The sequence below is a fragment of the Bos mutus genome, chromosome 9 (genome assembly GCF_027580195.1).
Source record: "Bos mutus isolate GX-2022 chromosome 9, NWIPB_WYAK_1.1, whole genome shotgun sequence".
NCBI classification, from domain to species: Eukaryota; Metazoa; Chordata; class Mammalia; order Artiodactyla; family Bovidae; genus Bos; species Bos mutus.
In genome coordinates, this window is record NC_091625.1 from 72,970,260 (window position 1) to 73,114,438 (window position 144,179).

At 36.4% G+C, this 144,179-nt stretch overlaps 1 protein-coding gene across 4 annotated transcripts; it reads right to left on the bottom strand.

The window, feature by feature from the left end:
* Window positions 1-7,745: 7,745 nt before the first annotated feature.
* On the bottom strand, window positions 7,746-92,876 carry HBS1L (HBS1 like translational GTPase). 4 transcript variants are annotated; one of them, XM_070376714.1, is made up of 18 exons: window positions 92,692-92,860; window positions 87,078-87,143; window positions 76,903-77,031; window positions 73,906-74,100; window positions 37,765-37,861; window positions 30,900-31,162; window positions 30,268-30,433; window positions 28,309-28,426; window positions 27,254-27,400; window positions 25,318-25,392; window positions 24,509-24,626; window positions 24,052-24,120; window positions 20,612-20,716; window positions 17,555-17,645; window positions 17,030-17,138; window positions 12,992-13,092; window positions 10,295-10,439; window positions 7,746-8,434 (listed from the first exon to the last, which is right to left on the bottom strand). In XM_070376714.1, exons 1-18 carry the CDS (start codon window positions 92,732-92,734, stop codon window positions 8,423-8,425), a joined length of 2,049 nt encoding a protein of 682 aa, XP_070232815.1. In that variant the 5' UTR covers window positions 92,735-92,860; the 3' UTR covers window positions 7,746-8,422. The 4 variants fall into 4 exon arrangements, with proteins under 4 accessions (XP_070232815.1, XP_005899176.2, XP_070232817.1 ...); XM_005899114.2 differs by having other exon boundaries at window positions 7,747-8,434; window positions 37,765-37,873; window positions 92,692-92,859; XM_070376716.1 differs by lacking the exons at window positions 73,906-74,100; window positions 76,903-77,031; window positions 87,078-87,143; window positions 92,692-92,860 and adding an exon at window positions 72,462-72,584 and having other exon boundaries at window positions 7,747-8,434; window positions 37,765-37,873.
* Window positions 92,877-144,179: the final 51,303 nt, after the last annotated feature.

Genomic DNA, 144,179 nt, shown 5'->3' on the forward strand with positions numbered 1-144,179 from the left:
TTGATTTGTGGTTGCTGGGTCTTGGTTGCTGCATGCAGGCTTTCTCTAGTTGCAGTGCATTGGCTTCTGGCATCAGTGGCTTCTCCTATCATGGAGCACAGGCTCTAGGCACATGTGCTACAGTAGTTGCAGCTCTCAACCTTAGTTCCCCCACGGCATGTGGAATCTTCCGCGACCAGGGATCAAGCCCATGTCCCCTGCGTTGGCAGGCAGATTCTTATTCATTGTAGTACCAGGGAAGCCCCCAGTTTCCTTTTATGTTGAAGTATAGTTGTTTTACAACATTGTGTTAGTTTCAGATGTATACTCTTTAAGATTCTTTTCCCTTATAGATTATTATAAGATACTGAATAGAGTTCTCTGGGCTACACATTTGCTGCTAAGTAGCTTCAGTTGTTTCTGACTCTTTGCGACCCTATGGACCATGGACCACCCCTCTTGTATATGGGATTCTCCAGGCAGGAACACTGGAATGGGTTGCCATGCTCTCCTCCAGGGGATCTTCCCAACCCAGGGATGGAACCTGTGTCTCTCGAATCTCTTGCATCTCCTGCACTGGCAGGCAGGTTCTTTACCACTAGCCCACGTGGGAAGCCCATTATGATCAAATTGCCAACATCCACTGGATCATCGAAAAAGCAAGAGAGTTCCAGAAAAACATCTATTTCTGCTTTATTGACTATACCAAAGCCTTTGATCACAACAATCTCTGGAAAATTCTGAAAGAGATGGGAATACCAGACCACCTGACCTGACTCTTGAGAAATCTGTATGCAGGTCAGGAAGCAACAGTTAGAACTGGACATGGAACAACAGACTGGTTCCAAATAGGAAAAGGAGTACGTCAAGTCTGTATATTGTCACCCTGTTTATTTAACTTCTATGCAGAGTACATCATGAGAAACGCTGGGCTGGAAGAAGCACAAGCTGGAATCAAGATTGCCGGGAGAAATATCAATAACCTCAGATACCACCCTTATGGCAGAAAGTGAAGAAGAACTAAAGAGCCTCTTGATGAAAGTGAAAGAGGAGAGTGAAAAAGTTGGCTTAAAGCTCAACATTCAGAAAATGAAGATCATGGCATCCGGTCCCATCACTTCATGGCAAATAGATGGAGAAACAGTGGAACCAGTGACAGACTTTATTTTTGGGGGCTCCAAAATCATTGCAAATGGTGACTGCAGCCATGAAATTAAAAAGCGCTTACTCCTTGGAAGGAAAGTTATGACCAACCTAGATAGCATATTAGAAAGCAGAGACATTACTTTGCCAACAAAGGTCTGGCTAGTCAAGGCTATGGTTTTTCCATTAGTTATGTATGGATGTGAGAGTTGGACTATAAAGAAAGCTGAGCACTGAAGAATTGATGCTTTTGAAATGTGGTGTTGAAGACTCTTGAGAGTCCCTTGGACTGCAAGGAGATCCAACCAGTCCATCCTAAAGGAGATCAGTCCTGAATATTCACTGGAAGGACTGATGTTGAAGCTGAAGCTCCAGTACTTTGGCCACCTGATGTGAAGAGCTGACTCATTGGAATGGACCCTGATGCTGGGAAAGATTGAAGGCAGGAGAAGGGGACAATAGAGGATGAGATGGTTGGATGGCATCACTGACTCAATGGACTTGAGTTTGAGTGAACTCCGGGAGTTGGTGATGGACAGGGAGGCCTGGCGTGCTGCAGTCCATGGGGTCACAAAGAGTTGGGCACAACTGAGCAACTGAACTGAAGTGTGTATCTGTTAATTTCCAATTCATCCCTCCCCCCCTTCCCCTTTGGTAATCATAAAGTTTGTTTTGTGGATCTGTTTGTAAATAATTCATTTGTATCACTTTTTTAGGTTTCACATGAGTGATATGATATGATATTTGTCTTTTGCTGTCTTATTAATACTTCACTCATCTCTAGGTCCATCCCTATTGCTGCAAAGGGCATTATTTCACTCTTGTCTATGGTGGAGTGATATTCCATCATGTGTGCATACCACATCTTTATTCATTCATCACTCGATGGGCATTTAGGTTGTTTCCATGTCTTGGCTTTTGTAAATAGTGTTACCATATTTATTTCATTTATTTCACTATTAATTTAAGTGGTTTCAATATAAGAGAAGTGGGATCTTCTGAAAGCTAAAAGCTGACCTGGCACTCACAGCTGGGCCATGGTGTTCTCCTATTGGACACTGCTAATTCTTAAATCTCTGACATCGGACAAGGTTATTCTGCGCTCCTGATGAAGTGAGTTAACCAACACTAGACACACCTGCTGGTGGGCTGCAGTCCCTCGGGTCGCTAAGAGTCAGACACGACTGAGCGACTTCACTTTCACTTTTCACTTTCATGCATTGGAGAAGGAAATGGCAACCCACTCCAGTGTTCTTGCCTGGAGAATCCCAGGAACAGGGGAGCCTGGTGGGCTGCCGTCTATGGGGTCGCACAGAGTTGGACACGACTGAAGTGACGAAGCAGCAGCAGACACGCCTGAGTAGATTAATGCCCTCTTGTGGCTAACGTGGATGACTGCTGCTGCTTTACCTTGTTCCTTTCTTCTACTTCCTAGATGAAAGTAGATCAACTACAGAATTACTCTCCACTTTCTGACAGTGCCCAACCCAGAAGAAACCATTGTTCACTTGAGCCCTCCCTCCTAATTACCTACATGTGCTCAGTTCTTTACACCCTCTTATTGTGAAGTACCTAGACTCCACGTTGTGTGGTCTCTGTGACAAATGTCAATAAAATAATTTTGACTATAGTTGTGTCCTGTGGCCTTTGATGACATCCATAAATGATGGGCATCAACACATGCTTGCTAAGGAATTGTCTACCATAATATCCCCAATCTAAGTTGTGAGGTACTTCTTTATGATCTCAGCATTTTAAATCCTGCCTCCCCAATCCCTCACCCCTCTCCCAGGACATCTTCTGAGATTCTTACCCGAACCTATAAATAATGTCATAGCTGAATAATCAATGTGGGGGTTACAGTCCCTTTAGTTTTATGTATTTAGCTTCTGTGTCCTTTTTTATTTTGGAATTTAGTATTGTAGGAAAATCTAAGGCTAATTTTTTGTTTCTTTGAAGATGAATTTTGGGAGAATTTTGTATTGTTCCCAAGGCTTGTTTAATCTGGTTGTAATTCTTTTGTGATGTTTTACATAAAATATGGCGCAATCTTGGGTTTCCCTGTTCATTATTTTCACTATCTGCATTCTAGGAGTGGTTTTCAAGGACAACTTCTGTACTGTCAATTTTCCTGCAACTGTTATCTATTTTACAGCCTTTGTCGAATATTTAAATTTTACTATTATGATTTAGGCTCCATGTAGTCTCTTCTAACCTGTCCTGATCCTTTTCTCAACTCATCAATATCTCCTTACATCTTATAGACACCGTGTACCAGTTACTGAAATAAAACTTTTGGGTCCTGCAATCCACCCGAAAGGTTTTTGTCTGCATGTGCTCAGTTACTACAGATTTTAACTGCAGGTCTGTTATATATTAAGCATGATTTTCGAACCATCTTTAAATAGAAATATACCCAAGCCCAGAATTGCAAAGTACTAACGTGTCAGTTACCCACACCACCTCACAGTCCCCCTGAGAGCTAGGAGAATCCCCAGCAGCCAGCTGATTGCTCATTATTACCTTTCTGAAATGCAAGCACATTAGAATCTTCCAGGCTCAAGAGGGTCACCCCAGTTTAGGAAAGGCATCAAATTTGGGCTGTGGTTCACCAGACAAGACGGCAGACAAGAGCAGCTTTAAAGTTTGCTTCTAACAGATTTTCTTTTTCCTTCACTATAAAAAAAAGCCCCTTCACACACAGCATTATAATAGAAATAAAAGCTTGTAATCCTCTGACAATAGATGCAAAGAAATGAGAATCATTGACAACATTACCACCAGGATTAATTCTTTCATTCATTTAACAATTGCACATAAGAAGCACCACACCAGTTGCTGAAACAATCAGAAGGAAAACAGGTCTCTTTCCTCTTGGAACTTACATTTCAGTGGAAAGAGAAAACAATAACTAATCATACAAACCAATATACAATTGAACCCTGAAAGTATCCTGAGAAGACAGGTCCCATGGAAGCACATATTAATAGTAACCCATCTTCCTTACACTAGTCAGAGGCCAGGGGCTCCCTGAGAAAGAGGTGATGAGGGGCAACACAGGATCAGGACCTAATGTTCCACAGTGCTCTGATTAATTATTATCACATATGGTTACATGGCTCACCTCATTCCTAGTGAGTCTATATATTTTTCCTTTTAAAAGTTTTGAATACCTTTGGAATTTTCAAAGAACCCGGCTATAAATTACTTGATCCATTCTACTTTTGCTCTGCAAGCAAGATCCCAGGCCAAGAAGGGCTTTAAGTATCTTCAACAAGGGTCATTGCTGGCCTCCTCGTCTTCCCACTTGGACCGTCCCTCACGTCAGTGTGGTTCTGCTGACCTGTGCCAGCTGTGGCCCCACTGTTAAGATTCTCACTGGCATGGCTCTTGTTCCTGGACGTGGGTGGGTTCTAAAGGATGGTTTTCAGTGTTGGTGGGATCTTAAGTTGCTGCTGTGTGTTTAAAAGCTGCATTCTTGGATGATTTTGCCAATGCAAAACATGACCTGTTTCCCTCCACTAATTCTGAACTGGTCAGAGACTGTGATTTACAGGTTGGATTACTTTTAACACAAGAGGCTCTCTTATGTTAAGTACAATCTTACTTCAATGTTAACGGGCTCCCCTCTTCACCTAGTCCCTCCTGCATTGTCCTTAGGGTGCATTCCTCTTAAATGCCTTCATACATTAATTCTCACTTGCAGTTTGTAGTACCAAGACCCCCTGGCTGAACTGTCAGCCCCACAAAGACCTAAGCTGCAGAGCTCTCTTCTGTGCCTGGAATAAGACAAACTCACACCAGGGAGGAAAGAAGGAATGTTTTTGTATTTACAGATTTTTCTGGATGTTTTAGAGGGAAGTTGGAAAACAGTGACCCAGTGATTTTTATCGAGTCTTCTTATCTAGAAGCTTTTTATAACTTTTGACTGTTGCTGAAGCTCCAATACTTTGGCCACCTGATGTGAAGAGCTTCCTCATTGGAAAAGACCCTGATGTTGGGAAAGACTGAGGGAAGAAGGGGGTGGCAGAGGATGAGATAGTTAGATAGCCTTAGCAACTGAACGGACATGAATTTGAGCAAACTCTGGGAGATAGTGGAGAACAGACGAGCCTGGCATGCTACAGTCTATGAGGTTGCAAAGAATCAGACATGACTTAGTAACTGAACAAGACCATAATCTTGACTAACTCCTATACATTGATGTTTGTAATTTTATATTTTTAAATAATTTTTAAAGTTATATTTCTATCAAAAAAAATCTTGATTATAAAATGAAAAAAGCCTAATGATCACAACTCCAAAAAAAATATGCCTGAGAGACAGAAAAGAAATACATCAAAACGTTACCAGCAGTAATATTTAGGCAATACTTATGGAGAAGGCAATGGCACCCCACTCCAGTACTCTTGCCTGGAAAATCCCATGGAAGGAGGAGCCTGGTAGGCTGCAGTCCCTGGGGTCGTGAAGAGTCGGACACGACTGAGCGACTTCACTTTCACTTTTCACTTTCATGCATTGGAGAAGGAAATGGCAACCCACTCCAGTGTTCTTGCCTGGAGAATCCCTGGGACAGCAGAGCCTGGTGGGCTGCCATCTATGGGGTCGCATAGAGTCAGACACGACTGAAGTGACTTAGCAGTAGCAGTAACAACTATGGGTCAATTTTATTCTTTCTTCTACTTTTCTTTATTTTCCAAATTTTCCAGAGTGAATGATTACATTTTAGCAATGGTTAAAATTACTAGTTTGTGTATTCACAGGAGAAAAAAAGGACTATGTCCAGAAGTTGTTTTCTAAACCAATATTCGAGTTTCTAAAATTCAAGAATGAATGTGTAGAAAAACACTATCAAGTCAAACTGTGGATCCGAAATCTTTTCAAGCCCGGTTACCAAACAGGCAACTGATCCAGTGGAGACCCATGAAGAGTTGAGATAAGAGGACAAAGCCACTTATGTGAAGAAAGAGTGAAGGAGATAAATAGGAAGGAGAAGCAGAGACAAGAAGTACCTGAAGCAAAATGACCCAAAATGAACACACTATTTTGTATGGGTAAATCTCAGGGGAAGGATTTCAGACCAAACCAAGCTTGGGCATGCTTGCTGGACACCCTGTCACTAACCTGCCACAGTGGGTCCTCTTAATATCACCACCCCCTCAACAACAATTCATATAAACACAATGTAAATAAAAGGATCACTCTATCACAATTGAATGAAGAAATAAACTCATTTCTACTACTGCTACGATTACTTGTTTTATGCTAAATTTTTACTTAGAATTCTTAATGCTATACTATCGTGCCCTTGTATGTGATACAGAGCGGATGTCTGTTTTTGCATCCCACCCCTCCCCCCGCTCCCCAATCCATTTCCCCTTCCTCACAGCATCCTGAATTTCCTTCCATCCCTTCCACAGTCCTCAGCTATGTGCTTTGGATGAAATTTACATCATATCCAAAGGATGCTCCAAGGAAAGAAATTAAACATAATTACAGTCAATGGGAAGATGTTTTTAGGTCTTGTGGAAAAGACATGTTTTAGCCCGTCTGTGTGCTTGGAGGGTCTGAGGATCTATATGTGGAACTACAGGGGTTCCGTATGGAGTCTGAGGTAAAACCCACACTGGAAAAGGGAGAGTACAGATAAGTTTTTGTATGACTCTGTGACTCAAACAAGGCCAGGGATGAAAGCCAGGGCTACTGCTGAAAAACCAGGACTCTGCTAGTCTTTCTTTTTCGCTTGATTCACTTAAAGTCAGGTTTCCATCCGACTATCCATACGGTGCTTAGTCACTCAGTTGTCTGACTCTCGGCGACCCTTTGGACTGTAGCTTGCCACGTTCCTCTGTCATGGGATTTTTCAGGCAAGAATACTGGAGTGGATAGAAATTTCCTTCTCTAGGGGATCTTTCCAACCCAGGGATCAAACCCACGTCTCTGGTGTCTCCTACACTGCAGGCAGATGCTTTACCTGCTGAGCCATTCTGTCAGATGTATCTGTTAAATGTCTGATTAACATAGTGTAGAAACAAAACACTTTCTTGCCTTAGTTAAGTTTACTCTCGTCACAGCTATACATATATTTTTCAGTAAAAAAATGTGCTCATCTTATGATGGTCCACCAAGCAGCACATTTATGGTCTGTACATCTTACCAGACTTACTCTTCAATTACGAAGAAATGCTATTGAATATGGCAAGCCATCGATATACAAATTACATCATTTCCCAGTTAAAAAAAAAAAAAAAATTCTATCATATTGTCCATCAGATCAGGGTCCCAGGCTCAGCTGAGGACAAAATCTACTCCAAAGCAATTGTACCCAGGAGGGAGCTCAACGAATACTTGCTCACTAAATATATCTTGGAGTCTGCTCAAACTTTAAAGAAAAACATGACTCTTACTCATAGGGGACTTATGATCTATAACATATACAAGATGAAGTCATTATACATGGAATTATGGAAGTGAGAATGGGAAAAATAAAGTTATGGTTAGAAATGGATGAGATTAAATTTGCTCTGTTAGGATAAAAGCAAGAATTCACATGAAAGAGTTGGGAAACTCGTAGGCGAAAAAGATCCCAAGAAACCTAAGCCCTACTTGGAAATCTCATAAACATCAATGAAACCAGAACACATTTTGTTGTTATGCTTAAACTAAGACATTTTATTAGCTAGCTTTACATCTTAAATATTACTTCTGTTACCAAAGGAACAATTTCCACTAATTCCAAACTAAGCTTTCAAATGGTTGCTTGCTGAAGGAAGAATACTCTTATGCTCAACACCAAATACCTTAATTATAACCTTCAACAAATCTTTTCTTAGAGTTAACTAAAAAACTATTCAGTTCAAATATTAACTACCTCAATAATCCATTTTAGCTATTTGTCCTTAAAAACATGTCTTGTAGAGTTGAAATCAGAAGAGAAAACTGTAAACATTTGTAGTTTGGCTGAAAGTAGAGTTCACTTCATGATGATTCAATGTCTTCTAACACACTTCTGATGGCTTCCATAAATCTCAGTAAGGTAAATCCATTACTAATATTTCAAAGGAAAAAGCTAGTTTTTAAAATCAAAGTGCAGTATTAGCCTTTCTTTGTCAGTTGGCAACTTGAAATTTTTGTAGGGCTGATGAATACTTCTTTGTGGTTGATCATAGCTCTAATTTTCTCTCTCACTTTAAAAAAAATATCAATTGCACATTGTTGCTTTAACTGAGTAACTGGATTCTTTCAAAACGGAGGTTAGCTATCTCATTAAATTTAGAAACATGGTAGAAATTCTGACCCATCAATCTTTTATCTGTAAAAGAAAAAAAAGTATTTGCTATAATTTAACCAATCACATTACATCAAAGGAACCATCAACAACAAAACAAAAGGAAAACGGCAGTGGAGTAATCATTATATCAGATAGAACTTTTGTTTTTCCTGCAACTTTTCTCCTTTCCTAGTCATGTTATTTGAGATTTTCTATCTCTCCATTATTTTCCACAAGAAACTGCATCTTATTTTTAGAATCCTCTTTTATAAAGAATGTTTTGACAAATTAAATGACAAAGATATTAGGTAACATTTACTGAATTCTTTCTAAATGCCAATCACTGTGCCAAGTGCTTTATACAGATCATTTCATTTCACAACTCCAGAAAGTAGATTCTATTACCCTGTTTTCATAGATGAATCAATGACAGGAGAAATGCTATGCTTCTGCAGCTAGGAATTAGTAGAGCAATAACTCAATTTGGGCTTATGTTTAACTCCAGAGCCTTCTATATGACACAGGTATGTATAACTGAATTTTGATGCAACATGAAGCCCATGTCAAAAGTATCCATCCAGTTAAATGAGGTGAGTAATTTTTATGCAGAAAACAATCATATGAAGTAATGAAGCCCCTTTTAAAAATACATGCGTACCTCAGAGATATTGTGGGTTTGATCTCAGACCACTTCAATAAAGTGAGAATCACAATAAAGTGAGTCATAGGAATTTTTTTTGGTTTCCCACTGCATAGAAAAGTTACATTTATACTATGCTATGGTCTATTAAGAGTGTAATAGCATTATGTTTATAAAAAAAATCTACATACCTTAACTTAAAAACACTTCATTGCTAAAAATTGCTAATCATCATCTGAGCCTTGGGTGAGTCATAATTTTTTTTTTTGTAACAGCAACATCACAGGCACCCATAACAAATATAATGCGAGTGAGTGTCGAAGTCACTGTTGTGTCCAACTCTTTGTGATTCCATGGACTGCAGCCCACCAGGCTTGTCTGTCCATGGAATTCTCCAGGCAAGAATACTGGAGTGGGTGGCCATTTCCTTCTCCAGAGGATCTTCCCAACCTAGGGACTGAATTCAGGTCTCCTGCATTAAGGCAGATTCTTAACCATCTGAGCCACCAGGGAAGCTCAACAAAGATAACAAATAATGCAAAAGTCTGAAACAAGAATTACCAAAATGTGAAACAGAGACATGAAGTGAGCAAATGCTGTTGGGAAAATTGTGCCTATAGACTTGCTTGAGGCAAAGTTGCCATAAACCTTTATTTCTAAAAGAATGCAATATCTGCAAAGTGTAATAAAATGAGGCACGCTCATATTCATAAGATCTATATTAACATATCATACTGTGGAAGAAAATTAAAGTTAATGAAATTCTGGTTCATTTCTGGCTATCTTCTCCAAAACTCAGCTGTACTTACCTTATCCTTACAGATTAGGTATGTTTCAGAAACACTACTGGTATGTTAACTGAACTTCCTGAATGAATGCATTAAGAGCTAGTTATTTAAAGAAAAAAGTAAGGAGGGTGCTTCTGTTAAACAAACCACTACCCCCAATTAACTGACTCTTAAAGTCTATATTTTCATGATTTGTATTGCATACTTACAGATCTATTTTTCAATGGATTTCCTTTAATATTGAGCAATAATTTTACTGGTGGAGAAGACAATCTGGAAGTCTTATTATGAGAAAATCTAAGACCAAACATTTTCTTCTCATCATTCTTTTAATTTTTAATATAATTTTTAAAATGCTGTTCTAATATATCATAACTGTTCCCCTTAGGCCATAAAATCTCAGGAATCATTCTTAAAAGTAGAAAAAGAATAGACATAATAACCATGGACACATAATCAGTCACTTTAAAATACCTCAGTCACTACACCAGCAGCTATGGTAGAACCACTGTAGCGCAGCATAAATCTCCCCAGCTCTTTAAAGTCTTTGTAGAGCTCAAGAGCCACTGGTCTTTGTGTCTGTAGCTCCACTAATGCATTCTGGCCTTTGGTCAACAATCTATCATGAAAAATAAAAGAAACCAATGGATATCTAATAGAGGTAAAAAATGTAATTAAAATCTGCAAAATAAACATTTCACATTCCATCTATAAATCAACTTAGTTTTTTAAAAAACTTAAAAAGGAAAAAGGGATTTTCTTTAAATGAAAATATATGCTTTTAAATTTGGGGTGGTTAGTTGAAAAAAATGAGAAGAGTAGTTCTAGATTTAAGAATTATTAGCTAGTTCATACATGTGTATGCACATATATATACACACATACATACATATACACATATTTTTTATAAACAATCCTCCAAATACAACTCTCTACCCCTTCAAGGATCCTATAATCTAAAATGCTCAGGACCTCTGCACAAAAGCCTTCTCTTTCATTCCCTTATGAAACTAAAGAAAATGATGCATTTGCATTTTAAAAGTGGAATGCAATGTCCTATGTCTTCCCCAGTTAAGTCCTAATTGGTAGATTATGTGTTAAAAAGTTATCTTTAAAGAGGACACTTTCCTAGTGCCACCACACTACCTGAGGGTTCTCTCTCCTTCCCTCTTCTCTCTTTTCTCACCTGGGAAGAGTGGTTCTTTAACAGAGGTTCAAGATAAAAACACATAAGATTTTCCCACAACATGCTGTTTGTAGGAAATGAAGGCAGATGAGGCATGGGCCTGACCGTAAACAGCTCCACACAAATAAGCAAACAAATAAAAATCCTTGTGTGCAAGGGCCCCACCAGCTTACTAAAGAAGTAGAACCCAAAGGGGACATTTTGAAACATTCTCTAATTCAATTTCTAGAATACTAGAAGGCTAGAGGACAGCAATCAAAAACTCCCCTTCTGAAAGACTACTTTAGGGACAGAAAGATAGAATAAACCAAGGTTCCCAAAAAAGTATGCCAAAAATTCTAAATACTGGTTTTGGGCAATTTCAGCTTACGGTCCCATTTGTTAGGATGGTGAACATTTAACATATTCATAATTTGCAGTTAAGTTTGGTTCTAGAAAGTCTGGCTCCATCCCATGTAAGTCAATTGAGTCTACAACATGCCTGAAGTGGAAGAAAAGCAGAAAGCCTAAATGATGTTGGTACAAAATAAAAGGACAAAGCTACAGATATGGTGATTGGGAAAACTAGCATGATAATATATTAAGACCTAGTGTCAGCATCACTGAGCTAGGACTCTGCAGCAGGAGCAGGGAGAGGAAAATTCAGGATTAGATCTGATGAGTCAGTATCAGATTGAGAACTTTCCAAATCACTTATATCTCAGTCCAACAGCCTGGTTCCTGCCAAAAAATATAATTTATGTGAACAAACTGACTGGATTAGAATCTTGAGCCTGCCACTTGCTAGCTTTATGATCTTGAACACGTTATACAATCTCTCTAGGCCTCAGTTTCCTTATCTGAAAAATGGGAAACATAGTAATACTTGATTCATACTGTAGCTGAGAATGTAAACCATACAAAAGCACTTATGACAGAACCAAGAAAAAAGTGGTCCTCAAGAAACATCAGTCATGATTAGTTCTATGACAATTCTCAGTACGTTATGGCAGGCGCTCATGCTAGAAGCTAGAGACTCAGGTTAAAAATAAAGAACTATCTTTAAAAGAGGCGTTAAGTAGCCTCCTTTTTCTAACTAATGGAGAACAAACATGGGTGTTAGAGTAGTGTGAAGTTCTATCTTCTACTTGCAACCAACCCTAAATTAACCCTCTAACCACCTTGGCCTCTTACACAGGTGCAAATGAGGAGGAATACCCCAGGACTTAAAAAAGGGGATTTTCGGTGGGACTCCCCATAGGGCTGAAGTAAGGAAAACCCCAGTGCTGAACCAGCCAAGCCAAACTGTGGTCAGTCTTTAGTTGAATTAGAGTAAGAAACTCAAGGTTCTCAGGAAGCACGTCTTCTGAAAAATCCCAAGCCTATCCCAGCCAAAGGGGAATTGTCCACACGTAGACACAGATACTAACGGTAATCAGAGGGGACAGACTTGTGATCACCTCAGCCCAAGGCACTAGGAGACTTTAAGGAGGAAAAAAGGATACTTCCCAGGTGGGAAAAAAACAGTGTGTAGGTCACTCTCTCCTTGAGGTATTCTTAGCACAGGGCATGATTCTCACGAAGGGGTAACAAGATAGTATAGAAGAACAATGAAGTTGGAATTTGGGACAAGTGGCTAGGCATAAATCAAACCCATCTTCAAAAATGTAAGACTGATTTTTTTTAATGCCTTCATTTTTACATCATCGGTATCTAAGGCTTGATAGTTAAATAAAAACTTATATTTACATTTTTATTTATAATTCACACCCATCACTATCATATGTAACAGAAATTATATCAAGCATTCCTACCTAAAATAGGAGCTTAAATATTTGTTTTTGTGTTTTCATCCAGTCCTTTAAAAAAATGATTTCTGGAACAAGTTAAAATAGACTTATCATAAAGAGAATTCACTTATCACAGAGAGAAATATTATACAAATGAATTCATCTGTAAGAAATGTACTTATATTGTGTTTGTTATTTACACATTAAAACACTTACTTAGGCTTTTTCTTTGTGACTTCACCAGTGCTTTTGTTTAAAACACTAATCAATCTTTTAATAACAGCGGGTTCACTGACGGTTTGGTAGTGTAACAGCACCTAAAAAAAGAATTGTAACACAAAAAAGTTGTTGGCTGCAGCATCTCTGGCCTTCTACTCTTGCACTCACACTGTATCACATCAGCCTCAGAACTACTGCCTGGAGTCACAGGATCTCCAGCTGCTTCCTTGAAGCCCTACCACTCTCATCAGGCTGTCCCTTAACTCACGAGGGGTAAGGTCATGGGAAGCGGTTCCAATCGCTCCTCCACCACTATGGTGGAAACCTGGGTAAATTACATAACCTTCCTTACATGGTTATGACGAGAATGAAATAATATCAGAGACAGTGCCTGGTACAGTGGATGTTCAGCAAATGTGAACTATTTCATCATAAAAACAAGGGAAGGGAAACTGTGTAACATTCAGCAGTAATATCATTCATTGTTGGATAATGAGACTAAAGTATTAAATGGATGTTTAGACAGGCTTTGAAGTCAGGCAGACATGAATTTGAATCCTTACTCCATGCTTTCTAGGCATGTAAGCTGGGGCAAGTCCTGTAATAACCCTTCCCACCCTTCTACCCCCAATATCCCCAGCCTCAGGTCCCTTGTCACTAAGTGAGGAAAACCAGACAATGTTATTTCAAAGTGGTGCCCAATACATGGTAAAGCTGAAGTTAACTGATGACCTTATATATTAGCTATTATTTCTCATGTTTCACATGTAAGGAAATCAGTATCAAATAGGTTAAGCAGCAATAATGGTGCCAAAACCACTACCAGAAAAGAACAGTCTTTTCAACAAATAGAGCTAGGAAAATGGGATATCGAGATCCAACAGAATGAAGACGAAGCTTTATACCATATACAAAAATCAACTCAAAATGGTGCGAAGATCTAAATAAAAGGACTAGAACTATGAGACTCTTAGAAGAAAACAGAAGGGGAAATCGTCTTAGTGTTGAATCTGGCAATGACTTTTTGGATATGACACCAAAAGTAAAGCAAAAAAAGAAAAAGAGAATGTTAATAAACTGGACATCAGCAAAGTTTAAGGTTCTTGTCAAAGGATATAAGAGTAAAAAGTAAACCCACAGAATGGAAGAGGGTATCTGCAAATGATACACTGATATGGAATTAAAACCTAAAATATATTTTTAAAAAATGAAAAGATGCTCAACATCAATAGCCATCAGGGAAAGACAAATCAAACACCACAATGATACAACCCTTCAAAATCATTAGTTTACCTATTATAAACAACAAACAAAAAGTCGTCCCCCCACACACAAGAAAGGAAAATAAATGTTGATGAGGCAGAAGAGAAATTAGAACCCCTGTCTACTGCTGGGTAGGAATGCAAAATTGGTACAGCTGCTGTGGAAAAGTTTAGTGGCTCCTCAAGAGTTAAACACAGAATTTCCACATGATCAAGCAACTCCACTCCTAGATTTATACCCAAAAGAATTGAAAGCAGGGGCTCAAACAGGTACTTGTATGCTGATGTTCATAGAAGCATCATTTACATCTGTCAAAAGATGGAAACAGACCAAACATCCATCAACAGATGAATGGATAAACAAAAAGTGGTATATACTTACAATGAAATATTATTCAGTCTTAAAAAGAAACAAAACTCTGATACATGCTACAGCATGGATGAACCTTAAAAGCATTATGTTAAGTGAAACAAGTCAGACACAAAAGGACAAATATTATATAATTCCACTTACACGAGGGATGTAGAACAGGCAAATTCACAGAGAAACAAAAATAGAACTGTGGTTACCAGAGGATGGGAGAAAGCATAATAGCAGGAGTGACTGTTTAATGGGTCCAGAGTTTGGGAAAGGAAACAGTTCTGGGGGTGGATAATGTCAATGGTTACACAACAAGGTGAATGTACTCTAATGACACTGGACTGTATTAAAAATGGTTAAAATGGCAAATTTTCCATTATAAATATTTTACCACAAAAAAAAAATAAAAATCAAAACATTAAGATTTAAAGTCTAATCCATTCGTATGTTTTTTCCTTCTTAAATATATAGAGTTTACCATATAAACAAGAGGAACAAAAAATATGTATTAAAGAACTAGTCCCTAAACAGTGATATTTTAATTGCTCAGGAAGCCTTTTCTTGGTTAAACTTTTAAAAATTGTGAGTTTCTTCCTACAGAGAATGGATTATATGACAAACCATGACCATTGTTTTGTGAGACAAATTTCATCCTGGTATTCGTGAATCAACATATGTGAGTGCAATCTCATAAAGCGGCACTGAAAAACGTTTAATTCATAAAAAAAAACTACAGCACACAGGAAGACAGTATTACTATTCAGAGTGATTACTGACTTCCTGACCGCTCTGCCTCTCCATTGGCAAAGATTATTGCTGCATGAGTAAAAACACAGGAACCAACCTCTCCAGCTTCTCTTCACTGGGCACGCTGCTTTCTAAGAATGAGTGCAAGTCACTCATAGCCATTTCTTTCCTATCAACGCGTGAATTCTGAATATTTAAAAATCAAGTATTTGGAAGGAAACTTTTGCCTATTTTTTTTTTAGCATGGCGAAATGAAATATGATTATAAAAGTAAAATGCTTAAATGATACCTTACAAATATACTTTCATAAGATCAAATTTACAAAAAAATCATTATAAAGAATTATAGCAAAGCATATATTTATCTCAAATAAAGGTGCAGAGGTATAAAATAGATTTAAATGAGCTAAATAAATTTATTCCCAATCTTTAAAATACTATCACTAATTTAAATAAAGTTTAAAGGTCAATTACTATTACTGCCTTACTTTTATTTCAGAGATGCATCAAATGGAGAAAATGATCTGTCTACATTTTCAAAGGCAAGCCATTTAATTCCACCGAGAAACATTTTTTATTGTCGTGGAGAACCTGTACTATATAAGCTGATCAAGAAAAGAAAGATAAGTCTAGTGGGAAAAATGCCCATTTGTTAAACAGCAAAAGAAAGGTACCAAACTATAAACAGAGCATGGTCCCAAATATCTGAAAAAAAAAAAAAAAATTACACATAAAACAAAGACCTTTCCTGGATAAGTAACAATATAGTATATTGATTCATGGTTTATATGCACACACACACATGAGTGAGTGAAAGTCGCTCAGTCATGTCTGACTCTTTGCGACCCCATGGAAACCCTATATATACATACACACACATATATAGATCCATCTATACATATAAGATCCATATATACATAATTTATAGATCCATCAATATAATATATAAATCCATAGTAAGATCTGATTTTGGAGAAAGAAATGGCAACCTACTCCAGTATTCTTGCCTGGAGAATCCCATGGACAGAGGAGCCTGACAGGCCACAGTCTAGGGGGTCGCAAGAGTTGGACACAACTTAGCGACTACACCAACACCACCATCCCTCTTCCCATAAACATGTATGTTCAAATGGTGCTAGTCAATGATGACCCTGCAAACCAACCTCACAGCTTCAGCATAAAGTTTACCTTATGTCAAGTATCCCCAGAATATACCAGATACCAATGTACACAAAAAAAATACTCTGAAATGTAGAGAGTAGATATTTATAGGTTATGCAATTATAGAATGTTATTGTTTTTATTTTTGTGTTTTCCAAAATTTCAAAAAAACAAAGATGCAATCTAAGAAGTAATCTTTAGAACTCAGCAAAAAAGTATCTACTAATTTCCTTAAATGAATTTTTTTTTACTATCATCAGTTTGTATCCTATTGATTATTAAATTTCTTCTCACTGCCTCTTTGAAAATAAATGCCAGACCTATGGATCAAAATAAAAAGCAAGACATGATTTTCAAATTCTAATTTCATGTTTTTCTGGATTACAGTAATACAATGGTAGCTGGAAATAACAATAGCATCATCAGTTATAAAGACAGTTACCACTTCTTAGGACAAAGTTACAGTGAATTTATAAAAACAGTAACAAATATTTTGAAACTTACGGGAAATCCTTTAGTGATAGGAATTTCAATATTAAAGATGAGGATTCGGGCTCTGAAACGAGTGCAAACCTTAATGGGTTCTTTGGGGACACAAAATATGCAGCCAACACTGTAACAACAACAAAACAAAACAAAAAAAGGAGAGTAGGTAGTTGGGAGGAATAATTAAATACATATCGAATACCTCTAAAACCATTTACAAAGTAAAACAATCAAGTAAATTAGGGACTTTTAAATATTCTCTTCTAGGTTAAAGCATGGCTTTACACCATTATTAACCTTATATCATTTTCACACACTACAGTTTTCCCTCAAAGGACATGTCAGGTATACATGCTGATGTGTATTAATTTAAATTTTAGTAAATTTTACTTATTCTTATACCTCCGCAAGTGCCTGTTTTTGGCCAAAGGAGATTCAGAATTAACACTCATTCTTTCATTTGAGCTGGTGAACTGCAAACTTTACGTGTTTTGAGGTTCTATATCCAAAACAATGGCTGCTTAAACTCATTTTGTCACTCACTTGATTTTGATGATATCCATTCCAACCAACGTAAGACTAACATGATCTCCTGCTGCCGCCCAGTCGACAGGTTCATCGTGCAGAGTGATTCCTGGAAATGAGTAAAAACTAAAGCATACAGTGAAACACCTCAATATCAAACCATAACAACCAAAGGAGTCTGGCTGATCTGTACCTCATCAGTCACTACTCATCATTTTCAATATGAATGGATTGAGATTGAGAAGTGTTAACTGTGAGCGTTGAGGAAAACACACTTCCTCCAGACTTGACTCTTCTGGACCACCACCCTAAACATAGAGTGACTTGCATTTGTCCATAAAAGGCTGATTTCTACTTATTTAACCAAAATTTTAAAACTCATTTACACAACTAGTATACTCATTACATAGGCCCCACTGCAATACATTAATGGATACAGGCATAAAAGTACAGTTCCAATTATTTTTAATAACAAAAGATGAGACTGGGGGAGATGCTTAACAGTATTTTATTCTCCTGAGCACTGCTTTAGACAACCACGTCAACAATCTCCTGTGTTCTCTGAGTTACCTACAGGGTGTCAGCACTCAGTCAGATGGTGCCCTTAGCATGCCCCTTCACGATTCCCAGCTCAAGAGAACTGCTTCTCAGAGAAAGATCCACAGCAATAAACAGTTATATGAAAAGGAGATTCATAGTGTAAAAAATTTTTTTAATGATCCCAGTTGTGGCTATATGCCTTTATTACCTAGGGAAAATCCTGGAGTACAAATGCCAAGGGCAATAATACTCAGGTATTTAAATAAAGGCTTTTAAAAAGTTGTTCATATTTTCTGATTCTGTGGGGTACATTCCTTTCCATTGTAACTTGAGTCTTCTGCGGAAAAAAGTATGTAGGCCAACCACTGGGGAATAGTTCTTGACTGACATGTTTTTAGTAAATTACAATTCACCCATCTATTCCTCAAAGTACTTACTTTTCCCATGTAGCATCCTCTTAAGTGAGTTTCTTTGAGACTCTCTGGGAGTTCAAGGAGAACTTTAAGGGCTCTGAGACAACCTAAAGCTTTATTCAAAATTTAATGTAGGTGTACATCTGCATTAATCTGAGAAGAGGGGCCATAACTTTCATCAAGGTATCAAAGAGGTTCCTGACTCCAAAAATGTTAACAATTATTATATTTTTAAATGTTGGTTACAATTTAATTAAATTTAGTTTTTTTTCATGTAAATTTAAAATGACCATATGTAATTTTTGGTTTGAAATGTGGAATTGAAATCAGGAGCTACTCACATAGACTAAAGATTGCCTTCAGCTTAAGAGTTTTCATACTAGAAGTTCAATTATAAAATTTTCTCAAGATTATGTATTATCTGATTTCCTTCCCCCAAACATGTTATACTGTCCTATACCGTGATATTTACTTTCTTAAGAACATTTTTCATAGTTCTTTTTTAACTCTCTAAGTGAAAATGTAATTTAGAATTTCCATTTGTTAGTAGCAGATTCAGTCAGTTCTCTTTTTTAGAATATTACTGGTTAGTGAGCCACAGCTGTACCTAAAGTGTTCAGATAGAAGGTGCATTAAACAATCAAGTAAATCAAGCAAAAGCATTAGAGTGAGAAATTGGGTGAGAAGTGTGATTTTCACAAAGTGAAGTGGTGCTTCTGACATGGCTTCCCTTTAAGAACCACTGGATTAAAGATAAGTGGTTGGAAGTTTTCTGGTGGGGTAGAAATAGGATGGAAAGAACCAAAGAACATGGAACTCTCAGAAGTGATCAAATTATAATTTTGGAGTTCACAAAGGAGCCAATCTTTAAGGTCCATGACCATGGTTTATGACCATGGTTTGAATTCATGTCTAAATGATTATACAAAAAAAATTCCCATTCTTAAAAAGCTCCTTAACATATAAAGAAATCAGTATTTCAAAAGTATTTCAGCTCTTGATCACTTTAAGAGACAAAAGCAGAGATTTAAACTTGCAAATAACAGGATTATGAAAAATGATTCCTTTTTAAAAAGTGTAAAATAACTTTGGCTTTCATTCTCTTATTCATCTTTAAATTTAGATTAAACTCTGTTACCTAGCAGATATTCATTAATTTCTTCTAATCCTTAAGGAAGCAGTTTTTAAAGTAAACAGAGCAATTCAAAAAATATACATTTGAATTCATAAGCTAGTTAAGTACAACTCTGGTTATAAACTATAAATAAGAGTAACAGAAGGACATGAGCAACTGAACAACAACAAACAGAAGGAAAAGTAGAAAATTTTAAATTTTAACATTACCAGTAGGTTATAATTAGCTTAAAATTGTTACAAATATTTACAGTATAAAGATCTTCAGTTTAATGTTGAAGTCAGAGATTTAGTTGGAAGCTAGATTAAGGTAAGAACAGAATTATAAACTTAAAAGCAGAATTCAAAAAAGAAGAATATGTACATATGGTCAAATGATTAGAAGAAAGAAACAGTTATTAGCTATCATGAAAGGTCATGTGTGCAAAAGCAATAATTATAGCATTTAAAACTAGCTCAATTTCTCTTTACAACATCAGGATTCTCTGTATTTGCATCTTATTTTCTTACTTAGGTCTTCCTGTAAAAAAATTTGGGGGGTATAAACATGATATAGGTTGATAACATAGTAATTCTGAAATACACATTTCAAAACAACAGACTGTAGCAGTCTGCTTTGTCACTGACTGTTCAGTGCCAGGATGGGGTCAGACTTAATTTCTGCTACTGAATACTACTTTAAACGTATCTGACAGGTGTCTATACATCTGGGTTCAGTCTTATCCAGGCTTCTCAAATCAATGTCAAGAAAAAAGAAAAATGCTACCACAGTAAGAATGTTATATGTACATTTATACACACATAGTCACAACTGAAAAAAATCGTTTAATGTTTTCACATTTTTATCTTCAACAGTTAGTATCATTCTGACAGTCAGTTACAATTTCAGTAAGAGGTTATTTACTCTGGAGTTAATAACTAAACTACTTTTAAAAATCTGCTGTCTCAATATAGGGTTGTTTAACAAAAGAATTTTGCAGAGGAATACCTTTTGCAGTACAAGTTTCATTAGGAGGCATTGCTAGGAGTCGGTCACCAGTTTGGATATAACCAGCTTCAATTTTACCAGTAACACAAAATCCAGATCCTTGATCTGCAAAACATGCCAAAATTTTGTTATGGTTTACTTAATAGTATCATCTGATGCTTAACACTGCTAGCTATACTTAGTTCCCTGTATGCTGTGCTAAGTCACTTCAGTTGTGTCTGCTTCTTTGTGACCCTATGAACTGTATAGCCCAGCAGGCTCCTCAGTCCATGGGATTCTCCAGGCAAGCATACTGGAGTGGGTTGCCATGCCCTCCTCCGGGGGATCTTACTGACCCAAGGGTTGAATCCACCTCTTTTACATCTCCTGCATTGGCAAGTGGGTTCTTTACCACTAGTGCCACCATTTCCTACTAGTTATATGAAAGCAGTAGTTCAATGAACATTAAGCAATGATCGTTTCAGAATTTTTAATATATCTACTAAATATACACCACATTCTATTTTCTTATAAATAAAAATATATTAGAAAAAGTAGGAATTCCTTCTTCAAATATTTATTAATGCTTACTAAATACCAGGCATTGTGCTAAACTCGGAATAAAGAGATGAAAATGTAAGCCTCTACCTAGAAGGAGTTTACACCAGTGAAGAGAAAGGCAAAAACAATTACACTGTCCCAAGACAACGTTATTTATAATGTGCAACAGAAACAAAACAAGGCACATCAAAGAATCCATGATAATGGGCAAAGACTACACTTACGCCAGGCACTTAGAAGAAAAAGAACCAGGAGTTTACCAGGCAGCCTGTATGCAAGTGCAAAGGCATAGTCATAAACGAATGTGGGCTGTGCTAAGACCCATGTGTCATTTATATGGAATTTCTAAGGGACCGTATGGAATAATGAGGGAAAGCCAAGAGAGGAAGCAAAGGATGCAGACACGGAACAAATAACATTGGTGCCTCATAAATCATGCTTAGGGTTTGAATTTCATCCTCAGTTAAGTAACTGGAAACTAGTAAAGAATTATGAAATGGAGAAGTGACATGATGGTATTTCTGTGTCAGAGTGGAGAGGTTGACTGAAATGCATATGTTGACTGAAAAAAGAGAAGAAACTCAAGAATCTGAGAATAAGGTATGACAGATTTAAGGTGATAAGGTAAGTGGGGAATAATGGCAAAAATAAGAGAAATCTGAGATGATCTGTATTAACCATGAGATAGAAAATTAAACAAGATTCATTTTAGCCTTGGTGAATTTGAAGTGTCTGCAAGGCAGACAGGTGAAGAAGATGCATTCAAGGGGGCCCCAATCATACCAAATCCACAAGAATGGAACCCTGGGAGCACACCCCCTGTGGAGATGCCCAGCAGCAGTTAGCAGATGTATCTTCAGGGTGAGAATAGGTTTGGGTTGAAGATCTGGGGTGCATCAAGATGTAGGAGATAGAAGAAATCATGGCTGCTGGTCAAAAAGAAGCGTGTAGAATAAGAGAAGTGAAGCGACAGAACCCAAGTGAAAGGACAGAGGAAGAGGAGGCCCGAGGAGATGGAGAGAGGTGAGACAGCAGAGCAGGAGAGAGTGGGTCACAGAGACCGAGGGGGAAAAGTTTCAGGGTGGATGTGGCTAGCAGCCTCAGAAGAAATGCCAACTTCAGGTAGATGGGAGTAAGACAGAACTGAAAAATGCATACTGATGTTGGCAACCAAGAAGTCATTTGATAATCTCAGTGGGAACACTGAGGAGAGCAATACAGGCAGAAGCCAGGAAGCAGCCTGAAGAAAGAAGAGGAGGTAAAAAAGTAGAATCAGCAAATGCTGTTAGTCAAAAAAAGAATTAAGCACATCTTATTTTTAAAATAGATAACAGTAGCATTTTGAAAAGCATTACCATCATTTCTCTTCTACTAGAATGCTGGAAGATGATAATAATAAATTTCAATTTCATTGAATGATTTTTGTAAAGCACCTTCATTTACTCATTTATTAAACACTTATTAAGTATGTGTTACGTGCCAACCACTGAGCTAGGTCCTGCAAATACTGAAATAGAAGTGACACTACTTGCTCTCGAGGAGTTCACAATCTAAAGGAAATAAACAGCAATAACACTGCATGAAAAATGCAACGAGAGCACATAGAGAGACCATGGAGGAACACCTCAGGGTATGTGTGTGGATGACCTCACTTATCACCTCCAGATTATCAGTTTATTGCTGGGACTTCCCTGTTGGCTCAGATGGTCTACTCTTTACTGCCCACTCTGTGGTAATGAAAATTTGGGCAACAGCTGACATCTTTACCATACTGATTATTCCAACATATTAAGTACATTATATTCTTTTATTTATTAAGGCCTTTTATATCATCTCCATGTTATATTTTTTTATGTAAGGCCTTGTAAACATTAAATTAGATGTATTCTTAGATATTTAATACAATATCTCCTCTAACACCTCTTCTAAGTTTGTCCTTCCTTGGGTTCTCTTCATCAGTCCTAGGGTGCCATATAGTCCCTGGTATCTTATAGTCACTCTTTTTTATCATATTAATAATTCTCTATATTAAACTTCCTACTTTACCTATTTGTCATATCTATTTCCTGACCGAAACTGCTACATATGGGTAGGAAATGAACAAGTGAAGAGAGAGAAGAACACAAGATGGGTAGACACAGTGGCAATAAAAACCCTGTATGATTAAGAAACACTGAATGATCCAGTTTGGCTGAAGGATACAGAAACTAAAGCAATCTAATGGGAGAAAAAACAAAACTACAAGGCTAGAAAGATAAAAGACTAGGTTTTTTTTACACTTGGAAGATGAGTAAAATATAAAAGTGAAAGTGAAAGTTACTCAGTCATGTCTGACTCTTTGCAACCCCATGGACTTATAAAGTCCATGGAATTATCCAGGCCAGAAGACTGGAGTGGGCAGCCCTTCCCTTCTCCAGGGGATCTTCCCAAACCAGGGACCGAACCCAAGTCTCCCGCATTGCAGGCAGATTCTTTACCAGCTGAGCCACAAGGGAAGCCTGAGTAAGATATGAGGAAATGGTAAGTAAATTGAAGATTTTTCTGGGCAGGGGCATTAAGTAACTAGAATTATGTACCACTAGTCCATGGGGTCGCTAAGAGCTGGACACGACTGAGCGACTTCCTTTTCACTTTTCACTTTCATGCTTTGGAGAAGGAAATGGCAACCCACTCCAGTGTTCTTGCCTGGAGAATCCCAGGGACGGGGGAGCCTGGTGGGCTGCCGTCCATGGGGTTGCACAGAGTCGGACACGACTGAAGCGACTTAGCAGCCGCAGCAGTAACAGCATAAAGAAGGGAGAATCTGAAGACAAAATAATAATTTTGTCCAACAACAGAGGTCAAGAGAAAACGAAAAGGCAGGGGCCATACTAAAGAAGGCCAACAGAGGTAGCACTTACCTTTGAAAACATCAGATACACATAGTCTAAAAGGCTTATCTATAGATCTTTGAGGAGGCTTGAAGGAGTCTGGGAAAAAATGGTAAAAATAGAAAGGTTTAATTTAAAAGTAATTTTTGATTCATGTCCAATGAGTCCACTATACTCCTATGTCTCCTAGAAAATACTAATAGCAAATTGACTGTGATTCATATAACACTTTGTAGTTTATGAAATGTTTTCACATGTTTCTTATTTAATGTCACAACAGTCTGTGAGGTAAGTGGAGTAGGCATTAATTAAACAAGAAAAATTTGGCACCAATTTGAATATTCATATAATTCTAAAACTGGTAATCTCACTCCTAAGTGTAAACGCTATCCATTTTCACATAAATCACTGCCCTCTATAAAGAACTCTAAATAATAATTACTATCAAGTTTATAATGTATTAAAATTAATATGATAGTAGTCTTACCAATTTGTTCTAATAAACATAGTCCTTTATACCATTTTGTTAGTTCACTTGATTGAGATCTTGTGATTAGATTTTCACCACTGAGACCACTTGTTGGGATAAAAGCTACATCACTTTCCTATAAAAAAAGGATTGAACACATGAAACTCAACACAACACTGTTTCTCCTTTTTTTGTTTGGCTGTGCCACAGGCATGTGGGATCTTAGTTTCACAACCAAGGATTGAACCCATGTCCCCTGCACTGGAAGCAAGGAGTTCTAACCACCAGACAGCCAGAGAATTCCCAATACAACACTATTTTTAAAAAGCTAAAAGGTTCACTATTACTGTAACTGTACCAAGTATGCAAAAGTAACAATGTACTTTTCAAAAAGTAACTTAAATCACAGAACTACTGCCCTGATGTTATCTGTTCCAACAGTTTCCAACCTTTTTTATTTTGTGGGAAACTTACAAGTCTGTTCCAAAACACTCAAGCATTTTTACCTAGTAACATAGGTATATTTCATACTTTTGCTGGAGGAATTTCTCTCTACTAGTTTCTATACTCCTTGGTAACCTCCCTAAATCTATACATCTAATAAGTGGAGAAAAAGTCTTCTACTTATACTAAATCCAAGCCAATTTATGCAATTTTCTAAAACAAAGTAATCCAAAGAACATAAGATACATTTAAGACCAGGGAGAAATAAAAACAAAAAGAATTAAACATACTGAACAAGACAAGAATACCAAAGTAGCTTTTTCTCTCATATCAGTAAGATGAGACTTACGAAAAGTAACCAAATAAATTTAAAATGATCTTACCTTAAAACCTGCTTGCTTAAGAAAGTGCCCAAGTTTTCCAGTAATCTCTTGAAACCTTTCTTGTTGCCAATTAACCTGACAAAGATCCAATTTATTTTTAAAACTGTGCTTAAGACCATGCTATTTATAAAAATTTTTAATTTCTGAAATAAAATATAAATTAAGACTATGAAATATAATTATAACATCTATGAAAATATGAAATCTATTTAAAATTAAAGCTCAGAATGTCAGATCTCACTATTAAAATGATCTAAAAGTAGCTTTTCCTACAACAGAAAGCCTGGAAACAAACACCAAAACATAGAATTTTTTGTGTATGCTAATTTTGTTTTTGTTTTTCAGTTACTAAGTCATGTCCAACTCTGTAACCTATGGACTGTAGCCCAACAGGCTCCAGTGTCCATGAGATATTCTAGGCAAGAATACTGGAGTGGGCTGCCTCTAAAAGTAAATTCAAAAGTGAGGAGAAAAAGTGAGATACTTATTAAATTTGTGCTTGGACCAACTGCTTGACCAACTGAAATAAGATAAAATTATTGACACCTACTCAAGTCAACTAGACTTCTTAGTATATGTAATGTTCATATGTGATATGAATTCTAGATAACTATTCCCATGCTATAGTATTCAGGGGTAAATGTAAAAATAACTATAACTTGTAAGTTACATAGAAAGTCGTGTCAAAATAAGATGGATTAACGGATGGATACAGGGGTAGACAGACAAAAATGAGATCAAGCAAGGGGAAGAATATTATGCAGGAGGTATAATTTGGGTGTCTACTGTAAAATTCTTCCATCTTTGCTTTATGTCTGAGTATTTTCATACTAAAATGTTGGGGGGAAAATAAAAGGTATATGTAATGATGATACCATAAAAGAACCATGTAGAAAATTTAGGTGAATATGTATTTGATCCCAGGATAAGAAAATACCTAAGCATAAAGAAAGAAATTAAAAGGAAATGATAATGTCTTTATTTTGCTTACAAATTACTCAGTTTTAAAACTTAAAAAAATCAAATTATATAAATTCAAAAAAATACAAATGATAAATAAATACACAAAGAATGTGCATTCATGTGTGTGTGCTAAATCACTTCAGTCATATCCAACTTTTTGCAACCATGAGGATTGTAGCCTGCCACACTCCTCTGTCCATGGGATTCCCCAGGGAAGAAAACTGGAGTGGGCTGCCATGCCCTCTTCCAGGGGATCTTCCAGACACAGGGATCAAACTCACATCTCCTATGTCTCCTGCATGGACAGGCGGGTTCTTTAGCACTAGCGCCACCTGGGACCCCTTCTGATCATGTACAGCAAGACTTAAAAAACATATATATCCTTAGGCCCGGAAATTTCCACAGAATAAACTATTTCTAAATACACGCACAAAACTGAAAATATTCTAAAGTAGTGGGCTGTTGAATAAAGTATATCTTCAAAATATACTAGAATAAAGCTGTAAAAATCTCTTTACATAAAAATTATTAGTTACTTGGAAATAAAAACAAGAATATTGCCAATTTTTTGAAAAAAGTAAATAATGAAGCAGACGAGAACCCAATGTTATAAAGAAAAAGATTTTTATGTGCAAAAATAAACTGAATGGAAGTACAAAATGAAAAGTTAAAAATCTTCAGGAGGGGGAAGCTGGAAATATAGTTTATTTCAAGTTTTCCTCATACCAGAATAAATAAGAATTTTTATAACTAAAAATGATTTTAAGATTTATAAGTTAATTCTGAAAGTAAAAATTTATCTTCTTGCCTAATACTACTAATACCTCATTTAATATCAGCATCATGTATTTATTCTTTAAAATATGACAACTGGGCTAAGAAAATGTATACTAGTCACATCTGAGGTCATCAATATGGCAGAACATCATCTTAATCAGCATCTAAAATGAATACTCAAAAAGCTTTTAAATACCTGATCCATCTTATTGACTGCAACTGCGAGTTGGGTCACTCCAAGAGAACGAACCAAGAGTCCATGCTCTCGTGTTTGTCCCCCAGTCTCAAATCCAGCTTCAAACTCTCCCCTGCTGGCATCTACAACTAAAACAGCTACATCTGCCTAAAAAATGAAAAGGAAAAAAAAATCTAAGCTAGAAACAATGTCACAGCATTTTAATTCAAAGGACAGACTACTGAAGTAATTGTGTAGGTCAGATTTTAAAGGAAGACTAACTTGACACCAAACAAAGCAAATCAAAGGAGTCACACAGATGGATTAAAATTTTAAATAGAAGAAAGTACTAGCATGTGGTCAAAAAAATAATGACATAAAGAACAAAACCTTCCCATATTTGATTACATAACAATTATGATAACTGGGCAAAGGAACAAAAACATAAAGTTAAAACGTAAGTAAACAGGGACAAATAATTGTGTTATGAACTCTCTATATTTTCTAATCATCATCTATTATAGAAGAAATCAATGTTCCATATGTCTAATGCTATTTTCATTGTTTTAATTAGTTAAAGTTATTATCTTTGAATTTTTTTTTTAGTATCCTTATTAAGAATCATGTACATTTACAAACTACAATTGTTTTTTAATCCCATTAAGACCACAGGGGGAAAACTCCCAAGGTTCCCTATTTCTGCATAAATAAGCTCTTTAAAAAGATACAGGACTCGAATACAAATATAAATGCAACAAAAAGGCTTATGTTGAAATATTCACTCCAATTTATTAATAAATGAAATACAAAGCTATGCCTTATCAAGTCCCTACCATTATTTTTACTAAAGAAACTCGTGGCTTTTATACATTTGCTACTTTGTAATAAATTAGAATTCTAAGGTTTTATAAAGTACCAATAAATAGACAATGAAAAATATAGTATTTCTCTATTTTTTTAAATTTTTTACAAGGCTAGAACTTTAATATTTTAAGTTATAATCCTAGGATTATAACCTCAGCATCAGGAAATTTTATTTACATTCACTGTACTTTGGTTAAGGAAATATCTGGTACCTGGGCTGCTCCTGTAATCATATTTGGAATGAAATCCTTATGGCCTGGAGCATCCATTAATGTAATAACTTTGGTTTTGGTCTCAAACTTTGTCATACCAACATCCATTGTTACCCCCCTTAAAGAAAACATAAAATGGTTAGAACTATAGAAATAATCAAGTTTTAGAGATTAAGTTATTTAATAATATAGGAAAAATAACAGTCTAAATTCTTAATTAAAATTATTAATTATTCTAAGAAAGAGAAAAATTATTACCTCAATTGTCTGCTCAACTCACATATGAAATAAATTAAAACAAGCCACTTCTCACTTAAATGATACAATTCTCAATCTCTCTACCTAGTTGACAGATGGTATAAAGAAAACTAAAAAGCTATCTATATACTTCAATAATCTACTTGATATGCTGACAGGTAAAAATTATTTAGTCTCCTAAAGCAGATATCATACAAAATTCTACTGTTTTCCAATATTCATTTTTCCAAAAATCTATAACTGTCCAACTATTTTTTCTAAGTTGAAAAACAAGCTTGTCATACCGCAAAGAATAAAAAAGACAACAAGAAAAAACAAAACAAAATTCAAACCACTATGATGTAAAATTCTACTTATCAGAAGAGGTAAGGAATATTGTGACCAGCTTTATTGAAAATTATTTTATATATTATAATGTAGATTACCCAATACTCCAAGAAAATAAACACACATATTTTTAATACTTTCTAATCATATTCAAAATGAAGACATCACAGGACACGGAGTAATTTCTTAGTTGATTTATGACTTTCAGAAGGCTGTAGAATATTAGTGTGAGATGGTAGGTATAATTGCCATTTCACTTAATTATTAGGTATCCTCTTTCTTTCCAGACAAAGGTGCCATTGGGTCCCTCATCCTTAACAGTTCTAACATGAAATATATTACCACTCTAAAAAGACTTCAAAAGAAATACTTTGATCAGAGGGATATGAGTGGCCATATTCTCCTAGAATCTTCCCAAAGTTAGCATTAAACACAGTTACACATTCAGGAGCAATCCACTGGATTAGATCTGCATAGCAGGAGATAGGTTTAACTAATTGTTTGTTGACTGTGTCTCATAAAAACATAGTAAGAAAGTATAAAGATGAATTAAATCTTGTAATTGAATTTACTAGTCATTTTGATTTCAGACAGAAGATAGTATACTACAAAAAGTTACTTTTCCTTTATAAACTGATATTATAATAACTCTGCTGCTGCTGCTGCTAAGTCACTTCAGTCGTGTCCAACTCTGTGCGACCCCAGAGATGGCAGCCCACCAGGCTCCCCCATCCCTGGGATTCTCCAGGCAAGAACATTGGAGTGGGTTGCCATTTCCTTCTCCAATGCATGAAAGTGAAAAGTCAAAGTGAAGTCGCTCAGTCGTGTCCAACTCCTAGCGACCCCATGGACTTGAGCCTACCAGGCTCCTCCGTCCATGGGATTTTCCAAGCAAGAGTACTGGTGTGGGGTGTCACTGCCTTCTCCAGTAATAACTCTACATATATATAAAGAATATACATATATATATATAAAACACTATATATACTAATTTTAAATTAAGAGTCTTTCTCATAATGTTAATTCAAAATCAAGACAATTGACATATACTCAGGGAGGTAACAAGCAAAACTTCTCCCACAGAATAATTAACTAAGAGATTTTACTGCCTTTTGCTGTGTATATATGTTTTTCTTTCAGTTTCTTTTAATAAACATACTTTTAAACTATTTCCATAGAATTTAAAGGAGTAAAACATTGTATGTAGATTACAACGAAAACTACAATAAAAATATTTCCCTGATAACGGAAAGTTTTCTAAAAATAGTGTCTAAAATATTTCATGATTTGTTTCATGCATACTCAACACATATTACACAATTTTTTAAAGACTATATACAATTTCAGAATGAAAATTTTATATATAATGACTACCTTTCCCTTTCTTCGCCAGTCTCATCCAAGACCCATGCATATGCAAACGAAGCTTTGCCAGCCTTTTTAGACTCTTGTTCATACTTATGCATAGTTCTTTTGTTTACATCACCCAGAAGATAAAGCAAATGTCCCATCAGAGTACTTTTCCCAGCATCAACATGACCTAAGGAAAATTGATTCAAGATTTAATACTAGGTACATTTTCCAGATGTTGTTCACACTGAGGCATAGCATGAATTTGTAATTCAATAGTTTAGAGCAATAAACACCAATTTTTATCAAATAATAGTTTGCCAAGTAAGTTGTTAAAATGGAAAAAAGAGCATATCTCTTTAGAAGGGAGGAAGTTTCCTTGATTTCTGGAAATCAAAATGATCAACAAAACATGCCATTTTCCAATATTCACAAAATGAAAAGGCCACAACCAAGTCTAAAGACCTCTTTGGCAACTTGGCATTATTTCACCCCAAGTGACCCTGACAACTCAACGTTATGGTACAATGCCCTCTTGCTTCATGTCTATTTACACACACACAGAAACTCAGAGTGGAGTGTATTCCCACGCTGCCACGAGACAATTATTGGGCTTGAGCAGCTGACTGACAATCCAGAAGAACAAAAGGCATTACCAATGACCACTAGGTTGAGGAGCTGCTTTCCTCCTTGCCGCTTCTCCAGTTCCGCTTTGATATCTATTTGTTGCCTCAGCTTGCCAGACTTTTTCACTGGTGTTGGTGTTGAACTCTGCTCTTCTGATGCTTGAATGGTGTGGGATGGAAGAGCTGATTTAGAAGCACTCTCAAGTGCATCAGAAGAAACAAGGCTGGTATCTTCACTAGAATGTCCTTTTTGAGGTGTATGGAAACTATGACCATTTTCTTCAGCAGTTACTCTACAGAAGGCAGAGACAGGAATAAAAAATATTTAAACCGAGTCTGGCAACCACCCTTGAAGAGCTGCTGCTTTCCCAGAGGTACTAGGATATTTCTTGGGAGTGTTGGCAGAGAATCTAAGTAGTGAAGTCACACGCCGACATAGGGAATAATCTGAGATCAAGCCCTGAGCCTTCAGAGTGGGAGCACTGATTCCAAGACCCTAGACTACCAGAGAACTAACCCTAAGGAGTATCAAATAGTGAGAACTCACAAAAAGGAAACCACGTGAATACAAGACCTGGCATCCCCCACCCACCAGTAGCACCTTGAAATCATCCCCCTAAGACCAGGGACAAGGCAAGGTGTCCACTTCTGCCACTGTTATTCAACATAGTCCTGGAAGTCCTAGCTACAGCAGAGAAGAAAAGAAATAAAAGGAATCCAGGTTGAAAAAGAAGAAGTAAAGCACACACTGTTTGCAGATGACATGATACTGTACATGGAAAACCCTAAAGATAGTATCAGAAAATTACTAGAGCTAATCAGTGAATTTAGCAAAGTTGCAGGATACAAAATCAACACAAAGAAATCACTTGCATTTCTATATACTAACAATGAAAATTCAGAAAGAGAAACTAAGGAATCAATCCCATTCATCACTGCAACAAAAAGAACTAAATATCTAGGAATAAACTTACCAAAGGAGACAAAAGAACTGTACACAGAAAATTATAAGACACTGATGAAAGAAATCAAAGATGACATAAACAGATGGAGAAATATTCCATGTTCCTGGGTAGGAATAATCAATATTGTGAAAATGACTATACTACCAAATGCAATCTACAGATTCAATGCAATTCCTATCAAACTACCAGTGGCATTTTTCACAGAACTAGAACTAAAAATTTCACAATTCATATGGAAATACAAAAGACCCCAAACAGCCAAAGCAGTCTTGAGAAAGAAGAACGGAGCTGGAGAAACCAACCTTCCTGACTTCAGATTATCCTACAAAGCTACAGTCATCAAGACAGCATGCTACTGACACAAAAACAGAAATATTGACCAATGAAACAAGATAGAAAGCACAGAAATAAACCCAGGCACCTATGGGTACCTTATTTTTGGGGCAAAGACAGCCTCTTCAATAAATGGTGCTGGGAAAACTGGACAGCAACATGTAAAAGAATGAAATTAGAACACTTCCTAACACCATACACAAAGATAAACTCAAAATGGATGAAAGACCTACATGTAAGACCAGAAACTACAAAACTCTTAGAGAAAAACATAAGCAGAACACTCGATGACACAAATCAAAGTAAGATCCTCTATGACCCACCTCCTAGAGTAACGGAAATAAAAACAAAAGTAAACAAGTGGGACCTGATTAAACTTAAAAGCTTTTGCACAGCAAAGGAAACTATAAGCAAGGTGAAAAGACAACCCTCGGAATGGGAGAAAATAGCAAATGAAACAACTGACAAAGGATTCATTTCCAAAATATACAAGTGGCTCATATAACTCAATGCCAGAAAAACAAACAACCCAATCAAAAAGTGGGAAAAAGACCTAAACAGACATTTCTCCAAAGAAGACATACAGATGGCTAACAAATACATGAAAAGATACTCAACATCACTCATTTTTAGAAAAACGCAAATCAAAACCACAGTGAGATATCACCTCACACTGGTCAGAATGCCCATCATCAAAAAGTCTACAGTCAGTCAGTGCTGGGGAGGATGTGGAGAAAAGGGAACGCTCTTGCACTGTTGAGAGTGTAAACTGATACAGCCACTATGGAAGGTGGTATGGAGATTCCTTAAAAAACTAGGAATAAAACCACTGTATGACCCAGCAATCCCACTCCTAGGCATATACCCTGAGGAAATCAGGGTTGAAAAAGACACATGTATCCCAATGTTCACTGCAGCACTATTTACAACAGTTAGAAGATGGAAGCAATCTAGATGTCTACTGACAGATGAATGGATAAAGAAGTTGTGGTACACAATGTAATATTACTCAGCCATAAAAAAGGAACACATTTGAGTCAGTTCTGATGAGGTGGATGACCCTAGAACCTGTTATACAGAGTGAAGTGAGTCAGAAAGAAAGATAAATATCATATTCTAATGCACATATATGGAATCTAGAAAAATGGTACTCAAGAATTTATTTACAGGGCAGCAATGGAGAAACAGACATAGTGAACAGACTTATGGACATGGGGAGAGGGGAGCAGAGGGTGAGATGTATGTAAATAGTAACATGGAAACTTACATTACCATATGTGAAATAGAGAGCCAATGGGAATTTGCTGTATGGCTCAGGCAATTCAAACGGGGGCTGTTTCAACCTAGAGGGGTAGGATGGGGAGGGAGATGGGAGGGAGGTTCAAAAGCGAGGGGATATATATATATGTATACCTATGACTGATTCATGTTGAGGTTTGACAGAAAACAACAAAATTCTGTAAAGCAATTATCCTTCAGCAAAAAAATAAATTAAAAAAAAAAAAGAATATTTAAACCAATTTGACTGACATTCTATAATGTCAGAAGGGCAGAGACATCTCTTTACATTCTTACATCTGCAGACCAAAAAATGATCTCCGCTAAGTGGCTAGAGTCTGTTAAGGTGGAAATGATAAGCAGTTAGGCCCAAACCACACAAATACAGACTTAGAAGATTCCAGGAGAAAAACAGACTGCTAAAAACTAAGATAAGAAGAAAATATCCCATAAAGTAACTGAAACTCAATGTCTAAACCCATAGCTTAGCCATACAGTCCTATCAAAACAGGTGGCATAAAGGAGATATTTTGTAAAAATTGGTACCAAATGTGTTCCAGCAGATAAATTCATAAAAAAAAAAACAATAGCTTTATCAGTTTTTAATCCCTAACTCATTCCTCCAACAGCACAGAGACTTACAATCTTTTTTTGTTCAAACACTGTCCTTAAAGGAAGAATCTCTAAATGTCTACATTTTTATTACTTTTGGCAAAGGAGTTTTAATTCATTAATTCAATAAATACTTGATTCACTAAAAACTGTAACATACACTAGTCACTGCTGCTGAGAAGAAAATATATAGAAATGAAAAAGTTATCAACTGATCCCAAAAGTTTACAATCTAGTGAGGAACTCAGATATGTAAAACAGAAATAAGACCATCTGGCTTTTTTCCTCCTTGACAATGACAGTGCCTCCAAAAGTAAACACTGATCTTACTTAGTTCTTCCTTAGCTCTTTGACTGTGCTCCATGGAAATCATACCAGTGCTATCCTGTGGATAGCTACGAAAGATGTAATGTAATCAAACAGACTATGATGTGCCTTACCTTTCCTTCAATGACACAAATAAACAGACTTAGGACAAAGAACAGGTTATTCCAAGTTATTAGAATGGACTTCCCTGGTGACTCAGACGGTAAAGCGTCTGTCTACAATGCAGGAGACCCGGGTTCGATCCCTGGGTTGGGAAAATCCCCTGGAGAAGGAAATGGCAATCCACTCCAGTACTATTGCCTGGAAAATCCCATGGACAGAGGAGCCTGGTAGGCTACAGTCCATGGGGTCGCAAAGAGTCAGAATGAAACCAATTATACCCATCTTAATGTGGAGGTGGCAGAAAAGAATTACATATAGAAAGAAGTTTACAAACATCACTTAAGGATTGTAGTGTGATGGAGATGTGTACAAACAGTAAATCTCTTTTCTTCCTGCCCAGAGTAACAAAAACAGATTCACTGTTCTTTCTCTTGGTATTTTTTAAATGCTCAACACTGATTCTCATCCTTCGCCTCAGGAAAGAATCACATTAGTTATATTTTCAACTTTATTATAAGCCTCTTATCCATTCCTGTTTTATTTTGCTTTAGCAAATCTCCACTAACCAACTTGAGCACTCACTGCTTAGACAGATTGGCTTCATTTCAAACTACAGGGAAAAAATTTAAGTATGTGGAAACTGTTCCCACTCTTAAAAGAGTCCAACAAACCAAGCTAAGTAAATCGAATTTAAACTGAAATTTTCAAACATGTATTTGAATGTCCACAATTAGTTCTCAAAAACAAAAACATGACAACTCTGTATTTAGAGGAGTAAAGAAAAAAAACAAACCCTACAAATTACAGTCAAAGTATTCAACCAGAGTAACTAGTCATAGACTCTAGTTCTGATCAGACCTGGGAAAAAAATCACAATCTCTGGCTTCAGATCCTTCTGTTTTTAGTGAGGCTTTTCTTCAAAGGAAAACTCATGGTAACTCCAACACAGAAAACAGACAAAAGCAGAACAGCTATGACTGACACAGTGGGCTAAGGGCTGAAGTTGGGCTCACCCACAAATTAGGCAGCCCTATTCAGGATAGGAAGAGCAACACAAAACACGGTCTGTCTTGATTATTTCACTTAAAGTTCAGTAACACGGAAGATTTGCTTTTCTCTAACTTTCACAACATTCTCTTCAAGTAAATTTTAGAAAAACTGCATTTTAATTCACTAACCCGTGCAGTGTTAGAGGAAAGGGCCAAAGTAGTTAGAAAAGCATTCTAGGTAAGTCGGTACTTAGTAAAAACTTCTGCATATTATAAAGTAAAAGTTAATGTATTAAGATTTTGAAAAATCTCTTAAGATGAGGTAAAGTAACTTTAGAAGTTCAGAGCTATAATTACTGACTGAAAGAAACAAAGTATGGAAGAATAAGTTTGTGAATATTTTTTCAGGTGCTTTATCATATAATTGTGCAACCGTATCTATTACTATAAAATGACTGGTCTGCTTTTTTAAACCATCTTTCCAAAATTGGGAATATTTCCACATGTATTGAGAGGCTTCATGTTTCTTTGCAAGTTTTTTAAATGATACTGGAAAGTTAATAATTTAGATTGAAGAGATTAACCACAGAGTTATTTGTTCTCTACGCAACGTTCTAATGATTTTTACTTAATTTTATTTCTCTGTGCTTTCTTGAGACAAAAACAACAGCCTAAGTATTATCCTTATTATAAATTTCCCCAAAACCCTAAAAAAAGTATTTGATGTAAATATAGCTTGGTCCCTGAGCAGTATTTACGCATTTCTGAGTACTTTCCATCTGTACCTGTAGGCCTTTCACATTCTGATGACTTCTCCTACAGAGCCACATCAAAATACCGGCTCACAGGTCTGCTTTTTACTATTTACAGGTGTTTTTTTTTTTAATGTATTTTCCCAAGGACTCTGACCAATAAATATTTAAACAACTATTCTATGAAAAGAAAATAATGATTAACATTAATGGTCCCTGTCCTCATGAAGCATATAGTCTTATAAATTCTGAAAAGCATTATACTTATAAGGCATAAAGGTAGTATTCTAAGAATTACTACTTGAATTAAGCATTTTTCTGATCATTAATTACTATATTAATAATTTCAATTAACAATAATTTAACAATAATTTTAATTAATTATTGAGTATTACTATTATAAATACTCACAAACATAACTATGTATTTACTTCTAATATATAGTACCCCATGGGCTGTAATATATACACAAATATACATAGACAAATCTAGAATCAAGCCCATTTTCTCATTCTCTTTTCTTTGTACTAGGCTCATTTGCATGTTGCTTTCTAAGCCTCTAAAACCTTTTGCATAAGATTTTAAAATCCTTAGAACAAGGCACTGCATAGTCTATTTACTTTTTCCTTGCTCAATGGAAATAATTCCATAATAGGATTAAATGGCACTTAAGACAGGAGAATAAAAAGGTATTTATGATTCTGACAAGCCAAATATTTTATTTATAAAATAAAAAATAAAAATAAATAAAATGAACAAAATAATCATTAACATTCGTCCCAACACTCATGGATATTTCTATTAATTTACATAAAGAAATGCTATAAAGGAGAAAATAATGGCTGCTGAGTTTGTATTTCCTGAAATTGAAAAAAATATATATTGTTTACATTTGATAAGTACTTCTTGTCTAACTGGTAGACAAAATATATATAATTAAAGTTATGACTCTGCTGTTATGTCTCAAGTAACCCACTTTCCTCATCTATAGAAACTCTTGACAGAATTCTAAAGATTATGAAAAGAAAGAATAAATGAGTAATACCTACGTATGACTTATTATCGTTTCTCATTAGATATCTGCGAGTCTAGGAATGCTTTATTTTATATTTTGTCTTTGTTATACCGATCCATGTTATTCAGTATCAAAGTCTAAAAGAGTTTAATGATAATAGTAAAAAAATCTAATTAATGATTGCATGATTCACCAGCTACATTTAATTCCCAAACACTGCTTGTTTATGCCATCTAGTGGCATAAGGATGCCCTACCTCACAGTGCTAGATTTCATAAAATCATAGGCTTTTTACATTAAAGTAGCTATAATTTGTATGAGGAAATTGACAATGAGGGCGATTAACATACATATGAGTTCACAATCAAGCCTAATTTCTCATCCCCTTTTCTTTGCATTATGCCATACTGAGGACCTATTGTACTTCAATGATTATATTATGCAAAATTCAAATAGATTCTTATAGTCTAACAAGGAGACAATACTTATTCAAAAAAAAGGAGGAAGGGTTAAAAACCTTACCTGGGCACTTCAAATCCCATAGTTTGCTTCTTTCCAGATACAGTCATCTTAGTAACTTTTGGCACAATTTCAGATTCACTTTGAGATGACTGGGAATCTATTGATTTTCCTAATTAAAGAGTAAAATATAAAAAGCTCATTAATTCAGGTTGATTCCTAGAAACATTGTATATTAAATATGTATTATGACAATTTTCACAGAATCACATCTTTAAACATATTTTTTTCCCTCTAAAAAAATTCAGTGAAATATTAAAATGCTGAAAGAAATTCTTCTGTCACCCTGTTCTGGGAAATCCCCTCTTGTCAGGACTCTTCTACGCTTAACCCTCCACCAAATCTCTTCCTAATTTTGAACTGACTCTTAAGTTTCAATATTAAGAGGTCACAAGGTGGTTTCTGCACTGAGCCTCGTTCTGACATTATACCTAGACCATCTCTTTCTCTCTCCTACCACACCCTTTCACAATACTAAAATTGTTCAGTCAGTTAGCAGATGGTTAAACTATTTTTAATCATGATACCTACAAACTGATGAGCAAGTTAAGAGTCTGCTGAATTGTACTATACACTGCATATATTTTACTTGGTCATAATACTAGACTTAGTAAGATACTTGATTTGTTGTTCAGTCACTCAGTCGTGTCCGACTCTTTGCGACCCCATGGACTGCAGCACGCAAGTATAGATACTTGATATCTATATAGAATACGGGGGAAGAGGTCAAAATTGAAAAATTAAGAACATGAAGGAAGATAAAATTATGAGCTAGGTCAAAGTAAGACTTTTATGCATCTGAACCTTTAAATATATATATATTTAATTCATGGAATTCTTTACAATGAACTTTTGTTATTTTCAGTAAGAGTACCATTAGGATTTTGTCCACATAAAACTATAGAAACTGCACTGCTGCACTGGTAAGTGTATATACATAAATTATGTTTAAAAGTTAGAAAAGGTAAATTAATGTATATAATTCATTCAAAACATTTGTTATCTACCTACTGTATGCCAAGCATTATGCTAGAAATATAATGTTGAACAAAAGCAGACACAATCCTTGTACTGAGAAAGCTTATAGTCTAGTGGAGAAAATGTACTAACTGATCACAAAAATATAAGTAAAATTAAAACTGTCACTAGTGTTATAATCCATATATGATTTGGTGACAAGGCACATGAAAACAAGAGTTAAGATGCAAAAAAAAATGAATAGGAATAAACTACAAAGAAGAACATTTCAAACAGAGAGAGCAGCTTATATATAAAGGCCCTACTGTAGGAGGCACCATGGTCTTCAGAGAGTGAGAGTAGAGGGGAGAGGGAGCAGAGTAAAATGAAGCTAAAGAAGGAGGCGATGGTCAGGCAATGCAGGGCCTTTAAGTCACAGCAAAGATCCCAATGTTCGTCCTAACACAACTGGAAGCCCAGAAAATGATGTAAGAACCTGAGGGGGAAGGGAAATAGAGGAAAAGATAAATGGTCGCTCTCAAAGAAGAAGTCTGGGCTGGAGTATATATTTGTGACTCATCAGCACATAATTAGTTGCTGAAGGCACTGACATAAGTGAGATTACCACAGCAGAGAATACTGAGGAAGAAAACAAGTGCTCTGAGGACAAAGCCATGGAAGAAATGCAACCTTTAATCATTGAAAGAGGACAGTAAGAAAGAGGAAGGACAAGGCCTGCAAAAAGGTGACAGAGGAAGGCTAGGGGAGAATGGTGCCCAAAGCTAAGGGGATTTGGCATCACCAGAGTCTGAGGCTGCTGTTCAATCAAGTGAGACGAATGAAAACATTCACTAGTGACGCAAGCCCTTTAGATAAAGGTCATTAGTAGAGTTAGCAAGAATCATTTGAGAGACATGAGGGGAGGAAATGTTAGAATGGGTTAAAAAGAAAATGAAGGTAAGAAAACAGAAGTAGCTGCAAGTGCATGTCCACTATCTCTTACGCATGATTCCAAAGTCCAAAAGCTCTAAAAAAAAAAAAAAAAATCAAGGTTTTTTTTTTTTTTAACTCGTTTGGAAGTAAAACCTGACCTGGACTGAAGTGAAGCTTTTTGCAGCCCTTACTTACTCCACTTAAAGTGAAAAGCCACACAGTCCAGTGCAGAAATAACAATGTGATGATCATAGGGTGCTGCCCCAAATCCCATCGGGGTATCACACCACAGGTGTTAATGCTTTCTGAAATCCAAAAACTTCTGATTTCTGAGTCAAATCTGGTCCCAAGGGCTTAGATAAGCAGTTGTGTAGATATATGGACCAACGACTCTTAAAAAAAATCTGACTGGAAACAGGAGGAATGTGGTAGAATGGTAGCAAAAATGTTATATGGGATCATCTGATGGAGAAAGCAAAACTGAGAAGGCCTGGTTCAAAGTATCAAGAAGAAAAAAGATCATGTCAGGTGTTTTAGAATTTCTGACAATGCAGAAAGGGATGGGTCATAAAGCACAGGTAGAAACTGAACTAAAATAGGGGAAAGGCACTCTTACTACAATAGAAACCAGACTGGTATGTTGAGAAGCTAGAAGATGAAAACTCCTAATAGTTAGTTCCTATTTTCTCCATAACATAGCAACTAGTTATCTGGTGAGACTGAGGGTGACTGAGAAAAGTTAAAAGACTAGTGAAGCAAATAAGGCTTTCAATAATTTTTGCACAAAGAATGAGTTGAACACACACCAAAATGGGGGAACTGTTGGACAGTACTGAGATTTACAGTATTTAAAATTGAGATTTGCCCATTTAAGATTTGCAATAATGAATGTGCAGTGGAATCAATCTGCCTGTCCATATGACTTTTTCTAGCAATGTTCAGTCATTCAGGAAGAGGCACAAAGAAGATACTGACTGCGTCATTCAGAGGTAGGTTTCTACTCAACAGATACAAAAAACAAGCAAAGAAAAAAAGGTGGTTGAATGGCAACAAAAGGGGGGAGTTACTGAAATTATAAATCACGAACTCTAAACTGGATTAAACAAAACGATAAAGGAAGAGTGCTGATGCATTGAAAGTTGGGGTCCAAAGGTCAAGAAAAGTTCATGAAAAGAAATACAACGAAGTGGTTGTGGTCAGAATGGGACACGTGATTTCATGATTTGAAGGGAGAGGAAGTTGAAGGGAGGGAATTCATCAGTGAATTTCTGATGGAAGGTGAAGGTCCCTGGAAATGAGCTGGTCAAGGAACTGCCAAGTTCAGAGCACTGGACTTGTTTTCCCACGTGGATACACAAGCTATGATCATGAAGAGCTCAGGGCATAAAAGAAAACTGTAAATCAGCTGCCAAAGTCTTAGTGATCAAGGAATAGTAACTATGACATTGTTCAGGAGATGACATCAGTGAAGGCTGGTTAGGGCAAAAGACAGAAGCTTCAAAGGAGCCGGGATTTAAGGGGGGAAAGAGAGTGAAGGAATATGGTTGGAAATGGCAGAAAAGAAAAGAAAGTTGACTTTCTAGACCTTGGAGTTTGAGAGGATATACATGAACACAGGAAAACAGGTTGAGAATTCTGGAGGGGTTTGATTTCCATGATAAAAGCAGTTTCAAAATTCTAGCAAACTTAGAAAGGGGTGAGTGAATTAAAAGGGAGGAAACTGAGAGCATGATGATGATGATAATGGGGGGGCGGGGGGAGGGGGAATGAGGGAGTGGTGTGTGTAGGTGGGGAGAACACTCTGACTGATAAAGAGGCACAGCAGATTTTGGACTCTGTCAAAATAGAGTAAAAGACTCAGAATACATAAAAATGTCTCAATCCAAGTACGACAAGGTTAATTCCCACTTCTGCCTTTTTTTTTTCCCTGATTATAAAATACTTATTAAGGTATACTTTAGGGAATATAGTGAATATAAAACTTAAGATAATTAAAACTAATTTTAATACCTTCTATTTTGTGTATAAAAAAATCCCTTGACTCACTTACACATTTAGTACATTAAAATACTTTAATGGTGACTTTTATAAAAATCAGTTGGCTCATAAAACAAAATGTCTTTAAGCATAAAGAAAAGTCACAATATGAACTCATACTATTTCTGGCTGTGCTTAGTCACTCAGTCATGTCCAACTCTTTGCGACCCCATGGACTGTAGCCTGCCAGACTCTTCCATCCATAGGGATTCTCCAGGTAAGAATACTGGAGTGGGTATCCATTCCCTCCTCCAGGGGATCTTCCCAACCAGGGATCAAATCCAGGTCTCCTGCATTGCACATAGATTCTTTACTATCTGAGCTACCAGGACTATTTCTAGGAATGCAGTAAATATTTTTCATTTCTGGCGATTTCTATCTACAGGATATCAAACCTCAAACCAAAGATGCAGCATTTCAAAAATTTGGTTATATAAATGAAAGTCTTATTTAGGGAAAAAAAAACAAAACATGAATCTGAATATCAACCATTAAAGCAATGGTTCATAAATCTTTTTATTTTGGTCAGATACCCCTTTGAAAAAGCTAATGAGAATGGGACACTTTTGACAGAAAAATACACAGCACAGAAAATTCTGCATGCTATTTCAGCGGGTTCAGTAATTCCAACCCTAGAACTCTCCCCTTGAGAACCTTGCTTCCGCCTATTTTGGAAATACGCTAATTCAATTTTATGTTATCCGTAACCGATAAAAGCATATGCTCAATACATTTTCTATTAAGCTGTTATTAACAGCAGTGTGATGTGGTTCCATTTATCCAACCACATTACACAGTTCCCTTCATAACTAGCATCAAGCTGATGACAAGTAAAATCTACTGACACAGGTCAGAAATGAACTAATAACTAAAATAACCAGTCATGGATCAAGAAGAGATACATATATCCATCACATATAAATGTAAAATGTTTACTGTATTCCCTCATCTTCCCCTTGAGGGTTTAAAATTTCAAACCATGAGTTCCTCCCTACTGCTTTTGCAAGTGATCTTAGTTCTCTTCTTCAGGCAATAACCTCAGTTTACTTTCTACCTACCTCTTGCACATAACACCAGCCACCTCCTAATGCTTAGAGATCTGGGCTCTAGAAGCCATTCTGACTCTTGCTACGTGTGCTCATGTAGGCTCTTCTGCCAGGGGTTGTATATTCTCTTTTACCTTCACAGCAACCATGCAAAGTGAGTATAATTATTCCTACTTTAGAGAAACTAAGGTTCAAAACAGTTGCTTTGTCAAAATTATAGAACCTTGGGCAGTGACACAGCTAGATTAAAAAAAAAAGGATATGTATCACATGGTGATTAAAGAGCTTATACACTATTCTGAGACAATTATAAAAGCTGTGGAGATTAAGTTGTAGAAACAATAAGCAACAGAATTCTAAGTATGCATCTGAGTAATTAGGAACAACTTAACAAATGAAATGCGATTTGACTGAACCTGGAAAATAACACAAGAAAAGTCATTTTTAAGTGTTAATGGGGCAAAAGTTCTGAAAAAGAATGGGCAGTGACAAAAGACATTTTTAAAGACTATATAACACTGAAGCTTTGAAGGAAAGAGTTCTTTAAAAAAAAAGATCTTTCATAGATTTATTTTCAAGGGCTATTTTCTCATGCAATAAGTAGAGAGTAAAACAAATAAATATATTAAATTAGGGAGGATAATTACTGTTTAAAATGGGAAAAGCTAAATTAAGAAGAGGTAAAACAAAAACCATAAAAACATATGTAATAATGATTTCTCCATAAAATATGCTGCCATGTCTCATCTGTTTATAATCCCTTAACTTTCCCCTAGCCATTAATAAGGCATTCTCTTCTTCATTCCTAGGACACTTTAAACTCTATAGGTATCTTCCACCTTGCAGTAATCAATTCTAGTTAGTCTAGCATGGCTAGAAATCTAAGGCTCTGCCACCAGAAAATTTATGAACTTGAGCCTAGACTGAGTCATCAAATACTCCACAGACTGAGTTTATCCCATGGGCAAAATAAGGATATCATTACCTAAACCCTCTGCTGCTGCTGCTGCTAAGTCACTTGTCGTGTCTGACTCTGTGCGACCCCATAGACAGCAGCTCACCAGGCTCCTCCATCCCTGGGATTCTCCAGGCACGAACACTGGAGTGGGTTGCCATTTCCTTCTCCAATGCATGAAAGTGAAAAGGGAAAGTGAAGTCGCTCAGTCCTGTTCCGACTCTTCGAGACCCCATGGACTGCAGCCTACCAGGCTCCTCCGTCCATGGGATTTTCCAGGCAAGAGCACTGGAGTGGATTGCCATTACCTTCTCCCACCTAAACCCTCTACCTGACAACAATTTTGTAATAAATATTGTATTCGTAAAAGCATACCAACTATTTTAAAATACTGTCAACTAAAAAAAAATTGTCAGGTCTTATTCTTTGGAATTATGTCATCATCGTTCATAGAACATCCTTGCCAGAAAATTTCTACATCAAAAATAACTGCTGAAATTCATGGTCAATACATATTTACTGTCAAGTATCTTTAGTTTCACTGGATACTGCTGTACCCATTAACCTCTTTTATTTTTTTAAGTGATTTTAGTCAATTGTAAGGTCAGAAAGTGCTGGAATAAACATGTACCTAGTCATAAACAGGAACACAAAAATTATACCTCAACTTGGCTTGAACCTAGTGTTTTTTTTTTAATTTGCTTAATTGTCTTCCCAGGTGGTGCCATTGGTAAAGAACCCACCTGCCAATGCAGGAGACATAAGAGACCTGGGTTCGATCTCTGGGTCAGCACGATCCCCTGGAGGATTGCATGGCAACTGATTCCAGTGTTCTTGCCTAGAGAACCCCATGGACAGAGAAGCCTGAATGGCTACAGTCCATAGGACTGCAAAGAGTCAGAAACAACTGAAGTGACTTAGCACATAACACATACAAGTCAGTCTAAAGAGTACATTAAAAAAAAAAAGACATGGTATTACAAAATCCAATGGGACTACTGTGGGGGAAAACATGCTAAGCTAATGTTCACCTGAAAGAGTAATGTTAGAGAATGACCAATAAAATTTTTTAAAGATGATGATAGTTGACTGGAACTACCAGGTATCAATCATAAAGCTGAAATAATTAAAATGTGGTAATGGCACAAAAACAGCCTGATGAATTAGAATAAAGCACCTGCAAATGAACCAATAGGAATATATTTATGTTCAAGATACATAAAAATAAGAATTAAATGTATGGAAAAATACATAGGAATATATAGGTTACAAGGGGCTTCCCTCATGGCTCAGCAGTAAAGAATCCAGCTGCCAATGCAGGAGGCACAGGTTCGATCCCTAGGTCAGTAAGATCCCTTGGAGAAGGAAATGGAAACATGCTCCAGCATTTCTGCCTTGAAAAATCCCATGGATAGTGGAGACTGGGTATAGTCCATGGGGTCACAAGTCAGACATGACTTAAGTGACTCAACAACAAAAATACAGGTTATACACAGTCCTCTAAAAAAGTAGGAATTTAACATATGCAAAGAAATGTTTCAAATCAGCAGGAAAAGAATGGGTTATATCCAATATTGTATTGGGAATACTGGCTATCCATTTGGGAAAAAGACCCTATCATAGGTTTACAGTGTATCATATATAAATTCCTTAATGACTAAAGATATGAACATAAAGAAAATATAAAAATATATTTAATTTTCAGGTAAGGAAGACTGACAAATTTTACATTAAAATTTTAAAATGTTTCCAAAAGATACCACAAGCAAACATAGTGTATGTGAGGAAATACACAGAAGGGGTTAATATACATAAAGAGCTCCTAGAAACCAATAAATGAAAGTGAAAGTGAAGTCGTGTCCGACTCTTTGCGACCCCGTGGACTGTAGCCCACCACGCTCCTCTGTCCATGGGATTTTCCAGGCAAGAGTACTGGAGTGGGTTGCCATTTCCTTCTGCAAAGGATCTTCCCAACCCAGGGATTGAATCCAGGTCTCCCGCATTGTAAGCAAGACACTTTACTGTCTGACCCACCAGACAAACCAATAAATAGACCAGTTCAAAATACACAACTCAAAGAAAGGTGTGGCAGAGGAAATGGAGTAGGGAGGGATGAACAGAAGGGAGAGGAGGACTGAAAAGAGGAGATGGTAAAAGAAGGGGAGCATACGGTTAAAGGGAGCAGAGGAATAAGTAGGATTTCTACTTTTTTTATTAGCATCCAGCATTGCAAAGGAAAATGGGAAAAGAGCACTATCTGACACCATTGGCAAGAGTACAACCTTTGGCAGGGTTATTTGATAAAAATAAAAAAGTTTACTATATACATTGTATTCTGGAAATGTGTCCTACAGAAATACGAACGCTACTGTGCAAACAATATATAAACAAGATTATTTACTGTGGTGCTGTTTGTAATGGCAAAATGATTGTAGATGTACCTCAATGAGGAAATGGTTAACAAATTATGATGCATCCAAACAAAGAAAAAATTTGCTTCAGAAAAAATAGTAAACCTACATGTACGGAAAGAAAACCATGAGGCTTTCCGTACAATGGGAAAAGCAACTGCAATATTATACAGCAAAGACGCTATACCATTGTGCTATTGGCATTAAAATGTCTACAAGAATGTAAATGAACTTTTAAAGTGATTACTTCGAGAGACGACATTAGGAAAGAGGAAGGACTTTTCATCTCAAAATTTATATACATCTATGCTACAATGACTACATATACCTTTTATAATTAAAAATGTTTAAGTGAAAACCATATATATCAAAACATTCAAAACATTAAAAATTCATTTCTATACTATTCTTCAGAGATGCTCTTGATTTCTATTTCATGTTTTGAAACAAAGGTACAAAGTTCACTCAATCAATCATCCAATGATTACTTTATATTCAGAATGCTCCAGTAAGGTTGAAAGTAACATTCTCAAGAGTTTTGTCTTTTCGTGTTAAGTAACCCCTTGTTAGGTTCCAAGGCTTCCTGAGGGCAAGGACTGAATCTTTTGAATTTTTCTATTTCTACAACTGAAGTATTTGATACAATGCATATCACTTATACATGTTTGCTGAATGCTGAAGTGAACAAACAAAATCATTTCCTAGTAAATTCCTAAAAGGAATGAAGGTGAAAACTAAAGGGAATTATAAATGGAACATCTTTGAACGTGGAATCTTTTATTGCTGAAAAAAAAAATCATGGTAAAATCTATCCTACACTCTTAAATTTTCTAAAGCAGGATTTCTCACTCTTAACTACTGACATTTTGGACAGGATATTTTTTTGTTGAAGGTGAAGCGGTGTATTACAGAATGCTTAACAGCATCCCCCAAATGTCTACAGAGCCAAATGTCTGCTGTGGGACAAAATCACCTCCGGTTGAGTACTGCTCTAAAGAGTTACTAGCAAAAGAATTAAATACTTATGATACAGCCAATAACCATCCCATGTCAAAATCCTCCAGTAGACTCTCACTTGAGAGTATAGTAAAGGGGGAAGTCTACCTGCTGCCAGGTAGTCTGGGTTGAATCCAGGCCCTGAAACTTTACTGACTGACTTCAAGTGAATCACTTCACTTCTCTCTGTGCCTAGTTTCCTTGTCTATAAAGTGGTAACAATATTAAAACCTATCTAATAGATTAAGAGAATTTAATGAGTTAACACATGTAAAGGGTTTAGAGCAATACCTGGCATATATTAAGTACTCAATGATTCATACCACACTGAATCTATAGACACAAATTAATCTCTTAACAATCATGTATTAATTCATGACAGAAAGGAGGGAAATGTTGGGTGACTCTCTCTACTAGGTACTAGAATAGAGAGATCAAAGACATGATACTTAGGTGGCGCTAGTGTCAAGAACCTGCCTGTTAATGCAGGCACATGTAAGAGAGGTGAGTATGATCCTTGTGTTGGGAAGATCCCCCTGGAGAAGGGCATGGCAGCCCACTCCACTGGGTCCACAGGGTCGCAAAAAGTTGCCGACTGAAGTGACTTAGCATGCACACACGCATAGCCTCAAGAAACTTTATGTCTAACAGAGATACCACACAAACATTATTACAATATGAACTGCTATAAGAGACACAAAGACAATGCATAGGAAAGGTCCTAACCCACTATATTGGAAGAATTAGACAAGTTTCCTTCAAAAGATTCCTAGTGAATCTTGGAGGGAAAAATAAGGAATAGGGACTCAGAACCTGACACAATGCATACGACTGACAGCAGATCAGCATGGTTGGGAAATAAGAGATTAACTGGGTGAGAAGAACAGAAAAACTGGCAACTCATTAAGACCACATGTAATATTTAGGTATTTAACTTGATTTTGAAATATAAGAGCCACTAAAAGAATTTCAACATTGCTAAGACATACCATATTGTGAATTAAAATGAATTGTGGAGGAAAGACTGAGGAAGAGCAGTTAGAAAACTGCTGTAATGACATGCGTAAGAAATTCTATTAACTGACCTAAGAATGACGGAGATGGAGAAAGGGTTATTTAAAAGCTATTACAAGATAAAATTAGGGACATTTGCTGCCTGAATGTATGTAAGAAAGTAAGAGAAAGAACAGCCGCCAAATTTTCTAGCAAGGAAAAGTAGATTGCTATTACCAAATAAATATATGACAGAGAACTAAAAGAAGTCTACTAGTCAGGATCTTGCTTCTCTTGGATGGTCTCTTATTCAAGTGCAAAATTAAGAGCAGTCCATTCTAAATGGACTACCTCCTAAATAGAGAGATTGCCTATTTCATGTTTTTTTTTAAAAACTGCTTAGACACCATCTCAGGTCTTTAGAGTTTTTCCAAGTTAAACTGTATCATGTACGTGGCACTGGAGACACAAAGATGATTAACAGTCTCTGTTTTCAGGTAGCTTTCATTCTAGATGTGATGGACCTGTAAAATGACAAGGCTGACAGAAAATATAAACAAAGAAAAGAGAATACTGCAGGTGATCACAAGTGCTATGACTATAGCTGAGTACCAGAGCACATGAAATAAGAGGGGACAAGCATGAAAGATAATACATTAACAAAATATGGTGATGAATTAAATGTTAGGGAGGCAGAAAATACACGTTAATCCCTATGACTCCAAATTAGATATGAATATAGAACACACTGGATCTGATATTTTCTTTCAAGACAAATAGAAATTGGATAGAAAGCTCGATAATCAAGTTTGCAAAGCCGAATGAGAGCGCTATTAAAACACAAGTAAATTGAGATCTGGGAATGGATGAAATAACTTACAGAAAGTGAAATGAGAAGGTAGTGAAGGTCCAATGAATGTACGCTAATAAAGGGAGAAAAGAAGCACTCACATTCCTCGTACAGTCCTTACATGAACTAAGGTTCATACAATCATGCAAATTTGCTGGTTGTATTATTAGAGATAATTTGGTGCTGTCCATCATTTTATAGGTGAAAACTTAAGTGGATTTCGAAAGATCATATGCCTGATAAATGAATTTTTCTCCAGGATATTTCACAGGCACCCTCTCCTTTCCACCCTGTTTCTGACTGCACGTCCTCAGAACTTCATGCAAGTACACTTCCCAAGGCAACCAAATCAGATCTGTTTTGAAGTTAATAAATATACAAAACTTGCTAAGTCAAGCACCTCTGTAAAATCTTAATGCTCTGTCTCAGTTCAGTTCAGTCGCTCAGTCGTGTCCAACTCTTTGCAACCCCATGAATCGCAGCACGCCAGGCCTCCCTATCCATCACCAACTCCCGGAGTTCACTCAGACCCACATCCATCAAGTCAGTGATGCCGTCCAGCCATCTAATCCTCTGTCATCCCCTTCTCCTCCTGCCCCCAATCCCTCCCAGCATCAGAGTCTTTTCCAGTGAGTCAACTCTTCGCATGAGGTGGCCAAAATACTGGAGTTTCAGCTTTAGCATCATTCGTTCCAAAGAAATCCCAGGGCTGACCTCCCTCAGAATGGACTGGTTGGATCTCCTTGCAGTCCAAGGGACTCTCAAGAGTCTTCTCCAACACCACAGTTCAAAGGCATCAATTCTTCGGTGCTCAGCTTTCTTCACAGTCCAACTCTCACATCCATACATGACCACAGGAAAAACCATAGCCTTGACTAGACGGACCTTTGTTGGCAAAGTAATGTCTCTGCTTTTGAATATGCTATCTAGGTTGGTCATAACTTTTCTTCCAAGGAGTAAGCGTCTTTTAATTTCATGGCTACAGTCACCATCTGCAGTGATTTTGGAGCCCAAAAAAATAAAGTCTGACACTGTTTCCACTGTTTCCCATCTATTTCTCATGAAGTGATGGGACCAGATGCCATGATCTTCATTTTCTAACTGTTTAGTTTTAAGCCAACTTTTTCATTCTTCTCTTTCACCTTCATCAAGAGGCTTTTCAGTTCCTCTTCACTTTCTGCCATAAGGGTGGTGTCATCTGCATATCTGAGGTTATTGATATTTCTCCCAGCAATCTTGATTCCAGCTTGTGCTTCTTCCAGCCCAGTGTTTCTCATGATGTACTCTGCATATAGGTTACATAAGCAGGGTGACAATATACAGCCTTGATGTACTCCTTTCCTATTTGGAACCAGTCTATTGTTCCATGTCCAGTTCTAACTGTTGCTTCCTGACCTGCATACAAATTTCTCAAGAGGCAGGTCAGGTGGTCTGGTATTCCCATCTCTTTCAGAATTTTCCACAGTTTACTGTGATCCACACAGTCAAAGGTTTGGGATGTTGGCAATTTGGTCTCTGGTTCCTCTGCCTTTTCTAAAACCAGCTTGAACATCTGGAAGTTCACGGTTCACATATTGCTGGAGCCTGGCTTGGAGAATTTTGAGCATTACTAGCATGTGAGATGAGTGCAATTGTGCGGTAGTTTACAATTTTCTGATTTTAGTTATCTACTTAGATACTTCTGATCATGTTAAATTAGTAATTCTGATTTCATTTAATATTTGCCGTTTCAAAATCTGCTAATATAGAGCCTAGAATTTAAATCTTTCTCAGCTTAACATAGATGTTTCCAATTAGTAGCATTTTAATTTTCAGTGGGAAACTAGAAGGGTACGCTAGTCTGCCTCTAATAACAAACATCTGGATACAATCTTCTTAACCTTTTGCTTATGCTCATTTTAGGTGGGGAATGGGATATTTAGGGTCTAAAACATACATTATAGCATAATGCTATCAAATTTAGGTCACACACAATAATCCCAAATTCTTAAAAATGATAATTCCAGACCAAAGTGATATGACTTGAAATAAAAAACCTTTATTGTAAATCTTCATGTAGCATATATCATTTATCATCTATCAGTATAAGTATATGCCTTACCTCTGCAACTAACCTCTGAGCTCCAGAAGGATATTTTTAAATTTCTTTTCCACAAGAGCAAGTCCAGTGGCCTAATATATACTAAGCACTCGAATATTCACTAAGATTACATAATCTTATGTATGGAAAGAAGTAATAGGTTCCCTGACTCAGTGATTCTCAGCTTGCGAGGAGAAGGTAGGTGCAAGCACATTCTTGCCCTCTTCCCCTTTGAAAAGTATTGTCACTGACAGGTACCGATCCTGACAAGAAAGTGGTACATTTCAGGTGTCCTGGGGCAAAAAAAAAAGAAAAATTACTGTGAATGACTTGTCTAGTGTAAAACTAATTTTATAGATGAAGAAGTGAGGTTCACAATTTGTCCAACCCTGGTTAACATTCTTTGCAGATTATATCAATCTACCTTTTGTTGACTGGTTTCAGGTTCATAACTAAAAATGTTTGAAGATGTCTCAAGTCAGGAAATTAGTTCAGATGACCTTTTACTGTTGCCCTCATACAATTTTTAAAAATAACTACTTAGCCTGTTCAGTGAGAATCTCTTCCCCACATATGCCGCTGCTGCTAAGTCGCTTCAGTCATGTCCAACTCTGTGCGACCCCAGAGACGACAGCCCACCAGGCTCCCCCGTCCCTGGGATTCTCCAGGCAAGAACACTGGAGTGGGTTGCCATTTCCTTTTCCAATGCATGAAAGTGAAAAGTGAAAGTGAAGTCGCTCAGTCGTGTTCGACTCTTAGCGACCCCATGGACTGCAGCCTACCAGGCTCCTCCGTCCATGGGATTTTCCAAGCAAGAGTACTGGAGTGGGGTGCCATTGCCTTCTCCACTTCCCCACATATATATATCATTAAACCTCTAAAATGTTTGAACATTTTAATACTATTAACCACATCAAAAAGGATACTACATAATGAAAAACTGTTCTCTAGGAAGTAATATTCTTAAATTCAATTAAAAACAACCCAGGTTTGTTTGTTTCATATAAAATCTATAACTAAACATGAGAGGTATTACCAGGGACATTTTAAGAAAATAAGCTTATTTATCTGCTGATTGTGTTAAGTAATTTCAAATTTAAACAGGACCTACAAAGATGTGAAAACACTGTAACATTAATTTGTTTTAAAGTTTATAATTTTTAATAAACATTTTTAAAGTATTCTCTGAATCAAACTGGGATTAAAAATTGACTCCACTTTTAAAGATGTGTGCAAGTAGGCAGAAAATGAAGACAGGGAAAACACAGCATACAAAATTGTATGTAAACTTGTCTGTACAAACCTTACTAACATAAAGAATAAAAATGCATAAGGAAAATCCTAAAAGGATGTGGCAAAACACAAGATTTTGTCTTTGGGTAAGAAAATCATAAGTGACTTTTTCCCCTTTTACTACATTAATATTTAGGAAAATAAGTTAATGGAGATTCGAGAAACTTTAAAAGGAAGAAATTATTTTTCATATTTATATGATTAAGACAGAAATTTACAATTTAAAATCATTCAAATCAAAACATCTAGAGTTTTAAAATATATATTTTTTAGGTTTTTTTTAAACTGAGGTTTTCCAGGTAAATACATTTTTTGCCATGAATCATTATAGTTCCTATAAGTGTTTCAATACAGAAACACATGCAAAAAAAAAGATTTTCAAAGAAAGTGTGTTAAATTTTCAATGAAAAATTACTTCAAATAGAAAATCATTTCATTGAATCTGGGTACACATATAAATTCTAGTTACTAGATATACATTTAGAAAGCACAACTAAGCTACAGAGAATAAATCACTTTCTTCAATATTACAACCACACTGTGATTTGTTCAGTATAAATTATTTTTTCATTTTAAGATATCCTTCATATAGCATAACCTGCCTCATCAAATCCATCACTCTGTATCCATCTCCTATGATATAGAAGAAAAAAATGTTTTATCCTAAAAAATATTCATTGGGATCAGCTTTCGATTTTCTATAAGTATCATTGAGCCAGTAATCTTAAAAATTAAAAACTTTTGATGAACAGATTTCAACTTTATATTAGGCTGGATTATATGCTTTGAAGTAGTATTCACAAAATTTTATAATCTAATATATGCAATTAATTTAAATTATATTAGGAGCAATAAGAGTTCTATCCCCTAGAAGAGCAAATGGCAACCCACTCCAGTATTCTTGCCTAGAACATCACTGTACAGTACAGGAACTATACTCAGTATCTTGTAATAATCTACAAGGAAAAATAATCTGAAAATGAATATATATACACATATATATATATATAAAAAACTGAATTGCTTCACTGTACACCTGAAACCAATGCAACATTGTAAATTAACTATAATTTTTTTTAAAAAAGATATGCAATGAGTCATAACCATCTCCAAACATCATCGTGAATCCAAAAGTGGGGCAGTCATTCCTAAATAAGAAAACTTGGTAAAATCCAATATTATCCAATATCCAAAAATGACTCCATAATAACGAATGTAATGAACTTTCAAGCAATTAGCAAAGGAAAGGAAAGGGAAACTAATGTTTTAAGAGACTGCTACATGGAACAAGCTGGGTTAAAGATGAATCATCTTAATACTTCAAGACAGAGAATATTTTTACCATTTCAAAGAAAAATTCAAGTCTCAGAGAAATCCAGTAATTTTACTAAGGTCATGCAGATACCAAATGAAAGACCTAGGTTACAAAACAGTATTAATTTAATTCAAGCGCTATCATCCTTTTCTGCTATATCCCATGCTACCAGTCAGAGCATACAATCTGATGAATCTTTTCAATTCTAATGAAAATCTGAAAGAAAATACAAGTTCAACTATTTTTTTACACTTCACACAAAGACAAATTTTAGAGGAATTAAGTCTTAAACTCATATAATTTTCCCGAAAGAAAACAGAATATATACAACTTAGGCTTGATTTTTTTTTTTAATCCAAGACTGCAACCTGTTTAAACAGAACCATATGAAGTTTTAAATTTTTCTGTAGAAAGAGACCATAAATAAAGAAAATGAAAAGACTGGAAACATTTACAATGTATATGCTAATAAAAGATTAATATCTGTAATATAAAAATATTTTAATAAGAAAAAGACAACCTAATTAAAAATGGGTAAAATATACAAAACTAGCAATTCACAGAACAAGTTTAACGGCAAGTGAATATATGAAAACATATTCAACTTCATTAACGAAGCAATGAGACATTAATTTCTTACCTGTCAGACTGTCCAAAATCAAGATAAATAATGACACTAACTGCTGAGGGGAGGGATGAACCATACCACCACTCATTTAGCAAAGGCTGTATCTATTGGAAAGCAAGCAGTATACCTTTAAACCCAGCAATTCCACCACAGGGATCTCTCACAGAATCAAGAGCCCCAGTTTCTAAGGATATGTACACAGATGTTCTATAAACAGAATAGTTCACAGAAACAAAAACTGGAAATAAAACTAATATCCTTCAGTATGCAATATACTGACTAAATGATAGCATAGCCATCCCACAGAATATGACGTAATTACCAAAAGAATGGGCTTCCCTGGTGGCTTAGTGGTAAAGAATCCACCTGCCGATGCAGGAGACCCAGGTTTGATCCCTAAGTAGGGAAGAAACCCTGGAGAAGGAAATGTCAACCCACTCTCATATTATTGCCTGGGAAATCCCAAGAACAAGCAAGCTTGAAGGGCTACAGTCTATGGAGTCACAAAAGAGTCTGACATGACTTGGCGACTAAACAACAACAACAACAAAAGACTACATTGGAAATACTCCAGTTAATAGTGCATGACAAGGAAAATGAAAAGTATAGTACTTCTTTTCTTTTTTATAATAGTAATGAAAAATCCCTCTACGTATGTGTTTATTTTTATATATGATTATGTGAAAATAAAGAAATACATGGAAGAATTTATATCAGGCTGTTAAAAATGGCTAAGAGAGAAGATAAGTCATCTCCCAAAAAGGGCTTACATAAAAAGTAAGGGCTTTACATAAAGTCATGAATGACTTTAAAAAACCAAAAAACTCAGCGGAAGTAAATATAAGTCCCTAATGAATTAGACTTTACTATATAATCACTTTTTAAGGCACTTGTTCCTTAGATAGTAGTAAGAAAACACTTTATTTCTTTGAACCAAGTTCAATTATCACTTGTTGAGCATTCTTTATGTGCCAGACACTGTGCCAATTTTATTACATGGGTTATTTTACTTATGAGTGTGTGCTCGCTCAGTCATGTCTGACTCTTTGCGGCCCAATGCACTGTGACCCACCAGGCTCCTCTGCCTGTGGAACTTTCCAGGCAAGAATACTGGAGTGGAGTGCCATTTCCTACTCCAGGGGGTCTTCCCGAACCAAGGATTGTACCTGTGTCTCTTGCATCTCCTCCACTGGCAAGCAGATTCTCTACCACTGGCACCATCTGAACTTCTAAAGTTAGGTACTATCTTCTTATGAGTGAAAGTGAAGTACAAGTGTTAGTCACTTAGTCGTGTCTGACTCTTTGTGACCCCATGGACTGTAGCCCGCCAGGCTCCTCTGGAATTCTCCAGACAAGAATACTGAAGTTCCTTCTCCAGGGGATGATCCTGACTCAGGGATCAAACCCGGCTCTCCTGCATTGCAGGCAGATCCTTTACCGTCTGAGCCAACAGGGAATAAATGACATTTTAGACACAGGCACCATGGATACAATTTTTAGGGACACAAAAATGACTCTTATCATAGCTCCTCCCTCCCACCAAAGGAATAATCTCTCTCTCTTATCTACTCTATTAATGAATGAAAACATCAATAAGAATATAAAATCCTTCCTTTATACAATAATGCTATCAATGCTATTATGATTAACAATTAAATGAAAGAAATAAATTAGTATAATCTTCCTGAAAGTAACTTCACAGTATGTACTAAAGCATTGAAACTGTCTATACCTTTTTATCTAGCAATATTATTCTTAAAAAACCTTTTATAAAATAATTGAAAAAAAATGCACAAAAATGTTTACTGAAGTATTTTTGGTAAAATTACATTGAAAAACTTAAGTCCTACAATGGCTGTTTAGTTAGATAAAATAATAATATTATGCAGCCTAAATTTATTGGCATACCAACAAAGGTCTGAGTAGTTGCTAGGGACTTGAGAAGGGGAAAATGTAGAGTTGTTAAATGAGTACTGAGTTTCAGTTTATAAGACGGAAAAGTTCTGGAGACTGGTGGCATAATAATGTGAATATACTTAATACTACTGAACTATATGCTTAAAAACAGTGAATAAATTTCATGCTATCTGTATTTTACCACAATTGAAAACAGAATTTACCAAAGTAAAGAAAATTTTTAAGTCTGTGATTAAGTTAAATGGGTTAAAAAATGAAGTGGCCCCATTTTTTAAAAAAAGAACTAATATGTCCTATATGAAGAAAAACATACACAAACTATAAAAGAGGACTTTAGTATATTAGAAGCATTTTATTCTGAATTTTGGCTCCACCATTCACTAGTTTTATGGCCCTGGGTACGGTGTTTAGCCATTTTCAGCCTCAGAGCCTCCTGGTGACACTAGGATTAAAAAAAAAAGAACACCCCTACTCGACATGATTTATTAAAAATTGAGTACATTAAATGTGATAAATGAATCAGTATAAAGAGTTTAGTACAATATTTGGTGTGTAGTAAGTGTTTTTCAGTGGTCCTGTATGGATGTGAGAGTTGGACTCTAAAGAAAGCTGAGCACAGAACTGATGCTTTTGAACTGTGGTTTTGGAGAAGACTCTTGAGAGTCCCTTGGACTGCAAGGAGATCCAACCAGTCCATCCTAAAGGAGACCAGTCCTGGGTGTTCATTGGAAGGACTGATGTTGAAGCTGAAACTCCAATACTTTGGCCACCTGATGCGAAGAGCTGACTCACTGGAAAAGACCCTGATGCTGGGAGGGATTGAGGGCAGAAGGAGAAGGGGACAACAGAGAATGAGATGGTTGGATGGCATCATCGACTCGATGGGCATGGGTTTAGGTAGACTCCAGGAGTTGGTGATGGACAGGGAGGCCTGGCATGCTGTGGTTCATGAGGTTACACATGAGTTCATGAGTTCATGAGTTCATGAGTCGGACACAACTGAGCGACTGAATTGAACTGAAGTGCTCATCGATATTGCCTACCATTACTGTGTAAATGCATCAAAATACGAATAGTTCTGAATTCTGAATAAAGGGATTAAGTATCCACTGGCTCATTTGGACTTTCTAGTTTTACTCAATAAACACTATCATGTATTATTTAAGCATGTGCTTAAAGATGGCACCAAGCTAACAACTATTTAAAAAATAAAATTCTTCAGGATTTTTAAATCAAACAGAATTGTTGGTTTGCTTAAGGAATCAAAGACAACACAGTGACTTAAAATTTAATGAACTACAAAAGGACTTCATATTATATGACCACTAATTTACAAGGATTTAGAAACTGTTATCAATTCTCTATATAGCTATGCCAAAACCTCTAAGTAATATAGTAGAAAAATAGTTGAAAATAATTTTGAAGTACCTCACTGATGATAAAGCTGATTCCCCCAACAAGAGATTTAATTTTATTCTTAAGTTACACAAAGAACCACAAAACAAGATTAAATTTACAATATAAAAACTTGTTGCAAGTAATATATAACAATGAAAAGTGTGTTCAACTAACACAACACTGTAAATTAACTATACTTCAATTTTAAATAAATCAAAATAAAAAAAATTCTTAAAGGATGTCCAAGTCCGAAAGAACTCAATTTGAGTTACAATTTGCTCTTAATAGCTGTGAAGTATGGCAAATTATTTATTTCATATAAGCCTCAGTTTCTTCCACCTACCTCACGGATTCTTATAAAAACCAAATAAAATATATACAAAGCCTGACACAAAGTTTACCTTCAATGCATTAATTCACTTCCCTATCTCCCCTTGAGAAGTGGCAGCTTCCAGAACAGAACACTTTCCAACACAGCCACGGGAAAACACCTTGGCTATATCTGGTGCTTCTATTAAATCAGACTTAGCTCCTGAGGGACTACTATAAAATTCTAAGGAAAAGTCTAGGGTATAAATCTATGTCCCCAGTGGCTACCATATTTTTCTGCCAAAAAGTGAACATGCAATAAATGCTAGCTAAATTGAACTGTATTTATCAGTTCCCATTCTAATCCATCCTAATCCCTAGCTAAATACTTAGCAATTCTTTCTCTGAAAAAAATATTTAAAAGGATTTATAATTGCCTTGGAATGAAACAAGAAAGTATATACAAATATATGTAATCTGATTATAATTTCTATGGTTTAAAAAAAACAAGGTAATTAGGATGAAAAGAAAACTCTATTTAACATTCATGCAATTCTTACATGGTACTGGCTATACAAAGAAGACAGGCTGTTTTGAGAGTCTAAAGCAAATTATTTTTAAATTAAGCAATTAGTGCTTCAGTTTTTCCAGTGTAGGTGTATACACAAAGAGAATCTTAAGACATATCTGAGAACATTCTGAACTACTTAAGTTTTTAACTGAAATAAACCACTTCCTTTAGAAGCCCACATAATTTTAAAGCAGAAAGCCAATTAGTTCTGAAGCTTTCTGTGCAAGTATAAAATTCTTCTAACTGCTTCAATAAAATTACTCAGTGAAAAATTAATGAGAAGACTCTTCAAAGAAAAATATACTTAAAAGATGAAATCAAAAAATTCCAGCTAAATATAACTCCTTATAAAAAGATTAAAGCAAAATAAAATATATATTTAAGTACATTCATGAAAAGTTCATATAGATTCAGAACTGTTCATAACATGCTGTATTAGTAATTTTTCTTTGTAAGGTACACTTTTCAAGTTAATCATAGTCTTTACTTCAAGGATTAAAATCTCATAATATATTTGACCTGAGAAGGGAGAAAGAGAGGTTACATATCCTCCTAAAAATTTAATGTCACTATTATGTCTATTTAGTTACTTAGGTTATGCTGAAGAGAGAGACAAATAAAGCACAGTAAGTTTTTAAAAAAAAAAAAAAGGCCTCATTGCAAGGGTCTACAGCTCTGCTTTATCTCTAATTTCTTGTAATCTTCTCTAGGGAACAATCTGCCACTGAGAAGCAAGGCCAGACTATGCTAATCATCATCTGGGTACAGTTACAAATAACACTTCATAGATACTCAAATAGTAATACACACTATAGTAGATATACACTACATGACATTTGTTTAAGAGACTATTAATACTATAAAACTAGCAAAACAATGCCTGCAAATTAACTATATCCTCATGTAAAATTAGGCTCTATTTTGTAAATGAAAACTTCACTTGAAAGGTAAAACCAGAATAAATTCAAAAGGGAAAGGAAAATGATACATAAGAGGTTTCTAAACAGTATGAGCAAACCAATTCTACTCAAGACAAATTTTAGTATTCAAGTATATTTCTCCAAATAAGGAAATCAAATATATTTCTCCAAACCCTCCAACACTTGTAAACAATGACTTTTCTTAAAGCTATGATTAATGCAATGGACATACCAATTCTAAGAACCATATAAATGCTAAACATATTTTTTTGGCCACACCACATGGCATGTAGGCTCTTACGTAAGTCTGTGACCAGGAATCAAACCTGTGCCCCTGCAGTGGAAATGTGGAGTCTTAACCACTGCTTGGCCAGGGAAGTACCTAAAATGTTAAATTTAAATTATGCGTGATTCCCTCCTATTTGTGGACCAACTACTTTTTCTTTAATGTTTACTTATTTTTAGACCAAGTATTTTTCTAAAATAATCTAAATAAACCCAGTGTTAGAAAAAGCCTCAACAGCAATCAAAAGAGTTAAAATGCTTAATTTTACAAAGAAGCGTTCATTGTGTCGAAAACTTTCTCTTCTAAGTTGGTTGACTAATTATAAAATTTTAGAGCATAAATAGTAAGATTCTTCTGCCCAGAATTTTCCTTTCAAACAATAATAATACGTACATTTCAATTTCTGGATTTCTTTATGGAAAAAAAAATGCTACTTAGTTTTATAGTTTGGTAGTGAATCCCTCCCCTCCTGGTAGGTTTAAGGTGACAAAAAACTATCAACAGAAAACAGATTGTCCCATGATTTTAATCCCTAAATATATACTCCTTTGGCAGTTCACCCATACAAATGTATAGCAAAATTATATGATAACCTAATCTAAGGTTATTTATACTAGGTTCAATATTACATATGCTTATAAAATGAACTCAAATGTTGTCTAAGTTAAGGAGACACATAAATATTTAATACATCACCTTAGAAATTGAAGAGTTCTAACTTATTACAGGATAAAAGGTTAATTTTCACATAGACATTAAGTTCTCATTCCAAAATTCTAAGAATACAAATATACTGAGGGATTTCCCTGTTAGTAGAGTGGTTAAGAATCCACCTTCCAATGCAAGGGATATGGGTTTGATCCCTGATTAGGCAACTAAGCCCATCATACTCAATGCTACAACCACTGAGCCCAAGCACGCTAGAGCTCAAGTGCTACAACTAGAGAAGGCCCGGTGTGCCGCAACAAAGCGCATGCACACCTCAGAGGGCCCAGTGCAGCCAAAACATATGTGTGTCTATACATACTCCCAAATAAGCGTAATAAAAAAAAGCTTTCTCCTAGACTTCAGTGGTATGTCACCACAAAGACAGGATGCTATGGTCAGGGGAATTATTATACCTAAGCATCAAAGCTTTTGGAACAAGGTCTGTCCTATCACATACCCGAAAAGAAATTATTCACAAACTTCTCAAGTTATCTAGCTTCACAGCTGTTTGGGGCATTTAATCTAATCAAGTGTTGCTGGGAAGACTGTTGTTATTTAGTTGCTAAGCCTGACTCTTCTGAGACCCCATGGACTGTAGCCCACCAGACTCCTCTGTCTACGAGATTTCCCAGGCAAGAATATTGGAGTGAGTTTGTTGGAAAGATATATCCAGTTAAAAAGACAAAGTAAAGCTGTTTCTCTCACTTTTCCCCTCAAAAAACATACCCTCCCTACACATACACACACACACACACACAAACACACACAATAAAAGAAAAGATGATAAAAAACAAACAGAAGAAAAAAGTAAAAAATAAGCCAGCAGAGCTTACAAGAAATACAGATTGAAAAAAATCAAAACAAACAAAAAATACAACTACTTTCAGAAATTTAAAAAGCCATGCTAGAAGTATATATGATAGAAAACTGTAGAGCAATGTCTGCAAGACCCTCCAGAAAAAAAAGACAAACCAAGGACTATTATTTCTAATGCAGATATACGTCACAGTATCATTTTAATATACTCAACAACTTGGGGGAAAATTTCAAACGAATATTTTGGGAAGAGGGGAAGGTGAGAGATGGAAAAGATGTCAAATAAGTGATAAATAGAGGCCTAACCACGAGAAACCAATCAAGCTTAATATAACTACAGTTGGTTAAAAACTAAGGAAAATTTGAGTACAAAATCTAAGGAAAGTGTTAAAATTTTTGGTACTACATTAAATAACATGACTAAAATCATCAGGAGATAAAAGGAGAGAAGAGGTCAAGTATGAAAAAGTATAACTCTGATGAGCTCAACTTTTAAAGGACTCATCAAAGAACTGATTAAAGTTAGTAATTCAGTTAATAAGGTTTAAAAAAGAGGTATAAATACTTCCCCTAAAAACTTAAAATATTAATAAAAATTATAAGAGGAGATGAAGTATGTGTGTCAATTTCTTCATCTTTCATGAGAGAGCAGCACATACATACATACTGTTTAAAGTTGACAAATTTTTTAGAAATGGTAACATGTTATTATTCTGTAAAATTTGAAAAGTAACAGAAATATATTTTGGATTAGTCAGACAGAATTTATTACTGACATTAACCTATGAAATAACGATAAAACTACATTGGACAACAAAGAAAAACTGAATAAACTTCAAAAAGTAAAATGTACCAACCACATTCTCTGATGACAGCACAATGAAATCAAAAATTATAACAAAAATAGCAAATAAAAATCCCACAGCAAACTGGGATTTAAGAAAAAAAGAACACTTCGATTCTTGGCTTAAAAAGAAAATCAAAATTAAAATGGGGATTATCCAGAAAATAACAATAGCTCTAAAAGAACACAGAAAATAGTAACTAAAAGAATCCACGTTACAGCAAATACAGTTTTCATAAGAAAAACAGTAGCTATAGAGACAAAAGTTAAGAAAGAGAGAATGGGAACAATGCATATCAACTTCAAGGGAGTAGGGAGAAACAAGACAAGTGCAGGACTCGGATTTCAATCTAACAATATATTTCTTAGAACAAAAACAAATACCAGAAATGTGTAATACAAAATGCTACCTTCTGTTGAATCTAAATGGCAAGTTCATAAGTACTTGATACATTATTCTCTGTGTTTGACATTTCATAAATGACTACTGGAGAAGGCAATGGCACCCACTCCAGTACTCTTGCCTGGAAAATCCCATGGATGGAGGAGCCTGGTAGACTGAAGTCCATGGGGTTGCTAGGAGTCGGACACGACTGAGCGACTTCACTTTCACTTTTCACTTTCATGCACTGGAGAAGGAAATGGCAACCCACTCCAGTGTTCTTGCCTGGAGAATCCCAGGGATGGGGGAGCCTGGTGGGCTGCCATCTTTGAGGTCGCACAGATTCGGACACGACTGAAGCGACTTAGCAGCAAATGACTACTAGTAGACAATGTTTGCTACAATGCAAAACAAAATCATCTGTCAACCAGATGAAATAGATCATTTTCAGAAAATTAAAACTTCCCAAGCTGACCTTAGAATATTGAGAAAGATAATTCCTATCATAAATAATTTCACTGCCCTTCAAATTATAAGAATAAAGAAAATTCTAAATTCTCTAAAAAACTATCACAAGAGAAACCAAAACATGACAAACAACACATACACACAACTGTATAATTTTATGAACATACAAAACAATTTTAAATAAAATATTTTCAAATAAAATCCATTCCATTAAAAAAAAAAATTTACCACGACCAATTAGGAATGTTCCAGTATTACAAGACTAGGCCAATACTAGAAACTCCATTTAATAATGTAATGTTTAGTGCCTAATGAAGACAGATTATTTTTTTCTCACCTTTGACTGTGTGGATCACAATAAACTGTGGAAAATTCTTAAAGAGATGGGAACACCAGACCACCTTACCTGCCTCCTGTATGCAGGTCAAGGGGCAACAGTTGGAACTGGACATGAAATGGACTGGTTCAAAATTGGGAAAGGGGTATGTCAAGGCTCTATATTGTCACCCTTATTTAACTCCTATGCAGAGTACATCATGTAGGAATGCCAGGCTGGATGAATCACAAGCTGGAATCAAGATTGCTGGGAGAAATTTCAGCAACTTCAGATATGCAGATGATATCACCCTATGGCAGAAAGCAAAGAGGAACTAAAGAGCCTCTTGATGAAGGGGAAAAAGGAAGAGTGAAAAAGCTGGCTTTTATAAGTCAACACTGAAAAAAGGAATATCACAGCACCTATTCCAATCACTTCTTGGCAAACAGATGGGGAAAAAATGGAAACTGGGACAGACTTTATTTTCTTGGGCTCCAAAATCACTGCGGATGGTGACTGTGGACATGAAATTAAGGGACACTTGCTCCTTGGAAGAAAAGCGATAACAAACTAAGACAATGTATTAAAAAGCAGAGACTTCACTTTGCCAATAGAGGTCCATACGGTAAGAGGTATGGTCTCTCCAGGAGTCATGTACTGATATAAAAGTTGGACCATGAAGAAGGCTGAGTGCCCAAGAATTGATGTCTTCGAACTGTGGTGCTGGAAAAGACTCTCAAGAGTTCCTTGGACAGCAAGGAGACTAAACTAGTCAATCCTAAAAGAAATCAACCCTGAATATTTATTGGAAGGACTGATGTTGAAGTTGAATCTCCAATACTTTGGCTACATGACGTGAAGAGCCAATTCACTGGAAAAGACCCTGATGCTGGAAAAGACTGAAGGCAGGATAAGAAGGGGACAACAGAGGATGAGATGGTTGGATGGCATCACTGATTCAAAGGACATAAGTTTAAGCAAACTCTGGGAGATGGTGATGGACAGGGAAGCCTGGCACGCTGCAGTCCATGGGGTGACAAAGAGTTGGACACAACTTAGCAAATGAACAACACTAAATGAAAAAGAAGACTAAAAAACAAGACAGCCTATAGGATATTTAAAATTAACAGTAATATAAAGCTACAGTAATTGAAAATTTGATACTGGCACAGAACAAGACAAAGAAATAGAATAGCGCAGAGTCTCAAAAAGTGCAAAACAGATGGAGAGAGGAAAATTTAGCATCCGTCAAAGATGGTATTTCAAATCAGGTTAAAAAAGAAAAAGGACATGTAATACAACAAAAAGTAACTGTGAAAAATGGAGCTATTGAAAAAGAAAACATGTTGGAAACTATGTTTCTTCCTTACCCACTATAGCAGCTAAATCAAACACTCAAATGTTTTTTTAAAAAAAGAGAGAGAACCTGCTAAACACAGAGAAGCAATTTTTTTAAAATTATCTTGTAGTAAAGTAGAACTTTCAAACAAAAACCCATAAAAGATTAGTAAACTTTAATATACTTTATTATTAATATTAAATATTCTATATTATGAATATCAAATTATTTAATCGTTTATTAATTTGTTATAAATTTTAATATGAATTAGAAACTTTTAATATAAAATGTTAATATTTATATATATAAAATCAACAATTTGTCTTATAAATGATCTAAAAGATGACAAAGAAAAAAAATATTTTCCATGCACATAACAAAAGGATTTTCTTAGAATTTAAATATAAAAATCAAATATATTAAATACACAAACACATATATTCCTAGAAGTCATTATGAAGGAGAGCCAGCAGAAAAATCGTAAAAGATTAGGAATAGGTAGTTCTAAGAAATACAAATAGATTCAAACGTATGACAAAGTAGTCAGTTTCACTCATTTAAGACATATAAACAAATGATAAGAATACTTTCCAATTATCAGGTTGGCATAATACCCAAAAGAGCAATAATCCTATCTGTGAGAATTTGAACAAAACGCACTCATAAACTTGTGTGGAAAGGAAATTAGCACAGGTTCTATTAAGGACAATTAGACAATATCTATCAAAAATTTTAAAGTATATACTTATGGGCCTAGAAAATCAATCAGTAGAAACATAGGATGTTCATTCAGGAGTCAGTAGTGATAGCAAGAAAATGTTAACAGGGACTATTTAATGCATAAACATATGGAATTCTACACGGCTTTTAAAAAGAATGAGATTGATGTCTATATGCTGGTAAGGAAAAACCTGCAATATACTTAGCATGCTAAGTGACACAGATATTCAAGTGTTACAGTATCCTCCCATTTGTATAATGATATGTATACAAATTTGATATGTCTAACACACAAATAGTTCCAGAGAAATATAAAATATTTTTTTACAGATTTGCTTTACAGCTTCCTCTCGGGGAATAAGATGTGGGACAGTATTTAAGAGTGAAACTCACTTTTTACTTTAAATTCTTTCCTACACGTATGTGCCAGATATATTTATTCTAAGCTGGGAATATAGCAATAAAGACGTTCCATTCATAGAAGTTGCACTGTGGTGGGGGGATAGGGGGATTACAAAGAACAGGAGGGAAATAAAACTGTGCGCACACACAATGACAGATGATATAAGGGTTGTGAGGAACAGTAAAGCAGGGTTATCAGAGAAAGGGGCAGAGGTTATGATTTTACATGAGGTGGAAGTAAAAAGGAATACGGTGAATAATGGGTACACAAGATGGTTCCCCTATCCCAGGATTAGGAGTAAAGTGATATATAAACCACAGCCTCAAGATCTAATTGCCAGGAGGGGAAAGGGCAAAGCACTATAGAAGCAGAGGAAACTCAGGTAGGTGTTCTTGGGTGGATTTGGGTAGTGGGTGACACAAAGAGAAACCAGATGACAAAAGGTCTTACAATAAAATGAAGGGTTTAAACAGGGCAACAGAAAATTAGAACTACATTTTGGAAAATTCACTCTACCTGTATTGTAGAAAGTGTCTGAGAGAAAATTAACTGAGAAGTAAAGAAGCCAGTTAAATATTTTAGGAATTCTGCCCAAGCTAATAGTCTTTAAGAGAAAAAGCAGTCAGTAATAAGAGCAAAGACTATGGATCAAAAAATGGACAATCAATCTGTACTTGAGGATTCCATATTCATGGATTCAGCTATCACTAAAAACCATGACTTTCAGCACTTTTGCAGTCTCTTGTGGACAGTGTAGAACAGTAAAAAATTTTACTAGCCTAACATGCACGTTCCCAACTGAGGTCAAATAATATGCATTCTGCCTTCTTGTTTCAACTCTCATAAAGCAGTATCCTTTTTCATGACCTCTTAAATGCCACATTTTTCACCCTGTGATATCAGTTGGTGATTCTGCTGTTTAAAATGGTCCCCAAGAGTAGTCTGAAGCACTGTCTAGTGTTAAGCACAAAGCAGCTGTGATGCACCTTACAAATTAAAAAGATGCATATAGATAGTGTTAGGCATTAAGTTATAGTGCTACTGGCTATGAGTTCAATTTCAATGAATCAATAATATATGAATAATATATATTAAACAAAGTGTCTTTAAACATACATAAAACAAGGTCATGTATTGATTGTTTGACAAAAATGTTGTGACCAGAGGATCACAGGAACCTAACCTCGTATTTCTTATGGGAGCAATGGTTCAGTTTTTGCTAAGTCAGTGTCTGCCTTTCATTCAGTGTTCACTCATTTATGACTTTATAAAATATAACTACCACAAATAAGAACAATCCACTGTATATGTACACACATATAATTACTTATTAGTAAAGAAGAATCAATAGGACTGGAATCAATTACAGGGCTTCCCAGGGGCCTCAGTGGTAAAGTATCTGCCTGCTAAGGCAGGAGACTTGGATTTGATCTCTGGGTCGGGAAAATTCCCCAGAAAAGGAAATGGCAACCCACTCCAGTATTCTTGCCTGGAAAATCCAATGGACAGAAGAGCCTGGCAGGCTATATAGTCCATGGGGTCACAAAAGAGTTGGACACGATTTAGCAACTAAACAACAACAATCAATTATAAGAAGTAAATGAGGGAGCAAAATCAACGATGATGCTACCCAGGTTTCTGGCTTGAGCAACTGGGAAGATGCTGATATTGCTAATAAAGAGAGGAAACAGGAGGAGGTCGCAGCTTGGATCAGGAAGACAAAGATGTCAGCTTCGGAGAGTGTAATGTCATGCATCCCATACACACTGCAATAAATATAACTATGTGTTTAAGTACCCATTTTCCCATCCCATTTGAGAATCACATCTTTGATCATCTCCAGCTATGTCCTATAACTAGAAGGATGCTTTCCTTTAAGTCATATAAACCAGGCATGTCAACATCAGAAATGTGTACTTTATCAAATGTTTTATTTTCCACTGCCACCTTTGCAATTATATTATCCATATTCACCATAATCTATACTTTAAGAATGTTTCTATGTGAGTCCTCAAAAGTAAAAATACAAATTCTACCTTTTGGAAAATAAGAATTCTAAATGACAAATATCTTCAAAGAAAGTCTGCACAACCAGGTAGTGCATTTTTCAACTTGTTTACAGAAACCTTTATCATAAATTATTAAAATATCACTCTGAAATATTAAGCTTATATAAAAAATCCTAATGGATAAATTGTGATGTTTTCACACCTGATTTTAGAAAACCCCAGAATTATAATTTATTCCGATGTGGCTTTTACAAAAATGTATACATACATTCAAAATGTGACAAATCTTTTGCATCCTAGAAATTGAAATTACAATATACAACTGCATACACTGAGCTTTATATAATTACAAAAGAAAATTAATAAAGGATTTGTATCAATCCCTCCCTATCTAGTCAGCATTACCTTCATTTATAAAATAGAAAACAATTTCTAGGGTACTACTAAACTGATTTTACAAGTAAATATACACTTGTATGAACACCAAACAGAAACCTGATACACAGTTATTCCTCAGTGTATAACTGTGTGCTTGCTAATTTGCAATGGTCCACATATTTAAAAGCACTGGACTAGTTTTACCCTTGGTATGGCAATTAATTGTATGATCTCCCACTGACCACAAGAAATTAAATATAGTACACTGGGAACAGTTATTACTATTTATATGAGGGGGAAAAAGGCTGAAAGAAAAGTTCAAGAAAGAAAGATTCAAAGCTAAGGCAGGGGTGGGGGTGGGAAGAGGTTAGAATACCAGTTCAGTAACTAGGAAATAGGAAGAAGATAGAACTAAGAAAGAAATGATAAGCAAAGTGTTCTGTACAGAAGTGATACCTTGTTCTTTGCAATTAATGGGAAGAACCATAACCAAAAAGACCAACCAAATGCAAGACAGAAAAACATCTGTGAACAACAGCTCTTTTAAAAAATCAAAAAAAGTGAAGAGGAAAATGGTCATTTCAAACATCTTGTATTTTGTATCATTTAGAATATAATTACAACATTATTTCTATTCTTAAAGTATACTATTAATATTTGAGCATAACACAAATAAAAATGGCTCTGCACTTGGAAAACAGACCAAAAACACTTAGCATACCTGAGCTACCAAGACAGCAGTCAATCAGTAAACAGCAGCTGGTGCAGAAGATGCACTTAGTGCAAGCAACTGTCCGCACTAGGAAAACATCCATGAATAAGCAGGCACTAGTCTCTTTACCCCCTGGAGAAGGAAATGGCAACCCACTCCAGTATTCTTGCTGGAAAATCCCATGGATGGAGAAGTCTGATAGGGTACAGTCCATGGGGTCTCTTTACCAAAGGCTAATGGCCAAAAACAGAAGGGACAGTGGGTCTTCTTGGTCCCGCTCTCTGAATCTCAGAGACTGTGACACTTCCTTAGTCAATGGGGCAAGTGCCTGTCAGGTATGTGCCTGACGGACCAGTAGCCATCACAACAGAAATACAGAGACCTATTTAAAAATTGTTACCTTCCCTATCACCTTGTAATATAGAATATTTTTCCCCTAAAATCATAACATCATAAATAGACGTCACAATCCTGATCATCCAACAAAGGGAGATCTAGTTCACGCTACAAGACCTACTATATGGCTTTAAAGTATTGTATTTCCACTTGAAAATTAGTTTGTTATAAAAGATAATATAAAAGTAACGCTGTTCAATTTCAATATGGATTAAATATGTATTTGTGGATTTATGTGCAAAGGGACCACTTGGGCAGCATTTAATCTATCAAGAATTATTGTCAGTTCTAAACAAACACTTAGAATACAATTCACTTCTAAACTGGAGACTGCCTACAGTATATAAATCTAGTTGATGAGTCATAGACTAAGTTCAAAATTACTAAAATATCCAATTAAAGTTCAAGACTAGAAAAACAAAATCAGCAGTTGGGGTAATTCAAACTTCAAAACTGATCACAAAATATAACTTGTAATTCATATGATCTAAGCATCAGTAGGATACGCACTGAAATCTGCAGTTAGAAACAAAAAGTGAAGATGTCACAAAGTGTTTAGTCAAGAACAACAAGGACATAAGGCTGGCTTAAGCTTTCCCACCAAAACACTGGATATAAAAACATCATATACAACTAAAAATACTGGGATATTGGGATGTCATTCTGAAAATAAACAGAAACAAGAAATATTTTAAAAAATTATCAAACACAGATTAAAGTAGTAGTCAGAGAAAATATTTTTTACTGGGAAAATATAGCTATTTTGTTCTCATTAAGAAACAACATTTTATAGACTACTTTTTTCCTGCAAGAAATAACTAATAACATTATCTTCTAACAAAAAAGGTGCTAATTCCTAATCTGCAATATTCCTTGGTATTCCTAATTACTAGAAAATACAAATTAAAAATTCAAGTTGGCCAGGTGTTATTCCCAGCATTAGTAATTCCTTTCATTCTACTGATTTCTTTAAGGGACCGATTCTCAAGTAGAAGTAACCCATCAGAATTAACTGGGGACCATCCTGAAAATACACATTTCCAAATGTCATCCCTCAGAAATGACTCGCCATGTCTGGAGTGAAGTCACAATAGCTACATTTTGAAAATAATTTCCCCAGTGATTCTGACTGCTAGTTGAGGACGACTGCTTTAAGAGATGAATTACCTACTTGTTCTGCTCACTAGAAGAGATCTTACTAGGTCAACTACTGCTGAAACTTTGTCATTATAGCACACAGAGCTGTCAGTAGCAAAGAGTTAAAGTCCACATTTCATTACTTATAGTAAAAAGAAAAACAAAACAAAACATGAAAGAGATCTGGTAGATTACTCAAGGAACATGCAACCATACTTGAAAAGACCTTCTACATATTTATTTTAAAGTGTTCATTTAGGACAAATGGTTTTGAAAATGTATAAAAATAAATTATGTATTAATCCATCTTCAATATGTACATGGTCCCTTAAAAGGATTTATATTTTATATCATGAAAAATGTTATTTCAACAACCTAACAGTATTCTTAAAAGTTAGGAATTTTAAGATTTTCTAATAGAAAAGTTTTAGTATTCACTGGCAGAAAAATAATGAAACTTGGAATGATTTCATTAATATTTCAAAATATAATACTGTCTTGGCTATGCCATGCCATATATCACAAGAAAAATCTTTATCACTAAACTATACTAATCCCAAGTGGTAGCATTTTCATTTAAGAACAAAGCACAAAAATATTTTATAAAAGAAAATGTCTCATCATAAAAATTTTCAAAGCTGAATGCTTTAAACAAAAATAGCTGAGGTTTGATTTCACAATATCAAGTTACCATAAGCACTTTGTAAACATACACCTATTACAGGCCATCAACTTAAAGCCAGTTATCACTAAAAGAAGATAGAGTAAAAAGAAATTTCAGTGCAAAAGCATATATCAACTAAATTTATCAACTGACTTAAGACAATTTTAATATAAATTTCACAACTTAAATCCCGTAATATAAAGTAACCCTATAAAAGCTTAAAATTAATTTAAAAGAAAAAGCTCTACAACAGTTAGCAAGTTTTCCTTTTGTTACTATTCTCTAGTAAAAGCTTTCTTTTGATTAGCTTTCACAATGTCATCAGGAGATGCTGATTTGAAGTCAAACGGTGTTATTGCTATAAGAGGACTTATTTCTTTGTCTTTTACGTCTTGGACTTGTCTACTATAAAGAAAAGCCTTATAGAGATCAAAGGTACGTCGCTTGCAGCTTTTCAATGGGTAACGAAGACACAGGGTTGAAGCGAAAGCTGAAGGTCTGGCAGCAAGGGCTTTGGTCCAAGAGAGAGAAAAAGGTGGTTTCCTAGGCAGAGAGCTTTTACTGTTTTTCTTATTATCCTTAGCAGAATTGGAATTTTTCCCTAATTTTGAACTTAGAACTTTAGTTTCTGGTATTGGAGCAACTGATTGGTCTACTACAGGTTTGGGAACAAAATCTGGGGCTTTTATGAGGACACTAAGATCAATATTGGAGTCTATTCCAGGTGACCTCATTTCAGATAAACTGAGCATACAGGAATCTTTCCTAATCTGAGGGTTGTCTATATCAATCGTTTCTGCAATCAAATCAGAAAGTGACAAGTTCTCAAGGTCTCTTGTCGGAGAAGCTTTACAAAATGCCAAAGATGACAGAGATCCTGTTAACTCTGATATTCCAGTTGAAGACTGATACCGATTTGCTAGTTGTGACAAGGGAAAAGATCCCAAACTGAGATCTGTGGAACTGGAAGATGGTTGGTGACAAAAACCAGGTAAAGTAAAGCACTCGCGTGGCTTGTTTTTCTTGTGTTCCTCAAACAGTTCAGCGAGGGATGGACTTTCACACTGAGAAAACGGCAAGTTGTCACTCTTTACTATGCAATTCTTATTACTTTGTTCAACTGAAGAAACAATTCCAACTTCAGTCGTTTTACTAGCATTTAAATGATCAAGAGCCATATTTTCCAATGAAGGATTATTTAAACTTCCTAAACTGTTCTGTACTGGAATGTTTTGCAAATCAGGTACTGAATCATTCTGAATAGTTGATGAGTTATTAGGTGCTGTGTCTTTCATCATTAAGGATTTTAAATCTGGTATGCCTTTGAAGGCAGAATCATCTTTGGAAATACACTCAGACACATGAGGTCTTAACAAATCACCATCTAGACTCTTTGAAGGTAGACTCTCCACACTATCTGTGGGTGGTAATCTGACTGATGGCTGACTTTTATAAGAATCTCTTGGCATATCATTGATTAGGTCAGCTAGGGACAGCTCTTTTGTTAACTTACATGATTCTAATTTCTTTTCACTTTTAGGTCTGTCAAGTTTCTTTTTTTTATGGAGTAAATAGTGACTTGGTATAACAGAGGAATTATGATATAATCCATATTTTGCTACTGGGCCAGAAAAATCAAAGGATTTGCTGCTGCAATCCAAATGGTTTGCAGACTGAGGACAAGAGCTGTGAACATTATCAGCTGAAACTTCAGAGGAAGATAATAAGACTCCTTACCTTACAAGAGCCATTAATTTTCAGATGAATAGGTTGACATATGCAGAAGACAGTCACAGCAACCAAAAGGAAACATGAAATGAGGCATTTAATTACTAAATGTTTCTTTTTGATTATGACATGAATAAAGTGATACTTGATCATTATTTAATAAAAAGTGAACATTCTAAAAAAAAATAAAGGATTTTACCTTCCTTTAACCATCTTAAGTGACCTTCATACTTTGTTCACTGATATATACAAAGGTAATTACCAAGTTAGTAAATGTGCTAATATTTACAAATTTATGTGAGGTTTTAAGTTATTCATAATCAGAATTTCTCAAATTCAAAACATCTAAAATATCAATGGAAAGAACTAGGTTCATCTATATTTTTAATGTATTAAAAACAGGTAAACAAATAGTACCATGTAACTTCTACTGTGATCTGGGGTAACCTATTAATACAGTTGTCACATTATAGACTTATACTACAGGTCAGTTAAAACTGAATCCCGGTGCCCCCCCCCAAAATGAAAAAAAAATTTAATTTACATAAAACAACCCTTATTTCATAGTAACAGGCTGCACATAATTTCACTGTGGCAAAAATCTAGACTCCAGGTTATAAGAAATATCAAACCAGTTAACAAATCACCGTGCTTCTACTGACAGATATTATACCACTTAAGATAATTAGTTCCTTTCTCAAGTGGCCTAAGTTATAAATTTAACCTCAAATTCTAAACATTTAAAATTAAAGATCTGGCTATGAAATGAAAGAGTAGTAGAATTATAATACTTAGGATATTTAAGTAAAACTAAATTATATTCATAAAATACTATAAGCATAGGAGGGATTTTTTTGACATTGCCTGGCTATTAATTTCCATCTCCCAACCCTTTAGTTAAAAAAAAAAACACACCAATAATCAAAAAGATCAAGACACTAACAAGAAGCAAAAAGTGTTTTGTCTTGCTTTTATCTAATTTTATTTCCCTTATATTCTGTCAGTTGCAAAAATAAGCAGGAAAATGATCAAAAAATAGGCTTTAACAGACTGAAGAGAACACAGCCAATCAGCTTAAAAATTCACAAACTGCAAAATCAATTGATAACAATCAAGAATTATTGTAACATGTAAAAATTTCTATCCATTTTTCTTAACAGTTCGATCAAAATCAAAGCCTCTTTTAAAGCATTAACTGTAAAACTAAAAGAGAACAAGTAAAAGCATACCTTTTGCTATCTTTCCTGTAGATATTGCTCCCTCACTCCTGACTTTCAAATTCTGCACTTTATCTTGCTCCAGAACCACTGACAAAGCCTTCTGCACATCAAACTTGTTCTTCAGAACTGCTTCAATCAATATGTCATCTGGCACAGCATCTCCAAGTACCTCTCTCATGTGATCAAGGCATGAATAAAGACGAGCTAGAACAGACAACAATAATTAAAAGCTATACTCAGTGGTGTCATGAAAGATTCCTGAATCTTCGAAACCAAAACAAAGGATTTGTAATTACAGTAGGATGTTCATTTCTTGTAATCTGCCTTGGCAAAAATTACAATGAATATATTTTTATCCACAGTATACCTAGCTTCCCTGATTAGAGGAACAATTTCAATAACCACTATAATAAATGTCTCCAAAGTAATACTGATTAATGCTTGAAAAAAGTGTCAATTGTGAATCTGTCTGCAATGCAGGAGACGCAGATTCGATCCCTGGGTCAGGAAGACCCCCCTGGAGGAGTGCATGGCAACTCACTCCAGTATTCTTGCCTGGAAAAGCCCATAGACAGAGAAGCATGGCAGGCTACAGTCCAGAGGTAGCAGAGTCAAACCTGACAGAAGTAACTGAGCATGTACCCACACACGCACAAAGTCTATTTCAGTCAATGAGGATGATGAGGTCCATACTGATGATCTTTTACATGTGTAGAAAGGGTTAATTTTGAAAATATTTCTAACTTACTAGTGAATGGACAAGATAATCTGGTACAAAAATGCCATAAAAATTAGGAAATCCAGTAGATTAATGAGGAAAACGAACATTCATTTTAAACACAAACATTTAAATCTGGGTGACTAAAATCTTTAAGGATGTTAATTTTCTGATGACTATTTTATAAAAAGTAATTACTAATAATATTCATTAATAATGGAAGTTCATGAGAGCAAAGGCTTTATATCCCTAGATCTTAAAATAATATGTGAGACTACTGAATAAAAATGCATCAACATATTAACTTATATTTGTATAACAGGTGACAATTTTTAAAATACTTTACACACATACACATATCTTCTGTAATCCTCACAGTAACTCTATGACTTAAGATATATCAAACTACAAGTCATAAAGAGGAGTGAAAATCATGGCACTACTTAGTTTAGCAGTAATCAAAATAAAACTCAAGTTTTCAGATTCCCTAATCCATGAAATCAGTCCACAGAATGCATTTTACATTACATTTTACATGCTTACATACTGAACAAGAAATCTACTGGCAATATCCTTTTTTCCCCCAAGTATATAATACTTTCTCCGCTGCTCTTTTTTAATTATTAAAAGTAAATTCTTCAAATATTTGGGTAATTCTGCTTTGCTTTAGTCCAAAATTAATTTTAGGCTAATAAGCTAAACTTGAAAAATTATGCCTATTTCATAAAAAAACATGAATTACTAAAACTGGAACAGAATACTTAGTATATAGCTAGCATCATGGTCTATTCTAATTAATTATAGCAACTGTTGTCCACACATACACAAAGGGTAGAGATATGAAGTCAGGCTATGTTGGTTCACATCCAAATGCCACTTACTAAGCAGTACAACTACCCACAAGTGACTTGGTGTCTCATTTTCCTCCCGTATAAAATGAGGACAATGGCTGGCCTATCTCATAAGGCTGTCATGAAGATTAAATATGCTAATACATGAACAGCACTTAGAACAGGACCCAGAAAGCAATTAGTAGAGGCTAGTTACAATCACTACTATTGTTGCCATGCAATTTTTTTCATGCAATTATTAATACTTACATATGTCAGGTGGGAATGATTAACTTTCATTCTCAAACATAACTCTGAATTTCATACCTCCTTAATCATTCTGAGGCACAGCAGAGAAAGTATAAGACTTCTACTTTATTCCTACCTTCTCCCCCCCTACAATGACAACTGTACACACTCTTTGAAAATATAATCAAAACTATGGAAGAATTTATACAGCAGTTCGTCTATGAACTTTTATCCCACTTGTCAAATGTATCTGCAAAGTTGATATAGAAATTTTTTAAATTCTCTGTTGTTTCCCTTTCTGCTTTCTAATTTTGTCTGTCTGTGCTTTCTCTCTATTTTTCTCGGTTTGGGTTGCAGCTGACATATATTGTACCGATATACGCAAAGATCAACTCTCAGATTTATATACTTCCCTCCTTCCTGTTTTCAAATTGTTATAAATTTTCAATTTAAAAATATTCATAGAACAAAGCCAGAGAAAGAGTACACTCCAGAGAAGGAGCAAACAAGCTGAGCCCGGCTCAGCACCAACAGAGAGCACTACTTTTATACCTGATGATCTTGGTTCTACAACACTATTCATCAACCTATGACGGGAGCAGTATGTCTGAAACTGTCACATTTGAAATTTATTTATAAAAGATGAAAGCCAAAATATAAAATATCTTTGTTAAAATGTTTAAGAGAACTAAGAAGAAGCAAACTCAGAACCAAAGCCATTACCATTTACAAGTTCTATCTTGAAATTTAATTTATATGACTGTGACCAATCAGGACATTTGTATAGTGTTACTCTGAACTTATTATTATTTTTAATAAAAACCAGTCTTTTGGAACCTAACATTTTCCAAGGAAATGAGCTTCTGTAATCTAACCATAAGCTCTACATACAGCTTATAAAACAATAAATACTGATAAAAGAAAACGAATCACGGAAGTTTCTCTCCTAAGAAGATTTCAATCACAAATTCCAGTTACTGAATAACAGCCACACAATCAATTTTGCAACCATATAGTTAACCATATAGTCTTCACAAAACATAATTAACAAAATGTAAATTTTCCTTGAAGATACAAGATATAATGGTAGTTCATACCAATTCTACCCATGATTAATATTATGAACAATAAAACTGATAAATAACATTGGTAAATCTCAGTAAATTATTAATCATTTTCAGATAAGAAACAGACTAATTCTTACTATACCTTGATCAATTCCACTTAGCTGATGATTCACAAGAGAACTGGAGAATTCTTTCAAATCTTCATAATCATATTCTTCTACAGGTTCAACAGCTGAAGGTTTGTCACGTCGTGAGTAAATAAACTGAGCAGCTAGAATATAAAACGATGGAAGAATGCTGTGCTATAACCATTTCCCATTAACTTTTTTTTTTAACAATACAAAGTAAAAATTAAAGATTCTGACCTCCTACCTAAAGTCATTTGCCCACAGTCATAATACTGGATGAAAAGAGAAAAAAACTAAGACAAAATATATCATACCCCAAATTCTGCCCAAATGTCCTTCTAACCATTTGCTAATCTCTTCTAATGGTCTTCATTCTTCTCTATCTCATAAACACAGAGCTTACTTTCTCCACAGTTCTCAAAAATTATCTTTCCTAATATCTCATGCTTGCCTACTACTCTAGCTTCCCTGAAATTTTCTTTTCTATGGTACAAACATTTTAAACTCATATCAAATTTGCTCATTTGCATAATTAAGAATACTACAAACAGACTAGTTCAATTTTCACTTTCCAGGAACTACTAATTTTGCTTGAACCCAAGAGCTGACCAAAATCATAGGCCTTAACTTTTAAACAATTTACACTTCAATCATACACTGACACGGTATTAGTGCCACATACCTAACTTTCAGACAGAAGTCTGTGCGACTCTACAGACTGGCAGTATAATTACTCAACACATAACTGCACATCATATATTTCATTAAGAGGCAGAAAAACAAAATATCAAAGTGATAACATATGTTTGAATATCATATACAAAAATACAAGTGGCCAAAGGAGAAAAGCATCAAGCATGCCCAAAGTGTTCACTCTTTTACATCAACTGGATGCCCACTGAACTCAATTCTTCAAGTGTGTGTTCACAGTTGTGAAGGAATAAAATTAAAGTATTAAGTTTAAGACGGATAAAAACATCAATACAGTATTCTAAGGCAAGGTGTCATCAGAGATTTTATATTATTTAGCTTTCTGGAAAAGCACATAACATGCATTTCCATTGCTCAGCATTCCCACATTTGACTTCTGGGCATGCCCATAAATGTGAGGGAATCTAACTACATTCAAAAGTTATAGATAATGCATATATAGACAATAGAAAATACTATAGCTTAGTATAACACCTACACTCAGAAAACTATGGTGTAAGTGCTATTTATTCATAGTATAAATCAACAATGGCCTTACAGATTAGCAGAAAAGGCAAAAAAAGAAAAGGCAGTGACATATTTTAAAAAGCCATATAAGTAGTACAGATGACAAGTGTGACAGAAGCACAAAAGATTAACTGATCATTGAAGACTGGAGCACTTACAATAAAGAAGGCAAGAATAGAATAAGAGAAATACAGAGCAGCTGAGAGAATTTAATCTATTCTGCTGTAATGCATGTTTCCTTAACATACTGCTGCTGCTGCTGCTGAGTCGCTTCAGTCGTGTTCGATTCCGTGCGACCCCACAGACAGCAGCCCACCAGGCTCCTGCGTCCCTGGGATTCTCCAGGCAAGAACACTGGAGTGGGTTGCCATTTCCTTCTCCAATGCATGAAAGTGAAAGTGAAGTCGCCCAGTCATGTCCGACTCTTAGCGACGACCCATTGGACTGCAGCCCAACAGGCTCCTCAGGGGAATGATGAAGGTATAACATTCAAGATGCTTTGGTTCATGAGATTCTCCCCACCCGCAACACTTTGTAAGGCAAATACAAAGTTCAACCGCAGAGCATTATACTGTCATTGGAATTGTGCTGTAAAGTTAGATAGCCCCACACTTGTCCTCTTGGCTCAGTTTGGCCCTGTCCCTTTCTGTGCTTGCTTCCTGCTTGGCTCTCTAAGACCTGTCAGCATTTTGCCTTTGCAACATTATTCATTAGTTTCAACTCTTCCTACAAGTTTATCAAGCTTTCACCTTGCAAACATGTAACAAAAAGTAAACATTTATCAAAAAATTTTGTTAAATGTAAAAAAATACATTTTGTTAAATTTAAACATTTAACAAAAACATTTCCTTGAATGTAACTTTATTTGGAAATTAACATAACTTTCTAAATATGCAAGTATTTTTATTAGATGATTTTTGGTTTTATTAGTACTTTATAGGCTGAGTGATCTGTCATAACCCTGTTCTTTCCCACAGGCTTTGTTATCTTTTAGTATACAAATTTGAGGACCGCAGTTTTTCAAGAATGCACATATTATGCTGTATATATATCACCATTTCCCCCATCCTGCACAAGTAAAATACAATACTGCCATTATAAAGTCAGCATGATTAAATGGTAGGAAAAATATCCTATTTCACAGATTTTCTAAGATGATCACTGTTTCACATAAAAATATCTCAGAATGAGGGATATGTCTTATAATCAAGTGGTATCTTGGTATTATGTAATACTTAGATTGACAGCTGATTTTTTAAGTGGTATGTAAAATAACAGTATGTCTTACAATCCATGGCACTTTAGATACAATAAAATGTGGTAGTATTAAAAAATGTAAACCAGGCCATTTTGTGCTCGATGATTTTTAAATTACTTTTCTGACTGTAAACTGTATTCAGTTTAGCCTAAAGGTAACAAATATACTTTCCTCAACTTCCTCTCATAGCTCTGAACTGTAATGAAAAACCTAACACAAATCAAAAATTAAGTGAGAGAAGAAATCAGATACTTCCATCAACAATTTTCACTTAGAAAATATTGACAAAGAAAATGGAAGTTGTCAAAATCCAGGCTTCCACTCTACCTCCAAGGAGCTATTCTTCCTGGAAGGTTTTCCTACACTCTCCCAAACATAAATCCAACTCAGAAATCTATACTGTGGCCACTGTTTTAGAAGTAAATGATGGCTGGATTTGTTGAAGAGTGGGGAAAGAGAGTGGGCAGGAAAATTCCCCAGGGACAATAGCTACCAGGAAAAAAGAAGCATTCCAGACCTCTGAAATTGAAATGAGAGTCAAAAGGAAAAAAAAAAAAAGTGAGATAAAAGCAAGAGAGAGAAAAGGATAAATATAAGATGCTCTTCTATTCTAAAAATTTAAATCACAAACTTTGACAGAAACGCTTTCTGAAAAATTGAACACCATAATGACTTGCAAATTTTTCAGGTATTCTGATAAACATAAAAATTGAAAGAATTCAAAACCTTTACAGTTTTTGAACTGTACAGTTTTGAACTGTAACTGAAAAAGTTACAGTTTTCCTGTAACTGCCTAACACTGTTTCCTAAATATAAAATAAAAATCATGTGAGGCACTCATTAAAGATACAGCTTTCTAGGCTTCTTCCCCTGGAGATTCTGGTTAAGTGGTGCTAGAACGGGGTAGGGAATCTGTAGTTTTATAATACAATTACTCAGCTGATTGGTATCATCAGAGAAGGTAGGAAACAGCCTACAAGTCTCCCCTTTCATCCAAATGTAGTCCACTTTGCTTACCGTCATTAGTTAATTTCCTAAAACATGACCCCTTAACTCAAAAACCTTCAATAAACTGACATTACACAGCTAAAATTAAAAGCTGCCTTCCACAATCTGGCTATTTCCTTTCCAAGCCCGCTTTGTGCTCCAATTGCATTCACCATGTGTCTTCCCAAACACACCTCACTTAAGAGACCACTGCTCAAACACTGCTTTTCCTTTCTCTAGGATGCCGCTTATTCCCAAATTCACCAGTTCCAATTCCATCTCCTTCCAGAAACCTTTCCCGCCTTCTTCAGGCAGGACTCTTTACCCACCATATTATCATTTGAAGGGAATTTTTAACAAGCTTCTTTACAAGTGAAAGTGAAGTCGCTCAATGTGTCCGACTCTTTGCGACCCCGTGGACTGTAGCCACCAGGCTCCGCCATCCATGAGATTCTCCAGGCAAGAATACTGGAGTGGGTTTGCCATTTCCTTCTCCATCTTTACAAGTTAACTGATGCTCAATAAAGGTTCTGAGTTGGAATGGACTGAATAAGGATATCTACTGTTAAAGTAATCATACAAGGAGGTCATGAGACTGAAGTGGCTCTAATGCCTTGGCTGCAAAGGGAAAACCAATCCAGAGTTAATTCCTGTAAAGGCCTCAGGATTAAGAACATCCAATCACAAAAAGCCAATTATTCTCTCACAAATAATGTGTTTTAAGCAGTAAGCCAATCAAATAATCTCCTTGCTTTGTTTCATGTCTTCTCTATAAAAACCCTGCCCCAACTTCTGTTGATGAAGTGCTCCTAACCACTTCCCATTTGGAGCTGATTCAAATTGATGTTTGCTCAAATAAACTCTGAAAAAAAAATGTCAGTATGCCTCAGTTTATCTTTTAACACTTCTAATTATATTAGTTGAAACAAGATTAATAATTGTAAAGTTCTATTTATAGGCTCTTTTTGCTATCCCTTTTTTGCTATCTTTTTGCAGCTCCCTAACGTAAGTTAAATATTCAGCATCAAAGCAATATTCAGTCAATCTTTCTAAAGAAAAAAAAAGTTATAACATTTAGAAATCATCTTACCATCAAGAAAATTGTATTTAGTAGAATTTTTAAAAATATATGATAAATTTTAGAGAAATTCCTATTAATTGATAAAGTCATTCAATTACCAGAATTCATTAGACCATGAATAAAATCATTTCTTCAATGAATGACATTAGCTGCTTCTTTAAGAACAGAAAGTATCCTTCTAAAAACTATTCCTTTTTAATTGAAAATTCCTGGGAAGAATACACCACTAAAGAGGAATATTAATCATCTGATCTGATATTACTGATTTAATTTAGTAAAATTTAGAAAATTTTAAAAACCTAAACCATGCGCTTTTGTTAAAAATACCAGTTTGTCACAGAAGAAAGTCAAAACTATTTAACTATCTCCTGCTCTAATAAAGCCGATTTCACTTCCTGGAGCATACAAAGGTAACTCTCAAATAGTCAGACTGTCCTGAATATGAACCATACACAATACACATATCAAGAGCTGTGAGAGATAAGGGATAAACTATGACCTCAAGAAAGGTAGGTCACAAAAGCAAATCTCAGAAAAACACCTTCAGAATGCCTGATCCTTGTGTAGTGATGGCTCATTACTCAAGATTAAGAATGATTTAGTTAAACAATTCTAGATAAATGAATGCATTAATCTGCAATATGAAGATGTTTTTCAGTAGTCTCTCCCTCCATGAAGCTTTCCTGTGCAAGTCATAGTCAACCAACTTCCAAGTCCAGTAGTCTTTAGCTCCTGTAGAATCTATTTCCAAATCCACTGCTATCACCTCTATCCTAAACAAACAGTTTTCAAAGCAGTACCTGTGCCCCACTGAATATGAGATGGGGCCAAGAATTACTTTTCTAACAAATTCTCAAGTGGTGCAAATGGCACATGGACCACATTTTGAGAACACTGTCTTGAGATATTTCTTCTAGATTAGTATAATAGTCTCCTAACTAACTATTCTAAGTACACCCACTTAGGTACCACCTTTAATCCAGTCTCTACAGCATATATTAAAAAAAAACAAAAACAAAAAACTCAAATCTAATCACCACACCCATATTATCATCAGTCTCATGAACATGCCATGATCTTTACTTCATTCATAGTACTAACTAGTGCTACCAGACACTACTTCATCACCTAGACAACTGATTATGATGAACTGTAGGCACCCCAAAAGGTTAACCCACAGAGTTGGTTTTTTTTTTAACACATTGCAAATGACAAGTGCTTGTGAGACTCCTCAGAAAAACTGAAATTTCTTTCATCCCTAATCTCAACAAAATATGGCATTTTTGAATCACTGAATAATAAGGCTGACTAATCACAGCCCTTCCTCTCTTTCTTCAGTGTTACATCATTATCAGTCACAATTTTGTTAGGAGATAGAAATTGCACTGGTTATTTTGCCAGAGAGATTTTAATATAAAAAGTTACCTAGGTATTAGAGAACACACTAATTAAGCCACCTCTCCACTTCTAAGCCAGTCTTCTTTGCTTTGTGATGCTGAGGCTGAAGTCTCTGCAAAGCACATTTCTTCAGACAGCTGGTTCCCTTTTAGGATCAGCCAACAGGGAGGTAATAAAAGGAGACTAGGCCAGAAGAGGAACACAAATGTTCCTTTCCTTTTTGCTTCTTCTCTAGTTACCATCACCCCAGCAACATTTCATCTTGCCAAAATCATTTGTTCCAGTAATCATAATATCAGTTTTTCCAAAATTCCCAGAACCAATTACAACCATGACCAGACTGCTGGATAGAATGCCCTCTTTAAAGGCTGAACCTCAGCTTCCCAGTGTCCCTACAGAGTATCTCTATACCAACCACACAACATTCCCCTTCTCAGGTCTGAGCCCCAGCTCCACAGTCCCTTCTCTTAACTTCAATGGCAAAGCAACAAGGCAGAATCTTCCTGTCACACCCCTAGGTCCTAGCTCCAAGGAGCCCCCACAAGGTTCTAAGAGGTTGGTTCCAACCCTATCTGCTGATTCCCCTAGGAACTAGAAATGATAAATGCTTCCTGAAGTTACTACCTCCTTGATCTTTTGGTTTGCATTTTGTGTTCTCTAACACCTAGTTAACTTTTTATACTAAAATCTCTCTCGCAAAATAACCAGTGCAATTTCTATCTCCTAACAAAATCGTGACTGATAACGGTATAACATTGAAGAAAGAGAGGAAGGGCTCTGATTAGTCAGCCTAAAAGAGCAAAGTACCCATAAAGAGCTAGATGCATTACAGAGTAATAAGTAACAGGACAAGAGATGTAAGGCAGAGTAGGGGTGCTAAGACAACTTCCAAGGCCCCTATCCTATGCCTTTGTGAAAAAGAAGAAATTCTAAAAAGTCAGAAGGGACGTATTTAGTCTTCAGAAGCTATGAAGAGGCTTAAAGCAGGGAAAGGTTTATAAGACAGTTCAACAGACTGTAAGGTATTAAAGACAAGGCAGACTGATAGAAATTTAAATTACTATATTAAACCTTCAATTTGTGGAAAATGAGTTCTATGAGTTTATTTATGCTGTTCCTAACCATATTTAATTGGACCCACTTTTATGACATAGTAAAATTCAGCAGAGCATTTTAACCAGTTGTTTATAGAGTAGGATAAAATTTGAAGATAAATGCACTGTTAGAAGGATTAGTAAGAAAAAGGTCTGGATCAAAGACACTGTCTCTGCCGCCAACACAGGAAATGCTTTCATTATATGATTGCAAAGAAGTTTTTCAGCAAGAGACAAAAGGTGCAGCTCTGATGTAGAATCCTACAGGAATTTGAACTCTAAATCATTTTGCGGCTCCATCAGAAGTTTAAACTATGTACTGGGTTTATTTACAGTAGATAAAATACTGTATGAAGGGAAGTCTATGCATAACTTGTGTTTTAATATTCAAGATTTTCCTGGACATAAAACTGCTTTCTGTCTTTAGAAGTTTAGATTTTCATTACTGACTAAATTATCATTTTAGTCAATTTAGATTAATTGCATACTGCAAAGAATACTGGAAAACCATAGTTTTGAGAGTTTTCTTCAAATTGTATAAAGCCTAATGAAGGAATCAAAACTTTAAATTCTATTCATAAGTAATGAAATTATTTTATGTGCTTTTAAAGTTAACAATATGCTATTTAGGTTGGTCATAACTTTTCTTCCAAGGAGTGTCTTTTAATTTCATGGCTGCATTCACCATCTGCAGTGATTTTGGAGCCCCCAAAAATAAAAGTCTGACACTATTTCCACTGTTTCCCCATCTATGTCCCATGAAGTGATAGGACCAAATGCCATGATCTTAGTTTTCTGAATGTTGAGCTTTAAGCCAACTTTTTCACTCTCCTCTTTCACTTTCATCAAGAGGCTTTTTAGTTCCTCTTCACTTTCTGCCATAAGGGTGGTGTCATCTGCACATCTGAGGTTATTGAGATTTCTCCTGGCAATCTTGATTCCAGCTTGTGCTTCTTCCAGTCCAGCGTTTCTCATGATGTACTCTGCATATAAGTTAAATAAGCAGGGTGACAATATACAGCCTTGACGGACTCCTTTTCCTATTTGGAACCAATCTGTTGCTCCATGTCCAGTTCTAACTGTTGCTTCCTGACCTACATACAGATTTCTCAAGAGGCAGATCAGGTGGTCTGGTATTCCCATCTCTTTCAGAATTTTCCACAGTTTATTGTGATGCACACAGTCAAAGGCTTTGGCATAGTCAATAAAGCAGAAATAGATGTTTTTCTGGAACTCTCTTGCTTTTTCCATGATCCAGTGGATGATGGCAATTTGATCTCTGGTTCCTCTGCCTTTTCTAAAACCAGCCTGAACATCTGAAGTTCACGGTTCATGTATTGCTGAAGCCTGGCTTGAGAATTTTGAGCATTACTTTACTAGCATGAAGATGAGTGCAGTTGTGAGGTAGTTTGAGCATTCTTTGGCATTCTTTTCTTTGGGATTGGAATGAAAACTGACCTTTTCCAGTCCTGTGGCCACTGCTGAGTTTTCCAAATTTGCTGGCATATTGAGTGCAGCACTTTCACAGCATCATCTTTCAGAATTGGAAATCGCTCAACTGGAATTCCATCACCTCCAATAGCTTTATTCGTAGTGATGCTTTCTAAGGCCCGCTTGACTTCACATTCCAGGATGTCTAGCTCTAGGTGAGTGATCATACCATCGTGATTATCTTGGTCGTGAAGATCTTTTTTGTACAGTTCTTCTGTGTATTCTTGCCACCTCTTCTTAATATCTTCTGCTTCTGTTAGGTCCACACTATTTCTGTCCTTTATTGAGCCCATCTTTGCATGAAATGTTCCCTTGGTATCTCTAATTTTCTTGAAGAGATCTCTAGTCTTTCCCATTCTGTTGTTTTCCTCTGTTTCTTTGCATTGATCGCTGAGGAAGGCTTTCTTATCTCTCCTTGCTATTCTTTGGAACTCTGCATTCAGATGCTTTTATCTTTCCTTTTCTCCTTTGCTTTTCGCTTCTCTTCTTTTCACAGCTATTTGTAAGGCTTCCCCAGACAGCCATTTTGCTTTTTTGCATTTCTTTTCCACGGGGATGCTCTTGATCCCTGTCTCCTGTACAATGTCATGAAATTCCGTCCATAGTTCATCAGGCACTCTATCAGATCTAGTCCCTTAAATCTATTTCTCACTTCCACTGAATAATCATAAAGAATTTGATTTAGGTCATACCTGAATGGTCTAATGGTCATCCCTACTTTCTTCAATTTAAGTCTGAATTTGGCAATAAGGAGTTCATGATCTGAGCCACAGTCAGCTCCTGGTCTTGTTTTTGCTGACTGTATAGAGCTTCTCCATGTTTGGCTGCAAAGAATATAATCAATTCTGATTTCGGTGTTGACCATCTGGTGATGTCCATGTGTAGAGTCTTCTGTGTGTTTAGAAGAGGGTGTTTGCTATGACCAGTGCGTTCTCTTGGCAAAACTCTATTAGCCTTTGCCCTGCTTCATTCCGTATTCCATGAAATTAAAAGATACTTACTCCTCAGAAGGAAAGTTATGACCAACTTAGATAGCATATTAAAAAGCAGAGACATTACTCTGCCAACAAAGGTCCATCTAGTCAAGGCTATGGTTTTTCCAGTGGTCATGTATGGATGTGAGAGTTGGACTGTGAAGAAAGCTGAGCACCAAAGAATTGATGCTTTTGAACTGTGGTGTTGGAAAAGACTCTTGAGAGTCTCTTGGACTGCAAGGAGACCCAACCAGTCCATTCTAAAGGAAATCACTCCTGGGTGTTCATTGGAAGGACTGATGCTAAAGCTGAAATTCTAATACTTTGGCCACCTCATATGAAGAGTTGACTCACTGGAAAAAACCCTGATGCTGGGAGGGTTGAGGGCAGGAGGAGAAGGGGACGACAGAGGATGAGATGGCTGGATGGCATCACCGACTTGATGAACATGAGTTTGGGTGAACTCCGGGAGGTGGTGATGGACAGGGAGGCATGGCGTGCTGCGATTCATGGGGTCACAAAGAGTCCGACACGACTGAGCAACTGAACTAAACTTAACTGAACGTTAACAATTATCTTTCTAAATGGTACATATTATAGTCTTCTGGAACACACTAGTTCTAGAATGACAATGATACTTACTTAACATCTTTAAATAATAAAAATCAAATTTTTTTTTAAAACTCACCTGTTGATGGTGAAATACAATAATCATCCTCTACAGACTGGCCATAGAGGTCATCATCTTCAAAATCTAAAATAAAAATATAAGAGATAAAAGTATTTACAAGTTTGTTTTCTATTCTTAGTTATTAATGAGGAAGCATCTGAATTCTCTCCAAAATAAATTACTGTTCACCTAAATTAAAGGAACTTACAATGTCTACTTTTCTCAAAACAATTCCAAAAATTGTACCAAAAGCAGGTATTAAATGACTTTACATATTTAAAAGACATACATGTTTTTAGATTTTTAATTGACAAAAATCTGAAATAAGCCAACCATCCATTTTTCTCACCAAGTTCCTGCTCTAAGCAAAGCATTTATTTTTCATACAACTGACTAATGCAGGGTATACAATCAGACCACAAAGGCAGTTTCTCTTCATATAAGGCTAGGCAATGTACAAAACCCAGCTTATCCTAAACTCCTCTCTGCTCTAGCTGATTGGTCTTTTTTCCTACTGATTATAATATGGTCTTTGCCTAGGTTTTCCTAAGGCTGTTTCCTTCTCCCACTTAAGGTTCCAGTTCAAACATCAGCTATTTGTAGAAGTCTTCCCCGACCACTCTGGGTAAAGCAGCAAGCCTCTCCCCTACTGTTTTTATTCCCTAGCACTCTCCTCTAATTGAATGTCTTCAAAGAACCATACCTGGTTCACTCCATGAGACTATAAGTTCCTTCAGGGCAAGACTCTCTAGACAACTACATGACACAGGTCTGACATAAATTAATATCTGACATAAATTAATACTTGCTTTATTATAAATTAATGAATCAAACAATATATTAACTAAAAGTCCATAAGGAACATAAATATGTTTACCTAAGTGTATTTAGTCACTTGACAAATACTAACACTGTGAAGGGGCTATTAGAGACATTTGGGGTGCAAGACTGAGTGACAAGTACATTCTCAGATCTCTACAAACCTAAAATGTAAGAGGAAGACAGACAAGAAACCAGGTGATTACAAAACTGTATAACAAAGTGTTTGACACATGATAAAGAATGACTCTGAAACACACATAAGAACAACAAAAACAGAAGTGGGAGCAGGGTGGCTAGGGAAAGATCCCCAGGAATATCATGCTGTGAACCAATTCTGAAGGAAAGTTAGCTAATTTCTGAGGGTACTCATGTAGCAGCAGCAAGAACTACATGGTCAAAGGCTGAGACCAAATACTTATGACAAATAAAAATTACATAAATGTTATTATTCAATAAAAACATATAACATCCAATAACATTAATAATTTATTAAATTATTAAACAATAATCACCATCCTGAATTAATAAAAATTATTACCAAATAAATGAGAAGCCAGTCACAAAAAACTTGGATATTAAAGAAAACAATTTCTTTTTATATTGGGTCAGTTTTTTTAACACTGAAATGGACCCTGAAATTGTTACAATTATCAAAAGATAAAGAGAATCCTTTCCTATGATCTCTGTAAAGTGGTTCTTTTCCTCAACAATATTCTGGAGTATTTACTGCATAAAAAGCACTGTGCTGGCTACTGGAGTAAATTATAAAATATAGGCTTTGCCTTCCCGGGATTTTTATTAATTAATGGGTGAGACCAGAGATCTCTTCAAGAAAATTAGAGATACCAAGGGAACATTTCATGCAAAGGTCGGCACAATTAAGGACAGAAATGGTATGGACCTAACAGAAGCAGAAGATATTAAGAAGAGGTAGCAAGAATACACAGAACCACACAAAAAAGATCTTCATGACCCAGATAATCACAATGGTGTGATCACTCACCTAGAGCCAGACATCCTGGAATGAAGTCAAGTGGGCCTTAGAAAGCATCACTAGGAACAAAGAGGAGGTGATGGAATTCCAGTTGAGCTATTTCAAATCCTCAGATGATGGTGTTAAAGTGCTGCACTCAGTATGCCAACAAATTTGGAAAACTCAGCAGTGGCCATAGAACTGGAAAAGGTCAGTTTTCATTGCAATCCCAAAGAAGGGCAATGCCAAAGAATGCTCAAACTACCGCACAATTGCACTCATCTCACACGCTAGCAAAGTAATGCTCAAGATTCTCCAAGTCAGGCTTCAAGAGTAGGTGAACAGTGAACTTCCAGATGTTCATGCTGGATTGAGAAAAGGCAGAGGAACCAGATATCAAATTGCCAACATCCGCTGGATCATAGAAAAAGCAAGGGAATTCCAGAAAAACATCTATTTCTGCTTTCACTATTCCAAAACATTTGATGGTGTATATCACAACAAACTGTGGAAAATTCTCAAAGCGATGAGAATACCAGACCAACTGACCTGCCTCCTGAAAAATCTGTATGCAAGTCAAGAAGCAACAGTTAGAACTGGACATGGAACAACAGACTGGTTTCAAACTGGGAAGGGAGTACGTCAAGGCTGTATATCATCACCCTGCTTATTTAACTTATATGCAGGGTACATCATGCGAAATGCTGGCCTGGATATAGCACAAAAAACTGGAATCAAGATTGCCGGGAGAAACATCAATAACCTCAGATATGCAGATGACACCACCCTTATGGCAGAAAGTGAAGAGGAACTAAAGAGCCTCTTGATGAAAGTCAAAGAGGAGAGTGAAACAGCTGGCTTAAAACTCAACATTCAAAAAACTAAGATCAGGGCATCCAGTCCCATCACTTCGTGGCAAACAGATGGGAAAACAATGGAAACAATGAAAGACTATTTTCTTCGGCTCCAAAATCACTGCAGATGGTGACTGCAGCCATGAAATTAAAAGACTTGCTTGCTCCTTGTATGAAAAGCTATGACCAACCTAGACAGCATATTAAAAAGTAGAGACATTACTTTGCCAACAAAAGTCCATCTAGTCAAAGCTATGGTTTTTCCAGTAGCCATGTATGGATGTGAGAGATGGACTGTGAAGAAAGCTGAGCACAGAAGAATTGATGCTTTTGAACTGTGGTGTTGGAGAAGACTCTTGAGAGTCCCTTGGACTGCAAAGAGATCAAACCAGTCCATCCTAAAGGAAATAAGTCCTGAAACTCCAACACTTTAGCCACCTGATTCAAAGAACTAATTCACTGTAAAAGACCCTGATGCTGGGAAAGACTGAAGGCAGGAGGAGAAGGAAATGACATAGGATGAGATGGTTAGATGGCATCACCAACTCAATGGACATGAGTGTGAGCAAGCTCCAGGGGTTGGCAATGGATAGGGAAGCCTGGCGTGCTGCAGTCCATGAGGTCGCAAAGAGCTGGACACGACTGAATGACTGAACTGACTGACTGAGGCAGTCACGTAAAGTACTACCCATATAACAGAGGAGAACAAAATCAAAGTTAAGTAGAGGAACCTATAAGTTTGGGAGCACAAAATCTCTGTAATGAAGTTACAGTACTTTTGAGAATTCTTAAATTATTATCTGAGAGAAGAGAAAGCTTAACACGGAAGATGAGAAATAAACCAGACACTTAAAGTAAGTAGAACTTTTATAAACAAAAAAGGGGATGAACCTCTGATGCTATAGGAACAGCTTGGTTATGATGTCAACAACTGTTCCAAATAATCTGACAACCAACCACCTGATCTGGGATCTCTAAGGTGAGAAGATACTTGGCACTCACTCCCTCCAGTCAAGCACCTCCTTCAGGATGCCTTCCTTCACACATAAGTTCTGCTGAACTCTTCCCATTCATTCTCAACAGTGTAATCACTTAAGTAGCTCCCACAGCACTTTATAAGCACACTGTGTAGCATTTCATAATCATCTGCTACTCGTGTATTTTCCACTTTAGACTCTCTCAAATGTCTTACTGTTGGTCCCCAAAACTCTTTAACAGTTTTCTAAGCACTCAGTTAATGTTGATTGAGGACACAATATCTATTAAAGAAATGAACAACTGTGATGACCTAGAGGGGTGGAATGGGAGGAAGGGAGAGAGGCTCAAGAGGGAGGGAATATATCTAATGACTGATTGGCATTGTTGTACAATAGAAACTCACACAACAGTTCAGTTCAGTCGCTCTGTCGTGTCCGACTCTTTGCGACCCCATGAACCGCAGCATCCCAGGACTCCATCATCAACTCCTGGAGTCCACCCAAACCCATGTCCATTGAGTCGGTAATGCCATCCAACCATCTCATCCTCTGTCCTCCCCTTCTCCTCCTACCCTCAATCTTTCCCAGCATCAGGGTCTTTTCAAATGAATCAGCTCTTCACATCAGGTGGCCAAAGTATTGGAGTTTCAGCTTCATCATCAGTCCTTCCAATGAACACCCAGGACTGATCTCTTATATATAATGACTGATTGGCATTGATGTATGATAGAAACCAACACAACACTGTAAAGCAATTTTTCACCAATTAAAAAAAATTGTAAAAAGAAATGAATAAGTAGTAATGAGGCCTATTCATATCTTTTACAATGTATTTGCAAAAATATCTCCCAGGCTAAAGTCATTTCTCAGGTAACAGTGCTCCACAGGCAACACTTAACATCCACTGTAATATTTAAAAAGACTTCTTAAGTGATCCCCAGGAACCTCACATGTGCCAGGTTGACTGGATCACCGTCTGGAAATGTAGCACAGGGTATTAGCCTCCCTCCACTATGATTAGCATAGTGATGTTCTAAAATAATTTGCTTGGAATGCTAATAACGATTGCCAATATACTAAGCATGCTTCACACTCTGTACTCAGCAAAGTGATTGCTCTTTATTCGTTTGCATTCCTTCATATTTATAATTTTAGCTTTTATGATGCTAGGTGATGCTGGTAACTATCCACTGCCTAGAAATGTTTGTCCCAAACTAATTATCTTTTTAAACTCCTGGACAACTTTCACATTTTTTCCCCTTTACTTCACTTTTAAAATCAGCAAGTCCTTTCCAAAACCTCCTTTCTTCCAATGCTACTTTTTCCCCTCTAAAGTATATTTATATTGAGCATGACCAACCAAGAATTAAATACATGCGTCAAAATCTGATCAACTTACTCTCTGGGCCTTTTTAATACGTATTTTCTTCTACCATCTCCTAAGTTTTCAATTTAATTTGAAAAGCATAAAAAATAAGTTAGCTAACTCAAGCTAGATTCTGCACTAAGTGTATATGAACACATACACAAGATTTACCAAGTAAATCTGACAGTTACAGCAGAACAGCTGAATATAAGCATTAAGTCAATCCGGGTTCTACAAATAACAGTCTCATGGGCACTTCTGAAAGAAGGGTCGAGAGGAGCTACATAAAGCCATGTAACCGACCTGGGAGAAAACAATGGGGGTGGTGATAATGCTTACGTGTGTTAGTATCACCGAATCCCAGCCTCTTCAAACGTCCTTCCCAAATGAGGCCCAGCAGCACCTCCCCTGCCCCAAATAAAATTAATCCCAGAGGACAAAAACCACGACTTAAAAGAACGCCATGTAACAACGCCATTCGCTAGCACTCAGACGTCCTGTAACGTTCTCCAAATAAGCCTCCTCTGAACTCCAGCCTGGCACCACTGACGAGAAGCTAACATATGGAAGGTGGTGCCAACCGTCTGCGAGCCCGGTCTGAAAGGTGAAGATAACGTCCTGGCATGATCCTACCACTTACCTTCATCGTAGTTATAACCTCGGACATTCCGATGCCGGGCCATGACAGCGGAGAGGGCGTTTGCCACAGCCCCTTACAAACTACCGGCTCAGATACTGGTAACACGCCAACTGCGGCCCCAAATACACCTATACGCCATCTTGGCTTCCCGCAGGCCACAGCCCCTACGCATGCGCGGCGTCTTATCTGAGTACGGCAACCTCTCAGGGTCAGCCGCCTCCCCGAGGACGCGTGCGTACTACTGGAACTCAAGGGAGGGGTAGGTTTCGGCGTGGCCCCGCCCACAGATAGCTTGATTGACGGGACTTTCGAAAGAGAAGAAGTCCACTACGGATAGTTCGTTGTTTTGAACCGTGTATTTCGTCCGGGATTCTTTCACCTACACCAGCGTTCCCAATTATTTTCCAAATTTGACTTCTGATAATTTAGTAAAAGATGACTGTGTGCTCAATAAGAGCAGAAACCTTGTCTTATCCAACTTTCATCTTTGGGGCCTATTTAGGCTCTGATAGGAGTTAACAAACTTTGGGTTTGGTATAGGAATTAGTTAAAACTTTAAAGACGAAAAAGACTCTAATTAAACGGCTGTATTTTCATTGATAAGCTAGCTATGATAGGTCACCATGCATTTGTATATGTAATTCGTGTTTTCATGTATATGCCCCAGTCTGCATTAATACTTCTTATGAACAGCTATCTGTCTTTAGCTTTGGATGGAAAGGATTATCATCAGCGTCATAAAGGATGTATTGACCGTTCATTGAACACAGTTACATGCTGAGTATTCAGTATAGCTTTAAGACAGGCACTGGCCTTAAATGGTGATGAATGTTACTAATGAACAAATCTATAACCTATTATTAAATGTCATTTCTTAGATTACAAAATGAACAATGCTATGTGAAAAACCAACCTCTTTATTATACTGAAGAACTACACTTAGTTTTTGAACTGGTGATACTTTACATTAAATTATAGAAATAAAAAGCTTATTTTCAGCTTTTTATTATCCATAACTGAGAGAGAAAAGAATGATACAAATTCAATTCATATTTGAAAGTGGCTTGAACAGTAATTTTTACATGTGTTTGACAGTGTCTATCAAATCTTTCAGTTCAGTTCAGTCGCTTAATCGTGTCCGACTCTTTGCGACCTCATGAATCTCAGCATGCCAGGCCACCCTGTCCATCACCAACTCCCAGAGTTCACCCAAACTCATGTCCATTGAGTTGGTGATGCCATCCAGCCATCTCATTCTCTGTGGTCCCCTTCTCCTGCCCCCAATCCCTCCCAGCATCATGGTCCTTTCCAATGAGTCAACTCTTTGCAAGAGGTGGCCGAAGTATTGGAGTTTCAGCTTTAGCATCAGTCCTTCCAAAGAACACCCAGGCCTGATCTCCTTTAGAATAGACTGGTTGGATCTCCTTGCAGTCCAAGGGACTCAAGAATCTTTTCCAACACAACAGTTCAAAAGCATCAATTCTTTGGCACTCAGCTTTCTTCACAGTCCAACTCTCATATCCATACATGACCGCTGGAAAAACCATTGCCTTGACTAGACGGACCTTTGTTGGCAGAGTAATGTCTCTGCTTTTGAATATGCTATCTAGGTTGGTCATAACTTTCCTTCCAAGGAGTAAGCCTCTTTTAATTTCATGGCTACAGTCACTATCTGCAGTGATTTGGGAGCCCAAAAAAATAAAGTCTGACACTGTTTCCACTGTTTCCCCATCTAATTCCCGGAAGTGATGGGACCGGATGCCATGATCTTAGTTTTCTGAATGTTGAGCTTTAAGCCAACTTTTTCACTCTCCTCTTTCACTTTCATCAAGAGGCTCTTTAGTTCTTCTTCACTTTCTGCCATAAGGGTGGTGTCATCTGCATATCTGAAGCTATTGATATTTCTCCCAGCTATCTTGATTCCAGCTTGTGCTTCCTCAGGCCCAGTGTTTCTCATGATGTGCTCTGCATAGAAGTTAAATAAGCAGGGTGACAATATACAGCCTTGACGTACTCCTTTCCCAATTTGGAACCAGTCTGTTGTTCCATTTCCAATTCTAACTGTTGCTTCCTGACCTGCATACAGATTTCTCAAGAGGCAGGTCAGGTGGTCTGGTATTCCCATCTGTTTCAGAATTTTCCACAGTTTATTGTGATCCACACAGTCAAAGGCTTTGACATAGTTAATAAAGCAGAAATAGATGTTTTTCTGGAACTCTCTTGTTTTTCGATGATCCAGCAGATGTTGGCAATTTGATTTCTGGTTCCTCTGCCTTTTCTAAAACCAGCTTGAACATTTAGAAGTTGACGGTTCACGCACTGCTGAAGCCTAACTTGGAGAATTTTGAGCCTTACTTTACTAGCGTGTGAGATGAGTGCAATTGTGTGGTAGTTTGAGCATTCTTTGGCATTCTTTTCTTTGGGATTGAAATGAAAACTGACCTTTTCCAGTCCTGCGGCCACTGCTGAGTTTTCCAAATTTGCTGGCATATTGAGTGCAGCACTTTCACAGCATCATCTTCCAGGATTTGAAATCGCTCAACTGGAATTCATCACCTCCACTAGCTTTGTTCATAGTGATGCTTTCTAAGGCCCACTTGACTTCACATTCCAGGATGTCTGGCTCTAGGTGAGTGATCACACAATCGTGATTATCTAGGTCGTGAAGATCTTTTTTGTACAGTTCTTCTGTGTATTCTTGCCACCTCTACTTAATATCTTCTGCTTCTGTTAGGTCCATACCATTCTTTGTCCTTTATCGAGCCCATCTTTGCATGAAATGTTCCCTTGGTATCTCTAATTTTCTTGAAGAGATCCCTAGTCTTTCGCATTCTGTTGTTTTCCTCTATTTCTTTGCATTGATCACTGAGGAAGGCTTTATCTCTCCTTGCTATTCTTTGGAACTCTGCATTCAGATGCTTTTATCTTTCCTTTTCTCCTTTGCTTTTCGCTTCTCTTCTTTTCACAGCTATTTGTAAGGCCTCCCCAGACAGCCATTTTGCTTTTTTGCATTTCTTTTCCATGGGGATGTTCTTGATCCCTGTCTCCTGCACAATGTCACGAACTTCCATCCATAGTTCATCAGGCACTCTATCAGATCTAGTCCCTTAAATCTATTTCTCACTTCCACTGTATAATCATAAGGGGTTTGATTTAGGTCATATCTGAATGGTCTAGTGGTTTTTCCTTACTTTCTTCAATTTCAGTCTGAATTTGGCAATAAGGAGTTCATGATCTGAGCCACAGTCAGCTTCTGGTCTTGTTTTTGCTGACTGTATAGAGCTTCTCCATGTTTGGCTGCAAAGAATATAATCAATCTGATTTCACTATTGACCATCTGATGATGTCCATGTGTAGAGTCTTCTCTTGTGTTGTTGGAAGAGGGTGTTTGCTATGACCAGTGCGTTCTCTTGACAAAACTCTATTAGCCTTTGCCCTGCTTCATTCTGTACTCCAAGGCCAAATTTCCCTGTTACCCCAGGTGTTTCTTGACTTCCTACTTTTGCATTCCAGTCCCCTATAATGAAAAGGACATCTTTTTGGGGTATTAGTTCTAAAAGGTCTGGTAGGTCTTCAGAGAACCGTTCAAGTTCAGCTTCTTCAGCATTACTGGTTTGGGCATAGACTTGGATTACTGTGATATTGAATGGTTTGCCCTGGAAATGAACAAAGATCATTCTGTCATTTTTGAGATTGCATCCAAGTACTGCATTTCAGACTCTTTTGTTGACCATGATGGCTACTCCATTTCTTCTAAGAGATTCCTGCCCACAGTAGTAGATATAATGGTCATCTGAGTTAAATTCACCCATTCCAGTCCATTTTAGTTCGCTGATTCCCAGAATGTCGACGTTCACTCTTGCCATCCCCTGTTTGACCACTTCCAATTTGCCTTGATTCATGGACCTAACATTCCAGGTTCCTATGCAATATTGCTCTTCACAGCATCGGACCTTGCTTCTATCACCAGTCACATCCACAACTGGGTATTGTTTTTGCTTTGGTTCCATCCCTTCTTTCTTTCTGGAGTTATTTGTCCATTGATCTTCAGTAGCATATTGGGCACCTACCGACCAGGGGAGTTCCTCTTATAGTATCCTATCATTTTGCCTTTTCATATTGTTCATGGGGTTCTCAAGGCAACAATACTGAAGTGGTTTGCCTTTCCCTTCTCCAGTGGACCACATTCTGTCAGACCTCTCCACCATGACCTGCCCATCTTGGGTGTCCCCACATGGCATGGTTTAGTTTCATTGAGTTAGACAAGGTTGTGATCCGTGTGATTAGATTGACAAGTTTTCTGTGATTATGGTTTGTTTGTCTGCCCTCTGATGCCTCTCGCAACACCTGCCGTCTTACTTGGGTTTCTCTTACCTTGGACCTGGGGTATCTCTTCACGGCTGCTCAAGCAAAGCACAGCTGCTGCTCCTTACCTTGGACGAGGGGTATCTCCTCACAGCCACCCCTCCTGACCTTGAACGTGGAGTAGCTCCTCTCCGATGTTTCAGTAAGTTTATAAAACCCATTTCAGCATCAACTCCTGGTATGGGAAGGACTCTTTTTTCATAAGCAAATTTTATGATGTGCTTTTAAGTGGAAAGGAAAAAGTCTGAGAGCTTTTCTTGGTGTTTCTCAAGTTACTTCAACTCAAAGTAATCAATATACCAAAGAATATTTTTGGGTGACATGCTCTGAACTCCTTTGGTACTCAGTAAATGCTAGTTCTTTACACCACTAATTAGAATGCTTTATATCTGCTTCTTCAACACCCTAATGTCTGGCACTTTGAATGTTTGCCAAATAAAATTATGAATTTTGGAGAAGGCAATGACACCCCACTCCAGTACTGTTGCCTGGAAAATTCCATGGATGGAGGAGCCTGGTGGGCTGCAGTCCATGGGGTTGCTAAGCGTCAGACACGACTGAGCGACTTCACTTTTCACTTTCATGCATTGGAGAAGGAAATGGCAACCCACTCGAGTGTTCTTGCCTGGAGAATCCCAGGGACGGGGGAGCCTGGTGGGCTGCCGTTTATGGGGTCGCACAGAGTCGGACACGACTGAAGTGACTTAGCAGCAGCAGCAGCAGCAGCAGCAGCAGGAATAAGTGCCTACTTCAATTGTTTTAATGATGGCTTAAAATATTACATTTTTGCAAATAAAACTCAACACTGAGAGCTGCAATACTTTGTTTTATTCTTGATTGGGATCCCCCAGTTCTTAGTATGGCTTCTGATTTAGAGCAAGTGGAGGTTAATAAATGTATAAATGAATTAAGAAAAAAAAAGAATTTTAAAAGACAAATATAATATCTTATTATTATATTTATATAAATATAGCTATATAAATTATATAAAATAGCTATGTAAATATAACTATATAAATTATTATTTATATAATAATTTGTAGCTATGAGAAATTTAACAAATACCACAAACTATACAAATGATTTAATATCAATTTTTTTAATTAAAAGTGAAAGTAGCATAATTACATGATGAAGTTTTTAGAACCTTTATTGAAGAGTTGTTAACAAAGAATATGCTGCTTTTTTTTTTTGGCTTCACTTTGCGGCTTGCAGTTTCTTAGGATTCATTTGGCAATACATCAGTATTTCCTGGAGTGCAGTTTGTTTTCTGTTATCTATTCTAAACTGATCATTTTAAACTTAAATTTAAAATTTTCTCGTGTTTCTGAAACAAAACTGCTCTTGACAGCTACTGAAATACTTAAAAGGAATTTTGGAAAATACATTATGATGACTTCTGTACGCTATAATTCTTTTTTTTTTTTTTTTTTTTTTTTTTGGTATACATCTTGAAGCAGTTTGCATGATCTTAGTTCCTCCACACAGATCAAACCCATTTCTCTTGCAGTGGAAAGCGCAGAGTCCTAACCACTGGACACCCAGAGAATTCCTCATAATTCTTAAAATGAATAAAGGAATTGATCTTAAGCATTAAGAGAGAAACAGCTGGAAAAGAGGGAGAATCATTGTAATTCTGACAGTCAACACAGCATACAAGAAAAGTTATAGAGTTTTCTAATTAAATGCCTGTACTCCAAAGAATATAATGAGATATGTAGGTAGAGGTTCGTTTGGGGGGTCCTTTGCAGTTCTGTGATTATGATTATACATTAATAATGTACATGTATAGTCATCTTTATCATTTCTAAATATATGTAATGCCATAGACAAATGACCTAATTTTCTTCCTGAGCTTCTAAATTAGTTCTATAACCCTCTGTCTGACCTAATAAAATTCTTACACTGCTCTTTGGAATTTCCTCTGACTACCTTCATGTGTAATTCCTTTCTTTCTTTCTGTCTGTCTGTCTGTCCATCTCTCTCTCTTTCTTTTTAAAAAATCATTTAGCTGAGTGAAAACTGGCAAGATCCAATGAATAGGTTCTTAATCAAGATAGAGTTTTGCCCCCAGAGGGCTTGAGGCTGTCCAGGCATTCCATATTCCACAGAAGCACTGACAGCATAACTAAACAAACAAGAACGTATTCAGGGAAGCTGAAACAGATCTTCAAAGGAATTCGGTAGGTGCTTTTTAGATTTCTGTGTGGTATTATAGAGCTTAATGCAGAACATATAGAAACTTTGAAAAGTCAGTGGTAGGGTCATGAACTTCATAAGGCAGAATGACTCTACAAGAACAAACTAAAAGTCAAAGTGTTCTATATTTAGATGTGAACTACACTTGATAGGGAGTACCAGAAAAGTAATAATGCCTGGGCAAAACCTTCTTCCTACACAGATGTATTCTTTCAACCACCAATCCTGGGCTGTCAAGCACTTTGTCATGAAATACGATTATAAATATGGTTCAGGAATTCTTTATAAGGTTCACTTTTTCAAAGTTCATGTTATTCTAAGTGTTCTAGAAGTAACTAATCCTCCAGTTTAAAGTCTTTCAACGGAGCCACATTGCTTACAAAATAAGTTTGATCCTTGGAAAGACAGCAGCGTCCTTTGTAATTTCACTGCTGGTTGATTTCACGCCTCACCAGATACCACTCCACCACCCTGCCTGAGGCAATGTATGCCACAGTTCCTACTTTTAGTGTTTCAAACTCTTCCCGTCCCAGGACATTTGCACATGCTATCCTTTCTGCTAGAATTCCCTTCAATCTTCATGTCCCCTTTTCTTACTCAGGAGAGTCACAGTAGCATCACACATTCTGTGATGCCTTCCCTGACTCTGACGGAATAAGCACCCCTACTCTGGACATTCAGAGTACCCTTTGGTTGTTTCTGCTATAATATATGTTAATGATATTCTAATTGTTTATGTTCTAGATATAAATTCCTTAACAGCAGAACATCCTTTAGCTTATTTTGTATCTCCAGCATCCAATATAGTAGCTAATACAAAACTCAAATAAATAATATACATTTTGTTCAATGAATTTGTAACATGTAAAATATATTTGTAAGGTAGAAGAATTTCATAACTTTGTAGACACCACTATCAATAGGATTCTGGAAAAAGAAACTGTTGGCAAGGTAAGCAAGAGAGAGTGGGTAATATGGAAATATAGGCTGTGAATAGAAATTTCTACATTACAAATCTCTGTTTTTGTATACCTCCAAAAAAACAAAACATTTGTTCACAGAAAAAGTTGTACACAGATGTTCATAGCATCATTATTCATGATAATCACAAGTCAGGATCAACTCAAATGTTCATTAACTGTGGAATGATTTTTTTTTAAGTGGTAAATTTATAAAATAGAATATTATTTGACAATAAAAAGAATAAATACTGATGATATGCTACCACATGAATGAATCTTAGAAACATTAAACTAAAGAAGTCAGTAGCAAATCAAATATTGCATGACTCTATTTTTATGAAATGTCCAACGAAGCAAATCTAGAGGCAGAAAGTAGGTTAAGGACTGCATAGGGCCAGAAATGTTGGGGGCAAATGGGGAGTGACTGCTAATGGGCAGTGGGTTCATTGGAAGTGATGGGAATGTTCTAAAATTGATTGTGGTGATGGTTACACATCTCTGAAAATACACCAAAAACCACTGTAAAAAGTGTACACTTTAAATGAATAAAATGTATGATATGTTAATTTTATATCAATAAAGCTAGTTTCTTTGCAGAGTCTCTTTCAGTGAAATCCAATCTCTTTCACATATTTAGTCAATTTGAAGATGAGAATTCCATCCCGTTGAGAAACATGGGCGCAGTAAAAAGTTTCTGCAACTTCTCAGCAGAGAAAGAGAAAATATTTAGCATGGTGGCAATTACTACAGTGCTTAAGAGCGTCCTGCGTGAAAAGCCTTATTCTTCCATTTATCAGCTATGCAATCTTGGGTCAATTGCTTGTCCTCTGATGCCATATTAACTATACTGTAAGATGGTAAATAAAACTTGAACAACCTAAAAGGAAGTAAGGATTTAAATGTCCTAATTCAAGATAACGCCTGAAACAGCCCCTGATAGATAGAAAGCATCCGAAAAATTATCCTAAGGCCCCCACTGACTTCCACTGCAGTGGATGGAGCACATTTGATCCTTGAATGTTATGTTGATCCCCATTGAGACGGGATTGGTCTGGTTTCGTGCCTTGGTGCTGCCATTCATCACACTGACACCCTTGAACTTTTCCACTGTCTCCAATGATATTGTCCCCATGAGGCTTTTGCATCTTTACTTCCAGGTGTCTTGGTCCATCAGAACATTTAGTACTTTCTTGCCCTTTGGCAGGGCTGATGATTCTCAAATGTTTTCTCAGCTCTGTGCTGTAGCAAGAAAACTTCAGGATTTTTTTTAGGGACTTCTCCAGTGGTCCAGTCATTAAGATTTCACCTCTCAATGGAGGGGGTGCAGGTTTGATCCTTTGTCGGGGAGCTGAGATCCCACATGCCTCTTAGCCAAAAAATCAAGACATAGAATAGACATAATCTTGTAACAAATTCAATAGCCTTTAAAAATGGTCCACATTAAAAAAAAATGTTTAGACATATCTTTATTCCACAGTGATCAATCCCTTAGCATTTAAACAAATTTTATGTGAAACTATTTTGTGGTTACACATATTCAATGGTTAATATGTGTACTTACTTCACTGCCTATGACAGACGTGATGCTTTTAATTAGACCTGTAGTAACACATATTCGGTGGTTAATATGTGTACTTCATTGCGTTATGACAGAGGTGATGCTTTTAATTAGACCTGTAGAATTCTACAGCAAAGCATAAGTGCATTTAAAAGGTGTACATTGAACAAAGGTGGAAAATGCCAACAAATCATAATTTAAAGTAGGTTTTCAAGAAATCTGAACTCACCAAACTATAAAAAAGATTCAAATTTGTATACCATGATGCCAGGCACATACTAGAATTTTAAGATATTTGTTGAAAATTTATATGAATAGAAAGATTGAATTATATTCCTATGCTCTCTACAGAAAATATTACAAAATTATTGTCATGGGAAGAGGTGATCAAACTGCAGGCAGGTAAAAATGTAGGAAAAAGTAAGATGGAAGTGAGATAGGCAATTCATAGATGTACTATGTTATTTTTATAGATTTTATTATAATAAAATTGTGGTATTTGTCAGCTTTTTAAATGCATTTGTCATCTTCTGAGATTATTTTTTTAATATAAATACATACTTACTTTTCAAAATAATTTTTAAATCATTTCTTATTTCTTTTCCTAGAAAAGAACTCCAAAACTGAATAACCTACAGACCCCACCAAACTTGAGTCTACTTTGATAAGCAAAGGCAAGGATAGATAAGCTGATTAATATGCTAATTTCCTCCATTTTAAGCCTCTTTTTCAAGCAGTGATTAACAATTGCAGCTTAAAAGTCTATAGAGTCTTCAGTTCAGTTCAGTTGCTCATTCCTGTCCGACTCTTTACGACCCCATGAATTGCATCACACCAGGCCCCAGGCCTCCCTGTCCATCACGAACTCCCGGAGTTCACCCAAACTCATGTTCATCGAGTCCATGATGCCATCCAGCCATCTCAACTTCTGTCGTCCCCTTCTCCTCCTGCCCCAATCCCTCCCAGCATCAGAGACTTTTCCAATGAGTTAACTCTTCACACGAGGTGACCCAAGTATTGGAGTTTCAGCTTCACAATCAGTCTCTCCAATGAACACCCAGGCCTGATCTCCTTTAGAATGGACTGGTTGGATCTCCTTGCAGTCCAAGGGACTCTCAAGAGTCTTCTCCAACACCACAGTTCAAAAGCACCAATTCTTCGGCACTCAGCTTTCTTCACAGTCCAACTCTCATATCCATACATGACCACTGGAAAAACCATAGCCTTGACCAGACAGACCTTTGTTTGCAAAGCAATGTCTCTGCTTTTGAATATGCTATCTAGGTTGGTCATAACTTTCCTCCCAAGGAGTAAGCGTCTTTTAATTTCATGGCTGCAGTCACCATCTGCAGTGATTTTGGAGCCCCAAAAAATAAAGTCTGACACTGTTTCCACTGTTTCCCCATCTAATTCCCATGAAGTGATGGAACCGGATGCCATGATCTTCGTTTTCTGAATGTTGAGCTTTAAGCCAACTTTTTCACTCTCCTCTTTCACTTGCATCAAGAGGCTTTTTAGTTCCTCTTCACTTTCTGCCATAAGGGTGGTGTCATCTGCATATCTGAGGTTATTGATATTTCTCCCAGCAATCTTGATTCCAGCTTGTGCTTCTTCCAGCCCAGCGTTTCTCATGATGTACTCTGCATAGAAGTTAAATAAGCAGGGTGACAATATACAGCCTTGACGTACTCCTTTTCCTATTTGGAACCAGTCTTTTGTTCCATGTCCAGTTCTAACTGTTGCTTCCTGACCTGCATACAGGTTTCTCAAGATGCAGGTCAAGGTGGTCTGGTATTCCCATCTCTTTCAGAATTTTCCACAGTTTATTGTGATCCACACAGTCAAAGGCTTTGGCATAGTCAATAAAGCAGAAATAGATGTTTTTCTGGAACTCTCTTGCTTTTTCGATGATCCAGTGGATGCTCTTAGATAAGGAATAAGTAGAGCCATGGGGAAGATAACCAGATAAGTAAAGAAAGATCAGGTGGTTTGACTGTTGCATTGTCTGAAAAATCATGACCAAGGTGAATGTATTAGTTCTGATTAGAAATCTGAGAAAAGTTGGATAAGAAAGATAGTTGGTTGAAAATACTTCACTGAGAAGATGAAATACTTATCTGTCCATTCTTGTCTCAATTGAGGCTTTCTGGACTTACATTGTTATTGCACACATAACTTCTTGGAACTACAGCCTGTCCACTTCCATGTATCATCTTGAATGCTGCCTATGTACATTTAGTTTAAGGACATATACAGTTCCTTCTGTCCATAGTTCATCAGGCACTCTGATCTAGTCCCTTAAATCTATTTCTCACTTCCACTGTATAATCGTTAGGGATTTGATTTAGGTCATACCTGAATGGTCTAGTGGTTTTCCCTACTTTCTTCAATTTAAGTCTGAATTTGGCAATAAGGAGTTCATGATCTGAGCCACAGTCAGCTCCTGGTCTTGTTTTTGCTGACTGTATAGAGCTTCACCATCTTTGGCTGCAAAGAATATAATCAATCTGATTTCGGTGTTGAACCATCTGGTGATGTCCATGTGTAGTCTTCTATTGCATTGTTGGAAGAGGGTGTTTGCCATTACCAGTGCATTCTCTTGGCAGAACTCTATTAGCCTTTGCCCTGCTTCATTCTGTACCTCAAGGCCAAATTTGCCTGTTACTCCAGGTGTTTCTTGACTTCCTACATTTGCATTCCAGTCCCCTCTAATGAAAAAGACATTTTTTGGGGGTGTTAGTTCTAGAAGGTCTTGTTGCTGGGAGAAATATCAATAACCTCAGATATGCAGATGACACCACCCTTATGGCAGAAAGTGAAGAAGAACTAAAGAGCCTCTTGATGCAAGTGAAAGAGGAGAGTGAAAAAGTTGGCTTAAAGCTCAACATTCAGAAAACTAAGATCATGGCATCCAGTCCCATCACTTCATGGCAAATAGATGGAGAAACAGTGGAAAACAGTGTCAGACTTTATTTTCTTGGGCTCCAAAATCACTGCAGATGGTGACTGCAGCCATGAAATAAAAAGACGCTTACTCCTTAGAAGAAAAGTTATGACTACCTAGACAGCATGTTGAATAGCAGAGACATTACTTTGCCAACAAAGGTCCATCTAGTCAAGGCTATGGTTTTTCCAGTAGTCATGTACGGATGTGAGAGTTGGACTATAAAGAAAGCTAAACACAGAAGAATTGATGCTTTTGAACTGTGGTGTTGGAGAAGACTCTTGAGAGTCCTTTGGACTGCAAGGAGATCCAACCAGTCCATCCTAAAGGAGATCAGTTCTGGGTGTTCATTGGAGAGACTGATTGTGAAGCTGAAACTCCAATACTTTGGCCACCTGATGTGAAGAACTGACTCATTGGAAAAGACCCTGATGCTGGGAAAGATTGAAGGCAGGAGGAGAAGGGGACGACAGAGGATGAGATGGTTAGATGGCATCACCGACTCAATAGACATGAGTTTGAGTAAACTCCGGGAGCTGGTGATGGACAGGGAGGCCTGGCATGCTGCAATCCATGGGGTCACAAAGAGTCGGACATGACTGAGTGACTGAACTGAACTGAACAGTTCCTTAGCCATGGGAAAGGTGTGTATCCACAATACAAAATGCTCTAAGGCACCAACAGAATATTAATAACAAATCAAAGGGCAAAATATTTTTAAATCCCAAGGGAAAATTCAGAGCAAAGAAACTTTGCAAATCAAATTTAAAGGCGTAAAAAGCATAAACAAAAACGGTAGGGTCTGAAAAGGTAAAATGGGCTCTCATTAGAAGTCATTTATAACAGTGAACTGTTTTAGGAATTTCCCCATCCTTGCCTTGTCATGCTCTGTTTTCTTTGAAAAAGCAGAAGGTGAGGTATGGTGTCAGTGGGTTGTTATGGAACCTAAATCTGGAAAAACTCTGAGAAGAGAAAAGTAAAATAATCTAAATAAAAACCATTTAAGCCATTTGGGATCCTTATTCTTAGGAGGGGCAAGTTAGAAAATCATAAGGAAAATATTTTTCCCCCTCATCTCAATATGTGTGTAAGCCTGCAGGTAATTATCATCTTGGAAAACTGGGCTCTGGGACAGTCAAACGGCAGTGTTGCCTTTATATTGGGCCACTGATTTTGCACACTATCCCATAAAAATCTGTTAGCAGTTTTGAAACAATTACACTGAAAAGTCACTTGTACTGATTAACTTTTTATGTAATTTGACCAAAGATAATTTAGGAGATTTTTAGCTCCTAATTTTTACTTGAACCAGGAAAGGTTGCAATGTGATTAGTCATTTTCTCCTTTTTTTTCCTTATATACTAATTTTTGTTTCTAGGGTATAATTTAAATAAGCAAGAGTTACTTTGACTCTGGTTGAAATGCATATAATTACACTGATATGACTGAGTTTATAGCCATGTTTGTGTTTAGATAAATAATTGAATAGGCATTAATTCTTTTCAAGTAGAACGCTGAGCAACAATTAGCCCTAATGGTTTCCCATCACCACTATGGTAGATTATACTTTCCTAAAACGTCTACACCAGTATATTCCATCCAACTACTTTCCTTACCATGGAATGCTGGCACTCCTCCACTGAGAGATAGGGGGTTAAATTACCCACTTAAAACTAGGTAGACCTGTGACTACAGTGGAAGCAACATTACATGTCTTTTCTCCCCTGCCATAAGAGTTGACACAGCTTCCACCTTATCCTCTTGGGATGCTCATTCTTGGACCTTAGCCACTTACTGTATTGCTGTTGTTCAGTCGCTCAGTTGTGTCCAACTCTTTTCGATCCCATGGACTGCAGCAGGCCAGGCTTCCCTGTTCTTCACCATCTCCCAGAGCTTGCTCAAACTCATGTCGATTGAGTCAATGATGCCATCCAACCATCTCATCCTCTGTCGTCCCCTTCTCCTCCTGCCTTCAATCTTTCCCAGCAACAGTGTTTTTTCTAATGAGTCCACACTTCACATCAGTTCACCAAAGTATTGGAGCTTCAGCTTCAGCATCAGTCCATCCAATGAATATTCAGGATTGATTTCCTTTAGGATTGACTGGTTTGATCTCTTTGCAGTCCAAGGGACTCTCAAGAGTCTTCTCCAACACCGCAGTTCAAAAGCATCAATTCTTTGGCACTCAGCCTTCTTTATGGCCTAACTCTCACATCCATACATGACCACTGGAAAAACCATAGCTTTAGCTATACGGACCCTTTGTTGGCAAAGTAATGTCTCTGCTTTTTAATATGCTGTCTAGATTTGTCATAACTTTTTTTCCCAAGGAGCAAGTGCATTTTAATGGCTGCAGTCACCATCTGCAGTGATTTTGGAGTCCAAGAAAATAAAGTCTGCCACTGTTTCCATTGCTTCCCTATCTATTTGCCATGAAGTGATGGGACCGGATGCCATGAACTTAGTTTTTTGATTGTTGAGTTTTAAATCAGCTTTTTTACTCTCTTTTTTCACCTTCATCAAGAGGCTCTCTAGTTCCTTATTGTAAAGACGTCAAATAGCCACATGGAAAGACCATGTGTCTGAGTTCCAGCATCAGCCTTAGCTGAAGTCTCAGATGACAGCCAGCATCCACAACCATGAGGCTCCAGATGATCCTGGTCCCCAGCCTTCCAGATGCCCAGGCTGATGCTGAGTGGGATAGAGAAAACCTGTCCTCACCAACCCTATTCATATGGCAGATTTCTGAACAAAAATAAATGATACCTTTGTTTTGAGCCAATAAATTTTGAAATGATTTGATATGTAGCAACAGATAACCAGAATAATTATCAACCTAAAAATATTTCACTGGGAGATAACAATAAATGCTTGAATGTTTTAAGACTTCCATGTACCTACAGACTGATAATTCATAAAAATGTTAATGATAAAATTAATGTTCAACACTATCAACTATGATAATTTGTATGACAAAGAATAAAAGTTTTGACGGTCTATTTTAAATAAGGTTTGGGTTTAATAAGCACCTTTTCAATAAGGTGCTTTGGGTTGATTTTTCTTATTTTTTTCTTGGTCACTAGCCACAATTCTGAAAACTGCTTCCTAGGTATTTTATGAATAATCACAAAAGATCTCTTTATTCCATTTCATTGATATTTTATACTAAAATTACCCAGGAAGGCTAGTGTAACAAGGCCTCAGTTTTCTAATTTAAAAATATATATGATGAAATTCTGTAGTCTCCACTCTTTAATGTGTTACCCAACACATTAATTGCCTGAAAGGTATTAAGGAACAAATGTTTTATTCATCGGTGTATGTGTGTTTAAAAAAAAACACAACTCAACAAAGAAATGTTTGATGAAATGTCCCCTTCCCAAGTAATTTAATGTGAGTCATTTATGATTTTTAAAAAAATATTATTATGTTATTACATTTTAATTATGCTGACAATTGATTCAGGCTTAACTTAAAGACTTTTTATTCCTTAAGTCATTTTCTGAGTAGCAAAAGAAAAAGAGGGCAAGGAATTAAGCAAGGTGCCACTCTCCATGTCACTAAAGTAGTCTTAGTTTCAATAACACACAACATTCTCTAAAAGAAGTTTAAAATTTTAGTAAAATTTTTAAGAATGAATTGTTCCCCTCCAGGTGTTTTAGATCAGACAAAATGTTAGGCAACATTTTTCTCATACTCAGAACATATTAGTGTACACATATCTGTTTTAATGTACTGGAAAGTATAGGTAAGTCATAGACATTGATGGTATAAACAAAAAAACAATAAAAAACTTAAGAGGAAAATGATATTGGAAATTATAATTTTTAAAAACTGAAATTTGGCTGGCAAAGCCCACAGGAAGAGCCCAACATAGACTGAGCTTTATATTGGCCCCACTTTCTTCTTCTCAGCCCTGAATCTAGGGGTTTAACTTGATGGATTCTGAACTGCATGTGCATAAAGAGACTTCACCTTCTGGCTGGCTCTTTCTACTTCAGGTAAAGAACCTTTTGAGAGTGTACTAATGTTCAAGGAGGGAGTAGTCCCGGGGGAGAGATATTTAAAAGCAGTTTTTTGCACTTTACAATAGGCATCCTAGAAAGGTGGTAAGTGGGGAATGTTGAAAGAATCTAGATTGTTATGAGCTATGGTCGGACTGAATTCTGGAGTCCTTCATGTCACAGCAAACTTACAGCATTTAACTTGTGTATCAGAGAAACTAAGTATAGCGGTTCATTTATCAATAGAAGCCGTGGCTAGAGAAAACTTAGTCAAGGAGAAATGCATGGAAAGACTCCTTTGCAAAGTACTGCAAGAGAAAAAATAACTGTCACGTAGGAAGGCGCTCTGGGTCTTGTCCAGCTCACTAATCAAGAGTAACTGTGAGTCTTACGCTAACTCACTTTACCCTTGTTTGTTTTAAGCATTTACTACATGACCTCTAAGTTTCCTTCCAGTTTTACATTTCCGTGATTTTTGATTAACAATACCAGAATCTGTCTATTTTCTTTTGGCCACACGGCATGGCTTGCAGGATCTTAGTTCCCTGACCAGGGATCAAACCCAGGCCCTGGCAGTGAAAGTCCTAACCACTGGACCACCACAGAATTCCCAGCATCTGTCATTCTGCCATCTTTGAATGTAAAAGAAGGAAGTACATATACAGTGTTCTTCACTAGATTTGACAATAAGAGCAAAATTCTAGCTTTAATGCTGATATGATCTGTTCCCTCCTTAAGGAACTCCTTATAGATTATAGCATATTATAACTATATTATAGATGCTGACTTCCATGTGTAGGAAGCTGTTTGAAACGTCTCATCCTGACATCTACCTTGATGATTATTTCATTTTTATGACCTCAACATGTGACTTGCAGGATCTCAGTTCCCTGACCAGGGATTCAATCTGGGCCAGGCAGTGAAAGGTCAGAATCATTCTTTAGAGAATTAGAACAAATAATTTCACAATTTGTATGGAAATACAAAAAAAACCTCTAATAGCCAAAGCAACCTTGAGAAAGAAGAATGGAACTGGAGGAATCAACCTGCCTGACTTCAGGTTCTACTACAAAGTAACAGTCATCAAGACAGTACAGTACTGGCACAAAGACAGAAATATAGATCAATAGAACGAAATAGAAAGCCCAGAGATAAATCCATGCACGTATGGACACCTTATCTTTGACAAAGGAGGCAAGAATATACAATGGAGAAAAGACAATCTCTTTAACAAGTGGTGCTGGGAAAACTGGTCAACCACTTGTAAAAGAATGAAACTAGAACACTTTCTAACAACATACACAAAAATAAACTCAAAATGGATTAAAGATCTAAATGTAAGACCGGAAACTATAAAACTCCTAGAGGAAAACATACACAAAACACTCTTTGACGTAAATCATAGCAGGATCCTCTATGACCCACCTCCCAGAGTAATGGAAATAAAAGCAAAAATAAATGGGACCTAATTAAACTTAAAAGCTTTTGCACAATGAAGGAAACTATAAGCAAGGTGAAAAGACAGCCTTCAGAATGGAAGAAAATAATAGCAAATGAAGCAACTGACAAAGAATTAATCTCAAAAATATACAAGCAACTTCTGCAGCTCAATTCCAGAAAAATAAGTGACCCAATCAAAAAATGGGCCAAAGAAGTAAACAGACATTTCTCCAAAGAAGACATACAGATGGCTAACAAATACATGAAAAGATGCTCAACATCACTCATTATCAGAGAAATGCAAATCAAAACCACAATGAGGTACCATCTCACACCGGTCAGAATGGCTGCTATCCAAATGTCTACAAATAATAAGTGCTGGAGAGGGTGTGGAGAAAAAGGTACCCTCTCACCCTGTTGGTGGAAATGCAAACTAGTACAGCCACTATGGAGAACAGTGTGGAGATTCCTTAAAAAACTGGAAATAGAACTGCCATATGACCCAGCAATCCCACTGCTGGGCATACACACTGAGGAAACCAGAAGGGAAAGAGACACGTGTACCCCAATGTTCATCGCAGCACTGTTTATAATAGCCAGGACATGGAAGCAACCTAGATGTCCATCAGCAGATGAATGGATAAGAAAGCTGTGGTACATTTACACAGTGGAGTATTACTCGGCCATTAAAAAGAATGCATTTGAATCAGTTCTAATGAGGTGGATAAAACTGGAGCCAACTATACAGAGTAACTCAGTCAGAAAGAAAAACACCAATACAGTATATTAACACAAATATATGGAATTTAGAAAGATGGTAACGATGACCCTATATGCGAGACAGCAAAAGAGACACAAATGTAAAGAACAGACTTTTGGACTCTGTGGGAGAAAGCAAGGGTGGGATGATCTGAGAGAATAGCACTGAAACATGTACATTATCATACGTAAAATAGATCACCCGTCCAGGTTCGATGCATGAGACAGGGTGCTCAGGGCTGGTGCACTGGGATGACCCTGAGGGATGGGATGGGGAGGGAGGTGGGTGGGGGGTCAGGATGGGGAACACATGTACACCCATGGCTGATTCATGTCAATGTATGGCCAAAACCACCACAATATTGTAAAGTAATTAGCCTCCATTTAAAATTTAAAAAAAAAAATAGTTCAGAATCCTAACCAACAGGCCGCCAGGGAATTCCCTGATAATGATTTTAGAGTTAAAAATTTGCCCATTTCTCTCTGCCTTTTAATATGTGTTATACAAACGCGATGTAAGAAACAACATAGTCTCTGTTCTAAAATTGCTTATAAGCAATGTATACCAGTCTGGACGTTAGACAGAATACTAAAATTATGCCAAATAATCAAATAACTGTAAATATTGAAATAAATGCTTTCTCAGAAGTCAATGAAAGGGAACCATGGGAATAGGATAACTTTGCCTGGAGGGCATAAAGACTGAGAGAGAAAGAGAGAGACAGAGACAGACAGACACACACAGACACACACACACACACAGAGTTATGGACCAAGATAATGTAAGAGAATGAATAACACACCACAGGGGGAAAAATGATTAAATAGCTTGGAATTGATTAGCCTAGAGAAGAGAAGACAACAGGAAGATATAAATGCTATTATAAAATATATTAAGAACTTCCCTATGGGTAATGGAATCAATTTATTTGGGGTTGCCCTAGAAGGGTAGACTTCACAAGGAGGAAAGTTTCAGTTGAATGCAAAGACAATTTTTTTGGATTGTCTTTTCTAATTTTTAATTTTATATTGGAGTATAGCCAATCAACAATGCTGTAATAGTTTAAGGTGCACAGCAAAGTGACCTAGCCATACATATACATGTATCTGATGAGGACAATTTAAACAGTATTTCAGGAATAGAATGAAAGGCCTTAAGAGATAGTGAATTTCCTATTATAGAGAATATCCTATTGGAAAAATTACAAAATATTTCTTCATATTGGAAGAGATTGCACTAGTTGTCTTTTCAAAAGCTCATGCAACTCTGGTTTGTGATTCCATTTTTAATCAAATAGCAAGCTAAAGTAAGAAATATTCTAAGCGAATAATAGAGATTGAAAGAAAGTAATAGAGATGTAAATGGGGAATTAAACAGAAGAGAAACTACAGAATAAGAAAAAACAGAATCAGTAAAGAAATTTAGCCAGACATAATAAAGCATTTTGACCTTCAGGAAGATGTTTGGAAACTTGAACCAGAAATGCAACTGGAAGTTGACAGATTAACCAGAAGAGAAAGGGGAAGAATCAGAAAGTCGATGTGATGCTTTAGAGGAGGGCTGTTAAGACCCAGTGCTAAAGGTACTTCAGGCACTCAATAACTTTGAAACTATAACAATTTAGTGGGAAAATTCTAAATGGGCTCAATTCTTGACCATATATTTTTGCATAACATTGCAATACATACCCAAGGGTCACGTGGGAGGGTGTAGTGGGAGGTGAGAAGTTGGAAGAAATGGATAGAAAAGGAGATGTGAAGAATTTGTGTGGAGGTGAGGGAGAGAACTTTCCAAAGGGCCACAGATATACATAATGGTTTTATTTTTCCACCAAGCAAAAGAGAGTTATTTTCTGAAAAATAAGTAAAATCTAAGCCACCTACACATTTTTATTTGCTAAAGATTACATACCACTTAAAGAGGAAGGTGTGCTCACATCTCCACATCCTGGTCAAACTCCACGTCAAATCATTTCATTTTCTTTATCTGAACCCTCTGCTGCTTACTTGAGGGAAGTCATACTTCACTTCCTTAAAAACTCATAAAACATGTCTGGAGTTTTTCACACCATTATACTATAAGGTAGAATGTGACCCTTCGATTTCTAGAAGTCCATAAATTCTTTATATCCCTTAGAAACACTCATTAGATATAGGTTGTCAACATTTTTTCCCAGCAATAACATTTGGATCTTTATTTAGTTACATATGTCTTTATTATGTTAGTAATACATGTTTTGAAGGACTGATGCTGACAGAGGATGAGATGGTTGGATGGCATCACTGACTCACCGGACATGAGTTTGAGCAAACTCCAGGATATAACGACGGACAGGGAAATCTGGTGTGCTGCAGTTCACGGGGTCGCAAAGAGTCGGACACGACTTAGCAACTGAACAACAACAGTATATGCTTATGGAACATCATGATTAGGAATTTAATTTAATATGATTATTTTCATATAGCAAGATGGCATACTTCCTAAAATTACATGATAAAAAGCAACTTTCAACTTTTCTTGTATTTTTTCATGGTTTTCTTTGGAAGGTTTTTTATACTTGCCATAGCAATGCAAGAAAGCATCAACTTCTGCTTGCTTCTTCACTTTACCTCTCAGTTGTCAGCTTTTCTGAATTCTCTTTCATATTAAGGCAAGATCTAACTTGGTTTGGTTATTGGAAAATCCTAGCATTAGAGGAGGGTGGAAACTTGGCCCAAATTCAATATACTTTCATGATAACACTCTTTCAGCTTCGTTTTGGTGGATTAATCTGATAACCAGAAATAAAGGAACTACTTAACAATATGACAGCTTACTATCTAGTTTGTGTCACATGTCTGAAGTGTAAAATTCTATCACCCATTGCTAGGATAAATGTCATATCTTGAAAAGACTAATCTTGTTCAACGGATGCACTTTTAAAATGCATAAATCTACTTGAAAACCAATCTGATAACAAAGACATGCCTGCAGAAGGATGATTCAGTTGTATCAATGTACTTGTCACTTAGAACTCACCCCCAGAAAAAATTATGTGATGGGGTTGGGTGGGTGTTAAAAGCATGCAAAGTCTTGATAATAGGAAAACATTAGCCACAAGATGAAAAGAAGAAACATTTAAGTTCCAGGCAAAAAAAAAAAAAATGTCTAAGAAGGTTTTTTAGACTTTATTACATGAGCACAAAGAGACAAACTCTCAGTTTGCCTGAAAAATTAAAAATCTTTAGAAAGGTTATATTTACTTTGACCATTATCTTTATTTTAAAATTGAGGTTAAACATATTGTCCTGACTCATTCTTAAATGATATGTTTGAAACTGGGAGTAAAATTCTTCTTTGCTTCAAACATTACAGTCAGTTTTGAATTCTAGTAAGAGGGAAAACTCTCTCAGAAAATATTCTCAGTCTCCCCACCATTTCCCAGTTTCCCTATTTTCTTGTCCCTGAATCTTTATTTATTTATTTGTAAATTTATTATAATTTTATTTGTAGAAGCCATTGGCCAAGTCCAATAGCTTATAATTGAAGATAAAGATTGTTTTCTATATAGTCATTAATAATTTAATGGGGCACTTTATTTTAACTATGTACAATTTCACATGAGAAACTGTTCCTTTAAAATTTAATTAAGCAAGTTTAAGCTAGAAACATTTTTAAAATTTCACAAAGTCCAGCCCTAAAAAGCCACATTTTCCTAATAATTTCAATCTCCCCTCAACCTCAGAATGATATCTGTGCATGCATAGTCAAATAAGGCTATTATTATTTGATGTATTCATCAGGGTTCTCTTTTATTCCCAGAAATTTTTAAAAAATATTTAACTACAGGAAATTATGATCTCTATTTTTACTTTGTGAATGGCTAATTAATTGCTCATCATCTGACTTTTTCACATCTATTTGACTTCATTTTTCCATTTTACTATGATACTAGGTGTCAGGAATATAAGTTATCATTTCTTCCTTGCCTTCCTTCATTCCTTCCTTCTTTACTTTCTTCTTTCTTATTACTTACTCTAGTTAAGAACTTGGGAGTTTAACTAAAGCACTTTATTTTTTTGCTTTTTAATATTTTTGTTTTGTTGGTTATTAAGTGCTTGTGCTTATTTCTTCAGTCTAATTAGAAATTTGATTATATGGATCTGTGGAAAATTCATGTTCTTCTTATTATATTTATACAGTAACATCTCACTCTGCTATTTTTAAGAATTTTATTAGAAAAGTTCACATACAGAATAATACAGCTACTTCTATGTTCATATAAAGTGCAAACATAAAAAATATTCAATGAATTAGATGCAATGTTTTTTAAATTGTATTTTAGAGAACTGAGCAAATAATATTGATATTTTATATTTGAGTTTTTTAGGTAAAGCCAAAACATCTGATTTCCCCTTTGAGATACTAAACCTCTAAATTCTTTCATGAACCCTAAAATGCTAGTATTATCTCAATTTTTTTTTTTATTGAATGAATATGAGTCAAGATATTATTTCTTTTTAGGGCATGAGACATTAAGATTTTAAACTGGGCTTTCTAAAACCAGATGCCTAAACCTTAAGGTTTAAGTATCTAATCATTGGAATCATGGTCACCAGAAAAATCAGTGAGGTTCAGTATTTTGGGAAAAGAAAAAACACATTCACTCATATATTTTTCATTCATTTATTGAACACTTACCATTTGATAAGCCTTTCATTAGAAACCAGAGATACAAAATGAATTAGGAAAAATAATGTAAAACTGTAGAAGAGGTCAATCTAGAGAAAATAACATTGTCATTGAATATGAACTATTCTCAACCTGGAATCCTCTTCTCCAGTCCCCGTTCCCTCGACTCCTCACTTCGCGCACAACGCCCCACGTTCCTCCTTCATTCCATCCCACTTTTCATCTCTTTTTCAATACCAATACCTATTCCTCCTTCAGGTTTCAACTTAAACCTTGCTCCTTGGAGATGAGGAAGACCTCCTCCAACTCCATACACATAGATATGTGGGCTATAAACTCATAATTTTTCCTTATAATAGAACTCAGGCCTTAGGCCAACAGGGACCTTCCCAGACTGCTGCTGCCAGTGCCCCCATCCCTGTGGTGAGCCCCTGTCACCCCATGCCTCCACAGGAGACCCTCCAACATGAGCAGATGAATATCAGCCTAGGAGTGCTCAGAGTTATTTCATCTGAAATATATGCTTAGTTTTGGTCACTAGCTCCCAATCCAGGTTACTCTGGACACCCTTAGGCCACCCCCTCTTCCCAGAAGATGTCTCTGCAGCAGATCATTTCCGCCCTTTTCCCTGGAACCTTGGTTTTGGCCTTCATGGAGGTCCATGATGATTGTGGCTGAGGATAACTGGAGGTGAACTTTTTCCTCAAATTATTTTTCCAAAGGGGAAGAGTCTTTTTCCTATGGCAAAGTTTGGTGCAAGCTGCAGGTTAATATATTGCTAACCTCGGAACTTCCCTGATGGTCCACTGATTGAGAATCTGCCTGCCAATGGAGGGGATACAGGTTCAATCCCTGGTCTTGGAAGATTCCACGTGCTGAGCAGCAGCTGAGCCCATGCAGCCACAACTAGTGAACCCATGCTCTAGAGCCCGTGAGCCACAACTCCTGAAGCCCTCAGGCACCTAGAGCCTGTGCTTCGCAACAAGAGAAGCCACAACAGTGAGATATCTAAGTACCGCAACAAAGAGTAGACCATACTCACTGCAACTAGAGAAAGTCCATCTTGGCACAGCAACGAAGACCCAGTTCAGTCAAAAATAGATAAGATAAAATAAAAATTATAAAAAATAAAACTCAGCAGTTTTATTATATTACTTGCTTAAGGTCTATCTTTAGATGCTTAACACAGGAAACATCTGATTTTTTTTTTCTCTTGCTACTATATCCTTAACACCCTGCACTTTTTCAGGTTCATACGTACACAATAAATACTTTTTGTGTGAACAAATGAGTGAAAAGATGCAATTCAACTCTCATAAAGAAAAAAGTGTTAATTTAACAAATTGGTTGAGTAAAATAAAAAATATTTTTAAAGCAAAGATTAAAACATGATAGCATTATGACCTCAGTGCTATAACTGTGCTGTTCAGAGTTCATATGCACTTTCAAGTCTTTCCACAATATGTTAAAGCTAAGTTCTACAACTCCATTTTTACTACATTCTAATTATTAGTTTTAGATTATAGAACTGTCAAATTATCTTGAAAAGTATATGTTCACATATAATTTTTGCTAAATGAAAGTTAGTAATGAAATAATAATGTACATTTCTGTATATTTATTCAAGATCAAAAAAAATAGTTTTTTATTTTTTATACCGTGGAATGCCTCTTGTCCTAGTGAGTAACATAATACATTGATTTCCTAATACTGTCAGAAATCCAGTTGAGGTCACTAATATTTAAAAGCAATTGTCAAAACTATGTGTACCAATTATAAAGCAATTATCTTTCAGCTCCAAATCCACCCTTTCTGCTCTGTTTTGTGATACTGGGCCGAGACTCTGCAAAGCACATTTTTCCCTGGCCATCTGGCTCCCTGCTGGGCTCAGCCAATAGATGTTAGAGGAAGGCAGCAAGGTTGGGGCTGAAAAAAGGGCTTGCTCCTTCCTGTTTGCTTCCTGTTTCATTGGTCTTGTCTCAGCAGAAGTCTCTCAAATTGGCAGAGGCAATGATTCCTGTTTCGTCAGCCTCAAGGTGTCCCCACATTGGTACAGCCAGGGGCCAGTCAGGAAAACAGAAATGACACCAAATTAATGAAATGAAAGATTGAATATATACTTGTTGTTTTTCAGTCACTAAGTGATGTCTGACTCTGCAACCCCATGGACTGCAGCACACCAGGCCTCCCTGTCCTTCACTATCTCTCAGAGTTTGCCAAAACTCATGTCCATTGAATTGGTGATGCCATCCAACCTAGAAGATTGAAAAAGCAGAAAGGAGACACTGAGATAAAACAGATAAGCACCCCCAGGAAGTAGTTGCCACCCAAAGGCTAAAAGAAAGAAGTGGTAGTTATCAGAACCTAAATGCGTAGAGAAAGGACCCTGCAGAGCCTCTGCGGAGAGTCTTGCCTGGTTGGTGCTGAAATCCAGAGGAAGGGGTTCAGAGGAAGGGGTTCATGGAGCTGGGAGTTGGCCATGAAAGTTGGGCTGCTATCTGGTTGGCAGAATATATAGAGAAAAATATCTCAGTTTGAGCCTAGACTGTGTCCACTATTGTGATTCAAAAGTGTCTAGGCATCTTTACTGAGCTTTTGAGATTGGCCTAAGAGAAATTATTTCAGTTGATATATTTATTTGTTTACCCCTTTTTTTTTTTTTTCTTTTCTTTGTTTTGGCTCAAGGAAGAGGAAATAGGTCTTAATGATCAAGTGGCCAATGAGAAAGACTGGAAAATAAAGAATATGCATGCATTCATTTCTCAGCTTGGTCTCTTTGACAAATATGGAATCCTGTAAAGACAGAGAGAGAAACTGTAAACAGGATTAAGAGATCATATTCATGAAGTCCTTGTAAAATGCAAGGCACTAGGGATACCTCTTAGATTTCCCCATGGCAGAGTGTATCACAAACTGCAGGCAAGGAGTTCTTTGCCCCCCAATTTCTGGCAAAAGCAGAGCCACAGTGGTGTGATAAGAGCTAAATTGCATATGGTGAAGATCAGCACACAGTGGTGTCACTGCAATGCTGAAAATCAGAAAATGCAGGGGTCAAAGTTAAAGACAGAGCTCAGAATGGAATTTCTTCCACAAATGTTAGATTCTTCCCTCATTATTCTCTACTATACAAAGAGATTTTGAAGTAACATTTTGATTTCTCAGAGAGACATTCTTTAGACAGCTATTGGCTTTTTCAGCTTAAAGCACAAACTCTTGTATGAGGTTCAGAAACCTTTGTAGAATCCTATTGATAATATATATAGCTGGTGTGAAATTTTGATTTCAGTTCAAGTGTGCCAATTAAATTAGACATTACTAATTACGCAAATTAGAGACACGAGTCACAAATATTAATGCTAATTTAGTACCATACTTGTATGTTTTATTTTGAGGAAGGCAGTCTCTCTCTTAGAGTCTCATATAAAGAACCCCAAGAGTCAGTAGCTTCCATGCATTAAATATGTTTTTTGCTATGAAAAGTAGGATGCTAAAATGTTTGAAAAAAAACATGAAAGCTGTGCCACAAATTCTAATAATGAGTTTCCTTTAGAACCCTTTAATCTTAGATTAGATGAAATAAGCCTTTATAGATGCTTTTCATAGTCTCTTCAGAATTTTTGTTAATTTGAAGAATATTAAACATTAAATTATGCTTTGGGGTATACACAAAAAGACATCAAATGCAACGGAACATTTTAAAACATTATGAAACATCACCACTCCATATGCTGAAAGGCATATTACAGAATTACAATGAATTGTTGGGGGCGTGTTTCACTATAGCACTTTTTATACTAACAATGATATATAAGCAGACAATCTGTTCAAGACTTCTGCCGACCCAATTCCTTACTCTCTGAGTCTAATGTAAACATGACACATTTACTTGCTGTGAACAGCAAGTATTTTGCTACAGAAAGAAGGTGTTTGTAAGCATTGCCACATTGTCCTTGAGACGTCTAAGCATAGTAAGACAGGTATTTTTAAAGAATTAGAACGCAAAGGCAATGTATAGACTAAAAAGAAGCAGTGTTTATTTTTGCTGTTTAAAAACATCTTAAGAATTTGTACACTGCTTTCAACTTAAGACACAGAACGTATATGGCATAAAAAGTAATTCATTTTTTTACGTAATAAAAACTCCCTGACTGAGGTTGAAAGTATACCTCAACCCACATGCATACACACATGTATACACACACACACACACACACACAGACCCTCAGTAAAGGGTAGAATATTAATTAGTTGAAGTCAGTGAAGGAAATCACTGACTAATTTCCAACTTATCACTAAGCTACCCAGAGACTTTGGTGGCCACATACAGTAAAATATATAAACCTTGTAGAATTAGTTTGGAAAGTCATTCAACAAACAGACAGCAGTAGCAACAACAATAAATCCTTGGATTTCTAGATTTCCACAGTTGCCTTATTATATTATCTTAAATGTCCATTTTCAACATCAAGATTATAATACACACAAAGAAACAGGCAAGTATGGCTCATACACAGGAAAAAAGTGGTAAATAAAAACTGTCACTGAGGAAACACAGTGAATTGCCTAGACAAAGACTTAAATCAGCTACTGTATGTATGTTTAAAGAACTAAAGGACTAATACTAAAGGATTACAGAAAAGTATGAGAAAGATGTTTTCTCAAATAGATAATATTAATAAAGAAGTAGAAATTATAAAAAATAAACCAAAGGCTTATTCTGGAATTGAAAAGTACAATAACTAATGAAAATTCCACCAGAAAGGCTCAGTGTCAAATTTGAACTGACAGAAGAAAAAGAAAAAGAATCAGAGAAGAATCAATGGACTTGAAGATAAATAGATTGAGATTATCCAGCCTAAAGAACAGAGAGGATGAGAGAATGAAAAAAATAAAAATAAACAGAACCTCAGAGACCTATATGACGACATCAATTTCACCAAGAAAAATACAATGGCAGCCCCAGAAGGAAAGGAGACAGAGAAAGAAGCAGGAGGAATATTTGAGCAAATGATTGTTAAAAACTTTCCAAATTTGATGTAAAACAATCTGCACATTCAAAAAACTCAGTAAATCCCAAATATGACAAACTCAAAGATATCAAAGTCTAGACAAATCATTGTCAAACTGTAGAAAAACAAAAATAAAGAATTTTGAAAAAAGAAAAACAAGAGAAATGTGACTCAACATTTACAAAACATACTCAATAACTATTACATTCTGACCACTAATCGGAAGCTAATTAGTCCAGAAGGCAGTATGAGAATATTTTCAAAGTGTTGTAAGAAAAAGACATTCAACCAAGAATTTTACATCCAGTTAAACTATACTTCTAAAATGAAGAGAAAATGAAGACATTACAAAATAAACAAAGTCCAAAAAATATTAAAGGTAGACCTTCAAGCTGAAATTAAAGAACACCAGGCAAACACTGGACTTGAAGAAACACAAGCTGGTATCAAGATTGCCGGGAGAAATATCAATAACCTGAGATATGCAGATGACACCACCCTTATGGCAGAAAGTGAAGAGGAACTCAAAAGCCTCTTGATGAAAGTGAAAGTGGAGAGTGAAAAAGTTGGCTTAAAGCTCAACATTCAGAAAACAAAGATCATGGCATCTGGTCCCATCACTTCATGGGAAATAGATGGGGAAACAGTGGAAACAGTGTCAGACTTTATTTTTGGAGGCTCCAACATCACTGCAGATGGTGACTGCAGCCATGAAATTAAAAGACGCTTACTCCTTGGAAGGAAAGTTATGTCCAACCTAGATAGCATATTCAAAAGCAGAGACATTACTTTGCCAACAAAGGTCTGTCTAGTCAAGGCTATGGTTTTTCCTGTGGTCATGTATGGATGTGAGAGTTGGACTGTGAAGAAGGCTGAGCGCTGAAGAATTGATGCTTTTGAACTGTGGTGTTGGAGAAGGCTCTTGAGAGTCTCTTGGACTGCAAGGAGATCCAACCAGTCCATTCTGAAGGAGATCGGCCCTGGGATTTCTTTGGAGGGAATGATGCTAAAGCTGAAACTCCAGTACTTTGGCCACCTAATGCAAAGAGTTGACTCATTGGAAAAGACCCTGATGCTGGGAGGGATTGGGGGCAGGAGGAGAAGGGGACCACAGAGGATGAGATGGCTGGATGGCATCACTGACTCGATGGATGTGAGTCTGTGAACTCTGGGAGTTGGTGATGGACAGGGAGGCCTGGCGTGCTGCGATTCATGGGGTCACAGAGTCGGACACGACTGAGCGACTGAACTGAACTGAACTGAGGCAAAGAGTTGGACACAACTGAGCGACTGAACTGAACTGAACTGAGACAATAATTGAATCCACATGAAGAAGGAAAAGTACCAGTAATGAAAAATATATGGTTCAATAAAGAAGATTATATACATGCATTTTTTTGTGATTCTTTTTTTCTCCTATTTGATTTAAAAAGTAACTGTATAAACAGCAATCATATAAATGTATTGATGAGCTTATAATCTCTAAAGATGTAATTTGTATGACAATAGTAACACAATGGAGAGAGAGGAAACAGAGCAATATTGGAGCAAAATTTTTGCATACTATTGAAATTGTTACTCTTAATACAAATAGATGGTTTTAAAACTTACATGCTAATAATAATCCCAAGAAAACCACTAAGAAAATAACAAATATTATATATGCATATAGGAGACCTAGGTTCAATCCCTGGGTTGAGAAGATCCCCTAGAGAAGGGAATGGCTACCCATGCCAGTATTCTTGTCTGGAGAATTCCATGGACAGAGGAGCCTGATGGACTATAGATAATGGGGTCGCAAAGAGTCAGACAAAACTGAGAACATAACATTTCCACTTCACTTTTTATACTATATATAGTATATATGTGTACACTCACAATAGAAAACTAAAATCTTACATAAGTCTCTACCAATTTAACATAAAAGCAGGTGATTATTATTAAATTCCATTCAACATTTTTGCTTAATGTGGAAAAATTAAACCACTGAGTTCTTATTTATCAAGATCACCATAAAATTCATCATTGAAATCAAAATAGCTTTAAGAGTGACAGAGGATATTATTAATAATTATCTAAGGACAAAAGGCACAAATAGGAACTGTCTCTGGCTAACTAGTATGTAAGATCACCCTTTCTACTTTTAAGAGAAATGCTTATGTATTTTAAGCAATCAGTTTAATTGTCCTGTATCAAACATCATTTGATATTCATGTTTGACTACTAACTTATAAGGCAAATTGAATCTATTTTAACATTCTAGACATCTGGTTATGATAAATTACTTTTAGTGATTTAAATATGGCTACTACCACCAAATAATTGTTTTGCTTTGGGTTGTACTGGTTATAGATCAGTTTGAGAAAATACTTAGAATTCTGTTTTCATTATACAGGTCTTGCAATAGATATAGCTAAACTCACCCCTAAGTAAGACTGCTATTGTAATCTGCTGTTTTCAACTTGTTTACTACTAATATAAAGGTATAGAATTGATTTTTGTATATTGACCTTTTTATTCTACAACCATGATAAATTCACTTACTTGTTCTGGTAGTTTTTAATAGATTCATTTTACCCTGTCATACAAGGCTAAAATTTTAAAATATTAATGCTTGCTACTGATAGGATGTATCCAGTAGAAAAATGGTATTTGAAGAAGCAAATTATAGACGCCTTTTTGGAAAGCATTTTGATAGCATTTATTAAAATTTAAAATAAAATATACACATATTTTTAGCTCAGCAATCTCAAAGATATACAAAGATATGTAAAAAAGATGTTGATTGCAGCTCTCATTTATAGTGATAGGAAATTAAGTAGATGTAACCAATAGGTGAGTGGTTAAGTGGTGGTATATCCACCCCTTTCTTAAAAATTTTAAGCTAGCTTAAATGAGTTTCTCAGATGAATGGGGAAAACCTATTTCATCAAAGGACTGCAAAATACTCCAGTATTATTTCATTTCCACATCCAGTTATGTATTTACTGAAAATTTTTAAAGATCTGTTACTATTCAGTGAAAACTTTTTTATTCTTTCTGAAACCTTGCCTTGCTGTGAGAAGATATATTCACAGGTATTTATTTCTTTTGAGTTAGCATAATGGACATGTAATTTTTTTATTCAATTGCCAGTGAATATTCCCATAAACTTATTCAGTAGAACTTACTCAAATACAGGAATATGTTTTGACCTGTTGTTAACTTAAAAAAAAAAACAACTGTATTGATCACTCCTCCATCATTAATTACTTAAAAAGGAAACAAAGCAAAGAAAATTTGATTCTGTTAGATCATATGACCATGATTTCCACATACCTCCTTGTACCGCATTCTTTTATGCACACTTTTAGTGTTCCCATGCAATCCGAATTCATTCATCATATCACTGTGTATCATATTAAATGCCAGTTTTTATTGCTCCATAGACTTTATTGCCTTTTGAAGAAATAAACAAATACTTTTCAAATAAAAGTAAAAGAAGTGAAGTTAAGAGGTGTTATGGTCAGGTCTTCTGCAAGGTCATCAACAGCAGAACACGGTTATCTTCCCAAGGCTTGACATACGAGAGACTGATTTACAGCAGGTTCTTGGAACAACTACTATCTGGACAACCTCGCAGAGAAAATAAAATAAAAGACATGAAGAAACTCAAAAATAAGCCAGTTTTGCAAAGTCATTAACTGCAGAGAATATGGTGTGTGCTCTTATGAAGAAATTATTTGAAACATCCAATGAAGGGAGGAAGCCAGAATCAGTGGCAAATGTTTCAAAAGGGGGCTGAGAGAGGGTCACACAGAATGGATTGGGGAAAACAGGCTGACTATTTCTTTTTCTGTGTTTTAAAGATCTATAATTTTAATGAAATCCCTTTTGCTTTTGTCTTTACCTAATATCCTCTTGCCTGAAATGTCCTTATTCTGCTATAGTATCCTGAATTTCTCCAGTTAAACTCAGCTCTCAGAAATATTATACATCCTCATCTTTTGCCGCAAACCAAAGAATTCATAAAAGAATAAACTGAAAATTAATGCTAAGTACATTTTTTAGAGATAAATAATGTAGTCAGAAATCCCAGACTCCAACATACTCTTATAAGTGCTCAAAATTGTTAGAACTTATCTGTGTGGCTAATAGTCAAGGAAATGCAGTCTAAACCAAAAATATCAGCTTGGTTCCTGCTATGAAGGAAATATACAGTAATAGTTTTATTGAGTGTTTTCTATCTTTAGAGTAGTATAGCCAACTAATTTCAATAAATATAATGGCTAAGAATGAATATTTCCTTTAATATTTTGCAGATTTTATTTATAGCTGTTCAACCTTTCATTTATTCAGAGGGAAGATCCTAAATAAATATGTACTGACAATCAATACATTTTATCTATAATGTAACAACCATGAAAACATCCTAATTAGAAGAAGTATTTACAGTATTAGTCAAATTAGGAAACTACAGTTTGATGAAGAGTGGTAAAAATAAGTGAATGAATAAGTGGATGAATAGATAGATAGACAGCAGTGTCTAAAATTCAGTCTTCACTCTAACCAGCCTTCTGAGAGTAGAATGCTTGTTGTAAATTTAAAGCACGGTCTGCAAAAACAAGACCAAAATTAATGAAAACTCTTGTAAACTTAGTGGAGATAATGCAATCATCAAAATAAGTAGAAGTAAAATCACCTTAACTCAAGTGAAACAAAAGTCACTCAGTCATGTCTGACTCTTTGTGGCTACATGGACTATACAGTCCATGGCGTTCTCTAGTCCAGAATACTGGAGTGGGTAGCCTTTCCTTTTTCCAGGAGATCTTCCCAACCCAGAGATCGAACCCAAGTCTCCTGTGTTGCAGACGGATTCTTTGGCAGCTGAGCCACAAGGGAAACCCAAGAATACTGGAGTGGATAGCCTATCCCTTCTCCAGAGGATCTTCCCAACCCAGGAATCAAACCGGGATCTTCTGCATTGCAGGCAGATTCTTTACCAACTAAGGTATCAGGGAAGCCCCTAACTCAAATATGCCTTCTCCTAAAATTTATTTATTTTTTAATCTTTTGCCTTATTATAACACTGGGCTCCCTGTGGCTCAGCTGGTAAAGAATTTGTCTTCAATGCTGAAGACCTGGGTTCGATCCCTGGGTTGGGAAGATCCCCTGGAGAAGGGAAAGGCTACCCACTCCAGCATTCTGGCCTGGAGAATTCCATGCACTGTACAGTCCATGTGGTCGCAAAGAGTCGGACACAACTGAGCAACTTTCACTTTCACTTATTATAACTCAGAATATAATGAGCCACATATAAACAAAACACGAGACAGTAAGCTATCTAATGCCTTTTTTGTGACCTTTTATTTTGTACTGGGGTACAGCCAATTAACAATGTTGTGATTGTTTTAGGTGAACAGCGATAAAATCTCTATGTAGGAAATATTTTGCCAAGAAAACCCTAAGAAAGAATAAGAATCTATGTGATAGACTTTGGGTTGTCAAAGCGAAAATTGTCCAGGATAAATAAGAGGTGGAGCATGATGTTTACAATCCATCTTTTAAAACTGTGACATTGGTATATATTTTTCACAAACAGATTAAGCCAGGCTTTAAAATTACTTCCAGTTAAGCTCTTGGCTTAGGCCTGGGGCTTAATTTCAGTAGATCTGATTTATCCTTCCTTGGGACCTTCAGGGGAGCTTAGCACATACCCAGAGCAGGGTGTCTGGGGTGATTTGACCTCCCTGGCTCACCTCTTGCTGAAGTTACCCATAACTACAGACAGACAGACCAAAGTGCTGCTGCGCACTGACTCTAAGGACGGCCTGATCAAAGTCACCTAATTCAGGCTGATGCCTTAATGTGTCCTGTGTCTGCAGTCATATGGTAGGAAGACAACTTCAGCTGCTTTCACTTTACTTCCGCAGAGGTGGTTCTCTTAAGGCATTTTCTCTTTTTGTTATGCAACAATTTCCTCTGGGTTGGCTGGGTTCTAAATATATTTTGATTTTGGTAAAGTTTCTGAACTTTGTGTTTCTATATTACAAACCTTGTGTCTGTTACTACTGTTGTGGTTCTACGCTCTGGACTTGAATGTCTCAAAGATAATTACAGTAAGTCAATATCAGTGGCTCTGTTTAAAATATTTCATCAGCAGGAACTCAGAACAGGTAACTTTCACTTGAACATCTTAGACTCTCAGAAATCCTTAAAGATCTTTATATTTAAAAGACGTCCTTTTTTTAATGTCATCTATTTTTACTTAATTTCAGCAGCATTTGAAAGAAGATAGGAAGTTTAATATGAATCCTATCACTTGAATATTATGGTTACTTCAGTGCTAAGACTAGAAAAAAATTAGTCTGATATTTGGAGACAGCACTAAATAATTTATTCAAAATTCTTAAGCATAAAGACTAGAGTATGGGGAAAAAAAGAAATAAAAATAGTTTGAACATACTAGAAAGAGCGTAGGCTTTACAGCCACACATAGACATGAAACCCTAGGTAAGTATATCTATATATAATATAGATATATAATACATTATATATTATAATTATATTTTATTTCAGCAAAAAGTTCTGACATTCCACATACAATTGCATTCCACACTTAAGTTCCACTGCTTTAATATAATAATGATTATGTGGGTGTGGGGGTGTGTGTGTGGGTGTGGGGTGTGTGTGTGTGTGTGTATGTGTGTGTGTGTCTGTGACTTTTTCCTTAAGGGAATTTTACCTCCATAAGCCATGTGGCAAAGGGACAAGACAGAACATGAGTCACCGTGCTCATGGAAACAAGCAGCCAGACATGAAGACAGACGGCGTCACAACAACTCAAGAAGCTGGCAGTTTTGGGACTTCTAAAGTAGAATAAATTTTTTTTTTAACTAGGCAAACCACAGCTACTTGTGTGGTTGGTGTGTACCTAAAGGCCATGCCTCTCCTATCATATGATCTCACACAGAGCTGGGGTGCTTCCAGCAAACAGGTGCCAACGGTCCCTGAAAGCCAGTTTTTAAAAGAGACCAAAGAAGGGACAGAAAGACACCTCCAGCTGTTGTCCCAGAGTGACACGCTTTTAAAATAAAAAGAAATCCAGGTTTCCCAGGAAATTGGTATCAAGTTTGAACAGAAATTCCAGTACGCAAACAGGCAATTTATCCACCATTTACCTTTATTGAGCTCCTCCTGTGAACTGTGCACCTTTCCATGTTTGTTTATTTAAATCCCACTGTTTCTTTCAATCTCAGTGAGTCATCATTTAGTAAAGACTTTCCTTCTTTCCCTGAAGAGGTCAAATCCGCCTTTTATACATGCTGGAAATGCTATTTATCTCGCCTTCACAGCTCTTACCACAGCTGAATTTTACACTTACATTCTCTTGGGTTAACATCAATTTCTTCCAACAGTTGTAAAAACCATGAGAGCAAGGGACTGTCCCTTACTTGAGTCACCTCCACAATGTGTAACAGGCGCTCAATATAAATTTGTTAACAATTGCAGATCTTTCTGTTGCCTGTAGTCTTGCACACTCTTAAGGGAATAGCTCAGTTGACCCGGCGTGGGGTCAGTTGGGATAACGCAAGTAAAAATTGAGGAACTCTGTGTGTTTCTTCCTTTGGGAGACAGAAATCACCCACACCAGTGGTGAGCTGATAAGCCAGCTCCAAATAAGTAAATAAACAAACAAACCTGATTTGCATTGTTTGCCAATTTCCACAATATAAAGAATCCTACCATATCCAGTTTCAGGTTACCAACATGAACTCATAGAAGTTGAGTAGGGAAGAAATGAATGCAAGCAGTTCTCATGAGCCAGTTTGAACTGGTCCCGGTCTACTTCTGCCTCACACCCAAGGACGCTCTTGATATTCTTAAATATTGCACTGTTGCTTTGGTTTATTACATCTATAGACAAAAGAGCAACCTACAAGCCTTTGTCCTCTGGTAGCATGCAATTAGAGAGCTTATGAAATAGTCACATGCAAATGATTCACCAAGAAAAGTCAACACCATTGGGAACGAAATGTTCATTTTTTTTCTTTTGAACTTTTTATTTTGTATTGGGGTATAGCCAATTAACAGTGTCGTGATAGTTTCAGGTGGACAGTGAAGGGACTCAGCCATACATACACCTGTATTCATTCTCCCCCAAACCCCTCTCCCATCCAGGCTGCCACATTAACATCGAGCAGAGTTCAGTGTGCTATACAATAGGTCCTTGTCCTTTATCCATTTTAAATATAGCAATGTGTACATAACTATCCCAAACTTCCAAACTACCTCTCCCCTTCATCCCCAGTAACCATAAATTAATTTTCTAAGTCTATGAGTCTCTTTCTGTTTTGTAAGTAAGTTCATTTGTATCATTTCTTTTTAGATTCCTCATACAAGGGATGTCATACACAATTTCTCCTTCTCTATCTGACTTATTTCACTCAGTATGACATTCATACTCAGTGCTGTTGCAAATGGCATTATTTCATTCTTTTTTATACAATTTTATTTATTTATTTTTGGCTGTGCTGGGTCTTTGTTGCTCTTTGGGCTTTTCTCTAGTTGCAGCAAGAAGGAGCCGCTCTAGTTGCAGTGCATGGGCTTCTCATTGTCGAGGCTTCTTTTGTTTGGAACATGGGCTCCAGGGCACATGGGCTCGGTAGGTGCAGGTCCCAGGCTCTAGAGCAGTTTCAATAGTTGTGGCACATGGATTTAGTTGCTCCACAGCATGAGGTATCTTCCTGGATCAGGGATCAAACCTGTGTCTTCTGAATTGGCAGGCAGATTCTTTATCACTGAGTCCCCAAAGAAGTCCTATTTCATTCTTCTTAATGGCTGGGTAATTAGAATGCTAATTTTTTAATCTGCATAGGATTAAAATTATAGTCAGGATCCTGTGTGATGGATATGGATTCACATTTAAACTCTGTAGACATGGTGACTTGGGAACACGGATTCTTTGTTTAGAAGGTGACTTGGGAACACGGATTCTTTGTTTAGAGTGTTACTAATCTAATACAAGCAAAGTAATGTTTCCTCTATAAACAGGCTTTGTTAGGGCCCCAATAAATGGGAGCAGAAGTATTGAAAGAGAAATTGGAAATTTACATAAATGGATTCTCTTTTTCACACTCCTTATTTATTTATGCACAGTTGAACCAGCTAATTCTCCTTAGGTTTTGGCAGCACCGAATATTTTAATTTTCAGTCACATATTTATGCTAACATTTATTGAGCAATCACATGTGTTGAGAAAATCTATAAGGATTTAGATCTAAATTATGGTTTATTTTAGTTACTTGCAGCCCTCACACAAATATGACTGAAAATTGACGTTGATTTTTGCTAAACAAAAGTCCAGGAGCCAATTACCTATATAACTATTGCTTTCTTAAAAGCAGTTGCCTTGCCTATGTATGATGATATTTCTAAAATCTACCAGAGCCATTGGAGCTTTCAATAGCCTCCACATTAGCAGGATTGGAGGAGGATTGATTGCTGTAGTCAATAGCATGTAGAGCTAAGTCCAGACTGCTAGGAACAAATAAAGCCTAGCTTGCAGTAAGGGGATATATGCCTCCTGGACAAACTCAGGATTAGATGTGATATGCTGACACATGTTGAAGCCTCTAGCACAGTTTTGGCACAGGTAGGTACTGTGCCATTACTGTGTTAATTAAATCTTCCATTTAATTAACCATAAACCTAAATATATGAAATAAGACCTCTGTAAAAGATCTTAAGGTTGAGAATATATTTTATAACAGGCACAACATTGAAGCAGTAAAGGGGGCGATACGACAATAGAGTCTTTGATGTTGATAGAAAGTCAAACTGGAAAATATTCATCCTTCAGAAGCTCAAATCCACCCACACTGGAAATTGTCACTAACGTACTCTTGCCCAGGAATAACACATATTCTGACTGATAAAGCTTGTCTTGTTCTTTCACTCTTAGATAGAAAGAGGGCAAGAAGCAAAGAGAGGACAACTTTCAGTTCTAACAAAGCCTGTTTGATATACATTTGGAACTTAACAGGGCAAGAAATGCTGAATTAATTCAGACCCTAAAACAGTGAGAATTTACATGGCTCAGACTTTACACAGTCTAGAAAATCATTACTCTTCTGATATTTTAAATCTCTACAAGGACCATCTCTTGGCATTGCATTATTTTATATCCGTTCTGATGGATTAGACAATTTCCCTTTCACCTAGTTGCATTGCTTGACTTGTGATAAAATCTCCTGGACATATCTCAGTAATAAATCGTAATATGGCTGCATATTCCTTGTGATAATTTCCTTTTTGGGGTCCTGTAAAATACTGGTTGTTGCTTTGCAAGAAAATATGAAGCTCGGTCATTTCTCAAAAGACAAATTATTGCTTTACCCAATGTAATAAGCAGAATAATGACCCTCATGGACATCCAAGTCCTAATTCCTGGAAGCTGTGAGTATATTAGATTACATGGGAACAAAGGGGACTCCACAGATGTAAGATTAAGAAGTACAAATGTAAAGATTAAGGGTAAGGACCTTGAGATGGGGAGATTATCCTGGATCATCTAGGCAATTCTGACTGAATCACATGAGTCTTTAAAAGCAGAGATTTCCCAGCTAAGGTCAATCTCAGAGGGAGATGTGAATATAGAAGAAGTGTTAGAGAGGTGTGATTTGAGGAGTTAACCTGCTGTTGCTGGCGTTGAAGATGGAGGAGGAGATCCAGGAGCCAAGGAAAGCAAGCAGTCCAGGGGACCTGGAAACAGATTCTCTCTTAGAGTTTCCAGAAAGGAATGCCGCCCAACCAACATCTTCATTTCAGCCTGGTGAAACCTGTGTCAGACATACAGAATCATAAGATAATAAACATCTATTGTTTTAAGCTATAAAATTTATGTAAATTTGTTATACAAGTAATAGAAAGCTAATATGAAAAGTGAAAAGTGGAAGTGAAAGTCACTCGGCTGTATCCAACTCTTTGCGACCACATGGACTATATAGTCCTTGGAATTCTCTAGGCCAGCATTCTGGAGTGAGTAGCCTTTCCCTTCTCCAGAGGATCTTCCCAATCCAGGGACTGAACCCTGATCTCCCACATTGCAGGAAGATTCTTTACCAGCTGAGCCACAAGGGAAGCCCAAGAATACTGGAGTGGGTAGCCTATCCTTTCTCCAGCGAATCTTCCTGACCCAGGAATCAAACCAGGGTCTCTTGCATTGCAGGTGGATTCTTTACCAACTGAGCTATCAGGAAAGCCCAGAAAATTAATATAGCAAATATCAAAGGTATGCCCCACTGCTCTGTTTACATGCCTTTTTTTGTACAGTTACCTTCACTTTCAATGGCAAATAATTGTATACTCTTTTAAAAGACATCTTTTATGACAATTAAACTCAGTACAGTAGTATCAATATGCATGTAATTAAACTGAATTGACCATAGCATAAGCGGCTATGACAAGTTCATGCTTGCTCAGGCAAGAATAACTACATTACAACTGCTACCTCATTGATAAGGACTAACAGAATCTATACAATGTGGAAGCTAGGGATTATGCTTTCCAGGTCTTCATAGCCCCACTACTCCCACCCCAACTCCCTAGGCTCACAGGCACTGCTTGCCTGGGGCCTGGAGACCCTGGCTTAACCTCTCAATTTCCGCTTTTGTAGACAGGAAAAGTGATATCCATTCCATAGGTTCATCGTAAGGGTGAAGGGTGAAATGACATTATAAATGTGGAGAGCTGTGGACATTACGGAATAGCGTGCAGAAGACCAAGATGTTCTGTCTACTTGTCACCAGACCAGATCCCTTCACACCCTCTTTTCCTTTGTCTTCTCAATTCGTGTCCAATAGGCCCTCAGATCTTTCCATCTATCTTTTCCTTTTTCACTGACCATTCCACATGCTAATGTTTAATTATTTTAATAGCCTCCTAATTGTTCTAACTCAGGCTGCTATTTCTTTTTTCTTTTAGTCAGTTTTACAAAAACGAAGTCTTTATCTCTGTTTTTCTTGAAGGCAATTCCAAACTTTCAGTGAGCACAAACCCTTTAGCCTGACCTCCAGGATGCAAAGAAATAATGCTTTCCATCAAAACACACCGTATACCCATGTCTCTATTGAGAGTGTTTTCCTGGCCCTTCTTTCCTCCTCTATGCATATCTAGGCTCTAAGATTTTACGAGAATTGAACTGAAGATACAGCTCTGTTGTGAAATTTTATTAGCCAATCCAGGGCCTTGACTGCTCTCTCTGATCCTTCATATCATGTGTCAGATGCCTCTGAATTTTCTGACATATCCAGCACCATGCTCTAAATCATGTAAGATGGCAGATGTTAATGGTCATGAAAATCCTCCAGGTTTTTATTGTCCCTTGACTTTGTTCTGTTTACCCCTGTATTGGCAATTTACTGATGTATTTCACTTTGTCCAAAACAATTTTTCCTTACAGGTAACTAAATCCTGCCCACTTATTAAGGGCCAACTCAAAATTTCCACCTCTCCTAAGAACTTTACTGCTCTAGCTCGTGCCATACACACTGTTTGTACAACTGAGTTTGTTCTGTGCCGTGTCTCTACTTATCCAGTTGATGCATGTAACTCATGGTTTTTCTTCCAACCAAATTTTATGCTCTTTAAGACAGAAACCTTTATCACACTTTTTGGATATTAAAATTCCATCCTTGCCTCTTATTTGCTGTGTGACCTTGCAAAAGTCACTCAGTCTCTAAAAGCCTCATTTGTAAACTGGAGAAAATGTATGAGAAGGGACCTATCAAAGTGTCTGACACATAGTAAGTCCTCATTAAATGTTTATTGTTTGCATAATGTTGGTTTATAGGCTTCTATCCTACTGCATTCCCCGCCATGCTGTCCACATATACATAAAGCTACTCATTAGACTAAGTATTTCATCCCTAAACCGGTGTAAGTCTAATCTTTGGGATGGTTAGTTGCTCACCACAATGACCACAACTAACGATATGCTATCAAGAGGATAGACACTCCAAGAGGTCGGGGCTTTGTTAGTGAGATATTGACGAAAAACACTGTCATCTTTTGATCCTGAACCTTATATTTTCCACCTATAATAACACTTGTCTTTTTTACAAGAGTTTTATGAGGTTCAAATGAGATAAATATGTGAAACTGTTTTACATGTTCTATAAAGTATTATTAACGTACATTATTATTCCAATGTCCTTATTGATAATTTTCTTTTATTCAAATTGCTTTCCCAAGTCCAACAACAGAGGTTACAAGATGCAAACTATTATATACAGGATGAAAAAACAACAAGGTCCTACTGTAGAGCACAGGGAACTATATTCAATACCCTGTGATACATCATAATAGGAAAGAATATGAAAAAGAATATAAATATATGTATAGCTGAGTCCCTTTGCTGTAGAGTAGAAATTAAATCAACTATACTTAAATAAAATTAAAAAAATTTTTTTAATTTAAAGAAGCTCCAAACCATCCTCAATGATTACTCATTTATCCATTCATTCTCTTTGTCAACAAATATTTACTGATGTCCTATTATGGACAGGATAACTGCTATAATCACAAGGAGAGGACACAAAGAAGTAATATATCCACCGTCAAAAAACTTCACATTACCTTTTTTTTCCTTCTCACCTTTCACCTTAAACCATCCTGTTTATCAACTGAACATTTTACGTATCTTCACATGAGACAGGATGGGGTGAGGAAAGAAGCTGAGTAGGTGATACTGAAGGGGACTCATCCGTATAATCAACTCAGTTGTACCATGTGAACCACAAGAACTGTATTTATAGTGTAGTGAGTCTTCTAGAGATGAAAAGTCTCAACCCCAGAAAGCAATGTCAAATTATGAAAAATCCGGAGGCAGGAGAAAACCACCAAAGGGTATTCTTAAAAAAAAAAGTCTACCTACTAAAGACTCTGATCACATATCATTATGACTCATAGTAAAATGGTCCTTGGTGATTCACTGCTACTTATTTTTTTTTAAGCGTGATAATTATCTTTACTGCTTAAATTAAGCTTTTCTTATTTCCAAAAACAATTTTTTAAACCCTTGAGGCTTTGTTGGATTTTTATTCCATTGTTTAATGTAAATACGATTAAATACTCTGAGTCTTTTAAGTCTACATAAGAATTGGTCATACTTTTGTAATATAGGATTATTCTGAGTTTCTATTCTAGATCATTTTTTTAAAGAATAAAAGATTTTTTCTAATTGCAAGTTAGCTATAAAGTAGAAGCTTTAAAGCTATAATATAAAATGCTATTTTAATGTATTTCAAACAGTGCAATGTTCACTCAAACAGTGAGCATTTCAAGATAAGCAAAGGAAGACAGAAACAGAGGTAGGGAAATGTCTATGGTATATTTCACTGGCTATACTTAGACAAGTATTAACCTATTTCAAAACCTATATCACTTCATAGTAAATGAGTTTCGACATGTGCATGATTATGGTTATATTTTAAGTGAAAATAGCCTGGCCTGAGGCTGAGAATTTTCCAAGATACTAACCACTTCATATATTCTCACTACTGCATTTATTCGTTAATGAGTGAATTCATCTGATAGGCAGACTGGATGCAACTGAACTCTCAATTAAGTGATTGAGTTTATCTTTTTAATGCCTGATAATTTATGAATAAAGAAATAACCTGAAATACTCTAAGAATATCAAAAGCATATCTTCCAAAGACCAGCTCATCTACTAAATATGGTCCGTCCTTGTTCTTTGTTATTCTTTGGATTGCAATGAAGTCATAGAAAAATAAACCAAACTAAGAAAGGAAGTATGCATTTCTGCATATGCAGTTCAACAATCTCAGCTGTCTTAGCAGAAAACTGTTCTTTGCCAAGAGTTTCTTTATTTAATTAATTAGTACTGATATTAATTTACATTGTGTGTTTAAATTAACCAAGTCACTTACTCTTTCTTCATGTTTGTTTAAATAACTCTATTATTTATGAAGTTGGACTATCTTTTCTGACTTTATCAATGTATGAATATTATATTCTTGAATATAATATTCAATTATATATTGAATATATTCAATGTATATATATATATAATATATATTATATATATACTTGCCAATAGGCAAGGATACATATTCAGAATTTTGTATGAAATCACAAACTCATTAAAAGGCTAGTGTTCAAGCCTATTGAAATACTAAAACAGGACTTACACCTGATACCTACTCACAGAATTCTGTGAAATTTTAGAAAAACATCTATTCACAATGTCTGGCATGTCTGGAACATATTTAAAAGAAGCAGTACCTCAAACACTTAGGAACTACGGTGCTGTGAGTGTTCTTTCTAGATTTGACCCTAATTATGATTTTTAGTCAGATTTTTATCTTCTCTTAAACCTCTGTATTTAAAGAAAGTGACTGAGAAGGCAACTGACTGATCCATAGTAATAATAAGTACACATTTTGAGTATAATTTTTTTTCAAATTTCTTGTATTTAATCTAGCCAATAAACTGCTGAATTTAGTGTTATTCCTGATCTTATTTTTCAGATACGATACTCAAGCAGAGGAGCAGGTAGTAGAAAAGCATAGTTCAGTTCAATGTATGCATATATACATACAGGGCCATTGCTCAGAATTGTGAATGTGGCTTGAAGGAATTATAAATTCGAAGAAGTAAACCAGTAGCTCTATCAGTGAACACTATCAACATTATATGATTAGCCACAATAAAATACAAATTAGTACTTTAGCAAGTACCAAACACTATTCTAAGCACATTACATATAACTCTCTTAATCCTCCTAAATAAATTTCAGGTAGGTATTATCATGGTTCTCATTTTATGGATTAGAAAAAAGCTGGGACACAGTCAAGTCCAGGGTCCACACAGATAGCAAGTGAAGGACCTGGGATCTAAACCCAGCACTCTGGGTTTTAAATTTCTACAGAGGAAGGATCATTTTCAACAATCATGTGCTTCTGCCTTAAAGAATGTAGTAGATTGTATTTAGAAGTATTTAGTAAGTATTTGCTGAATAGAATTATGACAGTAGTGAAAGTGTTTTGGTCAGGGGAATTTATTGGGTCTTTCTTTGTAAGTCACCGCCTCTAAAGTAAACCAAAGTTAATGCCTTTAGTAGGTTTTTATTGGGGCAATCAGGGCTTTAGTGAATGAAACAAGCTGTAAATAATGTCACATCTTTTTCTGCAGCTAGGAAGTTGGCTAATAGCTGGCTTTCTGAACCTGAGTCTCTTCAACAGTAAAAATAAGAATACTTAATATCCTGAGAAAGAAGTTGTAAAAATTAGATAATAAAGTGCTGTGGAAACTAATATACAGTTATAAAGAGGTTAATAATAATGCCTATAATTATTGTTATTTTTCTCACTAGTTCCAAAGCACATTCTAGCTGAAGAACCAAATGGAGCTAGAAGCTGGATCTTCAGATTTTTAATCTAGCTTGCCCAGACACTCATTGTTATTCTTCATCTTTGTAGTTATTAGGGACAAATTAATTAATTTTCACATTCACCTAACTCCACCATCACGTTTTCAGGGTACACATTTTTAAGTTCTTTTTCAAGCCTGATGGGGAAAATAATTTTGTGACATTGCAGGAGAACAAAGCAATTTGGTCTTTCTGATTAAGGAGCTCTACTGACACTACATCAGGATTAAATTCACCCTAGAAAGCAGATGTTACTATATCAAAACCACAAAATGTTATCAGGGCGGTTCCCTCAGAAGACACTTACTGGCAAAAACTTCTGACATTTACTATCAAAAAATTTAACATTTTTCTCCTTACAAGAGTTAATGGTAGACAATTTAGAAAGTACAAATTAAAAAAAAAAGAATAAAATAAAAATTTTCAGAAATGTCATCACTGAGAAAAGCACAGGCCTATTGGGGCAGAGTGCATGCAATATTTATATAATTCGCGTGTTACTTCTACGATAGATATTCTTCATGTCATCAAATAGTCTTGTACAACATCACCTTAAAAGGCTATGTGGAATTCTATTCCATTGATACACAGTAATTTACTTAACTGAAGATATGATTGCTTATAATTTATTCACTATTATATGTCCTGTTGCTATAAAAATTCCTGTGCACAGATACAGTTCCATTATTAGGATAAAATTCTGGAAGTGGAATCACCTGGTCAAAGTTTTAAATACTTTGAATTCTCACCAAAGTACTTCCATCAATGAATAAACCTTGCCCCAAACAAAAAACGTCACTAAAAACAATCTTTGTCTGTCTGTTGTTGTTTTTCTTTAAATGATAAGTTTGCTAGGTTTTTAAACCCTTGTATTTTTTTGGTTACTCCTAATATCCAATTTTTAAAGTATATTTGTCTGTCTTTTATATTCTTCTTTTGTGAAATGCCTGTTCATGTTCTTTGTCACTTTCGTATTGGATATTTTTGTTATTTATTTCTGTGAACTCTTTATGCAGTAATCCTTTGTTATTGATGCAGCAATAGGTTCATCAGTCTCTTTTGATTTTGAATCTTTGATGTTTTTACCAAAAAAAATTCAAGGTTTTCCTCTTACGTAATTTAATCTGTTACATTTGGCATCAAACTTGGAAATTTTCACTCCATACAGAGATTGTAAGAATATTAGCAGTTATTCTCTAGCATTGAAAGGTTTTGATTTTAACATTTAGGAACACAATATCTCTGGCATCTGTTTTTGGACATTACTTGAGTTAGGAACACACATTTACATAGAGACTCCTGCATCAAAGGACAGGTATAATATATATTTCGTATTTTCTGCCTCAAATGATGAGCTATTTGTTACAACATCATTTATTGAATAATTTTGCTTTTCCTTATTGATTTGAAATGCCACTTTGTTCACATGCTACACTCTTGTTTCCATTTGTGTCTTGTATGGATCCAGCCTCTCTACAACAAGTTGCAAATATGCTATCAGCTCCACGCCACGGAGACAGAGCACAGTCAAGATGCATGCGTCTAGCGTCACTTTCAGTCCTGTGATTCCAGGTTGTTGTTTTTTTTAATTTCCCCAAATTATGCCATCTGTTTGATAGTAGTCATAATTTTATCACAAATTTGCATGAGTACTTAAAAGTTATAACACTTGTTTGATTAAAACTAACATGGCTTTCGGAATTAATCAGCACTGACTAGCATTGTGTTGGTGTACATCACATAGGAATTTTCATTTTGGAGGGTTTTTTTTTAAGAGTTCTAGGAAAATATTGTAGAATAAAGCAGGATCACAGAATCTTCCAAGCTCCTCAAGAAAAGTGAATAAACCAGGACTACAGAATTTGAAAAGGGGTGAATAGGAGGGAAAATTTTTTGATGGGGTATAGTATGACAATTCACTTTCATGCATTGGAGAAGGAAATGGCAACCCACTCCAGTGTTTTTGCCTGGAGAGTGAGTCCCAGGGACGGGGGAGCCTGGTGGGCTGCCGTCTCTGGGGTCGCACAGAGTCGGACACAACTGAAGCGACTTAGCAGCAGCAGCAGCAGTATGACAGTTATAGCTTCCAACTCTTCCCCAGATATAATCCGTAAGGAGAAAAAAGATGAGCTAAACATTTTTACAGAGCAGGCTTAAGGAGCCTCTTGTTAGCTATGGGAAAAGTCAAGAGAAATTCTTCAAGAGTAGAAGCATCTAAAATTAACTCAGAAGTTTGTCTTAGGCAGAAGGCCAGTAGTACTTACCATCTTACAGGTGCTGTGCTATCTTGGGGTAGTATGCCAAAGCCCATGGATGAGATATACCTCTGGCTAACTGGAGTGGGCCATGAGACATGGCAGAACTCTGCAGAACATGATTTCCCAGCATGGACTGCACCAGGCCAGGAGTCCCGGTTAAGCTCACTTTCTGTCCCTTCTTTCATCTCTGCTGTTACATTACAGAGAAAGCAAATTGAAAGAATAAAACTGCTGTGATGCATTAGCCCAGAGGGGAAAGAACAATTAGGCCCCGGAGATAAGTGGGAAGAGAATTAGGGAGAACACACCCACACTTCATTATAGAAGACAGAGTGTTTGAACTAAGCCTTCTAAGTAAATCTGGACAAAAGGAATGTCATAGCAAGTAGACAAATACACTAGAGGAAGGAAGGAAGAGAAAGAAAGAAAGGTATGATTCAGCAAATTTTTCTCTGAAATGAGGAAAAACCGATTTAACGGGTCAAATGGACACATTGTTTACTAGGAAAGATTGATATTAATTGCCAACATTGGGCATATATGGTCAAGTTATTGAGTCTCAACGTCAAAGAGAGAATTCTTCAAAATCCAGGCAGACAGAAAAGTGAAGTTATCTACAGGTGAGAGGGTGGGTATGTATCAGTGAGGCCTCATTGTTGTTGTTGCTGTTGTTCAGCCGCTCGGTCACGTCTGACTCTTTGCAACCTCTTGGACTGTAGCATGCCAGGCTTCCCTGTCCTTCACCATCTCCCAGAGCTTGCTCAAACTCATGTCCATTGAGTCAGTGATGCCATCCAACCATCTCATCCTCTGTCATCCCCTTCTCCTCCTGCCTTCACTCTTTCCCAGCATCAGGGTCTTTTCTAATATCTTCATAGCAATATTCAATGCTGTAAGACAGCAGAGCAATGCTTACGATGCTCTAGAGACATTACTTTGCAAATAAAGGTCCGTCTAGTCAAGGCTATGGTTTTTCCAGTGGTCATGTATGGATGTGCGAGTTGGACTGTGAAGAAAGCTGAGTGCCGAAGAATTGATGCTTTTGAACTGCGGTGTTGGAGAAGACTCTTGAGAGTCCCTTGGACTCCAAGGAGATCCAACCAGTCCATCCTAAAGGAAATCAGTCCTGGGTGTTTATTGGAGGGACTGATGTTGAAACTGAAACTCCAACACTTTGGCCACCTGATGTGAAGAGCTGACTCATTGGAAAAGACCCTGATGCTGGGAAAGATTGAGGTCAGGAGGAGAAGGGGACGACAGAGGATGAGATGGTTGGATGGCATCACTGACTCGATGGACATGGGTTTGGGTGAACTCCGGGAGTTGGTGATAGACAGGGAGGCCTGGGGTGCTGCGGTTCACGGGGTCACAAAGAGTCGGACACAACTGAGTGACTGAAGTGAACTGAACTGAAAGGAGAGAAAATATGACTCAAGAATATCGTTCCCTGCCAAGTAGACATTCAGGTGCACAGGTGCATGCATTCTTCAGTGTGAAAGCATTCAGGGAAAAGAACTCTTCTTAAAAAACACTTTTAACAATGAAAGCTAACCAACTTGGACGGGACTCAAAACTAAAGTTTCAGCAAAAGAGACTATAGGGGAAAAGACTGATGATGGTCATTAAATCTGTTTAAATACATAAATCAAGACTAAAAAATTTGGGAGACTGTATTTTCAGAATAGAATATAAATACTATAAATTCTAACAAAGTGAAAACAGTATAAGGAACAAAAATTGCAAGACTGGCGTGGAAGAGGTGAAAGTGTAGGAGTACTAATCACCTTTCTTTCATTGCATGGAGTCAATCCATACATTGTCTAAAATTGAAAAATGTAGCTTAAAAATAAAATTCCATCCTCTTTTCTTAACCAATGTCTTCCTGAAATAAAAAGAAACATTTCTCTTAATTTCAGTAATTTCTTCAGTTTCATTTTCATTTTTTTCTTGCCTTATATTTTCAGTCCATGGGGTCACAAGGAGTCGGACACGACTGAGCCACTTCACTTTCTTTCTTTCTATAGTTCCTTTTGGAGAAGGAAATGGCAATCCACTCCAGTGTTCTTGCCTAGAGAGTCCCATGGATGGAGGGGCCTGGTGGGCTGCCATCTATGGGGTCGCACAGAGTCGGACACGACTGAAGCGACTTAGCAGCAGCAGCAGTAAAGTCACTACCTTTTTCTGATTAAATGATTTCTTTTCTTTCTGTGTTTGTGTTAAAATATACATAAAACAAAATCCATTGTTTCAACCATGCCTAAGTGTACAGCTTTGTGGTATTAATTACATTCACAATGTTATGCAACCATAAATATCACCCATACCCAGAATTTTTCATCATTCCAAATGGAAACTTTGAGCACATTAAACAATTAACTCCCTATTCTGCACTCCTCCTGCCCATAGTAACCACTGTTTTCCTTTCTGTCTCTATGAATTTGCCTATTCTAGGTCCCTCTTTTAAGGGGAATCATACAGTATTTGTCCTTTTATATCAGGCTTATTTCACTTAGCATAATGTTTTCAAAGTTCATCCATGTTGTAGCATATGTCAACTTCATTCCTTTTTAATGTCAAATCATATTCCATTGTATACATGTGGGTGCATATGTATACATATATATGTATAATATAATATATGTATTACATTTCATTTATCCATTTTTCTGTTCATGGACATTTGGATAGTTTTCACCTTTTGGAAATTGTGAATAATGTAACCGTGAACTTTGGCACACAAATACTTTGTTAGAGTGCCTGTTTTCAATTTTTGTGAGCATGTACTCAGAAGTAGAAATGCTGGATTATATGATAATTTTGCTTAATTTTTTCAGGAACTGCCATAATGTTTTCCACAGTTGGCTATACCATTTTGCATTCCCACCAGTAATACACAATTCCAAATTGTCCAGTTCCTTGACAAAGCTTGCTTTTTTTTTTTTAAATAGCCATCCTAATGGGTATAAAGATCTCATGGTGGAGATCCTCATTTGATCTCCATTTCCCTAATGACTATTATGCTGAATGTTTTTTCATGTGTTTGTTGGCCATTTACACATCTTTGGAGAACTATCTGTTCAAGTCCTTTGCCCATTTTTAATTTGAGTTTGTTTATTCATTGCTGTTGTGTTGGAGGAATTCTCTATATATTCTGGATATTAATCTCTATATGGATTGCAAATGTTTTCTCTAACCTGTGGGTTGCCTTTTCACTCTGTTGTGTCCTTCGATGGATAAAACTTTGCGATTTTGATGATATCTAATTTATCTATTTTTTTTCCTTTGTAGCCTATGTTTTTGGTGTCTTATCTAAGAAATCATTGGCAAGGCAGTGTCATGAAGTTTTTCCTCATTTTCTTCTAGGAGTTTTATGTTTTATCTCTCACATTTAGACCTGTCATCTATGTTTAGCTAGTTGTTGTATGCAACGTAAAGTAAGAGTCCAACATCATTCTTTTGCATGTATAGTCATTACTTTTTAATAAATGCTATCATCCAGCAATATAGCTTCTGACTTTGAAGGCTCACTCAGGAGAAAGTACAATGAGAACCTAAGTGCCCTGATGTACCTTCCTGATATAGTGACCCAGAACTGCTGCTGAGCTAGTTTTCCCATTGCTCCCACTCATCACTTCCTGAAGCTGCTACAGACTGGTACAAGAGCTGCTTTTTCTTTTTTAAACATCTAGAGGCACCTGTTCTTTGAAGTGGGTGTCAGCTGCAAATGTAACACCCATCATCACATGACATCTGTTTTTAGTTAGTGGAAAATGCTACAATACTTTACTCTCTCGCCACTCTGCTTGAAAATCCACAAACCAAATTTCCTATACGGGATCATTGTTTTTTTCTCGAGCATGTTTCTCTTTTACATATCAAAAGACATCTTTTTTAGTATTTCAGTGTACCATTTAAAATCTTCAGTGTTTTAGCTGGAAACAAACAAAATAGTATATCTTAAAAAATAACATCTTACATGCCAGTTGTCAGCTTGGAAATACCAAAAATTCTTGGCAAAACTGGAATGTCAGATGAATGATCAATTAAAAAGTCACTACAGCAAATAAGTCACATTCCGCAAAAACAGAATATAACAGGTCAATGAAGGTGAGAAATGTGGCTTTTTTGTAACTGTTCCATCATAGTTTTTTCAATTGCATTTTTGTAGTAGTTTGTATCAATTGAATTTTTTTCTCTGAATAAATCAAACTGTAAACTTAAGAATACATATCACATCCATCCAAAAATGGATCACTTATTTCTGCTTCTAAGACAGCTATAATTATCTGGAATAAGAAACACACACTCTTCAAGTAGACTATAGGAAGAATCTTAGTGATTTTTAGTGACCTACCATCTAGTACTAAAGTATCTATTTCTTTTGTTCCAAATTCTTTATATTCTATACATCTTCCTCAACTGCAATGAGAAAATATGACATGCCTAAGGTTGGCTAGATTATTTGTGGGACCCAGTACAAAATGAAAATGCAAGGCTCCTTGATTAAAAATATATATATATATGTATTATTAAGAATTTCAAGACAGCAACAGCAGAGCATTAAGCTAAGTCAGGGTCATTCACAGAGTCGGACACAACTTAGTGACTGAATGACAACAAGGGTCATTCCGAACGTGTGGCCCTGTGCAACTCCCCAGGTTTCACACGAGAAGTTAGTGTTGAGTGTCCATGTTTCTGTATTCAGCTTTATAGATTTCTTTTTTTTTTTTCAGCTTTATAGATTTCTGAAGATTCCGTTGCAGAAACTGATTTCCAGATGTTGCCAAGAGTTCATTTTCATTTTTCTCATATTCTAACCATCTTATCTCCCCCCTAGGTTGCGCTAGCCTCATCCCCTGGCTGCTGAACAAACTTTCCACCTT

Bases quoted from the DNA above. Each gene is read 5' to 3' on its own strand.
- HBS1L (XM_005899114.2), bottom strand. From the start codon at position 92,734: ATGGCCCGGCATCGGAATGTCCGAGGTTATAACTACGATGAAG. The intron at 77,032-87,077 runs GTGAGTTTTAAA...TTTATATTCTAG, and splicing joins TTGTATTTCACCATCAACAG to CTGCTCAGTTTATTTACTCA. The intron at 10,440-12,991 runs GTAAGTGTTTTA...TTTTCATGATAG, and splicing joins GTCACAAAGAAAAAGCCTAA to ATTGTTGACCAAAGGCCAGA.